The sequence below is a fragment of the Protomyctophum parallelum genome, assembly GCF_964188405.1.
Source record: "Protomyctophum parallelum genome assembly, chromosome: 21".
NCBI lineage: Eukaryota > Metazoa > Chordata > Actinopteri > Myctophiformes > Myctophidae > Protomyctophum > Protomyctophum parallelum.
The window spans coordinates 25,021,370-25,165,548 of record NC_139713.1 but is presented as its reverse complement, the minus strand read 5'-3'; the positions used below and the strand labels follow the sequence as shown (position 1 = coordinate 25,165,548).

The 144,179-nt window shown below is 41.8% G+C and overlaps 12 protein-coding genes across 14 annotated transcripts; 4 read left to right on the top strand and 8 right to left on the bottom strand.

The window, feature by feature from the left end:
• Positions 1-1,251: 1,251 nt before the first annotated feature.
• On the bottom strand, positions 1,252-2,478 carry LOC310878904 (ubiquitin-conjugating enzyme E2 Q2-like; the record flags this gene model as incomplete). Its single annotated transcript, XM_083793321.1, has 2 exons — positions 1,252-1,968; positions 2,026-2,478. 2 exons carry the CDS (start codon positions 2,476-2,478, stop codon positions 1,252-1,254), a joined length of 1,170 nt encoding a protein of 389 aa, XP_083649447.1.
• A 33,310-nt stretch (positions 2,479-35,788) lies between these two features.
• LOC310878645 (uncharacterized protein) lies at positions 35,789-42,836 on the top strand (the record flags this gene model as incomplete). The annotated part of the gene is given in 5 exon segments (XM_083793007.1): positions 35,789-36,853; positions 38,287-38,411; positions 39,054-40,637; positions 40,639-40,656; positions 42,403-42,836. Coding segments are annotated over 5 exon segments (3,027 nt in total). The 3' UTR covers positions 42,638-42,836.
• Positions 42,837-47,646: 4,810 nt separating this feature from the next.
• Positions 47,647-51,069, bottom strand: LOC310878756 (neurofilament light polypeptide-like; the record flags this gene model as incomplete). The annotated part of the gene is made up of 4 exons (XM_083793138.1): positions 47,647-48,188; positions 48,676-49,133; positions 49,751-49,875; positions 50,032-51,069. 4 exons carry the CDS (start codon positions 51,067-51,069, stop codon positions 47,764-47,766), a joined length of 2,046 nt encoding a protein of 681 aa, XP_083649264.1. The 3' UTR covers positions 47,647-47,763.
• Positions 51,070-51,269: 200 nt separating this feature from the next.
• On the bottom strand, positions 51,270-82,600 carry LOC310878569 (syntaxin-2-like). 2 transcript variants are annotated; one of them, XM_083792913.1, is made up of 10 exons: positions 82,470-82,600; positions 82,056-82,127; positions 81,799-81,898; positions 80,819-80,893; positions 78,716-78,789; positions 77,576-77,684; positions 76,804-76,877; positions 75,904-76,041; positions 74,789-74,899; positions 51,270-51,334 (listed from the first exon to the last, which is right to left on the bottom strand). In XM_083792913.1, exons 1-10 carry the CDS (start codon positions 82,539-82,541, stop codon positions 51,296-51,298), a joined length of 864 nt encoding a protein of 287 aa, XP_083649039.1. In that variant the 5' UTR covers positions 82,542-82,600; the 3' UTR covers positions 51,270-51,295. The 2 variants fall into 2 exon arrangements, with proteins under 2 accessions (XP_083649039.1, XP_083649038.1); XM_083792912.1 differs by lacking the exon at positions 51,270-51,334 and adding an exon at positions 71,668-74,286.
• Positions 59,718-66,059, top strand: pgam2 (phosphoglycerate mutase 2 (muscle)). Its single transcript, XM_083794104.1, has 3 exons — positions 59,718-60,194; positions 61,823-62,003; positions 65,308-66,059. Exons 1-3 carry the CDS (start codon positions 59,778-59,780, stop codon positions 65,475-65,477), a joined length of 768 nt encoding a protein of 255 aa, XP_083650230.1. The 5' UTR covers positions 59,718-59,777; the 3' UTR covers positions 65,478-66,059.
• A 1,139-nt stretch (positions 82,601-83,739) lies between the features above and the next one.
• Positions 83,740-100,011, bottom strand: lin54 (lin-54 DREAM MuvB core complex component). The gene is made up of 14 exons (XM_083793045.1): positions 99,862-100,011; positions 95,224-96,012; positions 94,588-94,699; positions 94,167-94,297; positions 93,132-93,290; positions 91,999-92,191; positions 91,298-91,371; positions 90,807-91,004; positions 90,152-90,243; positions 89,915-89,986; positions 89,147-89,249; positions 88,603-88,740; positions 87,745-87,947; positions 83,740-86,570 (listed from the first exon to the last, which is right to left on the bottom strand). The coding sequence occupies exons 2-14, from the start codon at positions 95,980-95,982 to the stop codon at positions 86,369-86,371; spliced, it is 2,436 nt and encodes an 811-aa protein (XP_083649171.1). The 5' UTR covers positions 95,983-96,012; positions 99,862-100,011; the 3' UTR covers positions 83,740-86,368.
• A 2,000-nt stretch (positions 100,012-102,011) lies between these two features.
• cops4 (COP9 constitutive photomorphogenic homolog subunit 4 (Arabidopsis)) lies at positions 102,012-110,364 on the top strand. Of its 2 annotated transcripts, XR_014570942.1 has the most exons (11): positions 102,012-102,139; positions 102,855-102,934; positions 103,964-104,115; positions 105,300-105,403; positions 105,642-105,795; positions 107,305-107,455; positions 107,873-108,043; positions 108,432-108,547; positions 109,289-109,373; positions 109,505-109,734; positions 109,815-110,364. XR_014570942.1 is itself a non-coding variant. In XM_083793548.1 (10 exons), the coding sequence occupies exons 1-10, from the start codon at positions 102,066-102,068 to the stop codon at positions 109,639-109,641; spliced, it is 1,224 nt and encodes a 407-aa protein (XP_083649674.1). In that variant the 5' UTR covers positions 102,012-102,065; the 3' UTR covers positions 109,642-110,364. The 2 variants fall into 2 exon arrangements, 1 of the variants encoding a protein (XP_083649674.1); XM_083793548.1 differs by having other exon boundaries at positions 109,505-110,364.
• A 697-nt stretch (positions 110,365-111,061) lies between these two features.
• On the bottom strand, positions 111,062-118,442 carry LOC310878903 (acidic mammalian chitinase-like; the record flags this gene model as incomplete). The annotated part of the gene is made up of 10 exons (XM_083793320.1): positions 111,062-111,525; positions 112,167-112,299; positions 112,594-112,710; positions 112,942-113,124; positions 114,103-114,205; positions 114,691-114,815; positions 116,391-116,556; positions 116,703-116,759; positions 117,711-117,918; positions 118,418-118,442. The coding sequence occupies 10 exons, from the start codon at positions 118,440-118,442 to the stop codon at positions 111,062-111,064; spliced, it is 1,581 nt and encodes a 526-aa protein (XP_083649446.1).
• A 4,638-nt stretch (positions 118,443-123,080) lies between these two features.
• On the bottom strand, positions 123,081-124,386 carry LOC310878902 (placenta-specific gene 8 protein-like; the record flags this gene model as incomplete). Its single annotated transcript, XM_083793319.1, has 3 exons — positions 123,081-123,185; positions 123,650-123,774; positions 124,302-124,386. The coding sequence occupies 3 exons, from the start codon at positions 124,384-124,386 to the stop codon at positions 123,081-123,083; spliced, it is 315 nt and encodes a 104-aa protein (XP_083649445.1).
• A 5,477-nt stretch (positions 124,387-129,863) lies between these two features.
• LOC310878901 (placenta-specific gene 8 protein-like) lies at positions 129,864-131,180 on the bottom strand (the record flags this gene model as incomplete). The annotated part of the gene is made up of 3 exons (XM_083793318.1): positions 129,864-129,968; positions 130,421-130,545; positions 131,096-131,180. The coding sequence occupies 3 exons, from the start codon at positions 131,178-131,180 to the stop codon at positions 129,864-129,866; spliced, it is 315 nt and encodes a 104-aa protein (XP_083649444.1).
• A 4,033-nt stretch (positions 131,181-135,213) lies between these two features.
• Positions 135,214-138,269, top strand: LOC310879172 (NF-kappa-B-activating protein-like). Its single transcript, XM_083793623.1, has 2 exons — positions 135,214-135,823; positions 136,508-138,269. The coding sequence occupies exons 1-2, from the start codon at positions 135,561-135,563 to the stop codon at positions 137,472-137,474; spliced, it is 1,230 nt and encodes a 409-aa protein (XP_083649749.1). The 5' UTR covers positions 135,214-135,560; the 3' UTR covers positions 137,475-138,269.
• A 2,969-nt stretch (positions 138,270-141,238) lies between these two features.
• LOC310878900 (dual specificity tyrosine-phosphorylation-regulated kinase 2-like) lies at positions 141,239-143,041 on the bottom strand (the record flags this gene model as incomplete). The annotated part of the gene is made up of 1 exon (XM_083793317.1): positions 141,239-143,041. One exon carries the CDS (start codon positions 143,039-143,041, stop codon positions 141,239-141,241), a length of 1,803 nt encoding a protein of 600 aa, XP_083649443.1.
• Positions 143,042-144,179: the final 1,138 nt, after the last annotated feature.

The following is a 144,179-nucleotide window of genomic DNA, read 5'->3' as shown; positions in this document are numbered from 1 at the left end:
TTCCAAATGGCCAAAATGTGTATAGGGGCTGAAGTGGTTAATGTATGTAGGAAACACAAATACAAAGTCACCAGTAACTAAAGTTTTCAAATAATTGTAGTGGAGTAAAAGTACAATATTTGCCTCTGAGATGTACTGTAGTGGAGTAGAAGTAAAAGTACTGGAAATACTGAACAATGTCTTCATCGTTATGTATAGCGTGCTGTCTTCATCAGTGTAGTATGTCAACCCCGCAGATGTTACAGTTCATTTCCAAAGTAATCAAATTATCTTGTGCAATTAAATGGTCAGCTCTATAATGATACAAAGTTGAGTATATGTGAATACCAATGTATGATAGTAGGCCTACCAATTCAGGATATTGTTTACTAATTAATTACATTGTTTCGGTACTTTGGTGTTTAGACTTTAGCATTCCTATACTTCATCTAGTGTGAACTCTAAACAACTATCTCCTCTCTCTCAATTCAATGCAATTTAAATGAAGGTGAACTGATGAAGTAAAAACTAAAATGCACTAAACCGCAGCGAGTTCTCCGGATACCATAGGAGCTATGGTACAACATAACTGAAGTTAAGCCAAGCAGATCCTCTTATAGAGGGGCTAGCCTCTGGAGGTGGAGACATAGCGTAAAAATGTACAAAACAAATAAAATCGGTGAGAAGTTGACAAGACAGGATCCAATCCTTTTCTGGATTTCTGGCTTCATGTGGCCAGTCGATGACATCATAGTCACTTATGACATGAGTATAGGCCTGCTGACGGCACGCACCGTACACTTTGGCGGTGATTGGTCCAGTGACATTAGAAAGACTGCACCAACTCACATCATTAAGACCTGAGGCATGCATATTCTAAAAAATAATCTTCTATAAATCCTAACCGTTCTGAAACACCTATGTTTCTCTATCAGTAGTTCTCAAACTATTTCATGTCAAGGACCCCAAAAATGTATGTAATTGGCCACCAACCCCCAAAATAGTTTGTTCCAGGGACCCCCCAGAAGCAATGATATGAGTTAAAAACTTCGCTGTGAAATAATATATTTAAAAATTAGCAAAAGTTCTCAAGATTGTTCAGAAATAGCAGATATACAAGCTCATGGCGCAGCACAGAGTGAGCTTGTAGATCTGCTATTTCTGAACAATCTTGAGAACTTTTGCTAATTTTTTTCAACAGCTTAAGTTTAAAATAATGGTTAAAGTGGTTAAAAGCTACGGTGACAGATACGTTCCAGGTCTTGCGTTCCTTCAGGAGAACCTAGTGGTAAAAAGGTAATGATATGGCATGTCAAAGTGCAGGAATGGATATCTACTACCGGCAAAGTTGAACTGCAACGGACCGCCTCCAAACTGCACTCTGGCCTTTCCCTCGACCAATGTGAAAGTGACCTGCATGATAACGGACTCTATGGAATAGGCACTGCTCCAGCCCTCCTTTGTGAGAAGCTCCATGCACAGGGCGTCTCTTTTAATGACGTAGTTTCCATAAAGCACAGGCGAAACTACCCGCAACACTGGCGGATCAAAGGGGAAGTTATCTTTAAACGAGACGTTTAGCAGGATGTAATCCTTTCCCTCCTGCTCCTTGAGGACTTGCAGGTCCCGGTGTAAAGGGCTGTCTGGGTCCACCGTCCTCAGCTTGACGTTCCACTCGTAGAGGCTGTCATCGACGAGCTCCACGGAATAGACGCCTGCCTTGTGACTCGGGGACCTGTAGATGTCTCTGAGCTCCTTTATGAGCCGGTCAGAGGCCTGCACCGAACCGGACACGGTGCCGCTCAGGTGATCTCGCCTTCGGTTCATGCGGAGCCGCTCCAGGATCGCGAGGTTCTCCTTTTCGATGCCGTCGTCTTCCGAATTCTTCTCGCCATCCATTGGCTCCTCCCCATCCTCCTCTTTTGAATTATAGTCGTCCGGGTCAAAGTCCAGGTTCAGATCCAGATCATCCAGGTCCAGGTCTTCTATGTCTGTAGATCGGTTCTCCTGCCCCTCCTCCTCCTCCTCCTCCTCCTCCTCCTCCTCCCCCTCCTCGTCGTCCTCCTCCTCCTCCTCCTCCTCGGATGTGACCTCATAGGCGGTTGAAGGCCCTCGTTCCTGTCCTCCGGGGCCCGCTGCAGGTAGGGGCTCGTCCAACAACTTCACATCGCGGTGCTGGGGAAGGTCGTACAGCTGACAGAGGTCACAGATGAGGTTCTTCAGCTGATGCACGAGCAGGGTGTTGACACTTTTCACATCTTCCAAACGCTCCAAGACTTGCGCCAGGTTTGGGTCATCGGAGTCCACGAACCACACCGGAGGCATGGAGGGGTAGGATTCCGTTATGTTGCAGTGGATGATCAACGGTTTCTCTCTGGTCAGGTTGAACTGGCATCTCAGCTCGTCGGGCTTCCAGTCGATGATCCTGAAGCATTCGTGGTTCGGATTAAAAATAGACTCCAGGAACTTCAGTTCCGCCTTCAGCCCCGACACAGACATCTTCAGCGCGAGCCGTACGAAGGGGGGAGATTGTCAAAGAACGGGATGTGGACTTTGGCGTCAGGGACTGCTGGTCCTCACAAAACACTATCTAGTAACAAAATGTTTATTGAGCAGAATAGCTAGCCAAATGGCTAGCAAAAGTACACAGACTAGTTAGGAAATTAAAGTACCTTTTTTATAAGCACTTACTGTACTTGGTCTAGTTTGGTTGGCTTGTGTTCTCTTTTTCTTCGACTGTACGGCCGACATGTGACTTTTATAAAAGAACCAAATTACGTAACACTGTGTTGTCACTGCTATATCACCGAGGGCAACCTAGAGAAACCTACTCTATGGCTACATTATATGTTTTGAGAAATAAATGAATATTCCATTCAAACTGATGAGCTTTTGAAGCTACATATTGTTGCTGTCGGGAGAAACCACCCAACTCCATTTTGGAGCAGATATATGTAAGTAACTTTCATCCTGAACAATTTCCAACAAGGGCCATTTAAAATATTCCCCAAATGAACATTGGCTAAACCAACCTAAAGGGACGTTAGTAGGCCTGCACACAGGCTGGTCACCGTGGGCGCCCTGTATTTTATTTTACCGACGGCACGGGTGGGCGGCCATGGGCCCCAAATGCCTCTGGGCCCAAACGCAATTGCTAGTTACACCCCTACAACCTACATATTACATTAAAAAAATATTGTAGTGCAAAAATAGAAACAAACGTTTCAGTCTGATATGATCTCAAAGTTTAAGCTTAAGCTGAAAAAGAGAAAAATGTTAAAACTGAATATAAAACAATTTGGAATTGGAACACAGATTGTTACACATATTTTTTTTAATCTAAAAATACACATTAACGTTACATGAATCCAACTGTACATATTATTGGCAAAGATTTTTGTAAACAACATATCATTCATAAACTGATGATACTGTATGCTGTCAAATTAATCTATGAAGCCATCAAAGCTGCAGCATGTTACTTCCCTTGCATAAATCTTGTACTAGTGCTGCACAATTAATCGAAAAAAGATCGCAATCTAGATTCAGACACCTATATGAGATCTAATTTCTAGCAAGAATCCTGCAGCACTAGTCTGTCCAATTCATTTGAGTTACTCTTATGTTTACAATAGAGACTTTAAGACAGGTTTAAGTCAAGCACTTTGATATTGTCTCTTTAACACTAGGAAGTCTGAGCAGCCGTTCTGACCGAATTTGAGATTTCAACGTTTATTTTCTTAGCCCATGGAGTCCAGAGAAAGTTCCCCTTGCATGACTTTGTCTAAATATTCGATTGAAATCATCTCTGTTTTTTTTTCCATTTGAAACGTTTTGTAAATATGATTTTAGGCATATATCTCTTACTCAGTCTGACTATAATCGGCCCAATCGACCGCTCTCCCCCTTTATCCCCCGCTCGTCTTTTGTTTGCGCTGCTTGATAATGGTGTTAATGGTGATTCCCCGACATTTCCTTTTCACTTGATATCGTTTCGTAGAGAGCGCCTACACAACCGATGTATATACCAAATGAAAGCCCCAATTCCATAGTTTACATGGTATTTTGAATCTTTTTAAATGAGCAAAAAATGAGCGAGTTATGATTGAAAGAAAGTGGAGAAAAAAAAAGAACACAAACAGAAGGCATTCTTGTTGTTGTTGTTCAATCCTGCATTCCATGTCCAACGAATTAAATCATATACGTTTGGCTGATTAATTAACTTGGAATTTGTTTATTATTTTGATAAGATAATAGGAATATGAATACAATGATTATTATCATTGTTATTATTATTATTATTGAATGCTCGGTTACGACCCGACATTTACTTTCCATGAAGCGAGAACGCTTGCCGATGCGCGATACAAAATAAAGTGTTTGAAATAATTCCAACCAGATAGACCTCCCGAACCGCTAAATGTTTTGTCAGTCAAAAGAACAGTTCTTTCTGCAAGCGACGTGGAACATATGTAGGCCTGCTGCTGTGGATTAATTTGTTCTGGCATATAGGCTCAATATCGCCAGCTCTTTGTCAGTCAAAACTTTCCTTTTTCTCTCTCTCTCCCTCTCAGGAAAGCATGTAAATGTCTATTTAGTCTGCAAGGCTTACATCCGGTCGTGTACCTGTCTGTATGCGCCGATTTCCATACACAATACATACACGATCCGTATCCTCTCCTCACCGGATGTTGAATTCACAGTGCTAACGGCCGACAAATGCGATGTTTTTTATTAATTAAACTGATATAACAACATAACGTGGCTAATAATTGTTTATTTGGAATGTACTTTGGCTGGTAATTTAGGTAGATATAACGCGACTCACTTGTATAAGTAATTTACCGCGGACAGGCCGCATTTAATGCAATACATTGGCTTTAGTAATGTTGTTAGCTTATAATATTAGCAACTGTAAGCTAACGGCTGGAGGACTACGGACAATCCGGTCAATACCATCATTACACTTAAACATTAATACAATTATGTCATGTTTACATGCCTAGTCAAGCAGTCTGTACATCGCGTGGGGTCACATGTATTAATTACATCGATAACACACAAGAAAAGACAAGTGATCTTTGCTCTTTTGGAAGAAAAAAAAAAGGACAACAAAAGGCAGCAACGCGACACTCTTCCATGGCTATGTTGCAATATAGTAACGGGCAACGGCAAAATATATATTTTTCACATGTATTATTAGTTTTATACATTTTAGGAGTGAAAACATGTGTTAAGAAACATATTATGATTTAATTCGTTGGAAATGGGATGCAGGCTTGAACATGAACAATGTCTTCTCCAGCTGGAGAGGGACGATCAGTGGGGGAGAGAGTGGCCAATCAAATCGCACCAAAAACACGGTCGTCCTGACCGTGAGCCGACTGAGTAGTAGTGACATTTTTTCAGACTTCGTAGTGTTAAAGGCTTCACCACATTTTGAATGTAGTAATGTTCAGCAACTACAGACTAAAGTAAAGACAATAAATATTTTCACTGTCTATCTGCCTGTCTGTAGCCGCCTCTGTCCCATTCCTTGGGATTCGTTAAACATTGTCTTTTTCTCCCGTTTCCCTCCCTGAAACACAAACACAGCTCTCCTCCCTTTATAGCTAAATATCTGCACTGTTATCAATTACTCCCCACAGTCTCCTCTCCTCCTGCACCAAATTACCATGCACACACAGCACATTTCCCTGGCCGGGGGGGGGGGGGGGAGAGAGAGAGAGAGAGAGAGGTGAAAGAGGGAAGAGCGACATAGGAACGCCACAGGTATGAAGAGATAGAGGGAGAGTTACACAGAGAGAGGAAAGAGAGAATATGAAGAAAGAGAGAGTGGAATGCAATGAGGAGGGGAGAGAGAGAGAGAGAGAGAGAGAGATAGAGATCACTGTCTTACATCATTAAATGCTCTCTTCTCTGAGTCATGGTGGAACAGGTTATGATATTAGCTAATATGACACATTATTGCCTCGTTTATGCTCTGGCGCGCAACAGTGTCGCACGGCGAAAATACTGTAGCAGACCTAGAAGCCGTGATTCAGGCTTTATGCCTTCAGACTTGATAGCGCTGTAAAACACCATGGTAGACGGGGACTACATTCCCTGGCCTAGTGTGTGTGTGTGTGTCCTCATCTGACCTTGTCGTTCACTTACATACAGGAAAGAGAACACACAGATATGCACATCATCGACAAATGATTTGTCTACTCTGTGTCGAAACCTTTGGGGATGTGTGTGTGAGTGCGTGTGTAACACCCTGGAATCGAACCTGGGTCATGGAAAGCCAACATTTAACCACTGAGCCAAAGGTAATTGCATATAGGGATGCTGTGGGCCGCTGTGGGCCACTTTGCTACACGTGTGTGAGTGCAAAGTCACTCCTTTTTTCAGCGACTTGTCTTCAAATTTTTTTAGAGTCAAATTATTATTTAATTCCCTTCCCTGCATGGCTTTTTAATTCTAAAAGTTCTCATCTGTCCTTCCAAGCAAGGTTTCCTGGAACGCATGCATTACTGTCTATTTAACTGATTTGTCTCCTTGCTCTGTTTCCGCCATACACTGTGAAGTCCTCATACTGTCTATAAATAACTATTGCACAATTTCTTCTTCCCAGCTGATTGTCAGAATCACTGTAATCCCTGCAGTAGAAAAATGAACAGGAGTGTATGAGAGTGTCACTGGTTCAGAGATGTACTGACATCATATATTCAATATTACACACAGTCAAATGTTGAACAACTCTGCATACTATATACTGTACAGTGCAAACGAAGGACAAGTTTCTAGTATACACTATATGCACTATACTGTATGCATATCACTACTTACTTACTGCATAATATGTATTCAAGACTTTAGTTGTTAAACAGCGTACCATAGATTATGCGTACAACTCTAGAGAGAAGCATGGTGACTGGTGAGTCACCAATACACTGTACATCATAAGTCATAAGTTCTGAATATGTATAAGTTATAATTAAAATAATTATAGGCGTACAATCAGTGATGTGTGCATGATTTGTTGTAGAACAAGGAGACTGTACAGTACCTAAAGTCCCTTATGGGGGAACTGCAAATAGCTGTGTAACATATAACAGTTTTACACAGATGTCTGATGTTTGTGCGACAAAATACCTTCACACATAACTATTTAAAATGAGTTACGTAGCTGCACTGTGCTTACACTAATTTAGTGTAAGCACTAAGGTCTCAGAGGCACTTGCCCATCGGGCAAGTACAGGTCATGTTTTACTTGCCCAAAGGTCATGCCCACTTACCCCGAAAGGTTAATCATCCATTATGAAATGATAGAAAAAATGTACGGTTGTAGAACTACGGTAATTATTGTTAAACCAATCGATAACTGCTTAGTGGCGACAGTCACTTTGAAGAACAAAATGAGTTCAACTGCTAGTTGTGAAAATGTAGCATTGCACGCAAACACGCACACAGAAAAGACATGGGAGAGAGAGAGAGATGCGCATTGCATTGTAACTCACATTCATTAGGGAGAGATTACATCCAGCCAATAATGAATGGAACCTCCCACTGCTGATATGACATTTATTTCATGCTGCAGCAACAGATACTGTATACTCTACTCTATAGGCCTACTGTACACTTATGTAACAACACCTCCTCTACCTCCCCCTCCCATCTTCTACAACTATCCTCTAACTTGTCCTTTTCGTATATAACGTTTCCTATAGTCACCAGTTGTGGACTGTCCCCTTGAGAATTTCACAAGCGCCACATCATGGCGTGTTGAGCTTGTAGAATACATGTATGACATTAACTTTTTGCTGCTTTCAGTATTATTTTGATGTCAATACTTTTGTACTTTCCCTACCATTAAAGTGCGTTTTGAGTGTAGGCCTTTTCAAAGTAATTGTGTCTATTCATACTGTGTGGTATTGCTACATTACTTAAAAGTATCTTCTACCATTGTCTCTCTCCTCCTGTCTCTGTATATCTCTACTATATCTTCACTTTCTATGGTCTGTATCCCTCCCTCTCCATCTCTCTGTCTCCATCAATGCATTTATTACTCTCTCCCGCCTTCTCCCTTTATTCTCTCTCTCTCCCTCCATCCATCTCTTCCGTTCTCCCTCTTTCTCACCGCCCCATTAATCTCTTCCTCACTCTCCCCTTTCTCCAGTGGTGGAAAGTAACTAAGCACATTTACTTTGTCAATTTTGATCATTACTACAAAACATATATTAACAACTTCAACCATAAATACATTTTTGGCTTGTAGATCGGCTATTTTCAAAAGACTTGCATTGCAATGCATTTGAAAACTTGAAACGAGACATTCTGCAGAATGTGCACTTTTACTTTAAGTACATTTTTATGACAAAGTACATTTTGAATTCAGGACTTCTGAATTTCAGCATTGATTTAATACTTTTACTTAAGTAAAACAATTGAGTATTTTTTCCACCACTGCCCCCTCTCTCCCTTATTCCAGCTGTACCATGACTCGGCAGCTCAGCCTCTTTGCAGCAGAGCTGGACGGACAGCCTCCTGGTCTCTCCCACACAGTAAGTCCAGAGGGTGGTGTTAGCTAAACTCGGGTCAATTTTTACGCTTTGCAGTGTTCTCAATCTGTCTCTCTAACATCTCCTGTTATCTCTTGTGCTCTGTCCATTCACTGTCATGTGCTAGCTATGACAATGGTTTATGGTAGCTGTAGTAAAGAAATACATATAGTATATAATAATAAAGGACAGAACCTGCTGTCTTACATTGAGCAACTGGAGAAGCCTAACAAAATTAAGAGTTAGTAAGCAATGCGTCACAAAAGGCCGTTTCAGATGGGGAGTGATTGACGTAGGCGTTCTCGCCTGGATCAGCGATGCGTCTGCTCGAGAGGGCTGCGGGACGCATAGCATGAAAGAAAAGCTCACCACAATCCAGGTCTAGTCGCCTGCAGGTGCGTGCACAAACGAGCACGGGAGTGACAATTTCACAGGACCACGCTCGCTTGTGTCAACGCCCCTCAACTTCTCCGCCTGTCCAACATAATCATTGGCTCCCGGTCGCTGCCCGCACAGAATACAAAACTCTGATGCTGGCATTCAAAGCAACCAAAGGTATGGCTCCCCCATATCTTGCAAGTATGATCGAACCCTACAAACCCTCCCGCGCACTCAGATCAGCCAACGCAGGGAAGCTGGAAGTACCCTCACTAAAAACGCCGGGACAACGCTCCACACGTCCCAAACTCTTCTCCCTTCTGGCTCCAAAACTGTGGAATGCACTTCCCATTGCAGTCAGAACTGCAGCCTCACTCCCAATCTTCCGCCGTAGTCTGAAAACCCACCTTTTCAGACTCCATCATGGCCCATACCACTTACCCCACCCCCTTAGATAGCATTTCTGTAGACTTAAATAATAATAATAATAATAATAAATTTTATTTATAACGCACTTTACATTTGAAACAAATCTCAAAGTGCTACAGGCAGAAAGAATTAAGATATGAATAAAAATAAGAATAAAACAGTTAAAAACAGCACACAGGGCAGCTTAAAAGTCTGACTGGGCAAATGCCTTACTAAAGAGGAAGGTCTTTAGTCCCTTTTTAAAAGCGTCCACGGACTGTGGTGCTCTCAGGTGGTCGGGGAGGGCGTTCCACAGCCGAGGGGCAGCTGAGCAGAAGGCCCGGTCCCCCATGGTGCGGAGTTTGCTTATAGCATCTTATAGCATGTTATGTAGACAGCACTATAATTGTATGTAGTCATAGCACGTCATAGTACATATGTATAGCATAGATGTATAGTTTATATGTATAGCTTCATTATATAGATATTCCACTGTTACATTCTTAGCTTACGCATGTTTCTTGATAAATGTTTTTATGTGATGTATTCCCATGCTTTTTTGTTCTTGCTTAATGTAAGTCGCTCTGGATTAAGAGCGTCTGCTAAATGCCTAAATTGTAATCACCTCTCATTGAAAATGAATTACCAAGGTGCGTCAGTCGCACATGGTGGCATAGCAGTATAGCACTGTCGCCTCACAGCAACAATGTTGTGGGTTTGAAGTTGAACCCTGGCATGCATGAGGCATTTGCATGTTGTTCCTGTGTGTAGTTTCCTCTTACGGTGTGCTTTCCCGTTTCCTCCCCCACCAACAGACATGCTATAGGTACATACTCCTGCCATTGACCTTGACCACGGTACTGGCACTGGCATTACAACTGGAGTTGGTACCTGGGCTCAGCACTCAAGAGCCTATAGATAAGATTCAAATGCAGAGGACGAACTTGAAATTTCCCCAAGGGGTAATAAAGTAGAACTTCATTCACACATGAGAAAAGACTTGTTTAGCAGTCTTACCTCATCCTGGGGGAGGAAACAATGTGTCTGTCTGCTTGTGCTGGCTTTGATACTCTGATACCCAAGGGCAACAGTATATGAACAGACTGTTATGGGGGGGTGAGGGTGGGGTCCTTGATGATCCATTCCTCAGGCAGCGCTGGGTGTACCTTTAAAGTGAAAGACAAGAAAATGGACCAACTTTATGAGATTTTACTCAATCTTCTATATCAGGGGTTCTCAACCTTTTTGGCTGGGGAGCCCTGGAAATTCCTTTGACGGCTACAATAACCTTAGTAATAGAGAAAATACATAACTACTGAAACCAGATATAATCGTTAAGGAAAGTTTACGCATGTACAGTACATATAGGCCTATGTAAACTCTTAATTTCCAGGTTGAGAATATATAGATTAGATTAGATTAGATTCAATTTATTGTCACTGCACATAGTATACAAATACTTTGACAATGAAATGAATAGTGGCGTCCAACCAGAGTGCAATACAGTAATGCAATAATGGGAATAAATACACTTGTTGTTGAATGTACAGAATGTACAGTATGTACAGTAATATATAATAAAGGAAATAAATAGAAAAATAGACAATGAAGTATAAATAGAAATATAAATGAGGAGTATGCATATATATACACACCCACCCACACAAGCCATAACATGCTAGTGTATGTATGGTGTGAGCATGAGAGTTCAGATGGGAAGGAGGAAGGGGGGACGGAAGGGGGTATCATTGTTCAGTGTCATTGAAGAGGGGCAGAGTTCAGCAGTGAGACAGCAACAGGAAAGAAGCTGTTCCTGAGCCTACTAGTGCGGGAACCAATAGACCTATAGCGCCTCCCGGATGGAAGAAGGGTAAAGAGTCTGTGGTTTGGATGAGAGGGGTCTTTCAGGATGCCTCTCGCCCTACGCAGACATCTTTGGCGCTGTAGATCCTCAATGGACGGGAGTTGGGTGCCAATGATGTACTGGGCCGTTTTTACTACCCGTTGCAGGGTAATCTATATCCTTGTGAGGATATAGATACACACACACACACACACACACACACACACACACACACACACACACACACACACACACACACACACACACACACACACACACACACACACACACACACACACACACACACACACACACACACACACACACACACACACACACACACACACACACACACACACACACACACACACACACACACACACACACACACACACACACACACACACCCCCTTGCCTTTCTTAATAATATTACAAGAAGTACGTAGAGTAAGCACATACCCACACATACTGCATGGCTGCATACTGCAACTGCACACATCTCTCTAGTCTATTAGTATACAGTATGCAGTGTGCAGTTCCTTCCCCTGGAGAACCAAGCTGAAACAGGCTGTTGCAGAAATAGATCTCATTTCCCTCCGGAGGAGATCATCAGCTCTTTTTAAAACAAACTCTCAGAAAGGTCTAATGGCAGCAGTCTAAACAAATCCATGTCACAGCTGTAGAGGTGCTTTATTGCAGTCTCAGTAGAAAACAAAGACACATTGGAGGTGTTCCGTTAAAGGACCATATGCCACCGGTCTGTCATGTCTAACTTATGTCTAACGTTATAGTCTACTTCAAATCACTGCACATCATTTTCCAAAGCAGAATTCATTGCCGTTTGGCAGAAACCAGCTAACTCAACTTATTTATATTTTATTTTGTCATAGCCAGAGATTTGAAGGTTTGTAGCGGTTGACAGTACTTGCGCGCTCTGCTTGCGCACTAGTAGGTCATTTATGGCCTATACTTGTGTGCAAAGCGCAAGTAGGCACTCGACAGAGTGCAGTTCTAGTTTATATATATTGTGAGATACTTGCATGACTCTGAGAGGGGTGGTGGAGTTGGCTCCACTCCAATACATGCCTTTGATGAGGCAGTATGTCTTTGTTTTAAAAATATATGATTTAAAATAAAATTACATTTTGGAGTTTCTGCCCGACATCAGAGATATACTGTATGCTGATGGTGTATGCAAAATCAGTGACAGTGTTTACACCGACTCAGTCAGCTTGTTAGCCCTGGATGATCTACGAGCTCAAGCTTCATGCAAGACATATGCTTTGAGAAATAGGGCTGCAATCGAACATGTACAGTAAATGTCTAAAAATTGTGTGGATCTCAGGATTAGGGTGGGAAAAGTGTGTCTCAGATGTGGATCTTCAAATTTGGGCAAGGTTAGACTCCAGCACAGCCATCGCGTAAAAGTCAATAATTCACACACACACACACACACACACACACACACACACACACACACACACACACACACACACACACACACACACACACACACACACACACACACACACACACACACACACACACACACACACACACACACACACACACACACACACACACACACACACACACACACACACACCCCTTCCATTTTCACTGAATGTTTGCCTAACATGACAGGCCTAGAATGAGGTTTTAGTGGTTAAGTTCTAACTAGGATTTAACACATGCAACATATAGGCTACTAATGTGTGATTTCTTTCCCCCCTGCTGTGGGAGTGTTTCTGTGTGAGGTGTCACCATATATAGCGCTAAACACACGGTCAAAGTGAGTGTTTGTGTGAGGTGTCACCCTATACAACGCTAAACACAAGGTCAAAGTGAGTGTTTCTGTGTGAGGTGTCACCATATACAGCGCTAAACACACGGTCAAAGTGTTTCTGTGTGAGGTGTCACCCTATACAACGCTAAACACAAGGTCAAAGTGAGTGTTTGTGTGAGGTGTCACCCTATACAACGCTAAACACAAGGTCAAAGTGAGTGTTTGTGTGAGGTGTCACCCTATACAACGCTAAACACAAGGTCAAAGTGAGTGTTTCTGTGTGAGGTGTCACCCTATACAACGCTAAACACAAGGTCAAAGTGAGTGTTTGTGTGAGGTGTCACCCTATACAACGCTAAACACAAGGTCAAAGTGAGTGTTTCTGTGTGAGGTGTCACCCTATACAACGCTAAACACAAGGTCAAAGTGAGTGTTTCTGTGTGAGGTGTCACCCTATACAACGCTAAACACAAGGTCAAAGTGAGTGTTTCTGTGTGAGGTGTCACCCTATACAACGCTAAACACAAGGTCAAAGTGAGTGTTTCTGTGTGAGGTGTCACCCTATACAACGCTAAACACAAGGTCAAAGTGAGTGTTTCTGTGTGAGGTGTCACCATATACAGCGCTAAACACACGGTCAAAGTGTTTCTGTGTGAGGTGTCACCATATACAGCGCTAAACACAAGGTCAAAGTGTTTCTGTGTGAGGTGTCACCATATACAGCGCTAAACACACGGTCAAAGTGAGTGTTTGTGTGAGGTGTCACCATATACAGCGCTAAACACACGGTCAAAGTGAGTGTTTGTGTGAGGTGTCACCATATACAGCGCTAAACACACGGTCAAAGTGAGTGTTTGTGTGAGGTGTCACCCTATACAACGCTAAACACAAGGTCAAAGTGAGTGTTTCTGTGTGAGGTGTCACCATATACAGTGCTAAACACAAGGTCAAAGTGTTTCTGTGTGAGGTGTCACCATATACAGCGCTAAACACAAGGTAAAATCTGGCAATCTGGCAACCCATTTGGTAAAAAAGAGATACAGTAATAGGCCTACTCAAAGTAGCCTGAAGATCTGTTTGACTGAAATCTGTTCTTTTCAGCATTTTGTCAAGTATAACGCGAGAGAGAGAGAGAGAGAGAGAGAGAGAGAGAGAGAAATGACATTCAGGCATGTCATAGTAGGCAAAATACAGAAGATTTCACAATTGTAACATTTCTTTTTTTATTGCTGAAATAGGTGATTTATTTCCAAGAAGGTGTATATGACAAGTATATACGGAGCCGGGGGGAGAGAGAAAGTAACAACTTTATTAGGAAACAAAGAAATTGATAAAAGAGAGTTGATACAGGGTCAACTCAGAAAGGCAGTTGTGAACAGATGGGTTTTCAGGGCTGTTTTGAAGGTAGTCCCCAAGGGCTCTATATTAAGCCCTATCCTGCTGTCGCTATACACTAAACATCTTCACTGAAAATAGCTGATTTACAAGCTCACAAGTCACAACGCATTGCGCAATGTTGCAATGTTTTGTAAGCTTATAGATCTGCTATTGTCGCCAAATGTGCGATCGAAATAATAGGGACAATACTGGTTTCTACTGTCCTTAGTTGGGATGTCCTTCAATGCCCATTTACTATATACACTGTAAAGGACTGACTGGACTTGGTAAATTGCTGTGTATGAGTGCTATGCATTTCAAGATTTACAGTGACATTGCAGAGCTTGTAACATTGTTACAAGCTCCTCAGAGACTTTCTTTGTTTTGTTTTTAATCAAGAGATATAGAAAAATGGTTCAAGGTAATCTGTTTTAGGACATAACTGATGATTCACCGAGCACCTTTTTTTGAAGCCAATAAAAGTGATGAGAGAAGGGAGATAAATAAAATGGGAGATAAAAAGAAGCAAAAAAAATGCTAGTGTCAAGGTGGAGAAGAGTGTGGGCGGGTTGGATGATTGTAGAGGAGAGGAGAGGAGAGGAGAGGAGAGGAGAGGATGAGTGACTCTGCAGATTAGAACTATGATGACACAACACTGGCAATGTTCCAGCATACTGGCAACAATAAGAGAGCAGAGAGACAGATACGAGAGAGAGAGAGAGAGAGAGAGAGAGAGAGAAGTATTATATTGTGTTATTATTTATTTTCCATTTTTCTTATCTGACTATAAATGCAACAAGTCTGTGTGTGTGTGTGTGTGTGTGTGTGTGTGTGTGTGTGTGTGTGTGTGTGTGTACACGTTTGTAATACATGTAACTCGAGAACCATTCGCCCCACCGACCAAATTCGACACACGCTTTCCACCCCACCACAGGGGGTGCAGTGCTCTGTGTCGAGTCAGTCGGACCCACTGTTGTCCAGAACCGCCTCAAAAAGGCCTCTGCCCGAGCTCTGGACAGGGTCCCTCCTTGCCCAGTGTCCATATATATGGAGCTGGCCTGTTCCGACATCATTCTGACGTCTATTCAAATTGTCTTAAGGGAGGACCACATCTTCTATGACTCAGCTACAACCAGTGCAGCTACGCCCCAAATATAGAGGGTGCCGTCTATCCTGAATGTGTTGTCATGGCATCAGGCGCAAACAGTTCTATATATGGGCACAAAAGGGGGCATGCCCATATATGGGCATTTACTGATAGACATCAGCGATCTCCAGATATTGGCATAAAACGTAAAAGGTCTGATAGATACAGAGATCGCTATATTATGAACATATTGGTTGTATTGGCCGTGTGAAACAGCCGCGTATAGCCGTTCAAATTATAGTAAGTAAAATAATTATTCTTCCTCCACTAAGACAAAAATTCAATTAACAATGGGATCATGAAAATCGTCAGTGTTAACGCTGAGAATTTATGTGTGCATGCGTGTGTGAGTGCGTGCACGCACATGTGTGTGGGCTTGCATGCGTGTGTGGTTGTACAGTACAGTATGTGTGCATGTGCCGTGTGTGCAACGTGCATGCATTTACATTATGCATGTCCAGACTGACCTTGGAACATAAACACTAACAGAGATTTCTTGCAGCGCTAGTGGAAAACAGACAGTGGAAGAGAAATGAGAAACTATTTACACAGAATACAATAAATGTACAAAAACTGGCCTTGCCGACATCGGCTAGGGACATTATTAACAGCTTACATTGTGCATAATACATGCTGATGGTCATGATATAGGCAGGGACAAAAGAACTCCACATACAATGCAGTGTGGATTATATATCACCTAACACAGTATATAAATCCATGATATGCATGATGTACAGTATTCTCACTGCTTTAGACTAAGGGAGTATTGCAGTTACCAAGGTGTATTGATTGTGTGTATCATGAGGAAGCTATATGTGACATATTGTTGTGAGCTTGAATATCTTCGCTAGTGCGCTATTTAGTACTCAACAGAAATCAACAGAAATCAAACGATGGCTCTGCCAACCAAGACAAGTGGCTCAGATGTTGTTTCAAATCGCTGATGCATGCTCACAGTTTCAAAGATTCGAAAACGGTTGTAAATATTCTTGTTGGTAGCCTATGTGACGAACCAATCGTTATAGACTGATGTATACTTACTATAGTTGTGTGTTGTGTGCTGAAAATAGCAAAACTACAAGGTCACAACGTGTCGTGATGTCTCGCAGTGTGACCAATGACCATGTTTAGATTAGCTACTTACGGTGCATAACACTGCCACGCAAATAACGTATAATGGTGGGGCTTTTACCCTCCTGTGTTTAGTTGCCCTAAAGCAAGGCACTTTGACCCCAACTGCACCAGTGGAGCCGCTTAGTGGCCAATTGTAGGAAACAGTTTTACTGTGCAACTCCCCTGTGTGAGTGTGTGTGACTGGAGAAATGTGAAGCTAGACAGTGCTACAGAAATAGAATAGTGCTTGCATCCTCAGCAAAATCCTCTGCATAAGCAAAAGTAGGCTTGGAAACAGGCAAACAGGGCCAGATCTCAGACGCATGGGTCCATTGACCCATGGACCCGTCTCAGCCGCAAACCGGAAGCCTAATACCTACGTATGTACATCAGATCAGGTATTATAGTTACCTGCCATGTGCCTGTGCCATCAACAACCAGTTGTTCTCATGTAGGGGGCCATGGTCAACCAGAAAGGACAATAAAACTGAAAGTTTTGCCTTTAGGCAATTCTTGTGACTGTTGAGACACTGAGCAGAAAATTCCATGGGGAACTGATTTCAAAGGTGTACTCACTGTCAGCCAGGGCTCGACAGTGCGAGCAGGTACTCCCATTTGCTAATAAAAATAGTATAGTGCGAAATGTGAAATGCAATTTGTAGACTACATAATTTGACCGTTCAATTAGAGTTCAAATCCACTAGATGCCTGCGGCACCCGGCGCCATGGTTCAATTGTTTTACTTAGGGATGCACCGATCCGGCTTTTTGGCATTCGATACCGATTTCGATACATGGGGGTCCAGTATCTGCCGATACAGAGTACCGATCCGATACCCCCCACAAAGAAACGTAATAACCTATTAAGCTGTATGCCTCACTGTGTGGAGTCTGGAATCATTATTTTGTGTAAGGCAACATCAAGGCTTGACTTAAACATTACTTTCCCAACTTTGTAAAACAAAATGTAACAAACACAGATATAAATGCACTGAATTATTTATTAAATAACTGTGCAACAATTAGACCAGGTTAATGTGTGCGCAGGCTAGCCTGGCTGCATTCCACATGTTATACTGTCAATACTACACTGCTGTGTCACAGAGGAGGTCGAGTTGTTTTCATACTGTAATTACACATAATTATCGGATCGGATCGGATAATGGATCGGCCACCGATCCGATACCAGATCTAGAATTTTAGCCTGGATCGGCGCCGATCTCCGATACGAGTATCGGATCGGTGCATCCCTAGTTTTACTGAGTGATTGTGAGAGTACGCATTTATAGTCGCCCAAAAAAGGAGTTATGTAACTCACGTTGACTGTTAATGTTCCATTTTCTTATATTATAGCAAAAGGCCGATGCACACCTCAAAAGGCTGGTGACAGGTGCGTAGGGCAATAGAGAATATAATAAAAAGGGTATCTTTGAAAGACAAAGAAGAGGTCACAGACACTTGCCAAAAAAAATTGTCAATAACAATTGTCTGTCCTGATGAAGGTCTAAGCGACCGAAACGTCAACCTAATAAAGAGCAACCTTTTTTGGCAAGTGTCTGACCTAGCTCTTCTTTGTCTTTCAATGTTCCATTTCCACCATGCCATTGCTAATGGAATCCATGGGTGAGTAAACATCTCTGAATCTGAAGTAGAAGCTCCCATTTCCTCTGAAGTGACGCGGTTATATCCAATATTGTCTCCATTTGAAAATTATGCAACTCTTTCATCATTAACATCATTTAACAGTCCCGAACAAGTTTATGACAACTGTCAACTTGGCTGTAATCTAGTAGGCTACTGTAAGATGCCTTTCAAACCCAGATACATAGCATGCGTAATGTGTGTCACAGATGGTGTCCAAAATAACAGACATACAAGCCCATCAATGCACCGCTCATGGCGTGTCGACAGCTTACAGATTGCCACTGAGGTGCAAGGTGCTTAACCCCAATGTTTTACCATTGAGCAACCCGGCCAACCTTTTATGTCACAACCAATTAATCAGAACAACTTGGTCAGCACAGTCCATCATGATATATAGGCTGCTAAGAATTTGCAGGGAAATGTGCTTTTTGCAGGATATTATGCACCACTGGTTCTCTTATTTGTCTGAGCTCCCCGCCCGGTGCTGCTAGCAATTTAATCTAATTCAAACGTAATTATTTTCTTTCTTTTGTTGTTTCATTGTCCAAGGAAATGTTCTGTGTGGACTCCAGGAAGATTAGTTGTTATGCACCAGCTAATGGGGATCGGGATCCAAATAAACTCTAAACTATATAGCACAATATGCTCAAAATATATATTTTTAACAATCCTCAAGGACCACCCCAGCCCACCTTCCTTCAACAATATGAGGCGTGTAAGAAACATAACAGGACCGTGACTCAAAAGTAACAGGACTGACTCAATGCTAACCCTAACCCTTCCATTACGACCCGGAAACCAGCAGCGGAAGACCACAATTTGAGTCAGATCCAAGAATGTCCAAATCGAACATCAAGGTGATGCTGATCGCTGGTTGACATCCTCAGGGTCAGTCAACCAGCAAGTCCTCAATCGCCTGACCGGGTTCGGTGCGGAAGACAGGCTCTGTTAAGACAAATGTCGTGGCTGCTAAACCACGACAACGTGCCCAGAGCACACACACCGCACTCACTGCAAGCTCTATTTTCGTCCATGCTAAACCCCTTATCCCTAAACTACTTTGCCTTTTTTTACTATTTTGAAAAACATTTTTGAATAGTTAAAATAGCCAATCTACATCGACACGTTGTGAGCTTGTAGATTGGCAATTAAATATTAAAAAATGTTTTTCAAAATAGTAAAACAAAAAAAAAGGCAAAGAAGTTTAGGGATAAGAGGCCTCTGTCTCTTGGCCTCTATATTCGTCCATGCTAAACTACACCTAGTAGTAGTAGTAAACACCAAATGTTTTCTTACTGTAAATGTAATGGACATTCTGTGATTTAAAAGAATATATACAATAAAAGAGGAATATTCCCTGACCACCTGTAATTATGCCTGTAATGGCAACAACACAATAAAACGACTCTGTGCCAGTGGCAATGGGTGTAGAAGACGGTAGCAGTACTATAAACGTTTAGGGTAACCCTAGCCTATAGCGGACGCAGTGGCTCAGGAGTAGAGTGGCCGGCGGAACGGCCGGATGAGAAACTCGTGAGGTTCCAGTTCAATACCAGGCTCCCCCAGAGTTGGTGTCGAAGTGTCCTGGAGCAAAGATGCTGAACCCCTAATTGCTCACAATGAGCAGTTTGGTGCCTTGCATGGTTTCCTCCACCATCGATGGGTGAATGTAATGCACAATCTACGTAAAGCGCCTTGGCACTGTATAAAATACATGCACCATTTAGAAAGGTATGGGGAAATTGTAATTATGCACATTTAATTGTGTGTAGAAACTAGAAAGCACAACACAGCAGATGTTACACACCGACACCAGTCGATGGTTATAGCTGCACCACGATAGAGTAATACGAGTGCACGCATTGGTGCATTTGTTGTTGGCCACAGTTGAAATCGGAGCCCCAGACCTGTGGTGTTACAGTTGTTCTGTGATCATGGCATCCAACTGTACAAAACCAAACACAGCCCCGAGAAGATATGAACTTCCAAGTACCGGTAGCTGTCCCATTTTCTTTATTTGTTTTTCTCCCACCGGTTCTCAGAGCAACAGTCATCCATTTCCCTTTCTTTTAGTTGTTATTGCCTCTGGGGGGGTGCATTAGGTAGCAAATGTGGAACAGTATTATTTGTGCGGATCCTATATAGAGCTCAATTCTCTCTACAAAGCACATTGCATCTAATGTTAGCTACAGAGAGAGAGAGAGAGAGAGAGAGAGAGGGGTACTGATGCATTGCAGATAAAACTGCAGATCCTGGTGTAACCCCTCCCTTATTCACCCATGGCCTCGATCCTTCGATCCTCCTTTCCTCAACCCTAAAAGTCTGTGACATCATCCCCGTCTCCCTACCACCACTACCATCATCATTATCCTATCCTCATTCCTCATCATCATCAACATCACCCCATGATGCAGCTACTGTAAAGCCTTCCTTCATGCTCCTCACTCCCCTCACACCCAACCCATTCACCAGAGAAGAAATGTTGCTGTTGTACATTTCCAGTGGAAGAAAGTAAATAAGTACTGTACTTAAGTACAATTTTGAGGTATTTGTACTTTACTTGAGGATTTATTTTACTCCACGACATTTATTTGAAAACTTGAGAATAAGTACAACTACATTATGGGATTATGCGTGACTGCTGCTTTTGCTTTATCCAATTGTTTGTATTGCAAATGTTGAAAGGATTGTCTACTCTGCTGGCTTGTTCCGTCTTGTTTCATTTTTTTCTTCTTTTCTTTTTTGTGTGTATGCGTCTTTGTAATGTGTTAGTATGTAACCAATACAAATATTGAAAAAAAGAAAACTTGTTACTATAGTTACATTTTAATATTACAAAACATTATATTACATTGACCACTTCAGAAATCTACATTTCGGCATTTTGAGCTTGTATCTGCTATTTTCAAAATAATGTTATACATTTGAAATCTTGAAATGAGTCATTCTGCATAATACTTTTACTTTTTGTACTTTTAAGTACATTTTGATGCCAATATTATGTTTGTACTTTTACTCAAGTACATTTTGATGTCAATATGTTTGTAGTTTTACTCAAGTACATTTTTAATTCCTGACTTTTACTTGTAACAAAGTATTTCTATATTGCCGTATCGATACCTTTACTTGTAAAACATGTGAGTACTGATTGTACATTTCTGCAAAACCACCGATCTCAACGTTTCGACAGGCTTGATTGAGCCACGAGAGAGAGATAGGGCACCGGCGGAAAACGTGAAGTAGTAGGAATACCACAATATAGAAAAAGTACTCTGTGACAACTTAAGTAAAAGTCCTGTATTCAAAAGCTGACCTACAAGCTTATTCACAATTTCCGAAAGATTTCATTCCATTTCCTGAAAAGTAACGGTTTTGGAGATACAAGATTTGCGCCCGACGGCAACGTACTTGTGATGCAACAATCTGTAATGTGCATCCATCTTCTATGCATATGTTGTTGTGGTTTGCAGTATGCCAACGTATCACATCGCACCCATTATAAACCTTTGTAAAAGTGTGTGTCTGTGTGACTGTGGAGCAGGGCATAGAACGCCCTGATATGACGTCACTCGCTCATCCCCTGGTTCATGGAGGTTTTTCTCTATGGAGAATAACATGGTGTCCTCTTAAAATCGTCTCATATAAGAATCGTGTTCCAAAAATAAACAAACTGTCTCTGCAATATTGTCGGGGAGGTGTCTCTGTATCGTTTACGACTGTCAGACAGTCAGTCATATTTGGTACAGTCTGTTTCTAGCGAAAATGTAACTAATTCAGCAGCAGTAACATTAGCGTTTTCTCTGTCAGTTGATTCTTCATATCCATATGAATGAGACGGCCTGAATTATTTGTTTATTTTTTAAACACGGTTCTAAAATTCCCCTATGGGGATTACAATGCAAAAAAAAACTACATGAACCTGTGGACTTGGCGCCCTCTACCGATAATGACTTCAGACTTCGGTGCTCTATTGGTGAGAAAAAGAGCATTCATGCTCAGCGAACCTCCCCTGGATGAATAAAGGGTACAAAAAGAAAGATCTTAAAGTGTCAATAGCCAAACATTAGGTTGAATCTGTTTGACTCTGCCTTCAGTACTAAACCTATTTTTCTCCACATTTCTGACCCAGTTCAACCCACCTGCAGTGGAGAGCAAGAAAAACATACAAATATAGAGAGTAGTAGTACCACCAAACCAAAGCCCTATATGACCATCATCACACGATGACATTTCAAACACAACATGTTGCTTTGCAAAGTGCTGTTAGCTTATAGGGTATTTTTGTTATTTCGGCTTTAGAACATCCATTCAAATTTGTTCGATTTGAGAAATTTTAGAAAATGTGCCTAAAATAGGAATGTACTTTATGTAATTAAATGCATTGTATAAAATGTGGCATCAGGGTATATGTATTATTGTATGAATATTGCATCAAACCACATGGTATCACTGTATACCATTGATGGCATACTGCAATACCCCCATTGGTGGAGAAAGTACTTGCATGTTTTACTTAAGTAAATCAATACTGCAATATAGAAATACTCTGTTACAAGTAAAAGTCAGGAATTCAACATTTACTTGAGTAAAAGTGCAAAGATATTGGCCTCAAAATGTACTTAAACGTCTTTAAGTACCAAAAGTAGAGTTTTCAAATGAATAAAAAAAATCTTTTGAAAATAGCCAATTTCAAATGGCCAAAATGCATATAGGGCTGAAATGTTTTGTAAAAAATAAAAGTTACAATATTTGAGTAAATGTTACTTTACACCACTGCATAGTATCATTGATGAGATACTGCAATACACCCAAGTGTGATATTCCTGAAAGGATTTCATTTTGGAATTGGTGCAGAGAACTCCACATCATGCAAAAGTAATGCAATGTGAATTCAGATTTTTGCAGTTGCTATACAGTAGGCTATATAATATCTGGAAACAATACATCTCACACTCTCACAAATATAGGGTTAGAGTATAGTATATAATAAATTGTCCCATCCCAGCAGTCATACTGTAACAACTCACAATAATCGTTTTTGCCCATTACCGTTCTTTGACTAATCACTTTTCACTTTTAAGTCTTGATTAGTAAGTATTCTTTTTGTTTTTCCTTTTAGTTTTTTTTGTAGTTGCTGGGTTGATTATTGTATTGACAAATAATTTCCTGTAACAGCAGATCAATCATAATGCATTGAGTTTTTAGTAGAAGTGAGATTTCATTTATTTAAATGTGGGAATGATTGAGTGTGAAAGTTTCTTATAGCATAATCTGTCCTCGCAATCCTTACAGGATACATACCATTATAATTAGTTCAGCTCAAACCCTAGAATGTATTAATTTGATCATGATCCAAGATTTGAGCCGAGTTAGTCTCGCGTTGCCAGACAACTATTCCACAATCTCCAAATGCTGTGCTGTATATAGTATAGTATAAGAATAAGGAAGCTGGCACTTCCGTTCACAAAAATATATTTTAAAATATCTTATACTTATATTTATTTTTATTTCCTTTTCTGCTAAGCAACAAGCTATATAGCTTAGGTGATTTAGACAGACGGAGACAGACAGACAGATACAGCTATCTCCATATACAGTATAGGCACAAAAGGGACAGACAGATAGTTAAAATGGGTTATATGACAAGTTGACAACGGGTATTATTATTTCCCAAGTTGCATTGTTCTCAAGTAGGCCGGTGGCCAACGGGCACGTACAGGTCTAGTAACTATAATTGCACCAAGTCTCTGTACGTACATACGTCTGTAATCAACGTAACTTGAGAACCGTTCGCTCCAACCGACTTCAAATTCGACAAACGTGTTCCTGATTGACTGATTTTTATTTCACAGTATACAGAATGGTACAAAAACTGTGACAAACTATGATTAAGCATTACACTTGTTTGCAGTGTCCACCCTTTTCAATTCATCAGAACATTTAAAGACAAATATACACTTCTATATCAAACAAACAAAAAATAGGAAATATATAAAGCCTAAGTGCTTAATGTATGTTTAGTAATACTAATCTAAAAAGTAACTAGCAACTAAAATTGTATTGGAGTAAAGTACAATATTTTCCTCAGAGATGTAAGTACACCACTAATGTAAAGAATACCTCAAAATTGTACTTAGTACTTCAGTAAATGTACAAATCTACAACACTGCTCTCAAATAGTGTTTTACAATATTGTCTATACGTTTTTCTGCACTGAAGTTAAGTACTGTAAGCCTTGCTTGTACAAATAATTTACCTTGCTGTACAAATAGACCTCATTATTCCACTATCTAGTATCGGTGTTTCAGAAAGCCCTTAGGGACAACTGACAATTAGTGTATAGGGAGAATAGAACAGAGCTGATGATGCAATTATCTACTGTACTGTACATCCACGTGTACATACTGTACTGTATGAGTAGGCATGCACAAAATGTAAAATATATTGCGGGACATTTCTCTCTCAAAAGAACCTTCCTGCGAGTGTTACTATCTGGAGTCGGTCTGACAGACAGACCCTGACAGCCACTTTAGTGCTACCACCGTGCCAACATTTCTCAACACAGACAGACACCTCCACCCACAACTAATTATAATGGTATGTACTGTATCCTGTAAGGATTGCGAGGATTGCAATCCTTACAGGATTGCGAGGACAGATGCAAGAATCTTTCAATCATTTCCACACTCAAAAGTATATCTCCTATGCTACTGGTTCATTGTGGGGTCCAGGGACCCCCAGTGGTCTTTGTGGGGTTCAAGGGGTTCCCCAACAAAACGCACTCACTGGTCTGCATCTTTGAGAGTGCACAAATGGAAGATCCTTGTGTATTTTTATTCTCTGTGAAAACACTGAGGATTCTACCGTGTAGACTGGGGATCGAAGAGATACATGCTGTTGTATCAAATGGGGGTCCATGGCCTAATGCGTATCAAACTGACCAGGGTCCATGAAATGAAAAGGGCTCATAATGACCTGCTGACCTGCTGATCGTGGTGTCGCCCATGAAGGACATCTCAGCATCACTGGAGAGGACCTGACAGCTTACATGGCCAGAATAACAGATGGGTGTGGGATGCTGTGTCAGAGAGGCCAGACTCGCTATAATAATGCTATCATCATCGCCAGCCGGCGCACGCACAAGAGAACACAGTGGATACGCCGGGCACTGTCGGAGGGCTGGAGCCAAGAGAGCCTGACAGAGAGAGATATACAGTAGAGGGTGGGGGAGAGGGGACAGGGGAGACACAAAGAACAGGACAGAGGACACCTAATTGTGTGAAATGAGGGGGATGGCAGAAGATGAAAAGGACAGAGAGAGAGCATGAGTGAGAGAGTGAAAGAGGACATAGTTTTTTATTGTGACAAAAGGGAGACTGAAGTCTGATTCATACATCATTGTACAATGGTGGCGCAAACAGAAAATAGCTGATCTACAAGCTCACAGAAGCTAGTATATCTAGCTATTGTTGGCGTGCCACATGCAATACGATGACATAAATTGGGCTTTGAGAGATGCAGTCAATTATGAGGCTGGAGAACGAGATGGAGACAATGATGGAGGGCGGGAGGGGGACAACACTCCAGCTGGCGTTCTTATTGACCTATTATTTATTGTCGCCTGTGTCGTCTGACTGAGACCGTCTGGCCAGGCTGGCCAGCTGCATCGTCAGCCCACTGCTGTCCTCCACCATGCATGCGTTGTTCTATGTTCCTTCCAGCACCTTTGAGAGTGAACGTGCACTCAGAAGCCATCTGGAAGTGTATGTTATTACTTTAACTGAAGTAATTGTCTTTGGCTTTAATTTAGGCAAAAGTTAAAAGTTGTATTGGATCTGCTTTTTAGGTACTCAGATCAAGCGCATCAGTCCCGGCCATAGGGACTCCGAGTCCCCCATACCTAAACAGTAGATCCAAAACGCACTGAGCAGCAGGTTTGTATACAGCAGCACGCAGATACAGCAGCAGCAAGCAAGCAAGCAGGAGGAGGAATGCAAACCTCCGGTTAAAGTAGCCAGTATGAAGATGGAGTGAGTGTGTGATTGGCTGAGTGAATCATGTGAGAGAGCGTGATGCTGAGGCGGCCCAATTAACGGCTGGCAGCAACTGTCAGGTTCCCTGACTGAACTTGCTCTGTGCATGTCTACGACAGGCACAAATGCTCATTTGGTGCCTTGCAGATCTACAATCTATGTAGAGCGCTTTGGATGTGTAGTCAATAGTAATAGTCATTTCTGATGAAGGGTTGGAAGGCTGCAGGGAGTCCCTCTTTTGTGTGGGGAGGCTAATGTATATTGCTGTCAGAGACCCCAATGTGATGTTAGTGCAACATACTTTTATTTCATCGGATATATTGCATGTATTGGTTGTATTGTATTGTATTTTGTCTGTAGCCTATAGTTTGTTATTGCATTTACTTTTTGTTCTGTAAGTTTTATTTGTTGTCTATTTTTGTCTGATACTTTTATTTACATTTTTCATGAAAAAAGGAGAGGCTATTTTTCTGTGTACAATTTGAAAAAAGGAATAAACATTGAGTCATAAAAATAGTCATACTGCTATCATCACCTTGAACATTGCTCATGTCCTTAATAATAAGAAAGTCATATCACTTTCACAGTAATATCTTCACACTGGCTCAATTCAACCTTTTGTCACATACAGCTCTTAAAACCATTTTATGTAGAAATGGGGCATTGTGGTCGTCTGTTGTATGCTTCCACCAACCAGACAGACAGTTAAGTGAAGAATCAAGACATGTCCCGTCAAATCAAAAGTCAACCCATTTCTCCCCCAGCCTTTAACAACTTAAGACCCATTGAAATTAGTTACAAATAAACAAAAACTAAATCAATCTATATTGACTGATCTACAAGCTTGCAGATAGCAGTTTAAACACATGCACACACGGTATAACGCGCCATAACTAAAGCGTGATACTTGATTTCCTCAGACGAAAGACAGGAACAGATTCATTATGATTCTCCCCCCCCCCCCCTCTCTCTCTCTCTCTCTCTCTCTCTCTCTCTCTGAATATTGACAGGAAGAAACGTGCATGCACTGCAGCCAAAGCCTTTCTTAACTCAAATTATTTGTCTTAACATTTCTGACAAAGAGGAATGCTGACCATGACCAGCAGCAGTGCTATTTGACAACTAAAAACAAGGCTGCTGCATACTTTAAATGCTTAGTATGCGGTATAGTACCAGTACAGCAGCCTTGTGTTCATTCAACAGAATGATTGGGTATTGGGTAAGACAGGACCTTTCACTGCTTCGTCTCAACCATTACTATTACTAAATATTATATTATTGTATCACATGAGCCAAAAATAAAAGTCATCATATATTCTCTTTGTTGGCTTATCCCATGCTCTCATTCCGTTCACTCAGAATGCAGATGAATAGTGTTAAAAGATCCATGAATCTACAGCATGCTGACCAAATCAAATGTGATTTTGACACAGTAGTTTAAACATTTACCATGATATAGCTACAGTAAATGACAATAAAACACATGGTTTAATTCTTGATTTAGTTGTGTTTCTCTTGTTTTGGTTGCAATTCTTCTTTAAAAGCCAATAAGTCACGTGCAGTCTCAAGGTGCAACATAGGCCTATACTTACTTACTTAGACACAAACACTATACTGTACTGTACTGTCACAGTGTATTGCTAGTTACCAGTAAACACAACAGGTAGCCTACAAGCTATAGGTACAGCACCACATTGTTCAACTAAAACAATGTATCACCATAACAAAAGAAATGCACAATAAGCAGCCTGTGCCAAAACAAACCCACAATTAATTGCAGCGCTGTGTCACACAGGGAAATACCTTATAATTTGCATGAAAGCAGTTTCAATAGAACAGTTGTTCTCAAAGTGGCATCCAAGGACCCTCAGTCCAGTGTTCTTTGACCCTTTGGTCCAAAAAGAGTAGGGTGCTGCACTGCTGCCGATATTTGTAATTAGTAGCCTACCCTGTCATTGGCAACACCTGTGTTATTTTATGTCAAGATTGGTGGTGCCCATACTAGCCCGTTTATGAAAGCATGCCCTGTAATGTAATACAAAGGGTAGGGTAGGTATAGGTAGCTAGGCTATTGTAGCCAGGCCTAGCACTGATCCATAGCTGTCTGTGGCTATGCCTTCATAAAGGGCATTAGGGCTATGGACCAGATCGAGCTATAAAGTTCGATCTGAAGTTGGCTGACATGAAAAAGGTCTATTATCCAATAATTTAAACAAAACCAGCTAAGAAAAATAGTCAAAGTTCCATTTCGTACCTTTAGTTGTCTTCTTTCATGACATCTCCAGTCATACGTCATCATCATCAGTCACCTGTTTCAGTTTCACGACTTCTGAAGCCTAATAAATTAATAACTCGTTTTTTACTCCAAAACACATTTAAAATGAAATCCCCCAAATTCTTCTTTCATAATATTTTCTGGTCACCGTTTCATTTTGAAAGAATGCACCACTCATACAGAGATATCTCCGCACCAAACAACAACATGACCGCCATAATCAGCCAGCTGTATCTGATTGGACAAATGGACAAACCGCATGTGACGTCTCAGATTCATTTTTATGCAATGAAAATACAATTATAAATAAATGTAAAAATATATAATAATATAATTTTAAAAAGCCATAGGCCTATTATACCTGAGAATCATAGAGTCCATATGAAATGGCTGGGCAAAAACATGCTATGAAATTGTATTCCCTTATTGTCTCTGCCAGGCCCTTTATTGTATTTGTACCTTTTTTTATTCTCCCAATTTTTCAGCCAAATATTGCAGTTCTGGATTAACCATGCGGCCAAAGGGAGGTGCTATAGCCATCATTTGAAAATGAAAACTTTTAACATAACTCATGCCTTGTTGTTTTGCCAAAAGCCATGCATAGATCTTGTTTACACATGTGTCTTGACTCATGTGGAAAACTTTGTCACTTTGTACGTGAAGAATGTTGTAAAAGCATTATATATATATATATATATATATATATATATATATATATAAGGTACGCTTCAAGGTAGGTAAGATCAATAAGGGGTCTAAAGGATTTAGAACAGCAGTTGTAATAGACATTAGTTAGTAGCTCTGCTTGCGCACATAAGTAGGCCATGCATGTATGGCCTGCTTGTGTGCAAGGCGCACCTCGACAGAGTGCATTACTGGTTATTGTATGCATCTAAAAGCCTGGAGTATGGTAGCACATGAACTGCCTCAGTTACCATGGTAGGTGACGCATTCCCAAGGTTACCTGAGGATAAGATCGCATGCTGTAGAAGCAATAAATACTTCCACTACAGCCCATTGATCGTGTGTGTGTGTGTGTGTGTGTGTGTGTGTGTATGTGTGTGTGTGTGTGTGTGTGTGTGTGTGTGTGTGTGTGTGTGTGTGTGTGTGTGTGTGTATGTGTGTGACTGTGTGTGTGTGTGTGTGTGTGTGTGTGTGTGTGTGTGTGTGTGTGTGTGTGTGTGTGTGTGTGTGTGTGTGTGTGTGTGTGTGTGTCTGTGCGTGCGTGCCTGCGTGTGGTCTAGGTGTGGCCACTCTGTCTTTGGACTCTGTCCAAAAAAATGGATAGTAAATTGTCTGGACAGACACACACATGCACACGCACTCACAGTCACACATGCAGTTTGTAAGCTCCCTCATTGTTAGTGTAAATCTCTGTAAGTAGTGTGACTTAACATATTTTCTTCCTGCTCATGAATTTTAATAAGCCATAGGATAAAGGGAGTCTCTCTATAGCTTGTTGATGTGGATTCTTATACTATACTGTATATTCTTAATTATATACTGACTCAGCAGTTCTTTTGTTATTTACTAGTGATTTCATTTATCCTTTTGGTGTATTTATTTTGGTGACCATAGCAGGCAACAGGTCCTCCAAGTATTATCGTATAAAGCGTTAAACACATCAGCTCTATTAGTGCCCCTCTTTCCAAAAATATTATAATGTTGAGAATAGGAGGCATTACACTGTGCTACAGTCAAAGTAAGAATAATATTTCCTCTATAATGATAGAAAAGGATCATATCACTATAGCATCTTCAGACAGGCCCACACCCTGTGAGGGGCTGACTCTGCAGCCATACACATTAGTCAAAGCTGGAGGACATCATGGGAGGAGCTGTGAGGGCTGCGGCACAGAATTAGAAATGATAGAAAGGGGTGCACAGACAGGTTGGTTGGTTGGTTGATTGATTGATTGACACCATTACATCGTTACTTATTTACATTATTACTATAATTAGATTAATAGATCAAGAATCATTCATTCAAATGGAAATACCTGCCATCACTGTAGTGTACTGTATGCATGGTCATGGGCACTGGCCTGGGGCTGATATACTGGGACTGATACTGGGGCTGATATACTGGGACTGATACTGGGGCTGATACTGGGGCTGATATACTGGGACTGGGACTGATACTGGGGCTGATACTGGGGCTGATATACTGGGACTGATATACTGGGGCTGATACTGGGGCTGATATACTGGGACTGATATACTGGGGCTGATACTGGGGCTGATATACTGGGACTGGGACTGATATACTGGGGCTGATACTGGGGCTGATATACTGGGGCTGATACTGGGGCTGATATACTGGGACTGATATAATGGGGCTGATATACTGGGACTGATATACTGGGACTGATATACTGGGGCTGATATACTGGGACTGATATAATGGGGCTGATATACTGGGACTGATATAATGGGGCTGATACTGGGGCTGATATACTGGGACTGATATACTGGGGCTGATACTGGGGCTGATATACTGGGACTGATATACTGGGGCTGATATACTGGGACTGATATACTGGGGCTGATATACTGGGACTGATACTGGGGCTGATACTGGGGCTGATATACTGGGGCTGATACTGGGGCTGATATACTGGGACTGATATACTGGGACTGATATACTGGGGCTGATATACTGGGACTGATATAATGGGGCTGATATACTGGGACTGATATAATGGGGCTGATACTGGGGCTGATATACTGGGACTGATATACTGGGGCTGATACTGGGGCTGATATACTGGGACTGATATACTGGGGCTGATATACTGGGACTGATATACTGGGGCTGATACTGGGGCTGATATACTGGGACTGATACTGGGGCTGATACTGGGGCTGATATACTGGGACTGATACTGGGGCTGATACTGGGGCTGATACTGGGGCTGATATACTGGGACTGATATACTGGGGCTGATACTGGGGCTGATATACTGGGACTGATACTGGGGCTGATACTGGGGCTGATATACTGGGGCTGATACTGGGGCTGATACTGGGGCTGATATACTGGGGCTGATATACTGGGACTGATACTGGGGCTGATACTGGGGCTGATATACTGGGGCTGATACTGGGGCTGATACTGGGGCTGATACTGGGGCTGGGCTGGGCTGGGCTAGGCTTCGCTGCTCGACTCCTCATTGCTAGAGAGCGTGTTTCTGCTGCAGTGGCACTTGAAAGGACTCCAACCAACCCTTCTGCAGTGTGTTGGACGCCAGAACTGAATTTAAACAACACTGTTCACTTATCCCCCCCCATCCCCCCTCCTCCTTCATAACACACACACACTCAACCGAGGGCAGACAAAAGCACCTTGAGGTTCCTGAACAAACAGCTTGCTGTACCCGGGCCGTCGGGTGATTTACACATCTACAAGCCTGCAGGAGGCAGGCGGGCATCTACGGAGAGATGCCACTGGAACGCTGGTCGAGGACATTGGAAAATCAGCTAGCAAGGATATTGGAGCTGCAGCTGTTAGACATAAAGCACACACACTCACACGCATGCACGTCTGTCTCTGTTTCACTTATCTGTCTGTCTTTCCCTATGTATCTGCATCGATCCTTCTCTCTCAGGAGTAATCTAAAATTGGCCATGCAGGCCCATGCTTGATGCATTAGCAGTTTCTAACCGCTGTTGTGGGAAAACAATGAGGGAGATAACCAAATAGAGATCGGTGACTAATGACATAATGTCTAAGTCTGTCTCAGAAAGCGGAAAAACTTACTCTTGTGCTTGAGGCATTAAATATAGGCTTTCAATGGTGACTGGTGCCTCAGAATAAAATATTGCAATTGATATTGATTCATATTTTGCAGTAGCCTACCAAAGAATGTACAAAGTGAAAGTACTAGAGAGCATTTGGCAGCTAACAGTTGACAATTAACACAATTAACACAATAAATGACAGGGAATACGATTATACGATCCACAACAAAGACAATACAACATATTTATCTTTACTTAACTCTGGAACTCTTTGCCCACAAGAGATGATTGGGAAAGTTTTTAACAGAGGACTCACATTTAGATTCAAATCAAAACAATAGCACTCACATGAATAGATTTAGGCTGTTTTATAATTGTTCTTACCATGTTGTCTCTGTAGCTTATGTGATATATCCTTTGGACAAGTGTATTACATTAGCATTTGTGTTAATTCTCAGCAATCCATCTGGTCTGTCCAATGCGACTGTGATGTCAAATAAACATAAATCAATAAAACAAATCAAAGGCACATTTAGTATTCATTCAGTCGCTGTATATAGAGCAAAATCTGGAACGATGGACGATGTATAGGAGTCCTGTGAGGGTCGATTTCTGTTCAGTTTTACTGTGTATAGGCACAGGATTAAATAATGGTTATGTTATGTTAAACATACTGTATGTATACATATACCAGAAAACCACTACTCAGCCCTTCTGTCGCATTACCTTCAACAAGTGTGGGCAATAGGTTTGCACTGACCTGTGTGACCTGGGATTATAGCGAAGCAGCAGTACTGATGGAAGATCAATAGGACCGTCTGTGTGAGGCCTTTAGCCAAGCACACAGCAAAATGCTCAGTTCATTCAACCCCATAGCGTACAAATGGAACCAAATGGGCCCGAACGGGTCAATTTTGGTTCCATTTGTCCACTCCCTGGTTACATTACGGCTGAGCACTGTGTTATGTGGACTGGCAGCCCACACTGCACCTTCAATCATCAAGGGAAACAAGTAAAGGGATGGATGACACATCAACCCTGGAATCCCATGTGGCATGTCGCACAAGACACAACGTCACACCAGATGGCTCCTCGATGCTGATGTTTCTTGTTACATTCTCGCCTTGCTTCTTGCATTATGACGGCATTACTCGTAACTGTATGAAGCCACTCCTATTACGTTAGCACTGATATTAAAACATATATCTTCATGAAAGATTCTCATGCATTTTTCTTGATTGTGTGTCATTGATGGGGCAAATCGTCTTCACCCTGAAGACGATTTAGGGCCTATACATTTTCTTTGGACCACGTTGGCTATTTAAAGTAGTGTAAGCGAAGGGAAAACAATTACTTCTGCTTCTCATTTGCATTTATCAGAGACACAGCTGTATGCATTACACAGGGATTCTACTAGGCACACTTGGCTGTGTTTTTAGGAGATCTTTATTCATTGAAATGGAAGAAAGAAGAAAGATTTTCCAAACGCAGCCTGTCTGTCTGAAACTTGAAAAATCAATGAATTTATGCAGATTTATTTTGCAAAACTAAACTAACTAACTAACTAACTAACTAACTTCTAACTAACTAACTAACTAACAAACAAACAAACAAACAAACAAACAAATAAATAAATAGTGTAATTACAAGCACCATGCAGGCTTTCAAAGTAGTAAAACAGCAGTGAAGGAATCTCAATACAATATAAGATTCTGCATTATGATGGATGAATTCACTATATAGCCAGCTTTCTTATGATGCAAACATCTCCCTATATATAATTGTATTCTATAGGCCTATATCATGCACAGTGGGAGAGCTCATGTTTATCCATTTCCAATTCCCCAGCCCATTGTAGGTGTGTGTGTGTGTGTGTGTGTGTGTGTGTGTGTGTGTGTGTGTGTGTGTGTGTGTGTGTGTGTGTGTGTGTGTGTGTGTGTGTGTGTGTGTGTGTGTGTGTGTGTGTGTGTGTGTGTGTGTGACGTGTGTGTGTGTGTGTGTGTGTGTGTGTGTGTGTGTGTGTGTGTGTGTGTGTGTGTGTGTGTGTGTGTGTGCGTGCACTGCTCTCTGACTATAGGCTGTCTGTTGTGAGAGTTCACAGAAATCCAAAATGTTAGTCCTTTATAACGTTGCATCATTGAGCCTCTTTCTGACTGTGAGGCTCTACTCTGCGATGACAGGATTACATGCCCGTATACCAGAGAGAGAGAGAGAGAGAGAGAGAGAGAGAGAGAGAGAGAGAGAGAGAGAGAGAGAGAGAGAGAGAGAGAGACACTGGTGGGTCACTCGGGGTAAATGTCATCGATTGCATTCATTACAAGACGCGGTGTCAGCAGATTGCCTGTAAATAGCAAACAAGAAGACCCTTCACCCATGCTGTGTAGGCCTACATTATTAAGACGTGATCGGAAACCTGTAAATAAATAAATACAGCACAACTATATTTGATTTATTTGATGTATATAAACAATACCCAATTTACTAATTTAGCCTATAAAGCTATCCCAATCTGCAGCATAATGGAGTTCCATGGTCGCTGTCCGTGGTGCTAGTTGACTAACAGCGGCGGTGTGACAGGAGCTATCCGCGGTGCTGAAATGGTTCAATGAAGTGTGCATGCATTATGGATTTTTGCGTTCTGCGTCTTGTTGGGGAGGGGCATGGAATGGAATGGTGCTTTGGAATATATAGGCCAACAACAAGCAAGGGTTAATAAATTCAGGGAAAATGAAATCAATTGAAATGGCCAATTCTGAGTTCTTTCACATTTAAAGCTTACATCTTCCAGATGACAACTGTAGCTGTATATATAAATTGTCATAGTTGTTGACGTGGCTGTAACGAACACACACACACACACACACACACACACACACACACACACACACACACACACACACACACACACACACACACACACACACACACACACACACACACACACGTGACACGTGTATATGTAACATACTTGGAAATTAAAGTTATCTAAACTCAGATTAGACATATAGCCTAGCTATTTCTTAAAGCTACACTTTCACTGCAGCCAAAACTGCAGTCAAACTTAGTAGCCTTCTGTAAGCCGTGGAAACATGCTGTAATGAAAATTAGGCTACAATTTTAATTTAATTATTTATTCCTGGCTGTCCTCCTCTCAGACATAAGGCACCCACGTGGCCGCTCCATCCCACGTGGTGTGGGTCGAGCGAGACCCCGTGGACCAGTGACGGACCAGCCCGGGGGGATGCTCCCTCCCCTCCGCTCCGATCAATGGGCCAGCAGCAGCAAAACCGCCTCAGCTCTGCCTTGTTAGCGACAGAGCGTCGGATATATAAAGACCGGCGGTGGTGCTTCAGTCGACGTGAGAGCCATACACCTGCACACTCATACACACAGACTCACACACACACTCACACACAGTCCCACACACACGCTCTCACCAGCCACACGCCTCCCACAACAGTCATCCCCCACTTTTAGTTTGCACCCGCACCTCCCTTACACAGTAGGCCTACTGACCGGATGAGTTACCCGGTCGACACGACGACAGGGAGTCCATTTAGAAGAACCATGGATAGTAGAACAAGTTACGGCTACGGCCGCTCCAGTGGCGGCACCCCGTCCAGCGGCTTTCGGTCCCAGTCATGGTCCAGACCAAGCCCCGGCGGCTCCACGATGACCACCTCTTACAAGAGGAGCGTCAACGCCATGCCCGTGTCCCGAGCCTATGGCTCCCAGGTGCACGGCTCCGCCGACAGCGTTGACTACAGCCACCTGAACGGAGATTACAACAAGCGCGGCTCCAACGAGAAGGAGCAACTCCAGGGGCTCAACGACCGCTTCGCCGGCTACATCGACAAGGTGCACTACCTGGAGCAGCAGAACCGGCAGATCGAGGAAGAGATCCAGGCGCTGCGGCAGAAACAGGTGTCCCGCTCCCAGCTGGGCGACCTGTACGACGGCGAGCTGCAGGAGCTGCGCGCCGTGCTGGAGCAGATCCACCACGACAAGGCACAGATCCAGCTCGACACGGAGCACATCGAGGAGGACATCCAGCGGCTCCGCGACCGCTTCGACGAGGAAGCCCGCATCCGCGAGGAGGCGGAGGCCATCGTCCGCTGCCTGAGGAAGGACATCGGCGACTCGGAGCTGGTCAAGTCCGAGATGGAGAAGAAGGTGCAGTCGCTGCAGGACGAGATCGCCTTCATCCGCGGCAACCACGAGGAGGAGGTGAGCGAGCTGCTGGCGCAGATCGAGGAGTCGCAGGTGACCGTGGAGAGGAAGGACTTCCAGAAGACCGACATCACCGAGGCGCTGCGGGAGATCCGCTCCGAGCTGGAGGGCCACTCCGTGCAGAACCTGCAGCAGGTGGAGAACTGGTTCATGTGCCGCTACGCCAAGGTGACCGAGGCGGCCGAGCAGAACAAGGACGCCATCAAGTCCGCCCGCGACGAGATCTCCGACTACCGCCGCCAGCTGCAGTCCAAGACCGTGGAGCTGGAGTCTGTGCGCGGCACACGCGAGTCTCTGGAGAGGCAGCTCAACGACATCGAGGACAGACACAACGGCGACCTGTCCAGCTTGCAGGTAATTAGTAAAATATAAATCATGTATTTTATTTCATTATTATTTTTAGTTATTATTATTTTGTCTGTCGCACACACGAGAGAATAAACGTTCGTTTGAATATACTATCTGGTGGATATTATTAAAGTTTTTTTTAAATTATTATTATTATTATTATTATTATTATTTGTATTATTATTATTATTATTTATTTTTGTAAAACACAACATGAGCAAAATCACAATACAACTTAAACCTGTTACCTATATATGATAACACATCAAAGCGTAATGTAATTTCCAATGTGGTCCTGCATTCCAAGTTTGCACTGCAGCCTTAATTATTATGTTATAATTATATATTATATATTATATATATATATTATATATTGTTAATTGTTACCAGTCAATACTATATACTATAGCCTATTGTTTCAGATTTAAATGATGATCATCCTCATTTATTCGACAGAAAAGAAAACAACAACTGAGCTTATTATGTGGATATTTTAACGTCATCATATTCACAGCAGGCCAGTCTGTCTGCGTTGTTTAAAACTATTTCTGCTGCGTAATGCTGTACCCGCAGTACTGCGACCGCAACCGTGGCCAAATGGTGACACCTTCTGGCCTGGTGTGGTATAGGAAGTACAGGAGTGGGACAGTGGGTTAAATGAGGACGCACTGCAGCAATCTCTCTCTCTCTCTCTCTCTCTCTCTCTCTCTCTCTCTCTCTCTCTCTCTCTCTCTCTCTCTCCCCCCTCTCTCGCCGAGTCAGAGATGCAGGTCGATGCATCCATTAGCGGTGTCCTTGCATCACACCAACTGATGCCTTTTGAAGAAGTGCAGAGACTGCCCTTGAAACGACAGCATCCATCCTCTAGTCTAGAATACTGAGTGGCATCAGAATTTCATCACAGAAAGGCAAAAATGCTGCAGTGGAGCTCACAACGTTGAACTTGGGAACAAATATTATAGCGTTGGTTAGGTTGACTTTTTTTCATTTTCAGTGTGTTTAAATGAAAACAAAATTGTTTCAGTTTATTATTATTATTAGAATAAATGCAACTAAGACGTTGAAAACGTCTTTATTGTGTTACAATTCACTGATACATAATACATACATTTACTAAAGTACTGTACTTAAGTAGGCCTACAATTTTGAGGTACATTTGCTTTACTTGAGTATTTCCATTTTTCATATTTCTATCTACTCCATTGCATCTCGGAGCCAAATATTCTATTTGTTTATGACACTACAATTATTTGATTTAGATTATCAATCCAAAACATGCAATAACAACTTTATGCACTATATTTTATACTTCGGATATTCAAAAATAGCTGATCTTCAAGCTGATCTATACGAGCTTTTGGATTAGCTATTGTCGTTTGATATAGAAGTGATTTTAAAGGTCTTGAATGTACTCAAGAGTAGGGTGTGTGTGTCTTCAGGAGACCATCCATCAGCTGGACAATGAGCTGAAGAGCACCAAGTGGGAGATGGCACGTCACCTGCGTGAGTACCAGGACCTGCTCAATGTCAAGATGGCCCTGGACATCGAGATCGCTGCATACAGGTGCATACTTTTACTTCTACTCTACTACATCTCAGAGGCAAATATTGTAGGCCTACTTTTACTCCAACTTTAGTTACTAGTTACTTTGTAGATTTTGTTTATTATTAGAAAACATACATTAACTACTTAAGCCCTATACATTTCGGCCATTTGAAAATAGCCGATCTACAAGCTAGATATCATATCTTGTAGATCTGCCATTTTCAAAAGATTACTGTATTATACATGTGAAAACTTTAAATGGGACATTCTGTATAATTAGTACTTTTACTTTTGGTACTTACATACATTTTGAAGCCAATACTTTTGTACTTTTACTCAAGTAAATGTTGCATTCCAGACTTTCACTTGTAACAGAGTGTTTCTATTGCCGTATAGATACTTTTACTTATTTTCAACCACTGTGCAGCACCAACTTTTACAACATATTCCTTAGATCTGATAAATTACCTAGTAGACATTCATGTTAGAAATGCTAATAGCACTTCAGAGCAAAACAAGTTTGGTAAAAGGTTGGTTAAGCAACCTTTTACAAAACTTGTACTAAATATATGTTAAGGAAACAAAAAGAAAGACAAATTAAAAATGTATCAAAAAAACAACTAACATGATTATGTTTTCACATTGATTGGCCGCCCACAGGAAACTTCTGGAGGGAGAAGAGACACACTTCAACACTTTCCCTTATCGCCAGGCCGTCACATCCAAGTCTAAGTCTTCTAAATCTGACGCTCCCAAGTTGAAGGTGCAGCACAAGTTTGTGGAGGAGATCATTGAGGAGACCAGCGTTCACGAGGATGAAATGGACGAAGCCCTGGCAGAGATCGCACAAGAGCTGTCCGCCAAGCTAGGAGCTGCACCAGATGGCGAGGATGAGGGAGAACAAGAGGAAGAAGATGAAGGCGGAGAGGGAGATGACGCAGAGGCCGAGGCCGAGGAGGGAGACGACGGCGAAGGTGAGGAGGTAGAGGAGGAAGCCGTGACTGCCGCCGAAGCCAAAGTTAGCGCTAGCGCACCCACCGAGGAGGAAGAGGGAGATGACGGAAAGGGTGATGAGGAAGAAGAGGGAGAAGGTGGAGAGGAGGGAGAGAAAGGTGAAGAGGGCGACGCCGAGGGAGAGGATGAGGGAGAAAAGGGGGACGATGCAGAGGGAGAGGAAGAGGGGGAGGAGGAAGAGGAGGAGGAAGTTGAGGAGACCGTCTTGTGCTCCAAAGCCCCAGAGTCAAAGGCCTCTCCTGACAAAGAGAAGGCTGGAGACAAGGAGGGCAGCGGAGGAGAAGAAGAGACAGTGGAAGGTGAGGGGGCTGAAGAGGAGGCTGGTGACGCTAAGGACAAAGACGTAAGTAGTGACAAAGGATCCAAAAGCGGAGATGAGAAGGAGGATGAGGGAAAAGAGGAAACGGAACAGGACAAGATGGTAGAAGGTGAAAAAGATGAGAAGGAGGAAAAGGATGAGAAAGCAGAGGACAAGGACAAGGCAGCTGTGACCAAGACAGATGCTCCCAAAACAGATGCACCCAAGGGTGAAGCTGCTAAACCTGAGGCCAAGAAGGAAGAGGAGGCCAAGGCGGCGGAAAAACCCGATTCTCTAAAGCCTGAATCTCCCAAGCCTTCATCCCCTAAGTCTGAGTCACCAAAGGCTGGCTCTCCTAAGTCTGAAAAGCCCACTTCCCTAAAAACCGAATCTCCAAAAGCTGGCTCTCCTAAGCCTTCATCCCCTAAGTCAGAGTCTCCCAAGCCTTCATCCCCTAAGTCTGAATCTCGCAAGCCTTCATCCCCTAAGTCTGAGTCACCAAAGGCTGGCTCTCCTAAGTCTGAAAAGCCCACTTCCCTAAAAGCTGAATCTCCAAAAGCAGGCTCTCCTAAGTCTGAAAAGCCCACTTCCCTAAAAGCCGAATCTCCAAAAGTTGGCTCTCCTAAGCCTGCATCCCCTAAGTCTGCATCTCCCAAGCCTTCATCCCCTAAGTCTGAGTCACCAAAGGCTGGCTCTCCTAAGTCTGAAAAGCCCACTTCCCTAAAAGTTGAATCTCCAAAAGCAGAATCCACAAAAGCTGAGTCCCCAAAGAGCGAGACCGCCAAGCCCGAAGCCCCCAAGACAGAGGATCCTAAGGCTGCTGAGGAGAAAGCAGAAAAGAAGAGTGATTCAGAGGAGAAAAAGGTGGAGAAAAAAGATGTTGCCATGAATGGAGAGGTAGAGAAGACCGACGACATGGGCAAGAAAGAAGAGGAAACCAAAGAGGATGATGTAGTCATTAACACTAGGAAGTCTGAGCAGCCGTTCTGACCGAATTTGAGATTTCAACGTTTATTTTCTTAGCCCATGGAGTCCAGAGAAAGTTCCCCTTGCATGACTTTGTCTAAATATTCGATTGAAATCATCTCTGTTTTTTTTTCCATTTGAAACGTTTTGTAAATATGATTTTAGGCATATATCTCTTACTCAGTCTGACTATAATCGGCCCAATCGACCGCTCTCCCCCTTTATCCCCCGCTCGTCTTTTGTTTGCGCTGCTTGATAATGGTGTTAATGGTGATTCCCCGACATTTCCTTTTCACTTGATATCGTTTCGTAGAGAGCGCCTACACAACCGATGTATATACCAAATGAAAGCCCCAATTCCATAGTTTACATGGTATTTTGAATCTTTTTAAATGAGCAAAAAATGAGCGAGTTATGATTGAAAGAAAGTGGAGAAAAAAAAAGAACACAAACAGAAGGCATTCTTGTTGTTGTTGTTCAATCCTGCATTCCATGTCCAACGAATTAAATCATATACGTTTGGCTGATTAATTAACTTGGAATTTGTTTATTATTTTGATAAGATAATAGGAATATGAATACAATGATTATTATCATTGTTATTATTATTATTATTGAATGCTCGGTTACGACCCGACATTTACTTTCCATGAAGCGAGAACGCTTGCCGATGCGCGATACAAAATAAAGTGTTTGAAATAATTCCAACCAGATAGACCTCCCGAACCGCTAAATGTTTTGTCAGTCAAAAGAACAGTTCTTTCTGCAAGCGACGTGGAACATATGTAGGCCTGCTGCTGTGGATTAATTTGTTCTGGCATATAGGCTCAATATCGCCAGCTCTTTGTCAGTCAAAACTTTCCTTTTTCTCTCTCTCTCCCTCTCAGGAAAGCATGTAAATGTCTATTTAGTCTGCAAGGCTTACATCCGGTCGTGTACCTGTCTGTATGCGCCGATTTCCATACACAATACATACACGATCCGTATCCTCTCCTCACCGGATGTTGAATTCACAGTGCTAACGGCCGACAAATGCGATGTTTTTTATTAATTAAACTGATATAACAACATAACGTGGCTAATAATTGTTTATTTGGAATGTACTTTGGCTGGTAATTTAGGTAGATATAACGCGACTCACTTGTATAAGTAATTTACCGCGGACAGGCCGCATTTAATGCAATACATTGGCTTTAGTAATGTTGTTAGCTTATAATATTAGCAACTGTAAGCTAACGGCTGGAGGACTACGGACAATCCGGTCAATACCATCATTACACTTAAACATTAATACAATTATGTCATGTTTACATGCCTAGTCAAGCAGTCTGTACATCGCGTGGGGTCACATGTATTAATTACATCGATAACACACAAGAAAAGACAAGTGATCTTTGCTCTTTTGGAAGAAAAAAAAAAGGACAACAAAAGGCAGCAACGCGACACTCTTCCATGGCTATGTTGCAATATAGTAACGGGCAACGGCAAAATATATATTTTTCACATGTATTATTAGTTTTATACATTTTAGGAGTGAAAACATGTGTTAAGAAACATATTATGATTTAATTCGTTGGAAATGGGATGCAGGCTTGAACATGAACAATGTCTTCTCCAGCTGGAGAGGGACGATCAGTGGGGGAGAGAGTGGCCAATCAAATCGCACCAAAAACACGGTCGTCCTGACCGTGAGCCGACTGAGTAGTAGTGACATTTTTTCAGACTTCGTAGTGTTAATGGGGTCGACGAGAGCCCCTGCAAGGAAGACAGCCACAAGGTTGTAATCACCAAGACAGTGGAGACCATCACCACTGGAGAAGACGGCTCCCAGCAAGTCACCAAATCTGTCACCGTTACCGAGACAACGCAGGAGGCAGAGGAGACAGTGATGGAGAAGACGGTCGCCACCAAGAAAACTGAGAAGCTCTCCACCCAATCCATCACGCAGGTGACGCAGGCTGAGTGAGCATGCTCCCATCAGCTGTGAGCCTATAGAGGAGAATGGACGGGGCTGCCAGAGTAGAGGACACACCAACAAGCAATCAACCCACAACTAACATAACGATACAGCTAGAGCGATGATAACCACTCTCAACCATACAAAACAACGCATAGAAAGAAAACCAAAACGATGCAAATGAAAAATCCTGAAAAATATCCAAAAATGCATGTCGAGTGAAAGCTTTTCAACAAGCTTTGCAGCAGAGATGGTGGAGAGTGAGCGAGTGTGACATTTTCTTTCTTTCTGCAGTTCACAGGGAGATTATGGATGAGTGTATGGGGTGGGGGGATGTGTGGTGGCAACTGCATGCTAGCTCAGGGGAGGAGAGACCCTTCCTCTCTAATCTGTATGTGTGTGTATGGAAGGGATACACTGTGTGCACAGAGTAAATGTATAATAGAAATATATAAGACATGGGTGGATGGGAGAGCGAGAGATTGCTGGAGATGTATGAGGTATTTTGAGTTAGAGAATATGGACTCATGGCCACTTGGTCTACTGAAGAAGCCTTAAGCAAGATTTATACTTGGTTGCGTGCCAGTATCGTGCAGCAAAAAGTAGCCGATCTATAAGACCACAAGACACCGCACTGTGATGTATCGTGGGCTTGTAAATCTGCCATTTTCGGTGTGCGACGCCGCCGTGCAATCAAGTATGAATCGAGCGTTACCTGATATGTGAGATAACTGAGCCAAAAGTGAATCTTATAACAAATACACAACGTACAGTGAAGAAAGAGAAAGGCAACGGTATGATGAACTCATGATACATAATACATTCAGTACCTGAAGCAATTAAAAGCTTAATGAACCCGAAGAAACTCCTAGCCTTAAACATGCTTTTTATCAGTGTCTGTTATGTTTACCCGATGAGTGCAATAGAAAATAAATCTGTAAATGCGCACATACATTCTTGTATGCCTAGGATGGACTTGAATTTAAATACTGAACTTGAAATGAGGTGCTACTGTTTGCAATCCCATGCCTTTATCATCATGAGCGATTTCCCAGCAGCATTTGCTCAATAAATGTCATAATGAAGTTAAAGGTTATGGTCTTGTGTCGTTTCTATTATTATTATTATACAAATTAATTAAGATTTTGTTGGACATGTAATTGTGAGAGACAAATATATCTGCTTTCTCAAATATAAAAGAATTTGACTATCCAGTTGGTTCATGTTTCAGACAGTATCATATCACAAACATTTGCCTGTCTAGCTGTTGAAAAGGCTAAAATGAGTTACACATTTAATCTTATCTCATGATATTCCTATAACTGTTTTGACACAGATCTGTGAAAATAAGTAGATTCTTTATTCATGCTATTTGATTAAAACGTATAAAACGTATTTATTTGACATTCAGCCCTTAGTAATAGTTTGGAAACAAACGGTACAGACTTAAAAGAAGGGGTATTAGTGTGTGGCAGGCATATAATCATAATTGAAATGCCAATTGGAACCATCTCATGAGTCATGATAAGTCATGTCAATTCACATTTATCACTGCCAAGCCGCGTTCTTACTTTTCTCTCTCTATGGTTAGATTTATTAGTTAATCAGAGATGCCTTAAAGTATTTTTTAAGCAACTTCAAAGATTACCATATACCCAATAATATACTTTGTACAGTATGTCAACGATCAAAAATAACTGATCTACTCACTTCTGTTATTGCCGAATGTAATGTAATGCAATGTTTTTCCACACATTCACATATGACAGTGGTTCTCAACATGTGGGTCAGGCCCCCCATGGCAGTCGCCACATGATTTTGAGGTGGTCCCCAGATGACAGTAAAGTGACAATTAATGGAAAGACCATTACTGCATCAAAAGTAATCAACAAACTATAAGAACGTTGGCCAAATTGTCAAATAATATAAGAAAGAGGCAAAAATTGTCATTTCGAAAACCACAGGACATGATATTAAATATCCAAAGGGCCTATAGGGACTCTGCCAGACAGGGGCGTCCTACTCCCTGAGCCAGGCTTACACAGTTACACTTGACTGCATACCTACGAATCTACGATCTAATAGTTGATCTCTAAGCTCTGATCTACAGAGCTTATCGATCAACTATTTTCACAATGCCTGTGCTTGTCAGGTGCTTGTCAGGGTGGGTGGTCCTCAGTTCAAATATATGATCATTTTGGGGGGTTGCTGACTAAAAATGTTGAGAAGCACTGACATTATTGTAATGTGACAATAACGATTGATTCTGGTTTTATGACGTGTCCAGATTCAGGAACCAGGACGTATGGGTTCACGTGGTTAAAAATTATTTGATATCTTGGAACAGTTTTGTCAGCTCTTGTCAAATGGTGTACCACTAAGATGTTCTAATCAAAGCAGCAGATTATTAAAAATAGATCCTGCTCAGCTATCCCAAAAAATTAACTAAACTTAATAACTTGTATCTGTCTGTGAACTGCTGATGTAAGAACTTTTATAATTTCATCAGTTAATGACTTAATATGGTATAATATGTTTTGTGCCATAAATCATTTTTGACACATCCAATAAATGGATAATTAAAAGAGAAATGCGATTCCAATCCCCAGCCATGTAGGCCTATCATTCCTTTTTATATTGTGCTGTGACAAGCACAAAATGTGTGTGTGTGTGTGTGTGTGTGTGTGTGTGTGTGTGTGTGTGTGTGTGTGTGTGTGTGTGTGTGCGCGTGCGTGCGTGTGTGCGCGCGCATGCTTATAGAACTGGAATAACTGGTTTGTAAAGTTGTAGTAATGCTCCCTAGCTGTGAAAAGCTTCCAATGTCATGTTCCATACCATCATTACCCAAAGCAGCTGGGGGGGAGGGTGGTGGGGGGGAGAGACTAACTCACACTTCCAAATTTTGCACCGCAGTTTGAATTGATTGATTGATTGATTGATTGAATACTTAATTAGTCAGAAATGTAAACAGCGCATGGTACAGTTAAGGCATTAGAGTAAAAGGATAACACTTAAAAGTCCTGGTGACTTTGTTTCCATTGTGATCCTAATATGTATGCAATTCATCAATAGCATAACAAACTAGATAAAGTGCCCCTCGTGGCACAGGTCTCCACCAGGGCAGGTGAGGTTGTGGCCTGGTGGCGCTATAATAGACAATGTGAAAAGTGTGCCATTTCTTCTCATGCCTTGGATGGCAATTGGATGATTTGAGGCATTTTGTTCCAAAAATGTGTTTTGCAAAAATCCACCTGTTGGTGGCGCTATAACAGGCCAATGTGAAAAGGGTGGGATATATTCCTCTGCCTAGTAGAAAAGTCTGTGAAAGATTTCACGTGAATTGCATGCTGCAATCTGGAGGAGTAATATAAAAAATGTGTTTTAGAAAAGTCGGGCCTCCTGGTGGCGCTATAACAGGCCGTTCTGGAAAAGTGTGTGTGCAAAATTTGGCATCGACCGGGTTAACGGTGCCGGAGATTAGCTGGTAACAGACGGACAGACGCACACACAATCCTGCAAACTTTGAAAGCCAATGTTAGCCAAATAGGATGGAATATGAAATATCGGACAGATCCGTCTTGAACACATGACTACAGACGCATGACGTTACTGTGTAACGATTTGCGGGATTTTTGAACAGAATCTGGAGGAGTAATATAAAAAAATGTGTTTTACAAAAGTCGGCCTCCTGGTGGCATCGTTGGCATCCAGGGAGTGTGTGTGCACAATTTGGCATTGACCGGGTTAACGTGCCGGAGATTAGCTGTTAACAGACGGACGGACACACTCACACACTCACACACGGACGGAGTGCAAAACATACTCTCTCCCCATGCCATCGGCTTGGTGGAGACAAATAACAAAAATACATGTCATCAACAAATACAATCACTATTATGTACAAAAGAGATGGGAACATTATATTTGAATCCTCCTCTTGTGGTCTCCTGATTTTTCAGGCCAATTTAGAAAGAAACCAGTGTTACACATACACATCCTTGGATGGATGGTGTCAGGGCATTCCACATTTTGGGCAGAGAGTGGTAGAATGAGAATTGAATGAGATTGTTCTGGGTGGTACTGTACCAGATCATGCAGGTTACTCCCTCTAGTGTTGCTGAGAATTACTTAGTGAGGTATGAGGTCATTGAGGGAATTGTCCCTTTGACTAATTTAAATAATACCAGTCCCAATACCAGTTGATATTTGCTTAATCCTGTCTTCAGCCTTGAGCCATCCCAATCTAGCTAAATTAGATGGAATTAGGTGGATCATCATGGGCTTGTGTGTGTGTGTGTGTGTGTGTGTGTGTGCGCGAGTGTGTGTGTGTGTTAAATTATGTATGATCTATTTTTTTAGTACTGAAAAATTAAATACCGTATATCAATTATTGTAATGAATAACAGGTGTCATGTCAGGAGCTCAAACGATATCGAATGATTTATCCCTTTGTGGAAACATTATTGTTACAGTATACAGTATGTTGGCGTGGTTCTTACAGTAGATCTGAAAGTGTGTATTCATTAAACTTCACTCCATTTGAAAAGGTGGCATAAATAATATATTCTGAGCAAAATATTCTGACATGGTTGGATAGAAAGTTTAATAAATTATTTAAATTTTAGAAGAAAAAACCAAGTCACAGTTCAGCAATATCTTTTATTTGACCACACGCACAATTTTCAATATCAGACACAAGATCACATACACACACAGTATCTCAGGAATTGTGCTACCAGACCCTTTTCTTGACTGCTGAGTATTCTCCAGCAATTGATTGTGCACCATGGTAACATTTAGCAAATTTATGCTTAATTCATGCTCCATCATACACCGGTGTCACGCACCAAAAAAAACAATTTATGATCTATTGTGGACTTGCAAATTGCCTATTTTTGGCGAGTGACAGCATTGTACGATAAAGTAGCAATCATGCTTTAGGAGTTTTATGTTATTGCTTCTAGTCTGTATCAAGCTGAGTTGTGTAATTTGACAGTCTTTGGATTAATGGCTGATGTGATTTACGGCTGTTTTATACTCATAAGACAAGATGACAAAAATGACATACTTTCAGTATAAAACATGTCATTTCTGGTGTTAAATTAACACTGGGGATTTTACTGCAAAATGTACCTTCACTTCTTAGCCTTTGTTTTGTCTGACTCATCTTTCTTTGCCTCTGCAGGCTTGTCGCTCTTGGCCTCAGGTTTAGCTGCCTTTGCCTCACCCGCCGCTTCTTTGGGATCGGCTTTGTCATCCTTCTTCTCTTCCTTGTCATCCTTCTTTTTGTCAGCATTCGTCACGTCGGCCTTGTCACTCTTTTGGTCGTCGTCTTTGTCATCTTTTGTTTCTGCCTCCTCTTCTTGTTTCTCTTCACTCTTTCCTCCCTCTTCCTTGTCATCGGACTCTTCCTTCTTTGCGTCTCCTGCAGCTTTGTCATCTTTGTCATCAGACCCCTCTTTCTCCTCTGCCTGGTCCTTGGTGTCCGTCTCTCCTCCTTCACCATCGTCACCTTTCTCCCCTTCGGTTTCAGCTGTTTCGGTAGTCTCGTCGTCACCACCTTAAATATGAATTAAAGAGAAACATGTGGATTGTATTATTTGAAATGCCCTGGCATTTCAAACATTTGTTTTTATTAGCTTGTGTTCCGGGATTGTTTTTGTCGGCTTATTTATTTGTTTCGTCACTTCTAATTTCACTTGTGTGTCTTGTCTTGATTGGATGAAATTGGTATAGGCCTACCGACCTGAAAATGTATTTTCTGTTTACTAAAGAGATGTGCAGACCCCTGTTACTGAACAAACTATAGCAATGATTACTACCAGACAATAGAGCTATTTAACAACTATTTCACAAAGCAACAGTACCGTTAACTTTATTTATGTGTTTGTTTATTCATTAATTTACTTTAATTATACATTATACATTAATACATTATTTGTCAAGGGAGAATAATCAGGGATTATTATCTCACAATTCTTCCCTGACAAATAGGCCTATAAAGCCCATTGTCAGAGAAAAGGCAAAATGTGAAGCCGTGCTCTAACCTTCCTCTCCTTTAGCATCCTCTTCCTTCTCCTCTCCCTCTGCTTTCTCCTCTCCTACTTCCTCTCCCTTCTCTTCTGTTTCCTCTCCGGCTTCCTCCTCCTTCTCCTCCTCCTCCTCTTCTTCCTTCTCTTCCTCTTCCTCCTTTGCCTCCTCCTTTTCCTCCTTCTCTTCCTCTTCCTCCTTTGCCTCCTCCTCTTCCTCCTTTGCCTCCTCTTCCTCCTCCTCTTCTTCAGGTGCGGAGGCCTCTGCCTGCTGGGCCTGCCTTGCAGAGACGTAGTCGTCGGTAAAGGTGGAGCTGAGGAGACGTGTCGACGTCATCATGTAGGGGGCGCTAGAGCTGAAGCTGGAGAAGACGGGGCGGTAAGAGGGTGTGGCCGACAGGGTGTGGCCGTACATAGTGGCCATTCCTCCGGCTCCGCCCACACTGAAGCGACACTCCTCCCCTTCCAGGAGCTTCCTGTAGAGAACACATGGAAAAGACAATTTTAACTATTTTGTTCTTCAGTGGTCAGATTGTACAGTAAAATAATCATATCAAATCACTGTCAGAATGAACTAAATTGATACTCAATATAAATAATACAGGTTTTCCTTTAGCATTTAAAAACATAGCCAGAATTTATTTTAAACAAGAATGACTCAGTCATAACTGCCAGGTGCAGAAAGCTCTCATTTATGAACATTTAATCAGTGTGTGTGCCGAAGCCTCTGCCTCAGCTCACGGCTTCACTTTGCAGAGTATGGGTTTTATGCCGTTCAGACTATGGGTTTCATGCATGGGTATACGTCTCCCATTGGCTTAGAGGCAGCCTAGAGACGAGGCAGCATGAAAAGGTCGCTACTAGAGGTGGTAGCAAATGTAGTCCAGGCAAAAATAACTCTTGTGTGAAGTGATGGGTGCCTGCTGTTTGTTTAGTGCTGTAAACAAACTTTAATTGTCCATAGTCTTGGCTGCCATATGATGTCATTCCAAAAGCGGCCTAGCGCCCCTCAAAAAAGATTGATAAAGATAACATTAGCACCTTAACTTCAGCCAACACCGAATATGATTATTATTATGTTTTTAACTCTTACCTGTATGCAGCAATCTCAATGTCCAAGGCCATCTTTACATTGAGAAGGTCCTGGTATTCCTTCATATACCGGGTCATCTCCTGCTTGGTGCCCCTAAGCTCATTCTCCAGCTCTCCAATGGTGTCCTATACGTAAGCAAGGACATTCACATTCATAAATAAAGTGTAGGTACTTTGCTAGAACATTGCATTGTAACATACCGGTAGGTTTTCCTAATCAAAATAATGTTCTTTCCCTTTCCCTTCCAACATCATACAGTTTATAATAATCCTACAACTGACCTGCATGCTGTTAATCTCATCATTCTGCTTGTCATCCATTTCATGCAGCTGTTTTTCCAGGGACTCGTTGAGGCCTCTGCCGGCATCGATGTCCAGCAGGCGGGACTGCAGCTGGCGCCTCAGTTCTCCCGCTTCGTCCTTGGAGCTCCTGACGGCGTCTGTGTGCTGCGCCACGCTCTCCGTTAAGGTGCCCACCTTCCCCCGGAACCAATCCTCGGCGGACTGCATGTTCCTGGAGGCCACCCTCTCGTACTGGGAGCGGATCTCCCTCAGGGCCCCGGAGAGGTCCGGCGTGGCGGTCTCAGTCTCCACCGCCACCTGCACGCCCAGCTGGGCCTGCGCCTGGAGCTCGGCCACCTCGCCCTCCTGGACCCTCTTGAGGAAGGCCAGCTCCTCCAGCAGGCTCTCCACCCTCTTCTCCAGCTCGGCCCGGCCCAGGATGGCCTGGTCGGAGGCGCTGCGCGTGTCCATCAGCCTCCCCTCTGCGTCCTCCCGGGCCAGCACCTCCTCCTCGTAGCGGGCCTGCAGGGCGCTCAGTGTCTGCTCCAGGCGCTCCCGCTGGCCCAGGGCCGCCTGCTGCTCCGCACGGGCCTCGTCCACGGCCGCCCGCAGCGCGCGGGCTTCCTGCTCGTAGAGTGCCCGCAGGCGGGACGGCTCGCTGTGCCTCTGCCTCAGCAGCAGCAGCTCCGCCTCCAGTGCCCGGTTCTGCTGCTCCAGCTCGTGCACACGCTCAATGAAGCCCGCAAAGCGGTCATTGAGGTCCTGCAGCTGCACGCGCTCCTGCGTGCGCACAGTGCGGAAGTCGGAGCTGATCTGGGCCGCCTGGCTGAGCTCCAGCTCCAGCGTGGAGGAGGAGGGGGGAGCCAGCCGGCTGGGGGAGGAGTACTGCAGCCGGGACGAGGAGTACGGGGTGGCGTGGGAGGTGTAGACGGAGTGAGACCTCCCCCTGGTCACCGGCCGGGGAGCAGGGTCGGCGTACCAGCGACGGTACGAAGAGCCACCGGAGGAGTAGAAGGGGTCATAGCCGAGGCTACTCATGGCTGTGTGTGCTTGGAGGGCAAGGCTTGCTCTCCTTCTGCTCTCTGTGTGTGTGTGTGTGTGTGTGCGCGCGTGTGGATATGTGTGTGGGTGTGTGTGTGTGTGTGTGTGGAGGGGGTGTGTAGGTCTGTGGAGGAGGTGTGTGAAGTGGTTTAAGCCTCGACTGCTTTGCTGCTGCAGAGCCTCTGGGCTTTATAGTGGGATGGGGAACTCTGACGCACGCGCTTTAACCAAACTCTGACAACGCAGGATCGATAGGCTTACACTGCAAGAGAGAGAGAGAGAGAGAGAGAGAGAGAGAGAGAGAGAGAGAGAGAGAGAAAAGGATGGCGATGGGAGGGGTAATGCACAGGAGGAACAGCTAAGGGAAGACGGAGATGCTGGTAAAAATAGAAGTTAGGTTGCTTTACGTTTGTCGTGCTAGTCATTTGGCATCGGTATTATTATTATTAACCTTCAATTCAAGGTAAGTCTGTCATATTTTATGAAGTGCTTCTGAAAGTTGATCGTCAGAAGTGCTTTGTATGACGGCAGAGCAATTGTGTATGTGCGTATGTCATATAGGTGCATGCAATAGTCGATATAATATTCTGCATTCTAAATGGGTTTTTATTCAGGCACGCTCTGTCATCTTCCCTGCAGAGAAGACGCAGTACATAAACACAGACCTAAACTGTATGCATACATAATAGTGAACTCAGTGAACTTAACCGTGACACAGCATCTCCCCCTGTGGCAGAGTGGAACACTACACCCATGACCTCAGAAGCCCTGCAATGATAAATGTGCACTGTACACAAACAAAAAGAAAGCTGGTCGCATGTCGGAAGGTCTAATGTCTAATTATGTTTCATACATGGACAGACAAACCGAAATGTAGATGTAGATCAGATTGACAGACAGTAGTGACTATACAGTTAGGCTATAAGTGCCGGTAAGTACAGGTGATTATTTTTCCAAGTGTGGAATCACGCGTCGAGGGCATTGAACAGCCTTGCATACCATCTGATTCGAATTTGCACATAATGCAGGAGGCAGCAGCATGACCCGTTAATAAAAACGAGTGCTTCCAAACTCCAACACAAAAATATCACGGCACGGAATTTCTTAGCAGAAAGTAGTTCATAGCATGTCTAGTGGATTTTTGACAAAAAATATAGACACAAATTATACCAAATAAAAATAAATAAATACAAAATATCTTATTACTTTACCTAACCTGCTGGACTTTGTGGAAGACAAAATGGAAATGGAAATGTGTTTCTCATAACTGATTCTATTTCATTTGCCACACAATGGTAATTATTTTTATGAAACAAACGCTTTACAGATTGAAAGAGAATAATTCAAGCTTACCCTACAGCTGCAATGTTGGTGAGTTTAACGTTGTTTAATACAAGCAGATCAGAAATTTCTATTTGGATCATGGCTGCCAATGGAGGGTATTGCAACTCTAGATTCATCCCATTATAAAACATTCTAGTGTTGCAAATTGCGGCTATACTTCTTCAGATCTCAAAGTTTTCCAGACCCACTACTCTGCAGTTTCTGATTCTGGTTTAGTATTGGCCTTAAAAACGTTCACAAACCACCACCAAACTGATACCTCAAATGGAACCCCCCGGTGCCTCACTTCCTGTACTTTTATAGACGTTCCTGGTACCTCACTTCCTGGAACTATTGGTGACATGCTTTTTCCCCACAGCTCCCCCTTTTACCAAACCTTGTCAACATAAAATGAATGACGTATTATTTTTCAAACTACACTACATTTCAGGATTACATTTTCATCCATGTTTTAACCAATGTATTCCCTTGTTATCACCCAGTATGTTATGTTTCATTTTCTTTCAATACTCATACCAGGACAGGAAATACATTTCTTCACACATTTATGTGACACAACTGTGCAGAGCTTGTAGACCGGCTATTTTCACCCCCCCCCCCCGGCCCGTTTGGGGGGTGTGGGCAGTGCATGCAATCATACAGAGATGTTCACTTAAATAATGAATTCTTACATTGCTTCAGTCATCAAATATGTTTTTCAATGCTACTAAAGCAAGCCTGATAAAATTATCAAACTTCCAAAATTCACCAGAACACAGGAAATTGCATCTATTAGTGTGTGTGGACTGGAGACTGTGGACTGGATTGGACACACACACACGCACGCAGGCAGGCAGGCAGGCAGGCAGTATTTATTTTGAGTGAGTGCTGACTGTCATGTCTATGCCTCTGCAATAAAACCACCAAGACAGTGACTTAACACTTAACACTGTCTTATAACTGCCCAATCCAAAAAGTATGTTCTTGTATTGTTATCTTAATGTTTATAAATGTATTGATGTTTATTTACTGATGTGTAAATGTGTGACCAAATTTAACTACTCATTTTGGAAAGAGTACTTAATGGACGTGCACTTTTTAATTACCATTGTGTGCAAATTAAATAGAATTATGAGAAACACATTTCCACAGTCTTCCACAAAGTCCAGCAGGTTAGGTAAAGTAATAGATATTTTAGTAGATATTATATTATATATATATATATATAGTAGATATTTTAATTTGTATATATATTTTTTAATATAATTTGTGTCTATGAAAAAAAGGAATAAAATAAAATCCCACATTTTTGTGCCCTGTCATGGTGTTCTGTTAATTCATGAACGAGAAGCAGTCGTCTCCTCTTTCCTCTGCAGTACAGACACCATGGCAGCTCAATTACATTTGGATGCTGACGTGCACTTCTGTTTGACTGTGTGTGTGTGTGTGTGTGTGTGTGTGTGTGTGTGTGTGTGCGCGTGCGTGCATGCATGCGTGCATGCTTGCATTAAGTGACTATATTTCGCCAATGCTGCAAAGCCCCCCATGTTTGGGGACAGCCCCAGTACTTAGTCTAACCCAAAGGAACCAGGCAGTATTGTGCTGCAGGCTGAGTCATCCTTACTGTTGTGCTCACACAAATCCCCTGGGTGGGTCCTCATCTCTCAACCCTAATGGTGGACTGGTAATCCGGAGCACCACGGCAGCTCCCAGTGGACCAGAGAGCCACAGAGAGCAGCATGCGTGCATATCTTATCAAAGCTGAATCCAAGAAGAATCCTTTGAGGAGAACTTGGCCACTGACAATAAACCTGCATGCACACCACTCTGGGGCATACTGTTCTTTCACAAGTGCAGGGCTATCAAAGGCAAGCTAAAACCCCATGTCTTCTTTTATGATAGTAGAATAAAGCGTTGTGTCTTGTGGCTCATGCACAAGGGTACAAAACAAACCATATCACCTATAGATAGTCTGTGCAGTGTGCAGTCGCTACAGCTACTGTAGTCAATATACCCCTGTAGTTGCATCTACTTTACTGTAGGTGAAAAGAATCCCCATCATTTTCATCCATGCACACAAAACATATTCTATTCTTTTCACTTTGCTTTTTACATAGGATAGTGGATACACAGATTTTTTTCCAGCTTAGATTTATCCATTTGTAACGAATAGGACGAATACTGTACATCCATTTGGTCTATACAACTTTATGTTTAGGGTGACACCCTCACAATAGGCATAGCTGTAATGATTGACAAATTGATTTAATTGATAAAAGTCCCACACAATGCTGTTGTTTGTTTTTTCATTAGAATTATTAGATTAACATAATTTCCCATAGGCAATTTCAAGCTGTAATGCAATTGCCTCATAGATCCTCCGCTGGCTGCCACAGGAACATTGACCTCCAACAGGTCCAGACAGTGAGCAGCTTTGGGGTCGATGAGGGGTGTGAGTCTGTGATGATGCATATTCTATAGGCTACAGTACATGGAGAGAATTAAGATAGGTTGAACTGTTCGTGAAATAGAACAGTAACATAATTATATGGAACATAGAACTTGTGCATATGTGAGATATCATTAGCAGCATTATAGGGTTGTGTTGTCTGGACATATTTGCCTACAGTATACTGTACCTATAACCACATTTATCCTGGTGCCGTATATGCTTCTGTCACAAAGGGTTGTGTGATGTGTCAATCAACGGAAATACGGTTCTTTCAACTGGAAAAAGTGTTGACGGCGCATCACATTATTTTCGTTTAGCCACAACTAGGACACATTTCTTTCACCAAAGCTTAAATAAGTTGCACATATTTATGGCATTTAGCCCACAATGCCAATTATCTTAAAGGGGGTGTCAGAGTGTTGTGTATCCTGTGAGTTCTCTCACTGAAAAAGTAATTTTCTGTTTACTAAAGAGTAGGACAGACAGGCTGAACCCTGTTACCCAAAACACTCAATCAATATTATTATGACAATAAGAGAAGGACAGACAGGCTGACCCCTGTTATCCAAAACACTCAATCATTATTATTATGACAATAAGAGAAGGACAGACAGGCTGACCCCTGTTACCCAAAACACTCAATCAATATTATTATGACAATAAGAGAAGGACAGACAGGCTGACCCCTGTTATCCAAAACACTCAATCATTATTATTATGACAATGTAGAGCTTTGAGGTTTTAACACAGGGACGTGCACACATAGACATCAAAGGGGGCTTCAGCCTTCAGCCTTAGGTCTGTCTTACAGACCTAATGATTGTAATATAGAGCTTGTAGATCTCTCGCTATTTTTGTCCAAAAGTGCCCTCTTAACAGGATTTTGGCCCCTGCCCCTCTGACATTCTCTGCACATCCCTGCTTTAGGCTACACCCTAAAGATAAATCTATTATTGTTGGCCCAGTTGCACAATCTCATCAGACAGAAGTCTTTGCTCCTCGGCATTTGGTTTATTTTAAAATATCATCAATATATGAGATGAGATAAGATATACTTTATTGTCCCACGAGGGGAAATTTGTCTTGGGCAAAAGTGCATTAGTACATACATCAACGCTTTTTAAAACAGACAGACAATACACAAAAGACAATACACAGTAGCAGCAAAGTACAAGTTACAAGGGTATCACAAGAGAAGTGCAAATTGCAATAAGAGAAGGTATATAATATAAAAAAGAGTCTTCACAGTTTATAGTATCACAATAACAGTAAAGTGCAATAAATAACTGATGAAGGTCAAGAAGTCTCTTCCCCACTAAGAACTATGAACTATGTGGCAGTTGTTTAGTAGAACAATTGGGAAGTGGGAAGAAAATAAAGTTTGAAGCGGTTGCTCTTGCAACGACACGCTCTGTAGCGTCTACCATAGGGTAACAGCTCATACTCTGAAGATAATATATGTGAAGGATCAGACAACTCTCTATTTGACAGACTGAGCACCGTTTTCTCAAAGATTGTCTGAAGAGATGGAGAATCTTTCCTACCAATTCATGGCTGTTTTTTCCATTTTAGCTATTCTAGATTTGAGCTGGACAGAGAGTGTCCCAAACCAAGCTGACATGCCATATCTAATAATGCTAGCACTGCATCATAGAAGGTTGACATAACTCCCTTGCTCACACCAAAGAGCCTGAGCCTGCAGAGAAAGTGCAAGCGTTGTGCCAATTTGGCACACAGATAGTCTACATGGACGTTCCATTTGAGCTGGTTGTCCATTTGGATCCCCAGGTACTTGTATGATACAACCTGCTCAATTTGCGTGCCCCCCATGACCACTGGGTCATGGATGTGGACACCTTTTGGATCGAAGATCATCTCTTTGGTTTTTGTGGTGTTTAACATAAGGTGGCTATTATCACACCAGTCTTTAAAGTCTTTATCATATCATCGTTACTAGTCAGGGTACACAATGTTTCTGCCATTATTGGCCTTCATATTTTTCATATTGTCATTTTGTGTCCAGAACCAGCAATGAATGTGCGCAACCCACTTGTTTGAACTATATAATCAGACTGGCTACCGTTTTCACTTTTGTGATCTTATATAAATACTGACCACAAAGCATGCAGATTTTGGCCAATTTATCTGCGTGTTTTATTTGAATACATATTTGTTTGTTTGTTTGTTTTTACTTTTATTTTACTTTTGTTCTCACTTTGCTGTTATTTGATGCACTTTGTGATAGTGTATTTAATTTAAAAGTATATAAATAAAATAACAGTATATAAATAATCCTTTACTTATTTATTAAATACAGTAGGGGTAATACACTATACTTATAGTTAATATTGCATTGTTAAAGTTAAAGTTTCATTATATAGATATTCCACTGTTACTTTCTTAGCTTACGCATGTTTCATGATAAATGCTTTTATGTGATGTATTCCCATGCTTTTTTGTTCTTGCTTAATGTAAATCGCTCTGGATTAAGAGCGTCTGCCTAAATGCCTAAATTGTAAATTGTAAAGCCACTTTGTATAGTAACTTCTTCATTGGAATCTGCCCATTTTTTATACTAGCCTGGTCATCCATGGGGCTCACTTTATGTAAACAATAATATGAGGAAAATGTATTACACATTTGATGTTATGCGTCCAATATCTGAAAATAATCTATATTATATACATTCATCAAAAATACCTTCATGTCTAGCGTTCATAACTATTCAATGTTAACAGCACCATCTTGTGGACAGATAGATAAAACCAGTTATGCATTTTATTCTATCAATGACCCATTATATTTGAACAAATTCTTATTTTCTACTATCATAGATTAATATATATTTTTAAACATATTCAAATGCCTTAATGATTTACATAAAGCACTTGTGTACACATCATTTGAATTGCCTTGTTGTTGAAATGTGCGATATAAATCAACTTGCGTGACAAGCTACATGATTTGACCATAATGTAGACCTAGGGCTGTATTTTGCGTGTCTTAAGTACCAGGTCTTATTCCCTAACTTGAGTAAACTAAAGACCTGGAGCGTGATCAATGCTCTTTGGCCACTCAGAATAACCAAATGGCATTGATCACGCCTCCAGGTCTTTAGTTTACTCAAGTTAGGGAATAAGACCTGGTACTTAAGACACGCAAAATACAGCCCCTAGTGTCCTTGAGCTGCCGGATTATTAAATTATTAAAGGCTCTAATTTAATATTTATGTATTTGGAGATGAATGAATGAATGAATTAATTAATTAATGCAGACCAAGATTTCTTATCGCAACATTTTCCAGTCCCTGCTTCTCTGCAGTGCAATAGCATAATGCCATGAACATATATGTTGCGGGTTGGCGTTATGCCTGGAGTGCCATTGATATTGCATTTAAGGACTATTGAATTTCTCTTTTGTCAATACAGGTATCATAATGTAATGTCTTTGACATTTATACCTTAAACTCTGTTTTGGGACAATGGGACGTATGTCTGTTAGTTTGTCAGCTTTCAACCTTTTGTATAACAAACTCACTGATGCACCCATTCTATGGGTTTAGGTGTACGCAGTAGGAAGAATGTCATTGTCCACTTGGTACCTTCATTTGCTTTGCGTTTATTTCAAGTAAAATGCATGGTACAAACATCTTCCATGTTGCTGGTAAAAACCATGTATCCACAAGGTGCATGAATTCCCCCCACAGGCTGTCCATAACTAACCCCTAGGCCTGGAGGCGTGCCCGTCTGTGCCCAACCCACTAACCCAATTAACCAATTATCTTCAGAATATTCTAGGCTAAATAATAACAGAAATAATAATCAAAAAACACAGTGAATTGGCTTCTACACACTTTTCACGAGTCAAGTTCAATACATGAGGCATGCAGGGGCCTCAACTCAAATCTGACAGTATATCCACACGGATTGTTTATTGAGTTGGCTTTAATGTTATGCTACTATGATTTCGAACATTTCAACCAATCTGTATTGGTAATGTAAGTTAATACAATGTAACTGCTAACACATCTGCTATGGCTGGAAGTGCATGGTCTCCCTATCCCTACTCTTTCCACCCTGGTGTGTCAGGTAGGACACCTGCTGGTTGACAATGTTAATAAAGTAATTAGAAACAGATGTCACACTGGACTGGACAATAGAGACACAGCCATCTTTACTGTAGTCCGGTCATTTGCTGCAGTAGATGTGTGAATGTGTCTATGAATAATATAATGCACACATAAAGCGCCTTGGATAAAGGACCTATATGAAAACACGTGTTATCATTTCAGATTTCTAGATTGGTCTAAATCTGATTATTGGGTCAGCAATTTCTAGCTATCAAGTAAAGTTCTACTATTATATGATGTGTATTAATATTTCTTATATTTCTCTTTATTACTACTATATTACTATGGCATTACTACTATCTCACTTTTGTTATTATAGTAGCAGGAAGCAGTGGTAGTCTCAATAATGTGGAAATGCACTCTTTGGAAGTAGCTCATTGCTGAAGTGCAAAAAAAGTCTGAATAATTCTATAAGAAATCCATCTACAAATGTCCTTCCTGTTCTGACCCTCTGCAGCCAACTCTGATCTTTACACTTTTATTCCACAAGTGCTCGGTTTAAAAGTCATGTTGCTATTTTTGGCTCGATCCACGACCTCTGCCCTTCCCAGCCAGGACACCAGCCGACTGGACACCACCAGAGGTGGGAACTCATTGGCCGAACCTGGTTGTCCGTCACACGATAAGGGATCCTCACTGGAGGAAGCTCCCAGAGACGCGTCCGGCGGGCGGGCACAGTCACATTCCAGCCAGGCCACTATAAAAAGAACATGGTATGTGGGGCTCAGTGCTCACTGTTGGTCAGGGAGTGTGTGCGTGTGCCTCTTTGTGTTCGGTTCAGGGTAAAAAACGCTGTGAAACATGGCTGCCGCCCACCGTCTGGTTATTGTGCGCCACGGCGAGAGCTGCTGGAACCAGGAGAACCGCTTCTGCGGCTGGTTCGACGCCGACCTCAGCGAGAAGGGCCTGGAAGAGGCCAAGCGCGGCGCCCTGGCCGTCAAGGAGGCCGGCATGAAGTTCGACGTGTGCTACACGTCCGTGCTGAAGCGTGCCGTCAAGACCCTGTGGACCATCATGGAGGGTACGGACCAGATGTGGCTGCCCGTGCACCGCACCTGGCGCCTCAACGAGCGCCACTACGGCGGCCTGACCGGCCTCAACAAGGCCGAGACAGCCGAGAAGCACGGCGAGGAGCAGGTGAAGATCTGGCGCCGCTCCTTCGACACCCCCCCTCCCCCCATGGACGAGGGACACAACTACCACAAGATCATCAGCCAGGTGAGTCAGTGAACCCATTGAGACCTGAGAGACCAGATTCTAACAAAATGTCTTCTAAATACTGACAGTTTTCTGAAAAACCTGTGTTTATATGTCAGTGGTGCGCAAACCTTTTCGTGTCAAGGACCCCCAAAATGATGTACTTTGGCCGCGGACCCCCATCTTAAAATATGTTGTTCCAGGGACCCCCCAGAAGCAAAGTTTTCAAAAATAGCAGATCTACAAGCTTATAGCACGGCACGCTATGAGCTTGTAGATCTATTTTTCAACAGCTAAAGTTTTATATAAAAAGGCAGATGCACACCTCAACAGATTGGTGACCGGTATATTAAAAAGGGTATCTTTGGCCTGGGCCATGGCTCAGTGGTCCAGGCACCTTGGCTGGCAATCCAGTCTGGCATTGTGCCACGGGTTCGACTCCCGATCCCGACGGCCTTTACTGCATGTCACCCCCCATCTCTCTCCCCAGCCTACTGTCTGTCCCTCTATAAAATAAAGGCGAAAGCCACAACAACAAAAAACATTTAAAAAGGGCCCACACACTGTCGGAAACTTGCCATAAATGTTGATATTTTATTTCGGTCGTTATTTTTGACAAGTTTCCGACAGTGTGCAGGTAATTTTCTTTGTTTGTAAAGAACAGCTTTGAACAGCTAAATAATGTTTAAAAGCTAAGCTGACATAGATGCATGGTCTTACTGGGTTAATCACTTGAAAATCTGAGGAAAATACACAGATGTACAAGCGTGCACACCTGCCATGTATTTGTGCACACAGGTGTGCACAAATCGTAGGCAATAATTGGCAGGCCAATTATTGATGACATCCCCCCCAAAAAAGACGCCACAGATAAAGTGTTTAACTGGAAACAAGGGAAAAGACATTCCAAACTTCATTAGAATGTGTGATTCATAGATTTGGATCAATTGCACACCTGACCTAAATGTCTGAACGTTCACAGGATTAGTATGCAAAAACTAATTTGGAACTTTGTTGAAAGATCCAGTCCAGTTAGCTATCTCATTCATCACAATAAAGTGCCACACAACCCACCATTTGCTCACTATAGTGTTGATTTCGTAGACGAAAACTATGACGAAAAATGTTTGTCGACTACCTTTTTTCACTGAGGAAAACTGAATAAAAAGTAACTAAATAAGAACTAAGCTATGACGAATAAAACTATGACAAAATATATTGACAATTTCGTCAACAAATACAAATAAAAACTAAAATGTTAAGGAGGGCCTGGAGGAGAACTAAAAGACGAGTCATTTTATGCTTGGTTGCATGCTGATAGCAGATCTACAAGCTCTACAAGTTTCAGCATGCAACCAAGTCTAAAATCATCAAGGTCTGCCAAAATACATTTCAGTCCACTAAATCAACTGCAGATTCAGTAATTCAGTAACTAAAATCGTATATTTCGTCAACTAAAACCAGACTAACACGAACACATTTCAGTTGACTAAAATGAAACTAAATGAAAATGTATTCAAAAGACTGACTAAAACCAAATCAAAATCAACACTACACACAACCGGTGGGTTACGTAACGTTTGCAGCTGTCACTGTATTGCAGTGACCATTCAATGTGCTTCTGTTCTCTCTCTGCTGCCATGCACCAGTCGAGGCGTTACAAGGACCTGAAGGCCGGTGAACTGCCCACATGTGAGTCATTGAAGGACACCATCGCCCGCGCTCTGCCGTTCTGGAACGACGTCATCGCACCACAGATCAAGGCCGGCAAGAACGTCATCATCGCTGCCCATGGCAACAGTCTCCGTGGCATCGTCAAGCACTTGGAGGGTGAGCACTACTGTCAATATGCACTTTTACCTCTGCTTCACTAAGATCTAAGATTCAAATATTGTACTTTTACTCCACTACAATTATTTGAAAACTTTGGTTACTAGTTACTTTGTAGATGAAACATACATTAGCCACTTCATTCCGGCCATTTGAAAGTAGCATATGTACAAGCTCACAGCTTGTAGATCTGCTATTTTCAAAAGATTTTTTATACATTTGAAAACTTGAAATGGGACATTCCGAGTACTTTTGTACTTTTACTCAAGTAGTTTTTTTATTCCGAACAGACTATTTCTATATTGCAGTCTTGATACTTTTACTTTTACTAGTAAAATAGAGATGACATACAGAGGAGTGGAAAGTAGAACGGGAATAAGGACATTCTAGGCAGGGAATAGATTTATTGATAGACCTTTGCATTGATCTTGAGGGAAATTCAGCTGCAATAGCAGCACCGCAGTGAGGACGAAACAGGTACCCGTGCCTGGGCTGGTCAGATGTACAATGTATAAGTAGATACCTGTGCATTTGCCCATACAAAAATAAAAAACAGCATATAGATAGACTTAAGTGCACCTAATGACACAAATTGGGAATATATCATGTGCGATTTATCACCAGTAAAATGGGCCTGTAGTTGGTATGTATGTAGGGTTATGTATGAATGCATTAAATGGTAAATAAAATCCAAAGTGCTTTACAGTGACTGTGCATTACATTCACCCATTCACACACCGATGGCAGAGGAAACCATGCAAGGCATCGAGCTCATCGGTAGCAATTAGGGGTTCAGCGTCTTAAATGCTCAAGGACACTTTGACACTAACTCTGGGGGAGCCCGGAATTGAACTGGGAACCTCACGGTTCACATCCGGCTGCTCTACCGACTACCGGCCACTCTACCCCTGAGCCACTGCTGCCCCATTACAAGGGAATCCAAGTTAAAAGGTCAAAGATGTCATGTTTCAAGAGGCATAGGCTAACCTGTCCCGTGCTCCAGGAATGTTCACATACAGTACGACAGACATAAGACACACGCATGCGGTGCCGTGCATGCACGCGCACGCGCACACACACACACACACACACACACACACACACACACACACACACACACACACACACACACACACACACACACACACACACACACACACACACACACACACACACACACACAGTTCCCCAGTTTACATCACAGAATCTAAAAATAGCATGGTGACTCGTCCCAAGCTCACAGACAGTGGAGAAGGCCATGACCTTGGCTCCTGTTTCAGTCACGACCTTTCTGCAGAAAGGTTATAGGCAAATGTCTGCACTGTATGCTTGACTGTATGCTCAGTCTCAGAGTTACAAAAGGATAGCCTGGCATGGCCAAACATCAATGCGTAGACTAGACATTAGTCTGGAACTTCAGACTAATATTATTGCGTAGATATTAGTCTGGAACTTCGGTGTGCAAGATTTATTTCCAAGGGGCGGTCGCCGGTTACAAACAGATTGCACGTCACAACATAAAAGTCTCACTTTGAATAGTGGGCTCTGATTGGTCACCCACAGTAGAGGCTAAGGAGAGCTCTAAAAACAACTCAACACCTCGAAAGTGTTAGTAACAGACAGTGATTCAAAATGATGTGTGACAGGCTCAGTTGTAGGACAGACATAGAACTTAAAGTTCTCTTTATTTCCACGTGACCACACACACTGCTTGCCATGCCTTTGAAGTACCGGTAATGTAGTTAGTAGATAGACGCAAGCCAAGGAAGCAAGTAACAGGAAATGTCTGATACAGGCCCTGTAATGACAGAGACAGTCTCTGCCTGTGACTACATGTGTGGTGATGACTGATTTATTCTGTGTGCATTAACCCAATGCACAACAGGTAGTCCCACCTGACTCCAATTAGGTATCCTGCAGCATGTACATCCATTTGTGATGCTAGCTGTCCCTGACACGTGACTAGGGGTGTAACGATACATTCCAGTCTAATTCCAGTGGTGGAAATTAACTAATTAGTAATTCGTTAATTAAAATAAAAACAATGTAAAATACAGTACTAAGGTAAATGTGATTAGTAATTACATTTACTTTAGTACTGTATTTTAGATTTTTTTTTACATTACTTGAGTATTTCCAATACTTTTACTCCACTACATCTTTGATCAAAATATTGTACTTTTACTCCAGTACATGTATTTGAAAACTTTAGCTACTAGTTACTTTGTAGATTTAGATTATTATTACAAAACATACGTTATACACTTTAGCCCTATATTCATTTCGGCCATATGAAAATAGTCGACCTACAAGCTCACAATGAGCTTGTAGATCTGCCATTTTCAAAATATTTTTCATACATTTGAAAATGTGTGAAATGGGACATTCTGCAAAATGCACACTTTCTACTTTTGGTACTTTAAGTACATTTTGATACCAATACATTTGTACTTTAGCTCAAGTAAATGCTGAATTCAGGACTTTTTGTATTTCTATATTGCATTTTACTTAGCCAAATTTTAAAATATATACCGGTATATATTTTTTTAAATAATCGACCATACCAATATATAATATATATTTCCCCTAAAATATCGTAGTTTTACCAACATTGTTCATGTGAAAGAGAATCGCTATGTAGTGCCTGGTCTGGGTGGAGTTAAATCCAGCAGCAGCAGGAGGCAGCAGCCCTCGCTCACACCGCTGGCCTACTGGCTTACCTCCCGCGGGGTGCATGTGTTTCACAGCAGCAGACCTCCGGGGAGAACTCGGGGGAGGGGAGGGATCCGACAGAACCTTGGATCCCCCACCAAATCTCCTGGGTGGTTACCGACCGTACATTAATATTGTTCATGTGAAGTGTTTTTTTTTGGTGCTTATTTTATTTGTTGAAATGGTGGAAGTAGCTATGGTGAGACCACCGTCGGATGACCTGCCTATGCCTGCCTGGCGGGTTGCTATCATTAGCAATTTTGATCATTACAATGAATAAGCGTGGACAAAGTAGTTCATATGAACAATGCTATAGTGGCTGGGGCATTTGAGGGGTATGCTTGAGGGGTTGGGGGGGGGGGGGGGGGGGTGGAGCCAGATTTGAATCTGTTTTGCAACACCTCTCATGTCTGTGTACAAACACTGAATGTTGTTGATATCTCCTAAGTAAAAAAACTAAAACGTGAATACTTTTTTCTACCACTGTCCATGACCCATAGCCAGCTGTATGTACAGTACATGTAGTGTGTGTCCAATTCTAAGCAGAGCTTTCTCTCTTCCTGCTTGTCTCTTGTCTGTCCGGTCTCTCCAGGTATGTCCGACGCAGCCATCATGGAGCTGAACCTGCCCACAGGAATCCCCATCGTGTACGAGCTGGACGCAGACCTGAAGCCCATCAAGCCCATGGCGTTCCTGGGCGACGAGGAGACGGTGAAGAAGGCCATGGAGGCCGTGGCCGCCCAGGGCAAAGCAAAGAAGTAAAGAAAAACAAAGAAAAAACAAAAAACTAGAGACTGTGTAGCTCCCACTTTCCTGAACACGTCCATCTTGTCTATCCCCAATCCTGTCCATCTGCTCCCTACACACGGCAAAGTCAGGAGGGTTGTTTTTAACTCTTGCGAGAGTACAAAATGCATCCGAAATGGGTTCATTTTTGGACCCGAGCTCCTCCCACGCTGGAAACAAAAAGGACCCCCAAACAAAGGGTTCGGGTTCACACTCCCTGAGTTAAACTTAACACTGGTTTGTGCTGTGTGCACTCTAGTACACAACCCTCACCAGCGGTCCATTCCATCCTAGGTCATTGTGGATGACAAAAAAAGGCCAACTGCAGCTACTTTAGGCTAGCTAGCCTCCTGTTTTGATGAAATGACAGAGTAACGCTGTTCCATGTGTGGGATAGAATGAATGACCTGTCGGTTCAAACAGACGCCCTATAGCACTACCTCTCTCGCTCTTACACCTAAACAAACACTCACTTACAGCCCGTGCAAACAGGCTGTGCCCTGATTTGAGGATGCCATCACTCTGATACAACCAATAAAGAAACCAATTTTTTGCCTATTTCTGATTGTCTATTTCTCTCCCTATGCGCTTACTGTAATTGTACATACCGCTTTTTGTCTGTCCAGTGACAATTATTTGCTAGCTAAGAGCAGAGGGATGCTGTGTAATCACGTCAAGATAGGCAGACAGAGAGAGACACTAAGGTGTGAGAGAGGGGGGGGGGGGGAGAAAGAGAGAGAGGGGTCATTGGGTTCGACATGGCACTCTTCCTGTGGTGCAGTCAATGTGGAAAGCCATGGTAATGCTAGAAGGTGCAGAGGCCCAACTGACTGTGCAAAGCCCTCCAGTACAGACAGAGGGCGCTGTGTATTATATGGCACAGGGCCATGTCTATGCTTAGCCAATCTGAGAACCCATCGTCCAAAAAGAAAGGAAAACAGCACTCTCTTTTCCAGTCTGTCTCGAGAGACTAACGCTCTACTAATGCTTAGCTAATGCCAGTGTGTTTGCTTACTGCTTACAGGGAAACCCCGCCCATGCCGCTCAGCAGCCCTGATGACGCAGGAAAACCCAAACCCGATCACAGTAGCAAAAAACGTCTGTACATTGATCCATTTAAGAACATTAATCCATTTGACTTCTAAAAAAAAGACACCAGTCTTTTAGGCCAATTAATAAATGATATGCCACATTTTTTTAAATTATGGAGAATACATTATTGGTGGTCTTCATTGTTTCTCTTCTGGCTTGATTGCATCCTCCTGTTAATTATCAAACATTTGTTTGTATTATTTACACTGGAAAAAGGAGTGTAAACGTGGATATTTTGTCTGACACACACACACACACACACACACACACACACACACACACACACACACACACACACACACACACACACACACACACACACACACACACACACACACACACACACACACACACACACACACACACACACACACACACACACACACACACACACACACACACACACACACACACCAAATGTTCAATCATATTCGAATCATGTATAGTAATTACTTAAATACCATTATCTTTTAACATTTTGGACCAAATGGCCAATTTTACATAAACTCTTCCTCAGAGCCCATCCTCTCAGAAGACACCACTGTGGAGTGAGAAAACAATGACCTTCAGCTCAGAAAGGTTTTGCTGTGTAATTCCATTCGACAGACGTGCCACGTGCAATAGAATCACATTAGCCATTCTGTTACTATTCTGAGCACTTTTGTCAGCACATGATTGCATCAAAAGGACATAAAAATGATTGGTTGCATTGGACACTAAAAGCCAGTGTTGGGGAGTTAGTAATATATTACTGTAATATTTTACTTTACCCAATAACGAGTAGTGTAAATAGTGATACTATACCATATTCATTTCTAAAAAAAAATAGCACATATTACATATTACTCAGGATTTGTTGGCTACCGTTTTGAAACATTTCATTTAAAAGGTCAAGTTGCTGCTTTATTTTATAGCCTTTTTGGATGATTGGTGACTCTTCTTATTATTCAAAACAATTGGATTCAGTTCTAAAAGAAGCTGACAAAACAGATTGCGTTGTAGGATCCGTTGTTTTTGCAAAAGAAATATATAATAACTAGAACTGCACTCTGTCGAGTGCATACTTGCTTGTTGCACACTAGTAGGCCATAAATGGCCAACTAGTGCGCAAGCAGAGCGCGCAAGTCCTTTCGACCGCTGTAAACTGTCAAATCTCAGTATCTCTGTGAAGGAACGTTTGAAATGATTAATGTTTAGATGTAACTATTTGCTACCTACTTTATACATATAAACATCTAGTATTATTAAGTATGATTCAAGTTTCTATCTATATAAGAAATACTGTTTTATCGTTGTAGATATATTCTGGATCCCTTTTTAGTTTTTCTAGTCATACACATACACACCACGTACTCTGGTCCCAGCAGATCAGGCACAATTAGCTATTTTATTTTTTAATGATTATGTATATAGTATACGTATGACTAGCTCTAAATGATGACGTAAGAAATATATATATAGTATAGTATATAGGCATATACTATATACGTATACATATATACTCTATACTCTATACTGTATAAAGTGTGTAGTTGTAAGTTGATTAGCGGTATACTGTGGTTACTTTGCGCCAAAAACCGTGACAGCTGTTCCGCCATTTGAGGCTTACGCAGAAAAACATCAAATCTGTGCCTGTGTTGCTGGACCAAATGACCACAAATGACCATATTTCTTACGTCATCATTTAGAGCTAGTCATACACATACACACCACGTACTCTGGTCCCAGCAGATCAGGCACAATTTGCTATTTTATTTTTTACTGATTATGTATATAGTATACGTATGACTAGCTCTAAATGATGACGTAAGAAATATATATAGTATATATATAGTATATAGGCATATACTATATATGTATACATATATACTCTATACTCTATACTGTATAAAGTGTGTAGTTGTAAGTTGATTAGCGGTATACTGTGGTTACTTTGCGTCAAAAACCGTGACAGCTGTTCCGCCATTTGAGGCTTACGCAGAAAAACATCAAATCTGTGCCTGTGTTGCTGGACCAATGATGACGAAATGACCATATTTCTTACGTCATCATTTAGAGCTAGTCATACACATACACACCACGTACTCTGGTCCCAGCAGATGAGGCACAATTTGCTATTTTATTTTTTACTGATTATGTATATAGTATACATATGACTAGCTCTAAATGATGACGTAAGAAATATGGTCATTTCGTCATCATTGGTCCAGCAACACAGGCACAGATTTGATGTTTTTCTGCGTAAGCCTCGAATGGCGGAACAGCTGTCACGACGAAGGAGACCGGGCGAAAATATTACTTGCGCACTCTGCTTGCGCAAGTAATTATATATTAATTACATATTACTCTTTGTTACAAGCATAATATAATATTACATTTTTAAGGAGTAATATGTAATAAGTAACATATTACGCTCTTGAGATGCCATACACGGCATTGGACACTATAACAGCATAAACAGACATTTGGATGCTTTGGGAAAGTCCAGAGAAAGATCTTGATATCAATTTTAAACTATTGAAGGTTAATCCCTCTTGCAGGTTTTCATTTAAGCAGGAGCCAGATATAGTCTATCTCTCTCGCACGCCCTCTCTCTCTCTAGTTGAGTCTAGTATTGACACACAAATCCATGTAGCCTATACACTTTGTTGACTACTAAAGTCCCCTCCTTTCTTTCCTCTATAACATCTCCCGATCTACAAGCTCATAACACATCACTGTTGCGATTTTGTTGTGAGCTTGTAGATCGGCTATTTGGCCTACATGCCCAGAATAGGGATGGTGTGGTAAAAAAAAAACCCTTTATTCCGTTATTAAGCTACAGAGGAGCCAGTCTACCTAATTTGTTACAATGACAAATTAATTTGTTACGATGACAAATGAAAATACCTCACCCTCACATTATTTTCTTTATTTTCAACATTGGAAATGGCATCACAGTGTACAAGTAAGGCCTGAAGCCCGATAACGGTGGCAGCACCAAAAGTAGCAGTACAGATCAAACTCACAAGGGAGCTTGTAAATGGTCTATATTTGGATGTGCGACACCATCACATGACGGAGTATACTGTAGAACTAAACTTAACATAGCTGGATTCACAATAGACAAGTGACGTCATCTCTTGTGGAGCTGCACTGTAGAAAACCTGTATGAGTTTCTTTTTTTTTTGGTGCAAAATCCGCAATGCAGAATTTGACTGAAGAAAAGACAATATTTCTCTAAGCCGATTGTTTGAAATATTATTAGACCAATATGCTATTGGGAACGGTGTATGTAGCATATCAACTGGTCAGTATTGGATACTTTATGACACCTCCTTGACTTGATGGGTTCATTAAGTTTGTACGTTTTTTGCATGGAACACCTGCCTGGGTTACCCTTTTGCATGTGTTTGGTCTGACGTACTAACAGTTCGACAGGCATTAGTCCGACACCCTAAACCCTAAACCTAACCTCACAGGAAGCCATTTGTTAGTTCTAACCTGCCACGGGTTAGTTGTAGTTAGGTTAGGTCATATTCACACCTACTGTATACTACTGTGGATTTTTTTTTTTTTTTGATAGATACAAATGGCATTACAAAAGGGGAACTATGATGTACTGTACTATATAATTATAGTAAACCATATCGTATATTATTAGTAGACCATTATTAGTAAACCATAACACATATTATGTACTATATAAGTATAGTAAATCATATCATATATATTATTATTATTATTAACTACAATTGTTATTATTGTCATTGGTAAACCGTGGTGCATATTGTGTACTATATAAGAATAGTAAACCATACCATATATATACAATAGTAAAACTATACCATATTATAGTAAAACATAATATTATACCATAGATATTATACCATATACATTATAAGTAACTCATTATATATATATTCAATAAGGATATCATAACAGATATGAATCATACTCATAATATCCCCTAAATAATATAGTAATCCGCCAACTGCACAGCAGGAATTATTGTATTGATGCTATGTATATTGTTGTGTATGCAAGTAGCTGTGTATATGTATGTTTATATGCTTATTTATAGGTAGGTATGTTTATATATATATATATATGAATATGTGTAGATGAATGTATATATCTAAGGACAACATGAATGTATGCACTGTGTAGGCAGATATATGTCCCATCAGTCTGCTACACGTGCACCTAAATATACAAATGGACTCCAGGGGTAGGGCCTGTATGTCTGTATGTGTATGAACTGTATGTCCACCATTCCGAAAATAAAACTGAACTGAACTTCGGTAGAGTCGATGCGAACGGGCGAAGAAGTTGCATCATTCTTGCACATATTATTTGCTCTGTTTGCCTTCACACACACTGCACTGTCATCCGGAGCAATTGGAAACGCAGCAGGGACCTTTATCAATGTGTTCAATTCATAAACTACACAGTGACATCTATGGTGTTAAAAATGATACTCCGTAATAGTTAAGATGTCACGTAAAATTAGGGTAACGTGCATGCAGGGTGTCATCGGGCCCTCATTGTGATGATAGACAGTAGTCATTGTTGCTATAGTTTGTTCAATATCAGCCTCTGGGATTTCCTTATCTCTCCACTCCAGTTCAAAATAACTGCTGGTGTGCTGCTACACTATTAAAAGTGCTGCTGTCACATCTAGTAGCCTACTACTGCTACTAGAAGTACTACTAGTACTGTTGCTACTTGCTCATGATTATATTTTTCTTTTCTAGTATTCCAGGTGTTGGCAGTCTGTCCAGATCGGCAATTGTGACTGCAGACAGAAATGGCATCTCGTTTCGCTTGTCTGGAAGAGCAGCTCACCTGTCCTGTGTGCCATGACACCTTTAAACATCCTGTCGTGCTGGCGTACAGCCACAGCTTCTGCATAGACTGTCTGCAGGAGTGGTGGACGCAAAGACCGATGCAGGAGTGTCCCATCTGTAAGAAGAGGACAAAGACCTCCACCAGTGAACCACTGGCCACTAACCTGGTGTTGAAGAACCTGTGTGAGAAGTATCTGGAGGAGAAACGCGAGAAAGTGCCTCACCGGTGAGCTCGGAGAACCTCTGTGCACAGGGAAAAGCTCAGGCTCTTCTGCCGGGACGACGAACAGCTGGCGTGTTTCATGTGTGTGATTCGTAAAAACACGCCGGACACAAGTTCCCGTACGTAGACAAAGCGTCGGGGCGATTCAAGGAGCAAGTGCAGGACTCCTTGAAGTCTCTAAGGGAGAAACTGGAGGAGGTCTTTAATAAAGTGAAAACAGAATGTGACCAAACGGGAGGTCACATCAAGCTTCAGGCCCAGAATACGGAGACACGGATAAAGGCACAGTTTGAGGCATTACGTCAGTTCCTGAAAAATGAAGAGTCGGCCAGGATCTTTGCTCTGAGGCAAGAGGAGGCACAGAAGAGTCGGAAGATAACGGAGAGGATTGAGGAGCTGAACAAGACGTCCCTCTAAGATGCAGAGACATCCGAGGACCTTCTGAGAGCCGGCGACCACGTCTCGTTCCTGCGGAAGTACAAGACGACGATGGAACGAGTACGTTTCACCCTGCCGGACCCCCAGCCTCTCTCAGGAGGAGCGCTGATAGACGAGGCCTAACACCTGGGAAACCTGGCCTTCAGTGTCTTGGACAAGATGAAGAAGATCGTGTCCTACACCCCTGTCATCTTGGTCCTCAACACGGCCCATGCAGAATTCATCCTGTCTGATGGTCTCACCAGTGTGAGACTTGATGTCTTGAATCATCAGCTTCCCGACAACAAAGAGAGGTTCGACTGCATACTGGATCCTGGGTTCAGAGGGCTTCAGCTCAGGGGTTCACAGCTGAGACGTCAAGGTCGGAGACAGCAGAGACTGGGGTCACTGGGGAGTTTTAGCAGAGTCAACCAGAGGAAAGGCGACGCGGGCGGTGAATACTGGCGGCTGCGTAGGGACTTTACTAGATTCTATGCAGTCCACTCCTCGGGTTCTACTCATGACATGTGATGCGAACCAACCTGAAGGCCATGTGTATCTCCTCCCATGGGGTAACTATATGGAATGATTTAGACAAGGACCTCAAGTACAGTAGAAATATAAAACAATATTTGAAAGGTACAGATTAGAGGAGGCTGTACAGAATGTATGAATATGGTAAAACACACGTTACGTGTACTGTATGTATGTACTGTATGTATGTATGTATATATAGTAATGATGTGAACGGTAATGACAGTGATGTAGTATATTATAGTATGTACTATATTGTGACAATATATATATATTATTATAACGATGTAAAACGGTAATAACAGTGATGTAGGCCTACTATATTGTATAGTATATAAAAATATGGTGACATGGTATATATAATATGGGGGATTGTGTACTGTGATTTATGTTAAATTTTTTCAAGTTAATTGCTATGTTAGCAGCATTCTGCTTCTCCCTGACCCCTGACTGTCCATTGACTCTGAAAATAAAACCGAACTGAACTGTCGTTCTCACACTGAAGCATAATCCCCGGAGGATCAGAGTCAGGCTGGATTGGGGCGGAGGAACTCTGTCTCTCCTTTATTTGCTGCGGATTGAATTCACACCTGCACCAAATCGAAATCATGTGCGATTGGAAGCGAAGCGAAACCCCCGTTTATTGACGAAGTAGAATGCGGTTCTTTGATGCGCATTAGGATTTGAATGAGGCTTCACAAATGTGCAGCAGGATTCATTTTAATCGCAGTAAAGCTTTCTGGTGTGAATATGACCTTAGTTAGTATGTCTAACCAACGTATGCACTGCAATCTGCAGTGGGAACCCAACCCATGGGTCGCCTATAAAAATATGTCATTCCTATAGCACCCCATTACAGTTTTCACAGCACAGCATTTCCACAAGTCAGTCAGTGTTATTCTTGCTTTGTTCATCATCATAGCTGCTCAATTTTACAAGGAGTGTTTCTAAAAAGAAACATTATATTAAACTCGGACAAAATGACGAAATATACAGTAATGAACACATTTGGCATTGTATTCTATAAGTAGCCAACACAAATGAAAGGTGGGAAGAAATGTACTGTAAAAGATACACTATTAAGAGACAAGATTAAAAGACAAGATACACAAATACAACTCACTGTAACAAGTCAAAGCAACATAAAAGCTAATAAGGCACTATGTGGATAACGGATATTCAAGTTTGTTTGTTTTACATTCGGTGTGCAAGTTTAGCTTGGCATCGCCAGGCCAGAGCAAATGGAATTTCATCTGGCAGATTCCTGCACTAGCAGGCTCACACTCTGTTTTGAGAAGAAAGAATATCAGGAACTACATTATCAGGGTTTCAGCACCATCTTCTGGTAGATAATTGATATTGTCACCATTTAAAATCCCTTGTGTCTTCTTTTAGTTAGTCAAGATGAGACTACAACCAGGTGTGGAGCTGCCCAAGATGACAGCTGTGATATTATATCAGATAATTGCTCAAGTTATATAATTCAATACCTTTACAAAGGCATGCAGTACTTTTTTGTTCCATATTTGTGCTGGATAATTTTGGCACAACAGGCCCAAAAGTGTTAGATTGTAGTTACCTCTGTTTGAGGTTGGTGGGTTTAGGCCTTGGGAAGGCCCACAGACAACCCGACCGCTAGAGCGATTACAGCGAGCAGGACCACAACCACTAGGGCAATTATGACATGCTTCTGCCGAGAGACAAACAACACAAACGGTTAGAATTTGGCATGTTGTGTATGAACACAACATGCTGATAATGTTATTGTATGTAACCACAGAACACATATTAGTACACACATTCACATCACATTCTGCTTTGACAGCAAAATGTTTAACATTTCAAAGCAAAAAGATGAAAGAAGAGGCAGTTAAGTCCAGTCCTTTTGTTTTCACAGTAATAAAACTTTTTTTTCGACCGCTCATTAGTCCGACACATTACTAACCCTAACCCCAAACTCTAACCCTAACCCTAACCGCACGCCACGGGGTGAGTCTTTCTTAACCTGCCATGTAGTCGGACTAACGGGATGTTGGGCGAATGTGCACTAGTCCCTCTCTCGCTCACCGAGAAGACTGCACATGCGCTCTCATTATATTTGATACTTAATTTGCTACGTCAGAGGGCTGCTTATCAGGGGCTGTAGTAGCGGGGCTGTGGAACAACTTGAAGAAGCCGAGGTTGAAGCTTACCCTGCGCGCCCGTTTCTGGTAGACTACCGCTTTCTTGGTCTCTCCTTTGGCCTGGTCCACATAGTCCACAGCAGTGCTCACGTTCTTCTCAATGTTATTTATGACGTCTCCCTGAAAGAGTGCACAGATTAGAATAGATTTGAATTTAGATTTCATTAACAGACTTTGTGGAACAATTTGTTTAGCATTGCCCTAACTGAGGTTTAATATGACTCATTCCTTATACAACCCCAGAGCTGATACCATGTCCTCCTCTTCTTGGTCCTATAATCACTGACCTTCAACCAGGGCAAATAAAGGCTGGGTATATATTATATAATAAAGATATAGATACACACAGCCTCTGGAACTAAATTACTCATTTCGGCCTGTGGCCAATAAAACAATAAATACAAAGATTGTGACCATAACATTGGTGTGCTCACCTTACCGAGCCCACAATAATGCCCGATTTATACTTGGTGGCAGACCGGTGTAGCAGCATGGCAGGTTGAGCCTGTGGGGTGTCAAACTGGCGATCCGCAGGCCGTCCAATGCGGCCCGCGACACGATTAAAATAATGTAAATTAACACCTCTAACGACACCAATTTGTATATGAATGACATACAGAAGGGATTCTCTCAAAGTAGGTAATGTGGCACCTTGATGAAGTCCAGGGGTGCCTCAGAATGCTTTGATAATATTTGGAATTCATCAACATTACCACTTAACCCTCTATGGTTAGTACAACGGACCCGAGTTGAACTGTACTTGGTGTGTTCTTTTTCAGCCCAGCAAGTCTCTTCACCACAAAATAGAAGATATACAAGCTCACAACGTGACACATTGTGAGCTTGTAGATCAGCTATTTTTGGCGAATGTTCCCCCCAGAATCGGAATGCTGGGCTTTAAGAGGTTAAACGCCAAGCATAAGTGATTTCTTCAAGTCTGCCCCAATGGAAACAAATATTCTGTTTTCCTCGTGACATACTGTCTTTGGAGAAATTATTTACATATTCACATACTGTTAATATGACAAAAGGTGCTTATGAAGTAACATTGTAAAATCAGGTGGTGCAAGTGGATGAAAAGCCATTTACAGCCACCGACATGCATGCAGGGAGTCACGTCTTACTTGAGTCTCTACCAACACGGCGATGTCCACAAACATCTCCTGCAGCTCTCTGATGTTGGTCTCCAGAAGGATGATGTCCTGGTGACGAGACTCGATCTCACTCAAGGCCTGCCGTGTGGTTTGTGAGTCCGACACCATCTGCACAGAGACATGCATCGTGGGCTGTGGTGTGTTCTTCTTGGAACCTTTTTATGTTAGTATTGAATAAGCTATTACTGATCTCGTATCTGTCAACAGTAGTACAGAAATGTATAATATCCAGGGGTCATCATTGCCATGCTGGCTTGTGGTGGACATTTATGTCAAAGATTCTATTTTTGCCATGGATATACAAAATGAGTATACATAACGTATGAAGAGCTAACCCTAAATTACAGATCTGTAGCTCTGAGAGCGTACAAATGGAACCAAATGTAGGTAAATTAATTGGTGGTCCTTGAAAATAAAACTTTTTACCGTCCTAGAATGTGCCATATAGTGTCATAGTATATCAGTGTCATACATATTGAGTCAACATAAGAATATTATAATGGTGTTTAACCCATTTTGATCTGAGATCAGATTCAGAAAATGTCTTCTACATCCTGACAGTTTTCTGAAAAAGCTATGTTTCTGTCAGTCGTTCTTCGATTTTTCAAAAATAGCAGACCTACAAGCTCGTAGCGCGCCACTCGGAGGCACGCTACGAGCTTGTAGATCTGCTATTTTTCAATAGCTAAAGCACAACATAATGCTAACACCAAAAGTGGTTACCGCCCAAAATGGGTTAAAAACAAACAAAAGTTTTCCTTGCCACGGGTGTACGGACATACAGTATTGATGACCCCTGATAATATAACATCCGAGGATTAAACATTTATCAACAGGTTGATGGTCTGTGTTGTAGAAAATCCAACTGACATCAGCTGTGAAGACAGCAGGATTTCCACTGTGCAATAACTCCTCCAACTCTTCATCCGTGGTGATTTTACCAGCTGAATTTACATGGGGGAAAGAAATGTGTAAATGAGCAGGTGTTTTTCTTTTTCCTCTATATTCATATACAGATTTAACAGAAACTTAACAACGGTAGGTTTAAAATTAGTAGGATTCATGAATTTTACCAGCCGAAATCCTGCTTAATGCTTGTCTTTTTAAAAGCATACAGTAGATTAGCCAGTGTAGCAAATAAACATTAGCATTTAATATACATGTTTCAACAATCTAAGCATAAAGCAGTATGTACAAAAGCGTTTCAATATAAACATAAATAGAGGGACATGCATGCCGGAATTAAGCTTAGATCTGTCAAATTCTTACATGTAAGGACATTTCAGAAGGACTGTATTCAATGTAACTTTTATACTGAATATTCATCACTGACCAATTGTCACATTAACCACTATTGCTGCACCTTTCTCAACTACCCTAGCAACAGTTGCCAAAGAAACGCTAACACACACACCCACCCACAGGTGTATCCTTTTGCAAGCAAGCTCATATTTCTCAAAGAGGGGCAGCGCTCCACCTCCCCTCCAGAGCAAACACTATGAAAGGATGCAGATGTACACAACAAAAGAAACAGATGGTAGATTTAACTGACGCTTAACTGCAAGGGAACAATGGATGCGCGTGTGTGCGTGCGCTCGCGTGCATGTGTGTGCGTGTATTGAGGTTGTATTTTCGGACTTACTGATTTCCAGTTGCCTCCGAATTCGTGCTTTACACTTTTCTCTGAAGGTGATCTGTGCATTGTTGTAAATTGTCATGACCTCCAAAAATGACCGGGTCAGATCTGAGTGCTTGAAGGGGCAGAGAATGTATAGTTAGCCAATACATTTAATTGGTTTTATTGTATTGTATTGTAGCATTAAACTAGACAACACTGCAGTTGTCTACCTCCACCAACCAGTGAAGACCTTGAAGGAATTTAATAGGTGATTTTTGTGAGCACGTGGCCTTGACCTTTAACTTTGACCACCTACTTGAGGTCCTAGTGGAAAAGTGTGATAAGGCGTTCAAGGCGTTCCTGAGATATCACATTGATTGATTGATTGAAAATTGTGACAGACAGATCCTGACTGTCCAGCCGAACAAAAGAGTTTTTCTTCTAATTATTCGTTCGGCCTAAAAGAATTGCGTTTATAGATCCATCTACCAGGGCCCAGGAAATTATTCCCCGTTCATTTTCCTCATAGACATTTTAAAAAGTATTAATTTAAAGACCTTTTTAAGCCTCATACAAAGCCAAATCGAGTTGTGAGAAATCATGACAACAAACAGTTTTTCGGGCAGAACAAATAATTAGAAAGAAGAAAACGGCAGGTTACACTTTTTCTCTTGTTTTTCTTCTTTGTAATTATTTGTTTGGTCCAAAATATTATGTTTATTGTCATGATTTGTCTCAACTCGAGTTGGCTTTGTACGACACTTAAAAGGTCTTTAAATAAATACTTTTTGAAATGTCTATGGGAAAAATGCATTGGGAATTATTTCCTGGGCCTGGCGTCGTCATGAAAGGGGGCGGGACTGCGACGCTCTATAGTCATGATTTGTCAGGAGTGGCCGGGCCGGGTTGGATTTGTCCGAGGTTTAAAGGTCTTTAAATAAATATTTCTAAAACATGTAGGGAAAATTAATGGGAAATTCTCTTCCGGTGCCCTCGTCGTTCTGAAAGTGGGCGGTACTGTGGCGCTCTATTTTTGACGAATGTTCACCCTATAACAGGGGTTCATGTGGTTAAGTGAAAGAATGATCAAACCAGCAGGTTGTTGACACCTGGCTGGTACAGTACATGACAGCAGAGTGAACACAGTAAAATGGAATGTCAGACCTGGTTCTTCTGAATACGCTGGTCTGCCGAAGAATTGTTTCCATTCTCATACATAGGCAAGCTCTCATGCATAGCTGAAGAAGAAAAAAACAATGTAAAAATATGCATTTGAACACTACAATAAAAATGCTTATGCACTCAACACAGGCACCTTAATGCAATAAAGGTCATCATTGTGCGAAGGTCTCCAGTGGTGTAATGGTACCACAGCGTTTTAATGGCGTCATGCACACGGGCTCCTACACGCACAGAATAGCAGACAGCTGACAGTGAGTCAACTCATGACAAGACCAGCATTAGAAAAAATCTTCTTAATGAACTTAAAATTGATTAATATTATAGTTTACTGTTGTATAAATAGTAGGAAACTTTAGGAACTTTTATAATTCTTCTCAAGGAATGACTTGAATTAAAAGGTGTGTAGGCCATAATAAAAAGAAAAACGACGTCAACACACTGCACATGTATAATTGGATAAGGATAAACAAAAACAATGTTTTTCTAGCTCTAGTCTTGATTGCATTTACGTCTGCTGCTGGAGGTGTAGGAGGCGCGGCTGCAGTAGCATAACTAAAAAGTTTGCTTTGAAGGAATCTTTTCTTACTCGGTGGAGGACGAGTAATGGAGTAAACATACTCAACTGTGTTGCCTTTATGCAGTGTATGAGGACATTTATAGTAAACAAATGCTAATGATTTGGGTACTCGTACCCGGTGTGAATCTGGGGGGAGGTGTTGGCCGGGGGGACACTCACTGCCAGCTAGAAACCTGTTATGCAGGTAAGCTAGCAATTGACCAAAGGGTTTTTGGGTAAAGTGCGTCTATGTGGGGGGAGGCGTTCTAGCGTCACACGTGCACCGTTCTGTTTCGTCAATGCACATCCAAAATTATCGGTACCGGCCTGGGCCATGGCTCAATGGTCCAGGCACCGTGGCTGGTAATCCAGTCTGGCAGTGTGCTGCGGGTTCAACTCCCGATCCCGACGGCCTTTACTGCATGTCTTCCCCCCCATCTCTCTCCCCATTTCCTGTGAGCCTACGGTCTGTCCCTCCATAAAAAATATAAAATAAAGGCGAAAGCCACAAAAAAAACATTACATTTTTTTTATTGGTACCACGGCATGGATGTCTCCCTTGCTGATAGTGAAAGATATACAGTACAGGAAATTTAATTTTACCCAGGAAATGACTGTCTAGTTTTGTCTACGTCAAAATAACATAACAGCAGCTTCGCCTCTTCAGCACATGATTTGCAAGTGAAAGTGCGGTGTGCCATGAACCCCACACACACTGCAGGAAGTATACAAAGACAGGTACAGCGAGGACACTTCCTCCTTTTTACAGGCTTTTGAAAGTGCAGTATGAACAACTTCCCGTTTCCAGTGTTCTGTGTTAAATGTATTAAGCCATGCACCTCAAACTGTGGTTTGTGCTGCTGTTTTCATATATTCGTTTCACGTTTCTTTTGTAAAGGAATGCCTTACTTCGTCGGGTGACAGTCTCGCTGAAAAATAAATAAATCTACAAGCCGATCTACAAGCTTACAACACGTGTAGATCTTCTATTTAAGAAGATTGTTTTATGTTCACATTCTGAAAGTGGTCTTTTAGTAAAGTGGTTTTCAACTAGTGGTCTGGGGACCACCAGTGGTCCTTGAGGGAGCGTCAAACTCTTGGGAGCGTCAAATGAAACCTATTGTTAAACATCTGCATAACTTAATTTACAAGAAGTCTACACAATTGCATGTAGAATAATTGTTATTTTGATCAATGTTTGCCTGTTATCTCTCCTATGGTACAAACATCAATACAGCATGGAATTGTGGACATATTGTCCAACGACAACAAAATATTCAGTGTTGGGTCTGAGAGGCTAAATCGCAACAAATGGTACGTAGTCGGTGGCTCAAATGCCAATGACGACCTTTGCTGCATACATCTCTCCCTGTCTCTTTCCTGTCCGTCTTCACTGTAACTACAGGCACAAAAGCCAAAAAAACGAATCTGAAAAAATATATATATCACTACTGACCTACAGACAAAATTAATGTTGAGAAAACACTATTGAAATGAGTTCTTGGTTGAAAGACAATATCTGCACATACATTTCAGCTTGGCCTGGACTGTGCTGGCGTTCTTCTTGATGTCATTATTCAGCTGCTCCAGTTCAGCTTTAGTTCCTGAACGAAAGATTAGTAGAAAGGGTGTAAGTTTGTTTTATTATTATTTAAGTGTTACATAGGCTATTCAAAATAAATAAAGAGACAAATCCATCTGATTTTCTGATCACCAAAAGCATGTCGTTACTTTAGATGACAACCTGTTGTACTGTGTCTGTCATCTGCAATTAGGTCTTGTCTTGCCAACTTTTCACACCACCCCAGTCAAAATCCTCAGTGCTCATCTATCCATTTGTAACTACTAGACCTGTACGCGCCCGTCGCAGTCGGCCACCGGCCTTCTTGGGAACGATGCAACTTGGGAACCTAATGATATACGTTGTCATAGCACCCGTTTTAACTGTCAGCCGGTGTCCCACATGGAGATCTGTGTATAGAGCCCGTGTGTGTGAGAAGACTGCAAACTGAAAAGTGTACTTGGCAATCAGTTCGGCCCACTGGCAGAGCCTGATTGGTTGAGCCTTAATTTTGCTGAGGCAGAGGCTGGACAGGTGAAAGGAGTTGGCCTCATTAGTCCCACTGGCAGAGCCTGACCCAGGTGAAAGGAGTTGGCCTCATTAGGCCCACTGGCAGAGCCTGACCAGAGCCTTTTGTGGTGGTTCTGGAGAACTGTGGGTCCGACCGACTCGATACCAGGCACTGCACTCCCTGTGGGGGTGTGGAATGCGTGTGTCTAATGTGAATGTCTCGAGTTACGTGCATTACAAGTTACAACCGTACACATGCACACAGAGACGTGCTGCATTTAGAGTAGGATGAATGTACACAATATAACAACATCAACCCTAATGGTCCATTTGTACATTCAGAGTTCAATTATCATTAAGGATTTTACTGTGTAGCGACAAGTGGCATTTGGAACATTTCAACTCAGCCAGTCCAGAGCTAACAGTGGCTCTACTCACTCTGTCCTGGGTTTGGAGCAGAGAGGATGACACTGTGTGATCTCTCCACCTCATCCACCTGAGAGGAAATCTTCTCAATGATGCTTCTCACCTCTCTCACCTTCATATGGTGGAATACATAGAATAACCATCAATCATGTTCATTTCATAATTAAATCCTGATTTGAACATCATTAAAAGTGTGACACACACACACACACACACACACACACACACACACACACACACACACACACACACACACACACACACTGTACCTTAATGAAAAACTCTTTCATGTAGACATTGGGTGCCATCGTAAAGGTGACGTCATCCACTATGTTGCTTATCTAAATTAAAACATAATTAAACAGTATACAGACATTAGGCTACCTAAATGATGTTTTCCCTCTCCAAAAAGTAATCAATGAACTGAAGGCCTAATCTACAGTGAATAAATAAGACATCGAACGGGTGTCTGCTACGGGATTGTATCTATAACGGACGGTTTAACATATTTGAAGTGGCAGAGTGGCGTCTATTTTCGTTTAATACACGACTGCATAAGAACAGCGATGATAAGAATAGGCTATATAATTAAACATACAACGATTGGGGAAGTATAGGCTCCGCTCTAGTCAGATGAAAAGGCATCGGGGCTTCATTTGTCTCCTCGAAAGAACTCTACTCACGGCTAGAAGTTCTGCCAATCGATCCTTCATAACAAATCCATGATCCGACTGAGGGCCTGTGTCCATCAACATGGAAAGGTATAATCAGTCAGCGAGTTCAAAACTATAACTAAAAGTCGCTTTCATTTGTGGCGCTCGGCTCAACACAAAGCGTGCTACAATACACATGACATGAGTCTCATGCTCTGCAGTCTCCCCACATCAGCGATAGGGCGACCTCACCTGTAGATGGCGAGGAGCGCACGTCGAACGTGAAGGCACGCCCCGTCGCCCCCCAAACCATCCAGACAGGTTGGCAGTGGCACTGACTTCACTATATCATTTATTCTTTGGCACGTTTGACTGTCAAGCTTTCCGCCTCCAGGAAGAAACCCTAAATTTTAAATCAAAGGGAAGACATCATTGCACATACACCACCAAGCCAATAATGAAGTACTACTAGTACTAGTAATAATCTGGGTAACGTGAAAGTATCTGTGCCAAAACATGTTTGTATTTGTAAATGTAAACAATGTATGGTGCAAAAAGACTACTGTATTTTTCTAATTTCCCCATCTACTGTACAGTTGCAAGTGGCCACCAGCAGGAGGAGCTCTTGCCCACCCTTTCTGGTTGTTGTCATGGCAAACATCATGAAGCAACCTTCTACAGTCTACACCTTAGTAACAGCCAGATCTGAGAATCAAAAGAGCTTTTACAATGTGAGGTTTTACAATAACCTTACCTATTTTAAATTCTGTTTGTGGAGTGTAAGTGTCAATGTGTTCTCTGGGGAAGTATTGTTTGCCAACTGTAATTATGACCAACATACTTGATTCTCCACTTGTATTTTTACTGTGCACTGTGCAGATAGCACTAGGCCTATGTAACCCGCAAAAAGCTACACTCTTGACTGTACAATGAAATCAAATGGACCCTTATGGATCCATTTGGTTTCATTGTACACACAAGTTAAATTATTGTTAAACATCTGCATTACTTTATTTACAAGAAGTCGACACAATTAGAGAATGGAGAATAGTTGTTATTTTGATCAATGCCTGTTGTCTCTCCTATGGTAGTAGCATCAATACAGCATGGAATTGTGAACAAAAGCTTATCAAATGAAAAATAAAATATTGTTTCCATGTCAGAGGCTAAATCTCATCAAATGGTGGTCCGTGACTCAAATACATAATGGTTGAAAACCCCTGAAAACCCCCCATCCTCCATAATTTACTTAAGGTCTTTATTCATCAATTGGTTTACACATTTATTTTTTATTTTATTGTTTACATTTAGTTTGCTCAATTCACTCGTCTTTGTCATTTTGATTCATCAGTGTTTTAGTTGGAGATGTTTCCATAGGTGACCGACCGTTGCCTCGTGTAGATTTCAACTTTCCCACCACTTCGTTTTGAAATTAAAATATACATATATATTCTTTTGCAATGATGATCAAGGTTTTTCTAAATGTCACCATATAAACAACAACAATGCTGCAATGGTCACTAAAATAACACTAGTCCAAAATGTATATCAATACCTCAAAGCATTCTAAAAAACCTACCAAGAAACTTAACCACAAATTTCACGACCTAGTGCAATTAGTATTAGTCAACCTTTTCCTCGCCATAGTTGAATACAAAATGAAATGATAGGCAACCAAATAGAAACACCACTTAAGTCTGCGACACCAACCTGTAGACAATTCATTCCAGGGCTGGGCAATTAACTGAAAATATATAGAAAACTATAGAATCGATAACAGACTTAATCTTGTTCATGCTCAAATAATGGAGTTTGAGTTTTTTTTTCAGGGGATGTTTTGTAATTGATATATAAATCCACAAATTGACATTCTAATCTTTTTTTATAATTGACTTAATTAGTATGATTAATCGCTTAACCATGTATTATACTTTAGGCCTACTGTACAATGGTGGCGCACAAAAATAGCAGTCATTTCACCTAGCCCTAATCTCAGGGGTTCATTCACAAATGTGGTTGTAGTAGAGCAATACAGTATCGAGTTCTGTGTAATTAATTTATTGAATTTGACAACCTGTGTGGCGTTCTCTGACCTCTCCCATACCCCTGATTTGTACTTGGTCGTGTGCTGAAAACAGATCGATCTACAGGCGCACAAAACAACGCCTTGACACATTGCGAGCTTGTAGATCTGCAATTTTAAGTGCACGGCACTGGCACAACGGTCAGGCCTTTTACTTGACTGACTCTACATCGGTGGTTCTCAGAGTGGGGTCCAGGGACCCCCAGGGGACCAGACCTAGAGTGGTTTCCAGGGGGTCCCCGGCAAAATGATTGATATTTTGGAACCAAATCATCGGGACACTTCCGAGTTTTATAACTATGACGGTGTACAAAGGGAAGGTCCGTGGCCAAGTGGCCTATTGCATACCAAACACCAGGTGAGAACCACCACTTTACACAGTCACGCATAACTAACTACCAACTTGCCTTCAGCAGCGGTACCAGCCCAAACATCACCATTCTGCAATGGTCAACTTCACACACACAAATAAATAAAGAATTTAACTGCAAAATTCAGATTATGGAAAACACACTAAATGTATGAAAAATGCAGTTACACAAGTCTGTTTGACCTTTTTCCTCATGTCACCATGGATACTGGTACTCTTTTTTTTTAAAAGGGGATAATAGAAACCACAAACAAGGCTGACGCGGGATATGTCTCGCAGTGCAGCGCGACCAAGAGGCGAAACGGAAAACGTCAACACCTCCCAGACATCATACACATACAAACGGAAAATCTAATCCCTTAGTCTCGCTGAATCAAGGGCGAGACGAGGATACGTCCTTGGAACAAATTGTCATGTCCGTAAGCAGTTATTTAAAATTTACATAATCTGGAAGATGCTTTTTCTGGTAAAAATAAGATTTGTTTAAAAATAAACATATTTTAACGAGGATTTATATTTTTTGTTATGTAAGCCTATGATAGAGAACACGACTGTAGAGAAGCTTGAGAACCGTTTCTGTAAAGAAAGAAAAAACGAGTACAGTGCCGTTTCTCACATCACGTACTGCAATTACTTTTTCTATTCTGATACACTCAACTGCGGAGCATGTGAGCAAGCATAACGTAGTGTGATGATTTTTTTTGCAAGTTACATGCCAACTACATGGGATATAATAACTACACCCTGGTTTACTGTTAATAAGGTATTTTACCTTTCTTTGCATTAAAATTCTCCCATGTTGATTCTACACAAAGATCTTTATGAATGACTAACAACGCAGTTGTAAAACAACCCCCCCCCCCCAAAAAAAACAAACGAAAATGATAATTTCATCCTGCATAATACAAATCAGTTATGTTAAGGCATTTCTGCTTTCTCTGACTGAGCAGAAACAAAGCTGTAGGGGGTAAGCGTCAATTCCGTCAAACGATATTCGACAAACATTCACGAGTTCAATTTCAGTCCATGAGTATGGTGGTCTTCCCAACGGAGCCACCGGGACACATCCTAATCTCAGTTCTCGTTTGCCTCGGCACGTCGCCTTGAGTGTCCGCCCCGGGGTACAGCACGTCCCTGTCGTGATCCTCAATGCAACAAAGTAAATAATACCACGTCCAGTGTCGCCCAATGAGCTCCAGACTTCAAACCAGGTAACAATCACAAAGTCGGTTGGTTGAAGTTTTGGGAGGGTTCTTGGGCTAAAAACAAAAACTGATTGGGAAGAGAAGCTCTTCTTAAAATCAAGGCCCAAAGAGGCCTTCTTTTTAATAAAGATCAAACGCATCCTTACATCCATGAATAACTTTTTCCCCTCTCGGAGGACAACAAGCCTGAGATTATCATTCCACTTTTCCAAATTTATAATACCGCTGGTTCCCTACTGCTGGGTGGCAGTAGAGAGCCAGAGAGCCAGGCCTAGCAGTTGATGGAAGCACAGTCTGTTTTAGCCTTCCCCGCCGAGCTGATGATCCTCATGAGGCAGTGTCCAAACTCCTCCAGGATCAGCCGCTCCGCCTCGGCCTCTGGCTGCTGGTTGGTTTCTGCCTTCTTGGCCTGCTCCAGCAGACACTCGCATGTCGCCTCAAGCACCTCCTTCGTCACAAATGTGTAGGGAAGCCTGTGGGAGGAAAGGAAACGGCAAGATTGATTACAAGATATTCAATGTGTTTTTTGTGTGTAAATTAACAACCCTACTTGATCATATTACAGTGTCACACAAAAGTATAAAAAACTAGCAGATCCGCAAGCTCATTTATTTGTGGCATTACTATGAAAAAAATAACTTTCATGCATGCATCTCTTCCATCTTCATAATTCTTTCTAAAATAGCTTTTGCTTGTAAATGCTTTTTCGGATGGTTTGTTCTCCACCCTCCCAGTGTGTAAGGACATCCATGCTTTAATTGAATGGATTAAATTGCCTTCATCAATAGTGCTCGTTATTGATGAAATGTCTGCCAACTTTCTTGAGGCATATGAAAAATACAAAACATTTACTTCTGATTTTGATTTTACCCATTCAATCCAGGAAAGCAGCAGTGTCATTTTAAAATTTGCCATGTATAAGCAATATATCATTGCTGTCGGGCAGAAACCTCACATCTCCATATTGTAACAATATTTTGTATTTTATTAAAATAAATTGCGTAAATTAACGCCCTTGATCACACTATAACGTCACACAAAAGTATCAAGCTCGAAACGTGTCGCGAGCATGTCGATCTGCTACTTTTGCCATTTTAGAATTCGAATCAGCCGTTTTGTACATATGAGGTTTCCAACTGAGAGATGGAAACCGGTTTCAGAAAACAGGATTTAGAAGTTTCTGCCTCGGGTCGAAACGGGTTAATGAACAGTTTATTTGGACAACAATGCACCAGTGGTTCAGAGAGCAGTCGTGGTATAGAGATAAGATCTACAAGCTCAGCACATGTAAATGGAATAGAATCCAACTTTAAACGCATGTTAGCAGAAATAAATATTACCTTCCGCTAGGGCTGTCACAAAGTTGACGAGTTTGACATTTTCATACAAATAATTGCAATTAATGATTTAATTGTGTTTTTTGGCATTGCACATTGGTACATAATGAATAAAAACATTTTCTGTTTGCCTTTTAGGCTTCGTAATGACAAAATGCACAGGGCAGATGTGTGGAATTCAGAATTGGGGGGGGGGGGGGGAGCGCAATCCAGGTAAGATGTGTAAACAATTTAACATTATTGATTGACATAACTATTGACAATTATCACAAATAATTGCGATTAGGCGATTCACGGTGACGGGGCCTACCGTCCGCCTCCACTTGCGATGACAGGCGCGGTCCTGAGCAGCAGGTCTGAGATCTGCGAGGACAGCTTGGTCTTGGCGGCCGTCTGCTGCAGCACGCGGACCTCGGCCGCGTCCGCCAGGTGCATCAGCGTCTTCCTCTCCGGACTCTCCTCAAAGTTCTTACAGCCGACGCACTTGCAGATCGACGAACACATGATCTTTGCCTTGTGGGTGGGTGGATGGGTGGCGGGAAAGAGAGGAAAGGGTCAGGTTTTATCAGTCTGTAGACCATGGGTTACCAAACCTTTCAGGCCATGACCCCCCCCCCCCAAAATAAATCATATCTGTAGGAGTTGAGGTATTGCATTTAGTTTGACTTGGTTCCACAGATAAAAATGGTGGAAATTATATTATTAATATTTTTCACTGTCATTTGGGGACCCCCCAAATTATGTGGGGACCCCCGACCCACAGGTTGAGAACCACTGGTCTCGAACAGCGCCGCTCAACGTGGGATCCTTGAGGCGTTATGGACCAAGGACGTGCCGAGAAGGCAGGGGCTGAAGTTCCGAAATTGCGGATCTACAAGATGCGGCGTACGACATGGATTTCAAAACAAATTCTTTCAACGCAAAATGTTGTGTTCAACTTCGGGAGAGTTGGGAAAAAGGCAATTCTCCTGAAAGCTGCCATCGGGTAGGCCTATGGCATGGAAAATGGGCATTTGCATTTCTTTCACCATAGTAAATGCAGCATTCATGGCCTGGAGAGGGTAGTTTTCTACAGACAGGTAAAAGGGTAGGGGCTTTGTTGTCTATGTGCACTGTCTGAAATGGACCAACTTTATGAGGGTTGGGTTGGGGTGGACTCAGGGCTCACCTCGTAGCACTCGCAGTAGTTCTTCAGACAGCCTGATCGTTTGCAGTTGCAGCCTTTGCTGTGTCTGCGGTCTGATTCTCCCTGTTTGCCTTTACCGATTTTAGGCTTGAAGGCCTCTGGATTTCGGTCTAGACAGGTCTATAAAAAAATAAAAATAAAAATCACATTGACATCATCATGAAGCAATTTGGTCTGTTACAACAAAATTAAGTGGGCCCTCACAAGTGGTGGAAAGTAGATTTACTCAAGTACTGTGCTTAAGTTTGATTCTGAGGTACTTTTACTTTACTTGAGTATTTCCATTTCTCAATACTTTACTTCTAACTTCTACACATCTCAGAGGCAAAGATTTCAATTTTTTTTACTCCACTACAAATACTTTAAAACTTGACTTGTATATAAAGTAGATATAAATTGTTATTACAAAACATACATTAAGCCCCTATTTTATATTTTATCGATAGATACAGTAGTCTGAAAGAAAATGGGGAGAGAGAGATGGAGAATGCAACGCAGCAAAGGTCGTCAGGATCGGGAGTCGAACCTTGATGGCTTTAAGTCGTTCCGTTTCGTGTTCCAAGTTGTTGAAGCAGTTATTGCAGTTACAGTTGCTGCAGAACTCTCCATTCGCAAAGCAGTCACAGTACCTGCAAAGAAAACAGTGGGTGTCATACTGTATATTATACAATTCCATTGTCATTTATTACAATACTAAGCATAGATCGGTATTTCTCATTGTGGAGGTCCAGAGATCTTCAGGGTTAATTGAGGGGGTTCCAAATGGTTTGGTAAGCACTCAAAGTTAAGTGGGTCCTTGAAATGAAATGTTAGAGAGCATGGGTCTTCAACGTTTTTCAGCCCAAGGACCAAGACTTAGCTGAGAGAGATGAAGCAGGGACCCCTACTATAATATACTGTATAACATTTGTGTGATTCAACTTTTACATAGATTTCATAGCTTGTTTGACAGCACTATCATGTTGGATTTGTGTGTATTTTCAAACATTTAACCACTTAAACTGTCAATACTTTCACTCGACCTTTCACACCAAAACGCTTTGCCGGAAATAGCCATTCTACAAGCTCACAGCGCCTTGTGAACTTGTAGATCGGCTATTTTTGGCTAAATGGATGCAGTGTTGCTAGGATTCAAGTGGTAAAATTATCCTATCACAAAAAATTGAGGTGTGGACCCCTCCACTAGGAGTCCCGGGGTCCCTGTTGAAGCCCCCTGCGTTACAGAACCACACCCATAGATATTTCCACTTCAGTGTATATAGGCTGTATTTATAAACATGTCGTTTGTACTTACAGTTTGAGACACTGCGACTTGGTGCAGTTGCATGGTTTTCTTGGTCTCGACGTCGTATCTGCCGCTGTCAACCTGAACGAAATGACATGCTTTGAGATGACGCTTGCATAAAAAAGCGTGATGCAACAGGACTAGTTGAATTTGGTCAAACACATGTTGCTTACGCATGTCAAGATAGTAAAAAAACAAAAGAAGGCAGACATTCAAACCCGGGTGTGCCTAGCATGCAAAACATACCCATTGAGTGGCAGCCTGGCCTGAGTCTGGATGCTGGTCGGGGTGGAGAAAGCAGAACTGCTGGCCATGGAAACAAACGGTGACTGCTGGATCTGTGTGAGACAAAAACATGGGTATATCATTACATCACACTTAAATATGTTACAGTACAGTACAGTACAAGTGAAAAAAAAGAGTGCTCATTTTCTTCGAGTTCACCTCCCCCCAGTCACAGAAAGAAAAGACGTCGCGGAGGTACCGAGACTACGGGGGACGATGATTTACGATTCTGTCCCTATCAGAACATAACTCGGAGGTCGACTGAAGGTAACTTTGCTCAAGTCACCATCCGTCTGCAAAACACAGTGCACCTTTTTCAATATGACTGGTTTTCCGATCGTACTGTGACATTATATGTCACAGTTTCCCCCCTAATTAACACCCTACTTAATCACACTACACGTCACACAAAAACATCAAAAGTAGCAGATCAGCTCAGAAAGCAATGAGTTTCCAGCTTGTAGATCTGCCACTTTAGCTTTTTTTTTTTTTTAAGTAACAGTTTTGCATATAGGGTTTCCACCCAACAGAGACTACCGGTATGTATGTATATATATATATTAAACAAACATAGAATACATGTTGTATGGCGGTATTGTGAGGCACAAACACTAACTTGCGTGACATATTGCGCTGGCACAACCGCATAGCCCATGTTGCCTCCACCGGGAGCCGGCGCCAGGACGGTGCCCGGAGGGAGGTTGGTGAAGTTGGGCTGGATCTGGGGCAGCGGCGTGGCGGGCATGATCAGGCGCTGGGGCGTCTGGGTGGTGGTCAGTAACTGGGCTGCTGACGTTAAGGGCTTGGTGACCACCTGAGGACGAGGAGGAAAAACACTGACCATGAATGACACTGATTGAAAGCTTAGTAGAAAGAGAATGTCTATATCGGTGATTCTCAACATCGGCTATTTTCAGCATGCGACCAAGTGTAAAATCTGCCATTACGACGCCATCGAGGTCAGCCGAAATAATCTTTTGTTGACCAAATCAACTGTATATTTAGTCGACTAAAACTAGACTCAAACTAAAACATTTCAGATGACTAAAACTAAATGTTACTGTTACTGTTTTATTCAAAAGACTCAAAATCAACACTGCTGCTAACCTGTTTCATGGTCTGTGCCGAGACGATTGGGACAGACATCCGTACTGCGCCGGCATTGACCACCATGGGTTTAGCTGTGGGACAGAAGCATAGCATCACCATAACATTGACCACCATGTGTTTAGTTGTGGGACAGAAGCATAGCATCACAACAAACTGCAACTTCAACACTGACTGAACATTATTTAGCACAACGGTCAGTAACATTAGCCGACTAAAACCTGAGGCAGATTCCACAAATGCTGTATAGATCAGTAGTTCTCACACTCTCATGATTTCTCAAAACATAAAAAATAGCATATGTACAATCTCGCAGTGTGCATAGGTTAGCCCACTAGTGATTCCATCTAGGGCTACAACTGTCCATTATTGTCTTAGTAATTGTTCTATCGAGTACTTTTACTGAATTCACTCAATAACCAGGTAGCGTGTTTTAGTTTTATTCATAAATAGCGGCCAATATATACACAGTATGACTCATGATGCACTCACTTGTACATCTGCTATTTTTTGTTTTATTGCATTTGTGAAAGTATTTAAAACAAATTGAATAATTCTGTTACCCGAATGTTCGTTCCTTTTTGGTGTGTGCCAATAAAGAAATGGAAATGTGGGTACTTTGTCCGCCATTTATTTAAAAGTTTGGATATGCTACCTTTTTGGAATTTTAATTCCTACTTTTTGATTTTAAATTGTGTTACCTGTTTGCATAGAGCTGGTGCTGGGACTGCACGTTTGTCCAGTAATGCTGGTCGTGGCTGTGACCAGGCGGACGTAGTGGAAGCGACTGCCCGGCACCTGAATCTGCTGCACGTTGGACTGGGTGTTCAGAGGGATGATGGTCTTGTAATGTCCGCCTGGAGTGGATGTCACCGTGTGCATCGTTTTTATAGTCTGGTAAAAGTTCAGAGAAAAGAGAAGACATGGATTCAAGCAAAATACAACTTCACGGGTGAAGAATGGTGTTGGGCCAAGTCCTAATCTCTGATTTGTTTGAAACAATGTGAAAGCCACACTAGCAATGTTGCCTAATAAACCAGGGGTCTTTAGCTGGGTTTTTTTCCAGGCCAACGACCCCTTGGCTGAGAGAGAGATGAAGTAGAGACACACTCTACAAACTTATTGTATAGAATAGTTTGCAGATTAAACTTTTTCATAGATTTCATAGATCGAAACGGCGTTAGGTGATGCATTACTTCAAACTAATTTTAGTCTTTGTCTTAAATGACCATGCCAACAGACCTAACCCGGAAAACAAGAGGTGACCGTGCTTTTGCGGTTGCGGCCCCAGAGTTATGGAACAATCTTCCCCCACACATTAGAACTGCCCAATCCGGCCCAGGCCGTAGCGTAACGGTCTGGGCACCGGACTGGTAATCCAGTCGCAGTGTGCCGCGGGTTCGACTCCCGGACCCGACACGGCCTTTACTGCATGTCATCCCCCCATCTCTCTCCCGTTTCCTGTCAGCCTACTGTCTGTCCCTTCAAAAATCAATAAAAGGCGTAAGCCGCAAAAAAAATATCTTAAAAAAAAAAAAAAAAAAGAACTGCCCAATCCATAGAGACTTTTAAATCCCTTCTCAAAACCCACCTTTTCTCTCTCGCCTTTAATGTTGTCTGACCTAGATAGTTACTTATTTGTTCTTGATTCTAATGATTATGTATTTTTCTGCTATTCTAGTACTTTCTCGATGTAATTATTTTACCATGCTCTTATACTATGTTTTATACTTTGTCTACTGTGAAGCACTTTGGTCAATTTCGGTTGTGTAAATGTGCTATATAAATAAAGGTTGATAGATTGATTAGACTGAACTTGAAGTGCTTAACATACTTGTGTTGCAGACTGACTGGAGACCACCTTGGCTGGGGAAGTGGAGGTAGACTGCTGCACTGTCAGGATCTGCTGGCCCAGGGCCATGTTGACAGGCAATGTCATAGACTTCTGAGAGGCGTTGGGGGTCTGGGAGGAGGCCACGGACACAACAGTCAACTGGAACAAACAAACAAGGCTGTGCTCAAAACTCTATACGGCACTATGTTATATCATACTCTGTGTCAATACACATGTCGATGCAGACAGAGAGGCTACTGCTTCGCTACGGCAAGAAAACGCTGTGTTGATGCAAAATAAACATTACTAGTATGGTAATGTCAGACATGAGTTGCAACAAAAGACTAAAAATACATGAATTATAAATAAGAACTCTGGGACTACAAACATGTTATTTTAATTCTAAAATCTCAGCCAGGTTGCTGCTCAGTAGGAGACCCAATTGAGCAGACTCCACCGGTCATCAAATTATTGGATTTTGTAAGTTTGGGTCCCGGGGAGACAGCAACACCAAAATCTTTGCGGTCACGAGATGAAAGATTTGGGATCCATTTACTGTACTCATTTAGGGTGACAGCCAGCGCAGGAATAATATAGCATTTACCCACTTACTGTAACCATTGAGCCATTTGACCAAAAAAGTATAAATAATTTTCACAGTTTGTGTGCCGCAGCCTTTGCCTCAGTTAGCTCGCGGCTTCACGTTGCAGTGTTCAGAGTATAGGTTTTATGCCGTTCAGACTATGATTTTATGGGTAAGTCTCCCATTGGCTTGGCGTAGAGGCAGCCAATCATGAAAAAGTGTAGTGCAGGCGCACCTGGCAAAAACAGCAAATCTTTCTTACAAGCCCACAATGCATCACAGCACAATGCGTTGTAGATCTGCTGTTTTTGAAACTTCCAGTGCATACAGAACCCAAGTATCTCCTGTGCATCAGGCTCTGCGGCTGGCCAGTGGCCACATCAGTGCAGTGTAAAGACAGCCGTGTTGACAAGCAAGTTCCAGGATCCCAGGCGGGTAAACATTGAACTTACTTTGCTGGGACTCTTGAGGGGTGAGATGGCAATCTTTTTGTTGGCCAGACTTTGTAGACTGGTGTTGAGGGGCTCTGAGATGGTAATAGTCCTTGGAGTCATCATTGGGGTGCTCTGGGTTAGGACCCGGCCTAAAACAAGAAATCAAAGATGGGGATACATGGGGTTGACACACTAACCGTTACCCAATTGCCCGTGGCACTGGCAGGTAAATAAACTGCCACTAGGCAGTTCTTTATTTCAACAAGCACAAATTTTACCTATATTATTTTCAATAACAAGTACCGTAAACATAAAACTATAGATCTGTCTTAATTCACTTTAAAGCGCAGAAAATGGGACATCAGTGTGACTGTAAATTAATTAACAAACATTCGGAAAGAATCACATACTGTATCAGAATGAAATCCAACATAATTACCTGCAATGACAGGAGATACCGATGTGGTAGCAGTCAGCCCTTTGCTGTTCACCGTTTTAGTGATGATGAACTTGATTGGTGCTGTAGACGTAACCTGTTTTTTCTGGGCAATCTGTAGAGGGATTATACAAGACAACTTGAAAGGATGTTTCTATAGCTGATGTTTGAGAGTGTGATGGAAGAGATCCACATCGGCATTGCTTGTTTGGCTATTTCCTATGAATTGAATATTAAGGACCCCAATGGAAACAAGCCATAGGCTTTCTTGGGTTATAAATCCTCTTAGAAGACCTTGTATTGAACTGTACTTTTTTCCTGCAAAGTGTTAAAAGTATTCAATCAATCAATCAAAACCAGACTCAAGTGGTTAGTCTGTAAATTAAGTGAATTAACCCGTTAAGACATGAAGCCGTGGCCCAGGCCGTAGCGTAACGGTCTGGGCACCGGACTGGTAATCCAGTCGCAGTGTGCCGCGGGTTCGACTCCCGGACCCAACACGGCCTTTACTGCATGTCATCCCCCCATCTCTCTCCCGTTTCCTGTCAGCCTACTGTCTGTCCCTTCAAAAATCAATAAAAGGCGTAAGCCGCAAAAAAAAAGAAAGTAAAAAAAAAAAAAAAGACATGAAGCCGTTACCTGCACAGTCTTCAGCTGCTGGGCCTGTAGCGTGGTCATCGGGTTCGTTGTGTTCCCCATAACAGGCTTCAGCTCAGACCTTCCTCCAATTGTCACCACCTTAAACTGGGGGCCCTGGGGCTTGCCGTCTCCCAAGACCTGGCCCAAGCCAGGCTTGCTGCTCGCGTGGGGCAACTGGAGCACAATAGGTTGCCCAGACTTTCCTATGGCTGTGACCAACAGTTTTTGCCCGTCCTGCTTGATAAATTGGGTCGCCGTGCCCAGAGACTTTGTCGCCTCTGTGGCTTGAGACGACGCCACCTTGTTGAGGATGATCTGGTGGTTCGCCGCGGAGATGGTGAAAGGGACCGAGAGCTTCTGCAGGCCACTAGTGGTGCTGACACTGGTCCCGGTAAAGCCGTCTGTCGTTTTGGTGGTTGCCAAGGCAGAGGTGGCCATGGCCGGTCTGAGGGTGAGCGGCAACGAACAACCACTAGAGGGGGTGAGAAGGAGCTGGCTCCCAGTGCCGGCGGTGCCGAGCGTGGACGTGGAGTCCGTTGTGGTGGAGGTGGTCTGGGCCAGCGTGGATTGAGTCGTGGGGCTAGCTTCCAAGCGGAGGCTCAAGTTGTCCATGGAAGTGTCTGTGTCCATTGGGACCGGTGCGTCGTCAGGCTCTGAAGCACCGGCTTGTGGTGGAGGGACCTCGTCCATGGTGATGGCCTCTGTGTCCATGATCTCATCGGGAAGAAGACTGTTGAGCTCTGGCGACACCACGTCCATGATGCTTTCAAAAATTGGACCTCTCAGTTACTGTTGAAAGACAGATTTTTGTTCAGAAATATATTCTCTAAAACACAAATTATTCGATAGAAAATATGTAGTGTTTGTTCAGTAACAGGAGTCTCTATGTCTCTCATCCAGCTCTGTAAATGTATTTTCTGTTTATTAAAGAGCAGGGAAGACAGAGAGACCCCTGTGACCAGGGGTGAGCTGACGGTAGGGCGTTCCAGGGCGCCGCCCTGGTAGTTTGAAGATGCATGCAAGCCTGCACACGCACAGCCATTCAGTTTTCGCACCTCACTAACAAAACCTGCCGATTGACACCGAGTGTCACTAGGAAGTAGGAATGACCGACCAATGCGACCATAGATGCTGTCCATTGTGTCAACCTGCTAAGTACCTTACTAGTACTACTGTACTGTGTTCTGTCTCAAGCAGTCTAAAGAGTTGGATAACAGTGGCTGGATTCACGAAATAATTAAATTACAGAGGTGACATTTGCAAGGTAAATGCATAAAATGTATGCATTTACCTTGCAAATGTCACCTCTGTAATTTAATTATTTCGTGAATCTTTATTCACAAAATTTTTATTTTCGTCATTTAATGACGAGGTCTGCACACTGGACTAAGCTCCAAAGCACAAATATAACACTTTGGTGTAAGGAAACCTTCAATAAATATTTGAGCTTTGGAGCTTAGTCCATTGTGCACCGCACGGACCTTTATATTTTCTTTTCTATTATTTGCCTAGTGTAAATATCAGATCTACACTTTCACATCACTTTAACTAAATTAGCTATTTTTGGCGAGTGTAGAGTTAAAAACAAATCACTCTTGTGAGGGGCGCTCTTTTCACATTCCGGCCAATCACTTTTGCTGTCCTCACTTTTTATCCTCACATTCCGTGCTCAGCCAATCAAATAATCGCAATGGGGTACACAGAAACACACAAAGCTGGGCATAGGAGCGCCCCTCAAAAATAGGAGGGGGCCTGCCTAGAATAGAGCACTTGTGAATCCGGTCAACTGAGTATAGGATTTAAGTGGTTAAACACAATTGTTTAAAGCTGTTTTTAAATTCCTGGATTTCCCTTATGCAATTGTATATGGTTGGCTATTTCTATAATTATATAATTAATTGTCAACTTAAATTTGTAATCATGACAGCACTAATAATTACTAGTCTAGTACTATAAATACATTTCCTGCACTACATAGCCTAATATGCATCATACACTGGTTTCATGACACAGACACTTTACAATTTAGGCATTTAGCAGACGCTTAATCCAGAGCGATTTACATTAAGCAAGAACAATAAAACATAGCAAGACATACATGAATATACAGCAAGACACACACACACACACACACACACACACACACACACACACACACACACACACACACACACACACACACACAATCAATCAATCCCCTGGATAATTAATTGACATATGCCTAATTGCCTACTTTCTTGTATGCCTTTCAGGCTTCCTCTGCCTGAAAAGAGTTAAAAGTAGTCTGTTAAGAGTTAATAACTATGTTATCTGAACTACCATGTAGAGTGATTATATGAGCACAGCAGACAAGTAGCTTTGCCTTTAACAACAACATTACAAACTCTTAAAATGTTCAGCTAGCTCACTCACTGTGCTATTTATGGAATCCCATGCACCAACTTGCAAGAATAGAATATCTATGATTTCATCAAAACAGACATGATTCTATCTACGTGGTTTCCTTAGTCCTGACTCCTGACTGCAGACCTACGTCTCTCTCAGTCAACGTCGACACCTTCTTCAATTGAATATAAATTACGTTATTTTGTTTTTAGCAACACTTTAGCAACACACGGAACAAAAATAGATCTACAAGCTGACACGTTGCTAGCTTGTAGATCCATTCTTTGAGGGAATAGGCAAGCACCGTCGCACTAGGCAATGTAAATCGAGGCTTTAAAAATGAAGCCCTTTGGCCTCTCAAAGCCAGGATAACCCGGAGAGGAACAAACCTAGCTTTAAATCGGGGTTTCCTCCACTTTTGTTACTGACGCACATTATTTATTTATAAAGCCGCACACAATCCAACAGTTTAGGCAGTTTGACTATTAAAGCAACAACAAAATAACAACGAGACAAAACACAGGGTGTGTTGTAAACATGGGCAACACTGTTACTATTTTCAGGGCCGGGGTTTGGATTTCGAAAGATCCGCCATTTTTCCATCGTCATCACGGCTAGTCCAGCTAATAGTTCAGTAGTACTACCGCACCATGATGAATAATAACAATAAGAATACACATTTAAATAAATGCACCAGTGTGTTGTTAAACGGCAGCTTTCGGTGTTTTGGGGTGCAGTAGCTTAGGAGCTTATACGGAGCTAAAGCTACCGGCTGAACTACATTTCCCAAGTAGCTTTACGTTTACTAGCTTGACACTTTCAGAATGATGTAGCTTCCATCCCAAAGTAGTTCGGCTATTTGTTTTCACCGACCAAAGGCTACATTCTTCACATGCACCATATTTTAGTGGCACGTTTGACGCAACATAACACAACAGATGAGTTCTGAGTGCAGTTTGAGCATCACATCAAACTCAAAGAGAGAATCCTCCATCCTCAACCTCCAGCAATTATTAATTTGTATGTCAGACTCGTAAATCCACCTTAATAAAATCCTCAGCAACAATACCAACAAGACAAAGTATTCGATGTAGTAGAATCAGATAATATATATACTTTGTAGTGTAAGTTGTAGTGTAGCTACTTATTTTGAGAGAGATTCTAGTACATTTTTATGAATAGTTTTTAGAGTCCAACCAAAGCAGTTTATTATACAGGGCTATTATAAAGACATTTTAAAGGATACACTCCTATCACTGCATGACCACACCATATTTTACGCCATTGATACGTTTAGTTTACAGATATGTCATAACATGATATGCTGGGTCTATAGTCGTTTAGGTTGACACCAGACATGATGATGGGGGCTGGGGCAGTTCATTAGTATGGTAGCATGTAGACCTAGAATGCCTGTGATAATACATATCTGGAAGAATACTGTATGAAACAACAAGAGCCATTCTATAGGGCAAGGTAGCATGATGATGACCTTCTTATCACCGTCAAATCATCAATATTCTTCCAGATGCAGTCAAATTAAAATATGTATCTCAATGCAATGAAGGAGCCGTTGTTTATCATTTTGAGATCTATACAAAGGGTACTTTAAGTACCATGTCCCATTTGGCAATAGCTTATCTTACCAATGAGTATACGGGGTTATTATTAATTATAACAATATGCCCGGTTAATACATAGTCGCATGGCTCACAGAATGTAGCCGATTTACAAACCCAGAGCTTAGATCAGCAATTTTCTTCCACTGTTCTTGTAATTCGCTATTTTCACCTATTCTTCCTCGCAGTTCTGTTATTTTCAGTTGGATTTCTTGCGTTCCGGTTATTTTCGATTTAACAGTTCAATTCCCAGTAGTTCTGTTGTATTTCGTCTCTTTTCTTCGACGACCCATGCACCACCACACTGACTGTACCCTCCTCCAACTGTATATACTTTACCCATTTTCAAACGTTTTTATGATATATTTTGACACTTGCGTGTATGTTTTCTCATGCTCATTTGAATTGAATTGAATCGACTAGAACGTCCAGCAGCAGCGATGACAACAAACCTAACCAGCAGCAGTTTGTGTACAACTGACTCTCTCTCTCTGACTCTGAGCCGCGGCAGCCACAGCCTGAGCCGAGCAGTGAACTTGATGAAAGCTCCGCTAACATTAGCACCGCTAGCCTAACGTTGGGTACAACAACAACAACACGTTTCAAAAAACCTCCCGTCCCCGGCGTGTCTTACTTTGCCCCGCTCGCCGTCTTTTCGGCTCTCCAAGGTCTCAGCACACGCGCCGGCGACGAGGATCGGATGCGATGCGGCGTCCTTGGTGCACAAAAAATGTCCCAAAAAGAAGAAGACACGATTGTTTCAAAATACCGCGCCGAGCGCCATTTCTGCCTGACATCTCACACGGCTGGCACGCCCTCCTCGCCGCACGTCACCGTACTTTCTTCTTCTTCTCCTTAACTCCTTCTTTTGGACGAGCCACTGCCAGCGGTGCGTTGCTGCCCCCCACTAGCCTAAGATTAGACTAGGCTAGGGGCGCGTTCGGAAATACCGCACCGGAGCGCAGTGCGCTATTTCCGAACGCGCCCAAAATGTATGTCCTTTACACATGGAAATGGCCGGTTAAAACATTTTTAAGCAGCCTCCTGTATTCTAATCGGAGTCTCCAGAAGTTTTATTTTTCGCCACTGTATTTTCTCTCTCTCTCAGACATACACACACACAGACACAATGTATTACCCACCATTTCAATCCATTTCCTTGGCTTTTTACATTCTAATCCAGTGGTTCTCAACCTTTTTACACCAAGTACCACCTCAGAGTTTTTCTATCACTCCAAGTACCACCACCGCCAAACGTGCACGCGCGTGCTATTAGTGGTTATTGATGCTTTTTTGGCGGGTTTATGATGGATTTCGGGTACCTACCTACTGTTATCAAAATGATAATATGACCACCATTATAACTTATGTGAAAATATATACATATATGCACAGTTCACACAGGAGAAAAAATTATTCCTAATAAGAAATTAAGAATATTTATTTATTTTTCACAGACGTCAGCCAAAATCATGCTGTACAAAACAGGCACTTTAACTACTTTACAATGAGGAGCCATACAGGCATCCCCAGGTTTTTTGAGTTAATACATTTATCAATAGCATAGGTAGGCTATACACATTAATTCTGAATACAGGTTTTGAAACTCATTTGCCCCAATACAGCAGCTGTGTGTTTTTATGGATCTATCAATTCACATAATTTTAATATTAAGGACCCAGCCATTTGTATCTCTGGGACCCCAAATTATTATTTTCTATTTGTTTATATTGTAAAATCAATGTCAATTTAACTCTTAGTGTACAAATGGAACCTATCATTTGGCTGGGAGTGGGGACCCCTGATCCCACTTTAAAAACCGTGTAGCCTACTGTCCTACACAGCACTGTGTCTGTCCGTGACAATGTAATAGTGATGTCCGTTCTATTTAAGCATTGGTTGGCAGTTAGCACTTAAGCAGTTATTAGCATCATAGCATGGTCTGTCACATAAGTATTGACAAACAGCGGTCATATTTGTCAAACAAAACTGTTGGGGACTGTGGGGAGATATAATTTTAAGAACATGAGCATGTCGTCATGCTCAGCTGTCAGCTTGTTGCGCTGTTCCGTCTCTCTCGTCTACTAAGATGTTGATGCTAATCAATGCTAAAGATTAGCTTGCATGGAGCTAAGGCTGAAACTTTGCTGCTGTAGTTGCCACGGTGGCAAATCCATCCCTTTATTTTTTTGCACTCGGCTGTCTTTTTCGTTTTATAATATATAATACTCCCATGCGAGCAGCAGCAGTGCTGGCTAGTGGTTAGCCTAGCGCAGCCTGCGCAGTCTGCTACTGTCCATATGACTGTGTCTGTAGCAGTCTATGAACACTGCTGGAGGAATAATGGCCTGGAGTGGAGTACTGGAATGGACTGGAGTGGAGTGCTTGCAGTGCTTGGGATCGGTCATTTTCGCTGTAGTCCGATCCGATCCAGATCACGTTTTTTGGCTGATATCGACCTGATATCCGATCTGTGGATCAGATCACGGCATCCCTGATCTTTTGGGAAGATTTTCCGCGTACCACCTGGGGGGGGCTCAAGTACCACTGGTGGTACGCGTACCACAGGTTGAGAACCACTGTTCTAATCCATTACACAACCAATATATGTATTACCCAATATGTATTCATATTTATCATTTGAGATATTTTAAATATCTATTCACATATACTTCCATGATCCATGTATCTATATATATATATATATATATATATATATATTAATCAAATGGCATAATCGTTGACATAACAGTTTTGGCCACAAGGGAGAACCGGTTAAATCTGCCGGAAATACACAAAGGAACAAGAAGAAGAAGTTGTTGATACTCAACGGTCAAAATGGCGACTGATGTGCGACAGGAGCTGGCTGGGTTGATGAACTCCACTGGATCTCACAAAGATCTAGCCGCAAAGTACGTATTCACGTAACAAAAAACATTAAAATGTTTACGGTTTGTGATATTATACACACTTGGGGCTATTTACTGAGAGAATATCTAAACGAGATAACGCGTTAGCTAGCTATTAGCATTGCAATTAGCTCTCCCCTGGCTGCCAATAGTAATGTATAAATCTTAGTACAAATCTTTGATTTGGGTTCCTCAACAGTTGTAGCTGCAATAACACGGTAACAAAGCAATAATCTAAATGTTATGATGAATTGAACATGGTTGACCCTATTGTAAACAAGTGTAATGCTTATGGTGTTGTCCACAGTTAACAGTTTTGTATTGAGTTGTGCTTGAAATGTACTGTATTTCTCCAATCTGTTAATAATTACTTCAATCAATAGTAAAGTTTTTGTATTGACTTGTGTTCTCGTTTGAAATGTACCCATTCTGTATACTGTGAATACAAATATCAATCAATCAAAGATGGCGTGCACAACAATAATAAATATAAAGGTATAATAAATAAATATAAAGCCATAGAAGCCAAGGGCAATATGTGGTGTGGGAAGCAGCTTGGTTACTTGGTGTCTGTATTTATTATATAATTAGCCAGTTTTATTGCATACATGTAATGTACATGGCCATATAGATCACTCGCATGTCAACATCTTATGACAGAACATAGCCTGCCCTAAATCCGTCTTAAATATTGGATATCTATTAAATTCTGTTTCAGGTACCGACAAATCTTGGAGAAGGCCATTCAATTCACAGATGCAGATCAACTGGAATCATTAAAAGCATTTGTTGAAGCAAGTATGTGATGTCAGCTTCACGTCACTTTGCATTTAATACTTTAATTTGAATTAACCACTTATTGTTTAGCCTGTCACAATTATCACATAATTGTCTAATCGCAATTATTTGAGATAATCGCAATTATTTTGTCATAATCGTTTCCATGTTGAAAATGTTTCATACATACATACATCTACAAACCTACGTGACACTGTGTCGCGTTGTAAGCTTGTAGATCAGCTATTTCCGCTATTTTTTTAAAGTTTAAAATGTCAGTCATTTTTATATTTCAGTTATTTGTCATATCTGCCCTTTTTTTAATTACCAGGCAACAGGAATGTAGTTCACATGTTCCAATGTTCAATGCCACAAAACATACTTGCCCTCTATAACTAAAATTAAAAACACTTTAAATATTTTATTTCTTTCATAAATGGAGAATCTTTCACTCAATAGGAACTGCTCCTGTCGCAAGTTGATGATGTCATATGTCTGTGTGGTCCAGCCCTATGAAATGCACATGCTAATAAAAAGTATTGGACACATGGACATATGACATCATCAACTTGCGACAGGAGCAGCTCCTATTGAGTGAAAGATTATCTATTTATGAAAAAATACAATATCAAGTGTTTTTTATTTTTAATACTGTTTTTATTAGGCATTTTGTATATGACATAACTTCAGAATATCATTGACAGATAATGAGTAATTAAGTTGTATAAAATAAAATAATAGTGACAGGTAGTGTAAATGTTCCAAATACAATACATAATAAAAAAGGTATATACATGTGATAAACAAGAAAAACAGTTAAACAGTGACAAATGTTAACAGACAAACAAAGACAACAGGACAGACACTCTTGCTCTCAAACTTTTTAATTTTTTAATTTTAGTTGTAGAGGGCAAGTATAATGTTTTAAGGCATATTTGTCTTGCCAGGGATCCTTTTAATTGCAATTGTGTGACAATGAATCGTCAACCTAAATTTGTAATCGTGCGTGACAGCCCTAATCTGTGATATTTAATCTGTTCTCTCTTACAGTGGTCAATGAAAATGTCAGTCTTGTCATTTCTAGACAACTGCTCACTGATTTCTGCACTCACCTCCCCACCTTGCCGGATGTTACAGCCAAGGCTGTGTACCACTTCACCTTGGAAAAGATTCAGCCCAGGGTGATCTCTTTTGAGGAGCAAGTAAGTAGAGCTGCAGCTCTCTCAGTGATCTTCTCCTTGGCATTTATTCTGTGGAGTACTTTGTCACAGTACTTTGTCACTTGCTACTCAGTCTGGCCTGCAGGCAGCAGACTCGCATTTCATAACGTCACCTCAGTCACCTGTTACGTAGCCACGTTGCTGATAAGTCATCAGCGAGCGCCACTCTATCCATGCTTTTCTCACTCGAGACTCTAGAGTAAAACCTATGGTAAAAAGTAAACATGAATTTGATTCAGTAGTCCACTATGTCATGTTTTTTCCGCAACCACAGACCAATCAGAAGCCACGGGTCGATTTCACCTGTTTACATGTCCCTCCTACCAGGGAGATGGAACCCTGTCCAGACTGAGTAGCGAGTGACAAAACAAATTCACGGAACGCAGCGAAGCAGGCTGGAAGTTTTGGAACCCAGGCTAATCAAATATCATTTTTGGGTCTCAAACTAAAACGTTTGCTTAGGGAACAACTGGACTAGAATTCAGAAGAAAATCAGGAATTAGCATTGCCCCCGTCACCTTAACAAAAAAAATCACACCCGTGTGAACTGAGTGGTGCAACTCTCCTCTCCCCCTTCTCTCTTTCTCTCTCTCTCTCTCTCTCATTAGCAGGCAACAGTGCAGCACTATCTCTCTCTCTGTTTCTGGCACAACAGCGCCCCTACTGGTACTAATGGTCATACTGGTGCTCATAAATGTCACATAGGCGGACACATAGGTGAACACGGACATTGCTGTTCCTTGGAGTGGTTGCAGTTGCACCACAGATATTAGTGTGGTGTAACCAGTTAATTTGTTTACATTTTGCTCTTAATTATAAAGTATTCAATCTATTCATGAAATGGTAACTTTAACAACCTTACTGTAGAACTGCAGACTCACTCCCAATCTTCCGCTGTAGTCTTCAGACTCCACCTTGCCGTAGCACTTGCCCTAGCCTCGACTTTCCAGGCGTATGCAAAGGATAAAATTACAGATGCCAGGTCATTATTGGCATCCTATAGTGTTGTACAGATTATTGATTTTCTTTGTCACAGGGCAACTGTTAAACTGATGTGTTCTTGGTTTACTTATGATTACCTTGTGTTGTCCTTGCTTACTGTAAATCGCTCTGGATTAAGAGCATCTGCTAAATGCCTTAATTGTAAATGGCAATGTGTTTTTCAGGTTGCCTCCATCCGGCAGCACTTGGCAACCATTTATGAAAAGGAGGGGGACTGGAGAAATGCTGCTCAGGTTCTGGTCGGCATTCCCCTGGAAACGGGACAAAAGTAAGTTACCAGTTCACTTACTGGATCTCATATCTATAAAGGTGTTTCTACACTGGTGCGTTTTCTTCCCCCGGACGAATATCGGAGTGAATTTCGGAGGGCGTAAAAAAGAAACATTGTCATCATACATAAGCTACTGTGTTCATATTTTTAAGGAAACCGATCACAGTTTGGGACAAAGCGGTTCAGTCATGAGATATTATTTTTGCTTTATTCCATGCACCTGTCTTTTTCTCAGGCAGTACAATGTAGACTATAAGTTGGACACGTACCTGAAAATTGCTCGTCTCTACTTGGAGGATGACGATCCCGTTCAGGCGGAAGCTTACATCAACAGAGCCTCCTTGCTTCAGAATGAGTCATCTAATGAACAGCTGCAGATACACTATAAGGTAATATTCAACCTGCTGTCTTTATAGCAGTGCTGCTCAGACCCTTTAATGTCACGGAAGTCCAGTTTGATATGCATTATTAGGTCACGGACCCCCATTTGTTACCATATTCTGCCTCTGGGGACCCCAATCTACACCGTAAAATCCCAACTCTGAGAGTGTGCAAATGGAACCAAATGTCCTCTTGTGCCACACTGTTAAGGTTCTACATCTGCTACTTTTTAACATTTTTAGAAAAATCTTGAAAGTGTGAGAACTACTGATTTCAGAAGGCCTTTGTTGCTGCCTTTGTAGAATCGGCCTCCGGTCTTAATGGGCGAAATAGGCTCAGTGCATAACTATAGTCTCAGGTTTCCTGAAGGTGGCATACCTGTTTCCTCTGACGGTATATTTTCCCTCAGCTTGGTTTTATTAGCTCTGCAGCAGATTTTTTCTTTTAAATATTTTTTATCCCACGATTTGGCAACCCATTTTTTCACCCAGTGTCAAATATCTAATGTAATCCTGGGCGCTACACTTCCTTTGCCAACCTGGAGGGGCAGCGGGCACCTCATGCCAGGGATGAATTATGGCTTGTGCAAAGTGTGCATGTGCACAGGGGCCCTGAGCTAATGGGGAAGTTACGCTTCCAACAAGCTTTGAACTGAACAGATTGGACTTTCCATTCCAGAGATAATGGCCAAAACATACTTGAAAATGGACGATTTTTGAGTTTTGGCCATTATCACCCGTTTTTCTTGAATAACACAGACTAGGAAGGTCGGACAGTGACAAACTAGATACCTGAGTAAAGTTCAAGTTGAGCTTCGTCCAACAAATCCACATCTATTCAGTCAGCCTTACCGTTAAGCTGCTAGGGACAGTAAAAAACCCATACTGAACACATTAATCCGTCCCTGCTCATGCTCCCTTCTATGCATAAGTAGTCCAAGCTGCTTCTTTTCACCTGACAGGGGGAGTTTCCCCGGCCGGACGTAGCACGTGGAAGGAACACGTTATTCCGACCAGTTCCTTTCCCCTCCATTAGGCGCCCCGGCTGACCAGGGGGAGGTAGTTTAGAGACCAGGATTACTGCATGTTTTTTGTGAGGGTACCTACCCTAGGGGACACCAGGAGAACATGCAAACTCCACACAGAAAGGCCCTTTCGCCAACACTTTCGCCCGTGTCATGGGCACTGATGATGCGGAGGAGAGAACACACCCTGGTTCAAATCTGCAGCAGATTTGAACCAGAAACGCATGTGACTACCTTCTCATCTGTTTCCAGTTCAAATGTGCTCCCGAGCAACCGAACCAAAACGGGTATGCCGGCATCTTCTGGAAACCTGAGACTTAACAGTTATGCGCAGAGCCTGTTGTATTCATAATGGCCTTACAAAGGGCCATAACAATTTAACTTGTTGAAACCTGCAGAAACCCTGATTATGTATTCAAATAATATGGAGATTTGATTTACAAAACTGCAACGACACGTGAAGTGTAGACTTACATGCTGTGTTTATGCCCAGGTTTGCTATGCCAGAGTCCTAGACTTCAGGAGGAAGTTTATTGAAGCTGCACAAAGGTACAACGAGCTGTCCTACAAATCCATTGTCCACGAGACTGAGCGTCTAGAAGCCCTGAAGCATGCACTGAACTGCACCATACTGGCCTCTGCAGGTAAACCACTGAACTGCACCATACTGGCCTCTGTGTGTAAACCCCACTGAATCTATGAACATAACTGTTTTGACTGACTGATGAGTACAGTACAGTCAAACACTTGGTCTAAAAGGATAACACCAAAAAAAGTCCTTGCGGTCTTGTTTCAATTCGGGTCCTATGTATTCAACTCATACAATGTCAAAGAGTGATTGATTTGGTATGAGTTCCAGCAGTTGCTCCCCAGCTAAATGATTCCGAGGGTTGGTAACCAAATCAAATGGACCCTTGTTAGATCTATACCTCTTGAGAGTGTACATTTGGTTTCACTTTACGCTCTCAAGAGTTAAATAATTGTTAAACATCTGTATAAGATGTCTACACAAATGTTATAATTGTTATTTTGATCAATGCCTTCCTCTCTCTGCCCTGCAGGCCAGCAGCGCTCCCGTATGCTGGCCACTCTGTTCAAGGACGAGCGCTGTCAGCAGCTGGCCGCCTATGGCATCTTGGAGAAGATGTACCTGGATCGCATCATCAGGGGCAACCAGCTGCAGGAGTTTGCTGCCATGCTCATGCCGCATCAGAAGGCCACCATGGCAGATGGTAAGGTTGAGACTCGAGAGTACTGGCACACAGCAGGGCTTCACAAACCTTAATGCTGCATTAGAAGGCCACCATGGCAGATGATGAGGTCGAGAGCACTGGCACACAGCAGGGCTTCACAATTCTTATCAGCTCAAGACCTAAAAGACATTTGGTGTCTCTCTAAAGTTCTGACCCGAACTTTAATATTACAAAATATTTGTTTTGGGGAAATATTTTGAAATCATGTTTTTAAAATGTAAGCGAAAAAGGGGATATTTAAAATGGGTGCGTGACCTCTTTTAAACAAGGTTTAAGGATGCGTAGATACAAGGCCAGTATGGAATATAGGGATTTAATTTAATTTCTCTTCTCCTAAATCTTTCTATCTGTGCTCTCTCTCTTCCAGGTTCCAGCATCCTGGACAGAGCGGTCATAGAACACAACCTGCTGTCTGCCAGTAAACTGTACAACAACATCACTTTTGAAGAGCTTGGGGCCTTGTTGGAAATTCCTCCGGCAAAAGTGAGACAATATGCTCTATGCACACAAGCTTTTGCCCAGGTGGGCGTGGTTTTGAGGTTATTATTCTGTGGGGTTGGGTTTTTGGTTTAAGGGCTTTAGTTTCTGTGAGATTATGGTTAAAATTAAGGTTAGGTTTAGGCATATAACCACGCCCACCTGGGCGAAAGCGCTCTCTGCGGAAAAGGTAGTTCCCTATGCACACAGAATAAATCTAACTACTTCCGGGCCCCTTCCCTACTTCCTTCACAGGTGTTGGTAATGATACTACCAGTAATTAAGGCTCTGTTCCATTTAGTGTACAATGGTTCTCAAACGTTTTAATTTCATGGACCCCAAGTCTGAGAGTGTACAAATGTACACTCACAGTTACACACCCATACGGGGCAGTTTGGGACCCACTTGTGTAGTGTTTCCAGTAAGCCAACATGCAGAGTCGGGTATCGGCAAGCAAGATATTTGGGTATCGACAAGCAAAATATAAAGGCTGCAACTGATACAGAACGCTGCTTGCAAGGCTTTTTACACATACCAAGAGAAGTGAGCATATCACACTTGTGACTAGTCCTTCACTAAGATTATAATGCCTGAGAGTTTTAGAATTACCGGTAATTGTATCATTAATTAGAAATTTCTGGGGGTGGCATTAAAGCAAAGACCATGAGGTTGTTATGATTTACTGTACGGGCATTGTAATTAATACTATTTCTTCTAACATTATTTGATTTCGTGCTTTATTCTCAGGCTGAAAAAATCGCCTCCCAGATGATAACGGAGGGTCGCATGAATGGCTTCATTGACCAGATAGATAGTATTGTCCACTTTGAGAGTAAGTGACAGTGACTTTTACTTATTTTAACTTTTGCTAGAACATAGAAAACCCTAGTGGGTTAGTTTGTTGGTTCAATGTACATTGAATCGCCGACCCACTTCGTTTTTTTTTGTGTCTTTTTTTTTCAGCCCGTGAGCCACTTCCCACCTGGGACAAACAGATCCAATCGCTTTGTTTCCAAGTCAACAACCTCCTAGAAAAGATCCGAGCAGCTGCTCCGGAATGGGCCAATACACAGGCCATGGAAACGCAAATGACCCACTGAACGTCAACTAAAAGCTCCCCTAAACCAAATGACCCAGTTAACGGTAACCAAACGCCCCCCAAAACCAGTGGTTCTCAAACCTTTCAGTTTCAGGTTGCCGCATAACTGAGAGTCTTCAAATGAAACCAAATGGACCCATGAGGGTCCATTTGGTTTGATTTGTAGACTCTCAGAGTTACAGACCTGTAAGGGTCCATTTGGAATCCCACCACCTGAGAAAACAATGTTGTACATGAAGCTGATCCTCTGGGGACCCTCCCAAATAATTTGAGCACCCCCGGTTTGGGAACCACTGGTCTAATAATCGACAGGCAACAATTGAAGATATCTCACCTATTTAGAGTTATATCATCATCAAACAACACAGTGGTGTGTTGAAATCTACAAGCTCGGCTGTAGATCAGCTATTTTCAGCATGTGACACTGAAATATACTCGCCACTTGAGGACATCAGGCATATAATGGAAGCATAGGGGAATATTCACTAAAACATCTTACAGGGAACTGTTTTTGTATTCTTTTTGCCAAAACTGTAAAACGAAACACTTATTTGAGTGGTATGGTTTTGAGTGGTCGAACTAAGCTCGACGGTGCTAGAAGTACAAATCTTCTCCACATAATACAATAGCCGTTAATGTTACATTCTGTCCTAAAGTGGCTCGATAGACCCGATATCATCTTCCACTGTACAAAGAGATTAATTAAATGTGAATTTGAATTCAACTTGTTTGTCCTGATTTTGATATTTCTGAATGAGAAAAAATATTGTTCAGTGGTTTATTTAAATTTTCACATTAAAAGTAAGGTGGGTGAAATTCTTAGTTCAGTCAGCTTATGGCTTATAGTTATAAGTATTTATAAACCATGATTAATTATCAGTGACTAACTTTTCTTTTATCAATTTTATTTTATTCATCACAGAAACAATACAATTATATGCAGTCAAAATATATTGAGTTTTGTCTAAATCAACTTAGATTTATTAGTCGAGTAAACTAGACTAAAACCTAAATGTTTAAGATGACTAAACCACTAGGCCACATGCATGCATTTTATTTAAAAGAGTAAATCAAATGAATTTGAATGAATAAATAAATAAATGAAATGAATGGGCAGAACCCCATGTTGCATGTTTACATTTATTTCATTATGTTAATTATTCATTTATGGAAGAATAAAAAACAGCAATAATATATTGTAACTTGTAAGTCAGTGGTTCTCAACCTTTTCTAAAACGGCATTTGCAGCCCACACCCATCTGTAAGTGGCCACATGCATTAATGATTGTGTTCTGGCTTAGATCAATATCCTTTAAGTTCCTACTTCACTTATCATTAAAAGTTATTTCATCCAGATTTGAAACAAGATACACAATTACTTGTTTTCTCGGTTATTACTTTTCTTTTCCTATTGTTTAATATCAATGCATGACACAGCAATTACAGCTCTCCTTGAAAACTTGGTAATTGTGGCATCTCTGCAGGTAGGTGACTCCATTGTAGCAGTTGTAGTAGGAGTTCTGGTCGTTGACGTTGCTATAGAGGCCATTGGGCCTCCCTCCGCAGAAGCCCGTGCGAGGCCAGTCGCAGCATTTACAGCTGTCGCTGTACACGAGTCCAACGGGGCATGCCTGGATGTAGGTGAACCCGTTGTGGCAGTTATGGAAGGAGTTGGCGTCTATGGCGTTCGCGTAGAGGCCATTAGCCTTCCCTCTGCAGAAGCCAAGGTCAGTTGACACAGTGATGGCAGCCGGGTTAGGGAGCTGAGTCCAGATTACTGGGTTAACGATGGCAATGGCAGTATCAGTGGTGATGATGGCATTCGGGTTAGGGATCTGATTCCAGATTAATGGGGGAGCGATGGTTGTCGGAGTGGGAGTGGAATCTGAGAAATGGGGATGGGGATGATATGAAAGTTACACAAAATAAGTGTGATTAACGATAGTATTGCCATAATAAAATGTGCTTAAGGCATAAAATGACAAGCCCCAGCATCCCTTTTCTGTGGGAAACATTCACAGAAAGTAGCTGATCTACAAGCTCAGTGTAGATGTGCTATTGTCTTGGATCAATAACAGACTGCTGTCTAATCAAAGGCTCAGAGCACCTGCTGCACTGTTTGATTTTTGCCGTACCCAACATGGCAGCCACAAACGCACGTTTTTGAACATTTGAAGCGAGAAATACACAATGCAATAACCGAAAATGTCTACTATTTTGATCAACCTTTCCTGTTTTTCCGAGGCGACATGTTGCACTGGACACACCGTGACCTGGCATAATATATATGGAATACTAACGTATACGCAATCACGCAATGACACCTTCATTGTTACTTTGGGTCTATGTATTCATTTCTTTATTACTGTTTTTACCTGCTTATTCTTGTGTAATAAGAAGAATATTAGGATCCCCTATTTGGATATTAGGATCCCCTTCGGGGTCTCTTGCATGTTTCAACATAAAATATGGAGATTACAAGATTTTCCACCCGAGAGTGACGATATGAACGCAGGTTTTGTTTACCTGAATCTAGTAGAGCTCTCAGGTGGCTGATGAGGGGGAATCTGCCCTGGCCACACATTTCTCCAGTAAAGTCATCCAGGTCGATGGCCCATACCAAGGCTCCTCCAAAACCACTTGCCTTCAAGTACTTCACCTGTGGAGATTGTCATTTATTTATCGTGAAATTCTCCTCTGTCATACATTAATTATTTGTTGAGCTGCTATACAAATTCAGTACCGCTTGAACCCTCTACTACTAAAAACAGACCTGTAAAGAGCACATTGCATGTATTTCACTGATTCAGTGAAATACATGCCAAAATAGCAGATCTACAAGCTCACAACACACTGTGAGCTTGTAGATCTGCCATTTTTGACGAAACACATCCATGTTATTGACTGATATCTTTAGTTTTTTAGATTGGATCGTAAAGCTGCTGTATATTACCTTGTGTGCAAAACTATCGATGTTATCAAATCCCAGCCATTCTTTGCCTTTGGTGGCATAAGGCACCATTTGCTCATCAATCCAGTGGACAGAGGCCCCGCGGAGGAAGCTACAAACCTGTTGGAAGGACAACAATGTATGTATCTTAAAATCAAAAAGACTTGATATTATTATCCATATACTGGTATGATGCCATATTGTGGGTTTTATATAGAGCTTGTGACTAAATAACTACAATGATCCATTGGAACATCTTTTTTTCCCCCTATTTCATAAAAAGTAACACATTTGGACATACAAGGTTTTCCACCCAACCGCAACATAGTATAAGCTTCAATGGTCACTCACCTCAAAGTAAGCCAGGATTCCTGCCTCTCCTGTATAGAGTCCAGCAGGCCCAGCACTGCTGGTCGGAGAGCCGACGGCACCATCTGCTGACCACGTGCGGAACGTGCGTCCGTATGTAGCGAAACCAAGCAGGAGTTTTTCTGCAGGTGCTCCTTGATCTCTCCAGTAATTCATGGCAAAGTCCTGGTTGCAAAAATACACACTCAATCAGTTGCCACGTGCATCAGTGATTCTCAACCTCCTTAATGTCAAGGTACCCCCAGTTTGATATGCCCTAGACCAGGGGCCCTTAACGTTTTTCAGACCCACAAAGGAGTAAGGAGTCAAGGACCCCTTAGCTATTTTTGCCGGATGCTAGGATTCAAGTTAAAATAAAAACACGTTCCAATAGCACACCAAGATTTGCCGCCCTCCTCTAGTAACTCTGAGGACCCCCTACAGGTGCTAGACCCCTTGTTGAAGACCATGCATTGATTAGAGTACCATGGAGTACTCCCATTTGATACTTTACTTTTATACACTCTTAAAATGTGATGGTTTCCTCTGATGTGTGATGGACATTTATATTATTTAGCCATTTTATCAGGAGAGAAAAGCATTTGTACACTTGTACATGCTTATGGGGGTCCTTGAAATAGGCTCTATGCCTCTTCCTTACTTCGTTCACAGGTTTTACCAGTGATACTAATTGAGGCTCTGTTCCATTCTAGTCAAACAGAGTCAGAGTGCATGTTGGCTCACTGGAAACACTCTGCTGCCTACACCAGTGGGTCTCGAGGTGTGGTCCAGGGACCCTCATGGTTCCTCGACGGGGTTCCAAATGGACCATTGTGTGCATATGGAATCAAATTAATTTGGTTCCATTTGTACACTCAGAGTTACACACCTGTAAGGGTCCATTTGTTTCCATTTGTACCCACTTATGTGTGAGTTATGGGGGTACTTGAAATTTAAACAGTTTGAGGACCTTTTATAGCTACACACAAAAACAGTCTTAATTAGTATCGTGGCAAAACCTGTTAAGGAAGTAAATAATAGGCCCACTTTCCTTACAATATGGCTGCTGTGTATAAAATGTGTTTTGTTCCACTGCTGTGTATAAAAAGTGTTTTATTCCACAACTGGTAAAGTGTGTATGTGAGTTGTGAGATTTCTACTCACCACATTGTTTATATCTTGTGAAGTGAGAGGGCTGTTGTGGCCGGTGGTTTTCTCCCATGCTCCGTGGAAGTCATACGTCATGACATTAATAAAGTCCAGGGACCTGTTGTTATGCACATACACACAGTTCTGGATGTCAAGTACAATGTTGCATCGTCGGAATGAGAGGCCTGTTAGAAAATGCGGCAGAACTTTAAGTATGATTATAATCTGCTCACAAGTAGGTCGGATAGGTTTATTGTTGGTATCACCCCTGGGAGATGGATTGCTGAGGTGGAGCAACACCAACCATCAGCTCCCAGTACTTACTGGAGTTACCGCAAAACTTGCAACACGCAAGGCGTGCTAATACGCTGAGTTGGCAGTGCCTGGGATCGAACCCATGACCTTGTGGTCAAGAGGTGGGTACTGAGATACCCGGACACTGTAAAGATATGCTTATAACCACTCTTAAATACTAATTATGTTGTATTTAACATGAATAATAACACATAACACCTTTTCTTATAAGCAGCCAGTAAGTAAGTTTACAATGCATTATGTCTTGGGGATACACAGTAAGTCTTAGTGAAAAGGCCTTGAACTCACCTAGCGATCTGAGCGACCTCATAACCATTGTCAATGTTTTCCTTCCCAGCAGCTACTGCAGCTGTGAGCAGCAGTCTGGGTCTTCTGTTCAGATGTCCTTCCTGCTCGAAGGCAGAGCGTAACTCCTACATCCAAACACATGAATGATATGGGTCATATAATGATAGCAGTGAGTGAATAGTGCAGTGGTTCTCAAAACTCTTTGATTTCAGGGAGCCAGTGTTAACTTTATGATGACTAGAACTATGACAAATGACAGAAAGTATAATGGCAATTCCGTCAACAAAATTAAAACTATGGTCGACTTAAAGGGAGGGACTAGTGGAGAAGTAGGTTAGTGGAGAAGTTGTCCAGTAGACCAATTGGTTGTCGCGGCTCGAAAGTAGTAGATCTACAGGCGGGTTGTGAGATTATGATTTAAAAAAGAATGTGTATTTTCCCCTAAAAGATTAAAATAATAAAAAATATATACAAGGGGAAAAAGATTTGAATTATATCAGCAATATATACAACTCTGATGAGTGGCAGTCATTCAACGGAATACATTAAAAATAAATGGGAAGCAGAACTAAACATAGAAATTACAGAAAAAGACTGGACACATATGTGGAGAATGCACCAATCAACTACCAATTCACGGATATGGAGGGAATTCTCTTGGAAACACCAAAAATCAAGAGTAAGCAGTTGAAGCAACAGATACAATGTTGGAGAAGTTGTGGGGATGCGAATGTGGATCACTCACATGTTTTGGAAATGTCCCAAAATGGATGAGTTTTGGAAAATGATACATGAGCAGATACAAAAGATATTGGGATATGAGGTGCCTATGAACTGTGATGTTTTGTATTTATGAAACTTGATGGGGGGGTAAGATTCGAGGAGAGGATAGATATTTGGTGAACATTTTACTGGCGGCAGCAAAGAAAGCTATCACAAGAAAATGGGAACAGATGGAACCTCCAACACAGGGACAATGGGAGGACTTGATTCAGGAGATACATTTCATGGAGAAACTGACACACCGTCTGAGGCTACAGGAAGAAAAAATGGAGGACAAATGGTATAAATGGACAATATTTAAGGGTAGGCCTATGGGGGAATGAGAGACAATAGTAAATGCCTAGAAAAATGTATGTAACATATTTGAAACGCAATGTCAATGCCTGTTTCATTTTTTTCTTTTATTTTTTTTATTTTTTGTACGTCTGTGGTGTTATGTGTATTGTAAGTTTGAATCAAATTAAAATCAATAATTAAATCTATACAAAAAAAGATGAAAAAACTAAACCACACATGAATAAGTAGTGGAAATAGTAGATCTACAAGCTCACAGTGTCACATTATGTCATATGAGCTTGTAGATCTGCTATTTTGGGTCCAGAGTAAACGTCTAATTACTCGTTTTGGGTCTTGAACCAGGGACACACAAGTCACACATTGCTGTCTATAGTAGCCCCAGTATGTTCCCTCAGCACTACGCTCATTCTGTAGCTCCTCAACTCGGAGATACAGAATGAGTGTAGGGACTTACAGTCTATGGTAGGGACTAGGGAGAGGGCACATATGGGGCTATGTCTATAGGTGCTCGGACGGACGGACGGACAGACCCAGCCAGGGTCACACACTGTTGTCTATACTAGTGGCTGTCTAGCACCACTCAAACAGTTTGGGAATCACAATCAGACAGTTTTATTTACCTGACAGAGCAGTGTGAACCTGTGTTTGTCCTCTGGGGGGCTCCCTCGCGCTCCTGGATACTCCCAGTCCAGATCCAGTCCGTCAAAGCCATGCTGTCTCAACAGGTTAATGGCTGACGTGATGAAGGTCTGGCGGCTGACGGCCGATGACACCATTCTGCTGAATCTAAACGACACGGACACCTCAACTGTTTATGGTTTTATTGATTGACTGCCAGCTAGACAAATGGTGTTAATTACAGTTTATCCAACAATAGACTCATGATAAGTCATGAACTGACTAGTAAACAGAAACACTGCTATTGAACTCACTGTGTAGATCCGAAGTTCCAACCGCCAACAGCCAGCAGAGTTTTCAGTCCAGGGTTGCTGCAAAGTAGACATGGAAAGATTATGAATGACAGAATTATGTCTGTGAGTCTGAGACTGTGACTGTGTGCTGTTGCTGACTTACATTACTTAGCCTATAGCTGTAGGCTACAGCTAGTAGTAGCCTAAGTAAATACAATATGACAATACCCATCTCTGGCACAGACAGCCTGTAGCTGTGCCATATTTTATTTTATTGCTTATATTTATCTGAAAATGTGAAAACTGTTCATGTATTTTTATATTTTTGGGTAACAAACTGTATTTTGTATTTTTGTGGTCTGTTAGAGCAGCAGATATATCATGAGACCCTACTCACAGAGATTACATTCACCTGTGTGGTTTGGGCATCTTGTCAGAGGTACAGAGAAGAAAGGAGCTCTTCATCATGTCAGAGACATACTGTAAGGCGCACACGGTATGTCATCTCACCTGTATACCTACCTGCATTATAGCAACAATAATCCTCAAATTTTTTCATTGCAAGGTTGCAAAGTTTGATGTGCACTAGGCCACGGACGCCCACTCAATTAGCACTTTTATTAATGAGACCGCAATTTACAGTGTAAAGGCCTCTACAAAACTTATCTGTTTACTTTTCAGGATTCAAATTCAAAGCTTAACTGTAGCCTACCGTGCTTTGTGGTCTGTTGTGGAGCAGAGCAAAAAACAGTTAAGCTTTGCCTCAAAACTTAACTGTTTACTTTTCAAGATTCTAATTCAAAAATAGCAAAAAATAGACTCTATAAGCTCCACAAAATCCACATTTGAGCTTGTAGATGTGCTACTTTTGATGCTTTTGTGTGACACTGTATGATTAAGTAGGCCTATGGTATGTATTTAATAAATGTACATAAAAATTATATGGAGTCTTGGAGATAAGATAAGAAGCTTCTGCTGCCTGACAGCCACGATATAAACCTCATGGGAAATGAAAAGGACACAACTCACCTATGCTTGAGTCCATTGAAGTCCTTGTAGAGAGCCTGGTCGTTCCATTCATAGGTGTCCAGCTGGTTGTGTTGGTTGACGACAGAGAAGGCGTAGATCAGATGGGTGCACAGGTTGGGGTCAATGTTAGCAGGCAGGAATTTGCCAGAACCCGGTCTGTACTGGGCCCAGTTGCTGAAGTAGCACAGCAGTGGTTTGGAGGAAGACACTGTAGGAAGGAAGGAAGGAAGGAAGGAAGGAAGGAAGGAAGGAATTGATGAATGCATGAATTATTGAATCAATTAATCAATGGTTGGATGAATGACTGAATGAATGCGTGAATGAATCAATGAATGAATAAATGAATGCATGAATTATGATAAACGAGTGAAATTGGAAGTGATGAAACATGGAAGTGAGCAGAACCAAATTGGAACTGGATTGGAACACTCAAATAAATGTGTATTCTCTCTCTCTCTCTCTCTCTCTCTCTCTCTCTCTCTCTCTCTCTCTCTCTCTCTCTCTCTCTCAGAACAACAACTTTAACCTTTTAAGCCCCCCCCCCCTTACACCATTTTAGTGATTTAAACAGAATGCATAAATAGTTACATACCCTCTTGAAGACTTAGTAAAAGGGTTAGACCTGGAAACAGAAAATAAATGTTAATATCTGCACTATTACCACATTATACTGTTAAAGGAACATTAATAATCTGATTTCAACCTACCAGCCAAGATGGTTAGTGCGGCCATGGTTATATTACTGCAGGACTATCCTATCCTTTGTAGTGGCCTGAAATGATGACAAGTGTTTATTATTCATAGAGGTTTCATTTAAAGCAGTGGTTCATATTTGATGACCAGCAGTGGTTCCCATTGGAGACACAAAGAGTCTCCATTGTTTCTCCATAGGGAACCACGACTGGGCATCAAATTATTGGTTTAGCAATGCGCAAAAACTAAATAATATCCATGAATTCAATTTGTAAATTAACGCCCTACTTGATACGTACAGCGTCACATGTACGTGGCACATTTTTGCATTTTTTAAATCCTGAAAAGTAACAGTTTTGGAGGTTTCCATCCGACAGACACGATTTATAACTAAAATCTAAAATGACACAATGCTTTTCCCGCTTTTTAATGGGTTAAATGAAAGGAGCCACGACTTACCTGTTTCTTAGTGAGGGACTGAGAGACTGGTGTGAGACAACTGGGATCATCTGTGGTGGTTTATATAAGGCTGGAATTCCAGCTACAGTAGGTCCATCAATCCAGGACCAGACAACACATCACAGCGTTTGTGTTAGGGTGTGTGTGTGTGTGTGTGTGTGTGTGTGTGTGTGTGTGTGTGTGTGTGTGTGTGTGTGTGTGTGTGTGTGTGTGTGTGCGTGTGTGTGTGTGCGTGTGTGTGCGTGTGTGTGTGTGTGTGTGTGTGTGTGTGTGTGTGTGTGTGTGTGTGTTTGGTATTAGGTAGCAAACAGTGAGGAGTGGCCCATCCAAAGAAACAGACCAGCTTTGTAATCTCATGTATCATCAGGTGTTTGTTTATGTAAACTATGCCTCTGTCTTGTACAGTGTCAGTGACCCCCAACATTTTGTTGTTGCAGTCTCCCCCCCCCCCCCCCCCCCCCCCGCCATATAATCGTATTCTATATACCTTCACGGACCACTGGTGGTCCGTGAAGGTATATAGAATACGAGAGGACTCTCTTGCATGTTGTCCCTGACCATGCATTTAGTATGTTTTTTATCGACCACTAGTTAGTTACTGGCTGTTACCAACTACTGGCTGTTAAGGGCTTGATTTAATTCACCTCAAATTAACAAATTAAACCAAGCCCTTAACTGTCAATATTTATTTTCCGGCTTTTTCCCCCACACCACGCCCATATCCCCCCACCAAACACAACAGTGGTCCCCAGGTTGATTCTTAGTCAGGGTGGTGGTCCCTGGTTCATAATCAGTTGAAACCCCTGATCTAGATGAACTAAATTTAGATGATCATTGCAAGAAAATGTAGATAGTGGTGAAAAAGATTAACGTTTTCTGCTGTATCATTCCAAATGACATCAATATAACGTTGGTAGGGGAGTATAGGCCTCAGCATTGAGCACAAAGGACATTTAATATAACGTTGGTAGGGGAGTATAGGCCTCAGCATTGAGCACAAAGGACATTTAATATAACGTTGGTAGGGGAGTATAGGCCTCAGCATTGAGCACAAAGGACATTTAATATAACGTTGGTAGGGGAGTATAGGCCTCAGCATTGAGCACAAACTAAAGGACATTTAATATAACGTTGGTAGGGGAGTATAGGCCTCAGCATTGAGCACAAAGGACATTTAATATAACGTTGGTAGGGGAGTATAAGCCTCAGCATTGAGCACAAACTAAAGGACATTTAATATAACATTGGTAGGGGAGTATAGGCCTCAGCATTGAGCACAAAGGACATTTCAAACAAACCCATGTAGAGCTTGTATAGTTAACTCTACAGTGACTTCACCCCCACTCTTTCTCCCGCTCTTCACCTCCCTGTGGCTACCGTCGGACTGCCATATATGGAAGAATTCAAAATGTACTTGAGTGAAAGTACAAAGGTTAAGTTACAAAGATGGTAATGAAGTGGTAAATTAATATATAACTAGAAAAAGTGCCCTTCTGGGCACAGGTCTCCACCAGGATAGGAAATCACATGACTATGGAGATCATGTGTACCGATTTGCGTGAAATTTGGATAAAATCTGAAGGAGTAATAATAGAAAATGTGTTTTACATATGTCGGCCTCCTGATGGCGCTATAAAGAGCAGATGTGAAAAATTCCAGGCAAAGGTTTTTCCTTGGCCTCTAGGGAGTTGGCATACAAAGTTATCCACAGATCCGTGCAGTTGGAGGTAAAAACACTTTTCGGCCAGTTATAGCGCCACCTTGAGGCTGAGTTGAAATTGTTCATGTGCCATTTTGTCCTCGGCCTAGTGGGAATGTGGGTGCACAATTTCACGGAAATCACGCGATGTGTTCATGATTTGCAGCATTTTGTTTGAAACTGAGCAATCTTAACCAATCAGGATGGAGTGTGAGAAATCTGAAAGACCGGTTTCGTTGAATGGCTCTAGAGAGACTGTGTACCAATTTGCGTGATGTTTGGACAAAATCTGTAGGTGTACTGTGCAAAAACTTGTTTTGCACAAAGCGGCCTCCTGGTGGTGCTATAACAGGCCGTTCTGGAAAGTTTGGGGCAGAGGTTCATCGTTGGCATCCAGGGAGTGTGTGTGCAAAATTTGGCATCGACCGGGTTAACGGTGGCCGAGATTAGCTGCTCACGGACACACACACACACACGGACGGACGGACGGACGGACGGAGTGCAAAACATACTCTCCCCCCATGCCTTCGGCCTGGTGGAGACAAATATTGTTATGGGTATCTGGCGTAGGGTTTGACATCTGCTATAACAGCGCTATCCCTAAGCAAACAATGCAGAAGTTGATTAATTAATTAATTAATTAATTTTGATTAATCACATTCTAAATAAATAAATGGACCATGCACCAATAGATTACCAACAACCACTTTTATTCACATTCAAACCTTAGTGCACTTTCATCCTTTGGGTATCCTACTCATAAATGAATAATGAATAATCTTCTTGCCTAATTTTAGATAGATTCTTTGTTTATGTGTCATGCACCAGAGGTGCCCAGCCCACATGGCCTATATAATCATTATCATTATTAAAGGGATTGTGACATAAAAAAAAGGTTTTGGAATTGTTCTTTTTTTTTGTTGTTTGTTTTCTAATCTCAATTGCACCCAAAAAACATGAACTTTTAACATTCAGTAGATTTTCTGTGATCTGGGGTTTTCTGGCTCAAACAGGTGCTCTGATTTTCCTGCTGTTTGTGATGTAAGATCCTGCAAATCCCATATATGTCAATGGGCTTTGCCAGCAGATGTAACTGTTTTCACTGTTTTGCCTGTTTTCATTGTAGCTCAAAAGGCTTCCAAACCCCAAAGAAAACTTCAGACCACAGAAAATCCACTGAATGTTCAAAGTTCAGGTTTTTTGGGTGTAATTGAGGTCATAAAACCTAAAATAAAAAATAAAAATAAATGAAAATGAATGTCATAAAACCTTTAATGATTGATAATGATTAGGCAAGGCAAGGTTAGTTTATGTAGCACATTTCAACAAACATACGATTCTACAAATGCCTTATGAATCAATACTTCACACTTCAAAGGTCTTTCGAAACATGTTAAAAAATAGCAGATGTACAAGCTAGCAGCGTGGCATGAAGTGACGTGCTGTGAGCTTGCAGAACTGCTATTTTTTGAATAGCCAACGCTAAAATCTAAAATGTCACAGATGCTTTCCCGGTTTTGACACAGCATAATGGGGGTGATAGAGATAAAACAAAGGTTTAACATAAAACATTCTTATAAAACATTTTGTGATGGATTTATATTTTTGTGATATATAATTTATTTCATAGTATCCATTACATGTAAATCATAAAAAGTTAACTTGACCGGAGTTGGCTCTGTATTTGGATCTACAATCTACATGCTACAAATATCTTTGCTGAAAATAGCTGATCTACAAGCTCACAATGTACTGTAGAATGTGCTAAAGCTCACAATGTGTTGTAGATCAGCTATTATTGGTGAATGTTCGCCCCCAGAATAGGGATGCCACGGTTTCTCATTAACAAGTGTCTCTTTGTGGGAATACTCCCAAAAGTCCTGTATCCACCTGGAAGAGATAAAACATATTAGATTAATAAATGTGTGTGTGTGTGTGTGTGTGTGTGTGTGTGTGTGTGTGTGTGTGTGTGTGTGTGTGTGTGTGTGTGTGTGTGTGTGTGTGTGTGTGTGTGTGTGTGTGTGTGTGTGTTAGATTGAATGTGTGCCCACTTTAAGCACACTTTTATCCACATTCTGTGGATAAAAGTTTGTGTTTTTTTCTTAAATTAACACCCTACTTGATCACACAGTGTCGCATGAAAGCGTAAAACATGGCAGAATCCATAAGCTTTGAGTTTGTAGATCCGCTACTTTTGCTATTTTTGATTTTGAATCCTGAAAAGTCACAGTTTTGGTCTTGGACATACGAGGTTCTGACCCGACAGAGACGACTGTGTTGACCAGGGTACACCAGGGGTCTACACTCGGTCCCTTCGATTGGTTTTCCCCCAACACCAAATATCTTGAAAACAAACATTCAACAAGCTTGTAGACCTGCTATTTTTGCTAGAATGTTTCCATATTTTCACCAAATGTTCAGCCATTGTGACATCATGGCCAGAATAGGGGATGCTTGCGAGGGGTTGATAAAGGTTCAGTTCAGTTAAAGTCCAGTTCAGATACTGACCTGCACCCAGATCAGAAAATGCCCTGTTCCTTCCTGAGGTCGATGTCCCTCCTCAGCTGACATGTGGCACATATTGGACAGAAGCAATACGTTATCGCATCACTACACATGGAGCCCTGAGAACAAGAAGAGACATGAATTATACCAAGTCACACATTATACTGTGTTAAACACACTGCAGTGCAAGTCAAGGACCCCCAAATTCATATGTATTTGGCAGCGGACTCCCATTTGAAAAGGTTTTTTGTCACGGCCCCCAGAAGAGAAGATTTTCGATATTTTTAAAAACATTTTCAAAAATAGCTGACAAGCTTGCAGCATGGCACAAAGTGATGCACTGTGCTTGTAGATCTGCTATTTTTGAATAGCTGACATATAAATGGATAAAGTTATTAAAATGATTGTAATGCTATATTAACTACTTTAGCTGGGGACCCCCTGGAACCCCCACCCCAAGGACCCCAGGGGGTCCCCGGACCCCACTTTGAGAACCACTGTATATCGTTGCTGTCAGGCAGTAAAAACACCTTTTATTTCAATATTTCAACTTCTTTCTCACGGTGATCTATTGAGAACGTACATTGATGTTGTATCTGGTCCGGTAGACGCTGCGTATTGGGAAGTGGAAGGCGAAGCAGCAGCACTCGCCCATGTCACTGCCGATGGAGCAGACCATGCAAGGTAGGCAGCACAGCGCCTTGAAGCCTGAAATACACAGTGGTGGGGAAGAAGTACTTACTTACTTAAGTAAAAGGGTCAATACTGCAATGTGCATTTCATCTTTTCTTTATTTCATTATGGTTTAATAGATGATTACATTAATGTACCTTTTATTCCCTTCTTTTTTACTTTTGACATATCCATTAAATGAAAATGAGCAGGAGGAAGATAAATCTTATACCCCTATCTATCATGACATATTATAGACAGCTTCATAGACTTGTTTGACAACACATCATCCGTGTTGTGTAAATTAATGTTGGATTCACAATGTGTATATTTTAAGACATTTAAACCCTCATTACTTATAATACACTTACTTGGTCTGCTCTTTTCCCCTCTACACCAAACCAAAAAGTATAGCAGCTGGACGTGTTGTGCGCTTGTAGATCGTAACTCTGAGGACCCCCCAAGGGTCCTGGACCTCCTTTTGAAGACCCATGCTGTACACTAAATATACTTTCTGATATTTTTCTGTTCATTTAGTTAAATAAAGAGAGAGGGAAGCTCACAGATTCCACAGTCACTGGTGATGTCACACAGGCCAGTCTGGAAGTCCGAGGGAGCGTAGGGGCCTGGTTGGCTTGTCACAGCCATGCTCTCTTCTTTCTACGAGAAAACATATTCTGTAACTTTCACTTTTGTCATTTTTCGTCTGCAGTACAATTTACAATTTAGGTATTTAATCCAGATTTACAGTAAGCAAGAACAACACATGGTAATACATCAAATACATAGAAATGTAGCCATCAAGGGTAAGCATAAGCAAGCTAAGAACCTAACATTTAACAATAGAATATCTGTACAATGAAGCTATGAGTATACGATGCAATGTCTACATCTAAATTACATAAGTTTAGGTTTTGCATAACTTTGAGAGTGTACACATGGAACCACATTTTTACACTGACCTGCATGTACAGACCTGTAAGCGTCCACACTTGAGTTTTGTGAAAAATACTGATGTCTCACAACCATGAAAGAAGTGTACAAACTAGAAAGGTCGCAATTTAAAAAAATTGCAAAGTGTGGTTGCCACAGTCTACATAGGCCCCTCCCACTAATATTGCCAGCCAATTACAATGTCACGTCACCCCTGTGATCATGCATAACTACTTCGGAGGAGATTTATCTCCCAAAAATCATGTTTTTGCGACAAACGGTAAAGGGCCCCAGCACTATATATGGCCTGTTTTGAAACCGAATATACAAAAGATATTTTGACACTACTTTTCTTTCACTTAAAGGAGGAAACTGATGACAAAAAGATACAAAAAGAGAGAACTATGACTCATTTCGACTTCATGTTGACATATCCGTGGTGCAGTAGATCATATCATGGAGATGCGGTCCGGTCCCATTTAGACCTGAAGACATTTCTGCAAATTTCAGTTTTCTGAAAAGCCTATGTTTCTATGTCAGTCATTCTTAAAGTTTTTCATGTTAAGGACCCCAAAAGAATATGTAATTGGCCGACGGCCGCCATCTGAAAATATGTTGTTCCATGAAGCAAAGATTGAGTTAAAAACGATCGCTCTGACAGAATATATATTCAAAGATTTGCACCACATTTTCACGATTTTTCAAAAATAGCAGACCTACAAGCTCGTAGCGTGGCACTCGGTGCCTCGTTATGAGCTTGTAGATCTGCTATTTTTCAATAGCTAAAGTATAACATACTTCTTAAAACACCAACAGTACTATGCTGCGTGAATAAACATACAATTTGATAGCATACAGTAGAATAGATCACCCAGGTTTTATGGTTTTTCCATCCCCACACGTGTGCGTGCGTGTATGTAACACGCACGTGTTACATACATGTGTTGCAACACTTAAAATGTAGAATATGAAATTTTAACGGTAATATCGTATATCGTATCGATATCGCAATATTTGGCATAAATACAGAGATATGAAATACGGAAGTTTACGGAATGTATTGTATAGTCGATAGGGCTCGCGTGAGTAGGCTACATAACCACGTGACCGGGCTGTTTTCTGCCCCCTCAATGTCGCAACTCTGTCTATACTCTATGGCTCTGTTGTAATCCAAACGTACACGTGTGTCTGTGTGGGTATAGGGATAGGGTGGCTGGGTGTATGACTTGACTACCGCGGCCTGAATGATTCAGCCCTGCTGTGAGATATGATCTAGACAACAGATATATGAATATGAAGTTGAGGATAACATTGACCACTTCTGTGTCTTAGTCATACTTCTCTCTCGTCTCTCCTTTCTTTTGTAATATTTTTTGTCATCAGTCGGACAGCTTGGTCATATACTTCTCTCTTTGTTGACGTTTTGTTAACTCATCCTCCTGCCGTTAACCCAGTGGTGGAAAGTAACTAAATTCATAGAGCTGCACTGTTGCCGGTTTGGCTTGCAAGTAGCATGCAGGCTATATTGCATCAGTGGCCTGATGAACTAGATTGTTTTTGTCTATGTACACAGTAAGCTGTTTCATTTGTTCATTTAGCTGTATGATGTGTGGATTAAGTAGAATTAAGGTTTGTGTTGTGACTGTGTGTTGTAAGCTCTTGAGACAATGACAGTGTGTGGTTTGGTGCATGCTGAGAGCCAAGGGCGGCACTCTCAATCTGAGAATCCCATCTGCAAATAAAGGAAAAACACTGCCTTCGTAACACGTACACAGACTAACAGATTGACTTGTTATAGTCAACATCGGTGGTTCCCAAATAGGTGTCGGGACCCCAGATGATTAGCTCAGTGATATTCCAATGTATGTTTGTGCAAGATGTTTCTGAAATCAAAGTCCATTTTCTTTGAAAAGCTGTGTTTTTATACCTCAGGGTATATACCTTCACGGACCACTGGTGGTCCGTGAAGGTACCATGCATTTAGTATGTTTTTTATCGACCACTAGTTAGTTACTGGCTGTTACCAACTACTGGATGTTAAGGGCTTGATTTAATTCACCTCAAATTAACAAATTAAACCAAGCCCTTAACTGTCAATATTTATTTTCCGGCTTTTTCCCCCACACCACGCCCATATCCCCCCACCAAACACAACAGTGGTCCCCAGGTTGATTCTTAGTCAGGGTGGTGGTCCCTGGTTCATAATCAGTTGAAAACCCCTGATCTAGATGAACTAAATTTAGATGATCATTGCAAGAAAATGTAGATAGTGGTGAAAAAGATTAAAGTTTTCTGCTGTATCATTCCAAATGACATCAATATAACGTTGGTAGGGGAGTATAGGCCTCAGCATTGAGCACAAAGGACATTTAATATAACGTTGGTAGGGGAGTATAGGCCTCAGCATTGAGCACAAAGGACATTTAATATAACGTTGGTAGGGGAGTATAGGCCTCAGCATTGAGCACAAAGGACATTTAATATAACGTTGGTAGGGGAGTATAGGCCTCAGCATTGAGCACAAACTAAAGGACATTTAATATAACGTTGGTAGGGGAGTATAGGCCTCAGCATTGAGCACAAACTAAAGGACATTTAATATAACGTTGGTAGGGGAGTATAGGCCTCAGCATTGAGCACAAAGGACATTTAATATAACGTTGGTAGGGGAGTATAGGCCTCAGCATTGAGCACAAACTAAAGGACATTTAATATAACATTGGTAGGGGAGTATAGGCCTCAGCATTGAGCACAAAGGACATTTAATATAACGTTGGTAGGGGAGTATAGGCCTCAGCATTGAGCACAAACTAAAGGACATTTAATATAACGTTGGTAGGGGAGTATAGGCCTCAGCATTGAGCACAAACTAAAGGACATTTAATATAACATTGGTAGGGGAGTATAGGCCTCAGCATTGAGCACAAAGGACATTTAATATAACGTTGGTAGGGGAGTATAGGCCTCAGCATTGAGCACAAAGGACATTTAATATAACGTTGGTAGGGGAGTATAGGCCTCAGCATTGAGCACAAACTAAAGGACATTTAATATAACGTTGGTAGGGGAGTATAGGCCTCAGCATTGAGCACAAAGGACATTTCAAACAAACCCATGTAGAGCTTGTATAGTTAACTCTACAGTGACTTCACCCCCACTCTTTCTCCCGCTCTTCACCTCCCCGTGGCTACCGTCGGACTGCCATATATGGAAGAATTCAAAATGTACTTGAGTGAAAGTACAAAGGTTAAGTTGCAAAGATGGTAAGATGGAGATGAAGTGGTAAATTAATATATAAATATTGTTATGGGTATCTGGTGTGTAGGGTTTGACATCTGCTATAACAGCGCTATCCCTAAGCAAACCATGCAGAAGTTGATTTAAAGTCCATTTTGATTAATCATATTCTAAATAAATAAATGGACCATGCACCAATAGATTACCAACAACCACTTTTATTCACATTCAAACCTTAGTGCACTTTCATCCTTTGGGTATCCTACTCATAAATGAATAATGAATCATCTTCTTGCCTAATTTTAGATAGATTCTTTGTTTGTGTCATGCACCAGAGGTGCCCAGCCCACATGGCCTATATAATCATTATCAATCATTATTAATGATTGATAATGATTAGGCAAGGCAAGGTTAGTTTATGTAGCACATTTCAACAAACATACGATTCTACAAATGCCTTATGAATCAATACTTCACACTTCAAAGGTCTTTGTTAAAAAATGTTAAAAAATAGCAGATGTACATTTAAAAAAAAAATATATATATATATATATATTTTTTTTTTTCTCATTTAAAAAAAGAATGTCTGTAATTCACTTAATTTACAACAGCATGTTGGGAAAGTTTGAGTGCAAGAGTGTCTGTCCTGTTGTCTGTTTTGTTTGTCTGTTCACACTTGTCATTGTTTAATTGTTTTTAGTTTTTTCATGTTTATCACATTTATATGTCTTTTTTATTATGTATTGTATGTGGAACATTTACATTGCCTGTTATTTTTTTCATTTTTTTTTAACAGAACTACTCATTATCATTGTCGATAATATTCTGATGTCATACAAAAAATGCCTAATAAAAACAGTATTAAAAAAATAAAACATAAAATAAAAATAAAATAGCAGATGTACAAGCTAGCAGCGTGCAGCTAGCAGCGTGGCATGAAGTGACGTGCTGTGAGCTTGCAGAACTGCTATTTTTTGAATAGCCAACGCTAAAATCTAAAATGTCACAGATGCTTTCCCGGTTTTGACACAGCATAATGGGGGTGATAGAGATAAAACAAAGGTTTAACATAAAACATTCTTATAAAACATTTTGTGATGGATTTATATTTTTGTGATATATAATTTATTTCATAGTATCCATTACATGTAAATCATAAAAAGTTAACTTGACCGGAGTTGGCTCTGTATTTGGATCTACATGCTACAAATATCTTTGCTGAAAATAGCTGATCTACAAGCTCACAATGTGCTGTAGAATGTGCTAAAGCTCACAATGTGTTGTAGATCAGCTATTATTGGTGAATGTTCGCCCCCAGAATAGGGACGCTACGGTTTCTCATTAACCAGTGTCTCTTTGTGGGAATACTCCCAAAAGTCCTGTATCCACCTGGAAGAGATAAAACATATTAGATTAATACATTGTGTGTGTGTGTGTGTGTGTGTGTGTGTGTGTGTGTGTGTGTGTGTGTGTGTGTGTGTGTGTGTGTGTGTGTGTGTGCCCACTTTAAGCACACTTTTATCCACATTCTAACTGTTTGTGTTTTTTCTTAAATTAACACCCTACTTGATCACACAGTGTCGCATGAAAGCGTAAAACATGGCAGAATCCATAAGCTTTGAGTTTGTAGATCCGCTATTTTTTAATTTGAATCCTGAAAAGTCACAGTTTTGGTCTTGGACATACGAGGTTCTGACCCGACAGAGACGACTGTGTTGACCAGGGTACACCAGGGGTCTACACTCGGTCCCTTCGATTGGTTTTCCCCCAACACCAAATATCTTGAAAACAAACATTCGACAAGCTTGTAGACCTGCTATTTTTGCTAGAATGTTTCCATGTTTTCACCAAATGTTCAGCCATTGTGACATCATGGCCAGAATAGGGGATGCTTGCGAGGGTGATAAAGGTTCAGTTCAGTTAAAGTCCAGTTCAGATACTGACCTGCACCCAGATCAGAAAATGCCCTGTTCCTTCCTGAGGTCGATGTCCCTCCTCAGCTGACATGTGGCACATATTGGACAGCAGCAATACGCTATCGCATCACTACACATGGAGCCCTGAGAACAAGAAGAGACATGTATCATACCAAGTCACACATTATACTGTGTTAAACACACTGTAGTGCAAGTCAAGGACCCCCAAATTCATATGTTTTTGGCGGCGGACTCCCATTTGAAAAGGTTTTTTGTCACGGCCCCCAGAAGAGAAGAGTTTCGATATTTTCAAAAATAGCTGACAAGCTTGCAATGTGGCACAAAGTGATGCACTGTGCTTGTAGATCTGCTATTTTTGAATAGCTGACGTATAAATGGATAAAGTTATTAAAATGATTGTAATGCTATATTAACTACTTTAGCTGGGGACCCCCTGGAACCCCCACCCCAAGGACCCCAGGGGGTCCCCGGACCCCACTTTGAGAACCACTGTATATCATTGCTGTCAGGCAGTAAAAACACCTTTTATTTCAATATTTCAACTTTTTTCTCACGATGATCTATTGAGAACGTACATTGATGTTGTATCTGGTCCGGTAGACGCTGCGTATTGGGAAGTGGAAGGCGAAGCAGCAGCACTCGCCCATGTCACTGCCGATGGAGCAGACCATGCAAGGTAGGCAGCACAGCGCCTTGAAGCCTGAAATACACAGTGGTGGGGAAGAAGTACTCTTACTTAAGTAAAAGGGTCAATACTGCAATGTGCATTTCATCTTTTCTTTATTTCATTATGGTTTAATAGATGATTACATTAATGTACCAATTTTATTCCCTTCTTTTTTACTTTTGACATATCCATTAAATGAAAATGAGCAGGAGGAAGATAAATCTTATACCCCTATCTATCATGACATATTATAGACAGCTTCATAGACTTGTTTGACAACACATCATCCGTGTTGTGTAAATTAATGTTGGATTCACAATGTGTATATTTTAAGACATTTAACCATTTAAACCCTCATTACTTATAATACACTTGACCTTTGGCTCTGTACTTGGTCTGCTCTTTTCCCCTCTACACCAAACCAAAAAGTATAGCAGCTGGACGCGTTGTGCGCTTGTAGATCGTAACTCTGAGGACCCCCCAAGGGTCCTGGACCTCCTTTTGAAGACCCATGCTGTACACTAAATATACTTTCTGATATATTTCTGTTCATTTAGTTAAATAAAGAGAGAGGGAAGCTCACAGGTTCCACAGTCACTGGTGATGTCACACAGGCCAGTCTGGAAGTCCGAGGGAGCGTAGGGGCCTGGTTGGCTTGTCACAGCCATGCTCTCTTCTTTCTACGAGAAAACATATTCTGTAACTTTCACTTTTGTCATTTTTCATCTGCAGTACAATTTACAATTTAGGTATTTAATCCAGAGTGATTTACAGTAAGCAAGAACAACACATGGTAATACATCAAATACATAGAAATATAGCCATCAAGGGTAAGCATAAGCAAGCTAAGAACCTAACATTTAACAATAGAATATCTGTACAATGAAGCTATGAGTATACGATGCAATGTCTACATGAAATGCTATCTAAATTACATAAGTTTAGGTTTTGCATACGTCTGTAAGGTCATCGAGGCTAGGGCAAGTCCTACGGGAAACACACTTAATGACACCTTAATGAGAAATTGCATTTACCTCCCTTTGTGGTCCCCTGATAGATTTTTCTCTTTCTTTTACAAATATGTTTATATAACTTTGAGAGTGTACACCTGGAACCACATTTTTACACTGACCTGTACAGACCTGTAAGCGTCCATTACCGAACCCCTTTAAGGAAGACTTGAGTTTTGTGAAAAATACTGATGTCTCACAACCATGAAAGAAGTGTACAAATTACATCTCTTGTGAACATCAAAAAGTGTGAAAAAGCTGAAAAATAAGTTGTTTCTTTGGGTTATCCAGTCATTAGGAAGTAAATCTTACCAGATGGTTGGAGAGTTGAAGGTACTTTAAAGCTGTCTGGAACAGTAGTAGGAAAATTAAAGCAGTGCCCGTTCCTTATAATGTAACCCTTATCATACAGTACACGACACGTTATCAGGAGGAATAATGTTTTATTGCGTACAATAAAACTGTGACAAAATTTGGATCCAGGACACTACCTACACTTTAGGCATTTGCGGTAACGACAGTGACAACGGCGAATGTTCATATTATGTTTAATTAGTTACCAGGTAGACACAACAGTCGTAGGCTAGTTAAATGATACAGTAAATATCAATGTCCAGCGTCCGGCCGTGACTCCCATCGTGGCGCCAGGCCAGATGATATATGGCCTGCAGCTTCCTTCTTTAATATACGTATAATTTATGGCCTTGCCAGTTCCAGTATACAGTAGCCTACTGTAGTCATGTACAATTCATATACCCTGGGAAGATAGTTATAGGCAATTTTTCAGTAGAATTTGCAAGGATCCTTATTAGCCTACTGCTCGTTCCTTGTGTTGTCTTTTTTTGTAGAGACCTTTCACACACGGTTACATTTTTGCATGTGGGAAAAAAAAGGCTGAATTGTTTGTGTTTTGTTCAAAGCACAGATGAAACGAAACCAAAGCCACTGTAGCTGTCTCTCCTGTCCCTGCTCTGACCCCGCCTGATGGCACTCCCACTGAATTTGTTGATCAATTCAATTCAATTCAATTCAAACTTTATTCAAAACACTCACAGGGGGGTCGATAGGGCAGAACACATAAAACATAAATACACAAAAGTAAACAAACTATACATTAACAAAGCATAAACAAACAAGAGGAAAATCTGTGAGATTTGTGAAAATGAGATTTTCACTGGGACCGAGCAGAAATGTAACTTAAGTATGAGCGTGTTGGCTTGAGTATACAGTTTACGTCACTGTCTAAAAATATCTCTGTCATCAGATACGTATTTCATTTGTTGTGAAATATTTGGTCTCCTTGCATTCTTTCAGTGACATTCCAGACAGGTCTGGACACAAGTCAGGAAAGGTTATGCTCTTCTTAGCGTTGTACTTGACATCAAAATCTATACCGTACTATATGAGCATACTCTTAGTAACTGCTGGAGACCAGCACTACATGGACATATACCACCAAGTCATCTGCAAACATGAGGTGGTTAATGATACAGTCACCAATGATACACCCTGTTTTACAGGCATTCAATTGTACAGATAAATCATCCATAAAAATGTTGAAAAGGAAAGGAGATAAAATGCTGTATGGCCGTACTGTACCGCATTGGTCACATGGAATGGAGTGAAAATTTAACCAGCATAGTCTGCTATTCATACCAATAAACCGGAATCCTTATTAAATATCTAGTGGCCCCGTGCAGACATAATTTGTTAAAAACGTTACAATGACTGACTTTTGAACTGAGCTTTGGAAGCATCAATAAAACATGTAAATACAGTGGTGTTTTGACCGGTATTTGTCCAATATCTCCTTGAGCGCATGATACACATGTCAGTGCCATGTTTCTGTTTGAAACCAAACTGATTATCAGCGGTCAATAAATACTGCTCCAGCCTACTGAGGAGAGGACTCTTTCCAGTACTTTAGATGAGATGCTGGCTAGAGCTATCAGCCTGTAGTTCTCAGAGCTGTTCAGCTTACCGACCTTATCCTTAATGACAGGTAGGCCTACTAAAATACAATCTTCTTTACTTCTCACAATCAGAGTTATTCTCTTCTTAGCGTTGTACTTGACATCAAAATCGATACCGTATTGTGAGCATACTCTTAGTAACTGCTGGAGACCAACACTACATGGACATATACCACCAAGTAATCTGCAAACATAAGGTGGTTAAAGATACAGTCACCAATGATACACCCTGTTTTATAGGCATTAAACCTTAATGACAGGCACTAAATAACAGATAACATGGATTTTGGTAGTGAACCATGAACTAAAAACCCAGAAAAACAAATGCCACGTAAAATATGCAGTTTCCTGCTGGCATATTTCAATTGTTCAGCCGTATCCAGACCAGTATCAGAATCTGGAAGTCGTAGCCTACAGTGCAAATCAGCGATCATTGTGCAAAGTGTGCCTTGAAGGACAGTTCACTGAGCCACCAGGGTGTTGTTGTTGTTTGGCTACTATGCAGGTCCCAAACTCTTCTCCCTTCTGACTCCAAAACTATAGTTTAGTTTAGTTTATTTGCAAATAATAACATGACTAGGGCGTGTTGCCCAAGCTTGTTAATAAAAATGGTCTTGTGCAAGGAAGTAAATATTTTTTTTCACATTGTGTCTTTTTAAAAGATGAAAGTGGTATTGGGCTTAGACTTTGCTCAAATATAGCTGACTGAGCTCATTCTTGTACAATTACAATTTACAATTTAGGCATTTAGCAGACGCTCTTAATCCAGAGCGATTTACATTAAGCAAGAACAAAAAAGCATGGGAATACATCACATAAAAACATTTATCATGAAACATGCGTAAGCTAAGAAAGTAACAGTGGAATATCTATATAATGAAACTATACATATAAACTATACATATATACTACTATGCTATACATATGTACTATGACGTGCTATGACTACATACAATGCAATTATAGTGCTGTCTACATAACATGCTATAAGTCTGTATCAAATGCTATCTAAGTTGTACTGAAATCATTGAGTGACCAGAAGAAGTCTGAGAGGTCGACATGAAACCCTGTCTGTGGCTAATCTGACAATCCACTGAGCTGATCAGTGTCAAATGTGTTGTATATGAATATGAAATAAATAATAACAATGAAATAACTCCACAAATGCATTACATTTTATATTATAAAATGTAATACATTTCCCACATTTGGAGTCATACTTCATGGAGTGCTATATATGTTTGATGCCTAGACTCACTCACTCAATTGTATATTTATCTGTTGATACATTTTACAAATGTCATAATGACAAGAAATGTAGGTTATCAAAAGACATCCTGAGGAGGTGGACATTTCTGGTGTGTGGCGCCCTCCGGTGGCTGATTCAGAATCATCTTTATTGTCACATCAGTTTTATAATTAGTTCCCTCGTCATTCTGCTACATATCGTCCCACAAATAGCATTGCGACGCGTTGTGAGCTTGTATATCTGCTATTTTCAAATAGCAGAAGTATATTAGGTTTATAAAGTGCTCATAGTAGTCGCTTTTTTCTTTTGGGCTTGTTTTTATAGACCTGGTTGCTTGTTTCTCTGGCAAAATCTGGCAACGCTGCTACGCTACGAGCGTGAGGCAGCGCCGTTTGGGGAATAGAGTTAAGCTCACAAGCGGTCGGTACTCTATGGGTCGTTCTTTATAATATTATGGTCCTGAGTCCTGACGCGCGATGAGCTTGTAGATCTGCGGCCGGCGTTGTCGGCGCACGACCACATTTAGCTTTTTAACTAGCCTCGGTCCCAGGCTTACTTATCTGCTTTTGAACTCAGCTGAACTGAAACTCGTCAGACTGACGTGTCTGAGCGTCATTCGCTCGGCTGTTCTTTCTTTCAACAGGCAAGTTTCAACATCACGCACCACACGGCAGCGTCACTTTTAGCCGTTAGCCTCCTCGGGTACCCATGCGGTGTTGTTTTTCTTTTGTTTTGTTTTGGTAGCCTACTTAGCCGTTGACTCTCACAAGTTAAACCACGTTTAATTATTTAGTAGATAAGTAGAAAGCGGTCGAAATGCCTTCGGCGGCGGGGTCGTCGAATCGAGCCGATTCTTCTACTTCTTCTGACGGCGAGCAGCAGCAGAGGAGGAGTCCTCCGCCCGGCCCCAGGCCCAGGAGACGGAGTCGCTCTAGGTCTCGGAGTCGCAGTAGGTCACCACGGGGGGACCGACTGCTGTGGCCGGATTACTTCGGCCCCAAGCCCCCGAAGCCCCGCGACAGAGCGCAGGAGAAAGAGGACGGGGAACGTCGCCTCCGAGAGGCCAGGAACATCAAGAGGTTAGTATCTCGAGACGAGACAGTCTGTTACTGTTTTGCCAAAGGGTTCCCAGATGGTCAAGCTGAAGTGGTTCATGTATGTTAGATTGCAATAATAATCAAAATCTTGAAAGTTTTCAAATAATTGTAGTGGGGTAAAAGTATAATATTTTCCTCTGAGATGTAGTGGAGTACTCCAGTAAAGTTAAAAAATAATAATAATAAACACAGAAATTGTACTGAGTAAATGTACTTATTACTTTCCACCATTGGTTTTTAATCCTCTTATTGAACTGTAAGTTCTTGCGCTTATTCGCCAACTGTCAGTCAACAGTCATTAAGACATGTGAATCCCTTGGCTCCTTCAAAACCGCTCTCAAAGGGCACACTGCTGCAATTCGAAACTGGCCCCCGTAAATCTGAATCCCCCCCCCCTTTTCCCCCCTCACAGTATATGTTTCTTTTCCCTCCTTTATGATGAATTCCTGTTCTGTTCTTTGACTATATATAAGTGTCTATTTGTACGTCTCTAAATGTTTTGATGAATTGAACATGGTGGACCCTCTTGTAAACAAGTGTAATGCTTAATTGGGTCATCTACTCACAGTTAACAGTCTTTGTATTGAGTTTGTGCTTGAAATGTACTGTAATTCTACAAACTGTTTTCAATCAATGTTAAATTTAATCAAATTCAATCAATTTCAGGTTCCGCATAGGAAGCCCCCGTCGGAGCCGCTCGCCGCCCAGACAGCAACAATACAGCTCATACAAACACAGCAGTGGCAGCAACTGGTCCAACAACGAGCCAAAGTATGGCTCCAGAAATGACTGGGGCGACCCAGAGAGGGAAGCCGCTCAGCGCCAGATCCAGACGGACTTCATGGCCAGCCGTCTGAAGGAGAGGGAGAGGATTGGCGAGACGGGCTGTCCGGAGGTTTGGGGATACTCGCCCAGGGTCAAGGAACCTGACTCTGACGAGTTCTCACCGGTGGAGGACACAAAAAACAGCTCGGATGAAAAGAAGAAGAAAAAGAAGAAGAAGAAGAAGAAATCCAAGAAGAAGAAACACAAGAAGCACTCTGAGGACAGCGAGTCGGATTCAGACGAGGAGGGGGAAGATGTCAAGAAGAAGAAAAAGAAGAGCAAAAAATCCAAGAAGTCCAAGAAAAAGAAGGCAAAAAAGAACCGCAAGGCTTCTTCCAGTGACTCGAGCAGTGAGCAGTCCGAGGAGGAGGAGGGTGCGAATGGGGTTCTGTGGGTGGAGAGGACCTGCATGGATGAGCACCTGGTGGGCCCGGAGCCCCCGCTCACCCACGTATCTCAACAAGGGGACAAACCTCTGGACTTTGGTCACGCTCTGCTCCCGGGCGAGGGTGCGGCGATGGCAGAGTACGTCAAAGCGGGCAAACGGATCCCGAGGAGAGGAGAGATCGGGCTGACCAGCGACGAGATCGTAAATTACGAGAAGTCCGGCTTCGTCATGAGTGGCAGCAGACACCGTCGGATGGAGGCTGTGCGTCTGAGGAAGGAGAACCAGATCTACAGTGCGGACGAAAGGCGAGCCCTAGCATCCTTCAACCAGGAGGAGAGGAGCAAGAGGGAGAGCAAGATCCTGTCCAGTTTCAGAGAAATGGTGTACAGGAAAACCAAAGGCAAGGAAGAGAAGAAGTGAAGCTTCACTCTGCCTTGACTGTCACCGAGCTCATCTTTATAGGATTGGAGAGTCCTGACCACCGGAGTTTCCAAAGAAGAAATGTAATGTCTACCTGGGACCCAAACTAGTGACAATAGCAGATCTACAAACTCTCAACGTGTCGACATGTTGTAACGTGTCGACGCGTTGAGCTTGTATATCTGCTATTTTCAGTCTTTTTTTTAGTCTTTTGTTAAATGTTTTTTCTATGCAATGTCTTGCAAGGGGGATGTTTTTTATTCGCGACCCACAAAAAAATGGTTTCTGCGTCCCACACATGGGATGCAGAGCCGACCCTGTGTTTGGGAAACGATGCTGTGTGTAGATGACACTTTCAGACTGGATGCTGAATGTATGAGTCCTGTGTGTGGACACGGGACATGTTATGGACATGTTGGACACTTGAAGAGAGGACTACCCTCATCATTTTGACATCATAGATTCTGTCGGGTGTTGTGTTTGCCACTTTGTCTGGAATCTGAATTTTGGTTCTTTGTCTTAACAATGTGAAATGAACACGCCACAAGTCAGGTTAACGTGTCTTGTACCTGCTCTGGTTGCAGCATTCACTAGCCAATTTCACTGGAAGGTTTTGCGACCTCTAAATTATGTTTTCTACCTCCATCTCTTTCTTGCACAGACCATTTGGTTCACTGTGTAAACTGCTTCAAAGGCACTGTAGCCTGGTTTTATTTTTGGGTTTGTATAGTAATTTTAAGCTACTATTTCTTGTATGTATGCAGTACTTTTTTGGTAATTAAAGTTAACTATGCAGCTCTTAGTCATGTTTATTCTTGGTGCACAAAGCATATTTGAAGTGTTTAAAGCCCACACAGGAAATTATAGATAGATAGAGTGTGTGTGTTTTTGTCCATTTTTGTTACTTCACTGTCATCTGGGGACACCCTAGCTCTGGTCCATAGCTGCTACTTTCGCTTTTAAATCTCACATGGAACTCAGACCAGCCTCTCTTTAGTGGAAATCTCAAGAACGTTTGACCTACTCACCAATACAAAGATGGGTTGTGTCATTAAAAGCCTACTTTCCTTAGTGGACGCACTGAGCCCCCCACCACACACATAAACAGTACTTTTTGGCCGAAAGGGATTTTTTTCACCGGAGGAAAGATATTCTCTATGAGGCAATTCTCTGGGCATTTTTTCCCCCGGTGGAAACAAAATCCCTTTTTGGACAAAAAGTACCGTTTATACGTGTGGTGGGGGACTCAGAGTGCTCCCACTAAGGAAAGTAGGCTTTCTAATGACACAACCCGTCTTTGTTTTGGTGAGTTGAGTAGCAAAAAAAATATTTTTATTTACGCTAAATAAGTCTGAGTTCCATGTGAGATTTAAAAGCGAAAGTATCAGAGCCTTTACTGCAGGGCAGAATCATAGAAGCAGTAAGGCTATGGACCAGAGCTAGGGACACCCCAAAATCATGTGGGGTCTTGACCCACAGATGAAATGGTTTTAAACCCTTTTTTCAGTTAAAATATAATTATTTGCGTAGTTTCTCTCAAAGGAAGAGTGAAGGTTGTGTTATGACCAAAGCCCCTCAGCCTAAATCACACTCCTGTCACATTTCAATCTACAGTTCTTGATCAAAAGGTGTTGGGTGTCGGTGAAGACTGAGAGTCGGGTAGATAACTATGCAGGGACAACTAGTCAATGGCAAGTTGAAAAGCCCCTCGATAGACGGTTAAATATAGTAGAGAGAAGTAGCAAATACTCTATCTGTCTAACCCATATCACAATGTAGTGATAATGTGTGACATGTGATTTTAGCAATAATAAATTATATAAGAAACAGTTTAATTTGACTGGACATCCACTCAGTTTGAGGGGGAAATATTAAGAGCAGCTTGGTCTACAGTGAAAGTAAATGTTTTAAACTATCTAATGAGCTGAAACACATTTCTAGTGCAGTTCTCAAACCTTTTCATGTCAAGGAACCCCAACTTAATTTAGCCGCAGACCTTATATATTACAGGTTCTCCGATCAATCGGCCACCGATCGGTGATCAGCATATTTTTATGCGAAATGACTATCCGGAGAAACCTATCAATCAGATAGTAATAGATCCATTTTGCATCTTCGTGACAGGCCTAATTCTCCCCTTCCCCCACACATAGGAAGTTGTGACCTGTTTTTTGAACTTTTTACATATAATTCTGTAAATATTCCAATTTCCCCCTTACGCACAAGATCGGTATGGGCCGATCGGTCCCCAAAAACCTGATCGGAGCACCTCTATTATTATGCTGCGGACCCCCTCATCTGAAAAGGTTTTGTGCCAGGGAAGAGAAGATTTACTATGTTAAGCCATTGTCTCTAGTAATAACTGGTAACAAACGAGCCAAATTCAAATCTATGTTTAAAAGTAAACAACCTTGGTGGAGTTAAAACTCAAAAATACAATATATTTGTTTAGTAATTCAAGCCATGGTTTCCTGATTTTAATCCGGTCTGGTTTGGAAATTATGTTCTCGTGTTGTATTGTTCTGGGTCATTGCTGAGCTCATGTTATTCACTTATATTTAGGTATTATGTTCAATGTCAAATTTGTATTTTGGTGTTACATAATATATAATAAGGGTCCTTATTTAGTTACATTTGTACAACAGGAAAAGGCCCAGGTGATGATGCTTGTTCTACAAATGACTGTTCCTGTACAATGGATACTACAGTTGTGGTGCCATTAGAATCTGCACTAGAGACTGCTACATGGAGAAGACACGCAACCGGTGTGGTTTACCGGTTCAGAAAAGGAGTGGTCAGTGAGTTCATGTCGGCCAACAGTAGAGGTTTGTTAGCAGTGTCGGACTACATGTGGGGGAAATTGGTGACTAAATTGGGAGAAAATGGAACAAAGATGAAAAAAGAAAAGAAAAGATGACCACATTTTGTTTTATTTCATCTGTTTTCATCCATTTTTCTTTTGAAAAAAGAGACTATCACAAGTTAATTTACAGCTACTCTACACTTTTTCTTCACATAGTCTATAGATCCTAAGCTGGAACAACCATCTTCCCCCTGCTTCACACACCACTTTACACACCAGGGGCGTGAAGACTAAACAATAGGAAAACTCACTAGTGATCATCGCATCAAAACTATTCACATAGTTGATGCCTCACATGTTGATGTCTTTAATCACGGTGAAAAAAACGACCTTGTACTGAATAAAAATGATGTGGCTTTATTGTCATGTAGCATTTGTGTGAATGTACTCGTGTCACAATCAAGGTTAGAAAAAATATATCTTCAAGCTAATTAATCATAACGAACGGTTCAACAAAATGTTATATACCGCCATGTTGCAACATGCCTATTATACATACTACTTACCTTTCTGTTTAGCTTCTGAGTATACATCTTAATTCTGATCCCAGAGACTCCATCATGTGTCTGTAGTGTGAGACCCAGGGCTCCAGTCAGCCCCAGGCAGGGGTTCGGCCACAGAGCTGCAGGTTGGATATGGCACTTGAATCACACAACACAGAAGTCATGTGTAAACGGTGTGTTTATATTGTGCCTTTACATGCACCCAGTCACACACCGATGGTGGAGGAAACCATGCAAGGCACCAACCTGCTCATTGTGAGCAATTAGGGGTTCAGTGTCTTGCTCAAGGACACTTCAACAATAGCTCTGGGGGAGCCCCGGGTTGAACTGGGAACCTTCCGGTTGCCATGCGGCCACTCTACCCCTGGGCCACTGCTGCCCTCTGTCTCCTGCAGTTGTCAGCGTTTGTAGCCAGCTTTGTCTGTAGCCTCCTGACCGTCCTCACTTTTAGTACGGCGACGTTTATTCGTCGACCAAGAATGGCGATTACAGGGGGCATACTGCATAATTTGTAACGTGCCGGCGCTTCCATTCCCCTGAACTGAGGTGACATGTGGTTTGAAGCAGGATGTGTAATGGTGCTCGGGGAACTTCTTCACCGCGTGGACCCCATGGCTATTTCCCTCTTGACGGGGGCTATTGGCCCCGTGCAAGAGCTTGCCTGTGAGCCAGGGGTGCTCGAGGGCTTCGCTTGGAGATAGACGCGTCGAGGGGTCCCAGTCCAGACACTTCTTTATGAAGTCAGTAAAGGTGGGGTCCTCGCAGCCCTTAAGTGCAGCCCTCCACTCCTTACTCCCCGGGGGACCTCTCATCTTACCTAGGCGGGAGAGTGACCCTGTGAGCATGGTGCCCCCCGTGGGCGCAGTCTTGACGACACAGTAGCGCGGATAGCCTTTGGAGTTGATGAAGTTCTTTGCCCGCTTGGCCTGAACCAGGACCTTCTGTGGAGGCTTGCCCAGCAGCTCCATGACACAAGCCAGCTGGTCGCCTTCGTCCTCACCGGGGAACAGCTGGTTACCCGTCAGCAGCTCGGCCAGTATGCAGCCAAAGCTCCACATGTCGATGGGCAGGCCATAGCGCATGCCGAGGATCACCTCTGGGGCACGGTAGAAACGAGACTGGATGTAAGCCGTTCGGAACACGGTCTCTTCGAAACAGCTGGAGCCAAAGTCAATCACCTTGATGGCGGCATCGAGGTGATTGACTTTGGCTCCAGGCGATTGACTATGGCTCCCCCGTCCATCCCTCTTGAGCTGGATGTTATCGGGCTTGAGGTCACAATGGATGATTTTGTGTCTGCTCAAAGCCTCCAGACACTGCAGGATTGAAAGGGCAAACTTCTTGACCACCGGCAGGCTGAAGCCCTGGAACTTTGAGCCCTGCGATTTGATGAACTCGTGCAGGTTCATACCCAGCAGTTCAAACGTCATGCAGATGTGCTTGCGGAACGAGAAGGTCTCTAGCATGTGCACCACGTTCATGGTATCTTTGAGGTCTTTTATGCGCAGGTACTCCAGGATGCGGATCTCCTCCTGTGCCTGCCGGTGGTAGCGCTTGTCGTTGCGAACCATCTTCAGGGCCACATGCTGCCGCAGCTTGTGGTCGTACACCTTGGCCACCTGACTAAAGCTGCCCTTCCCGATCACCTTGAGGAACTCATAGCGGTAGGCCAGCTGGTCATGCAGGACGAGGATGTAGTGAGCGTTATCGTCATCGTAGCCGTTGTAGTTGCTGCTGCCAGGGATGTCGTTGGTCCTTTTCTTGGCATTGGTTCCCAGAAAGTAGATTTCTGGGTATGAGTGAACCTCCGTCTGCTCCAGGGGGGTCAGCTGGGTGCCGTACAGCCTCAGTGCCTGCTCAGGAGTCAGGGGCAAGCGTGTGCTGTTGACCTCATTCCCACAGCCCTGGGGGCCATATGAGTCACTGGGGCCTTTACCGGAGCCTGTGGTGTCCACACTGTGCTCCCTGGGCAGGCCGTACACAGGGGTGGGATTGCCCGGCACCTGGACAGCTGCCCCGATGTTCTGGGTATTTGCCACTGTAACAGTGTTGATCTTACGGCTGTACGCATGGTCTTCATATAGATAATTGACCTTGAGTTGACCACCTTGCACCACCACCTGATCCCTCACTATGCCCTCGTTACTCACCACCGTGTGGTTAGGTATGGAGGGTGGCCCAGATGGACTGTTATTCACCATCCCGAGTTTAGGAGGTATGGAGGGTAGCCCGGAAGGACTGTTTGCATCTGCATCATGTCCTTGTAGGATGTGATCTGTTCTCATGTATGAGTCATCGTACAACATACTCTTTTGTGTAAAGAACTTTGAATTTCCTTTGTGCTGAAATGTGGTATTCAAATTATTAGCAATTGCACTGCCTTTCCTTGGCTTACTCCATGGCGCCATAGTAAGCTGATGTTGCAGTTGCGCCTACAGTTCTAAGGCGCCTTTTCAATGAATCGATGTGCTATTTCTATTCTATATAATTTAACGGCTGAACAGAATGACTGGAATCAAGAGTGTGCATTGTGCAATGGCATGCTACGATTCAAAATGAGCTATATATATGGTGTGGAATGATGACGTAACCATGAGCTTTTCCTCTGTGTTGATGTAGTCATACTGTAGCAACATAACGCGGATGGCAAATGAACCGTAGTTTTTTGTACTAATGTATTAGGCTTTCATGTGCAGGCCTATAGCTCGCCGAGCTACAGCAGGATGGGTCACTGTGGAGAGTCCTCCTGGCAGTGCGCATTAAACCTTTGACAGACACTGATCGATCTGGCGCTTTCCAAGATTAGACACACAGACATGGGGCAAACTAAACTAAATTGTAATGCACAATATTTATATTATAGCAATACCAAAAATATATAAATCCAACACTGATACAGTACATAATTGGATAAAGTTCAGTGCATTACTATGGTTGGACTTTACAACAAACTATGACTATATGCTTTCAAAAGTATTATTACTATCAGTTACTATTGCTTGGATGCACTCTCTCCTTCACCTTTTAAGGAAGCCTACAGTACTTGGCTATATCCCAAAACTACCAGTAGATTGCCTTGCCTCGAGATCCAGACACCCCAGCCTTTCTATGTCTAGTACACTGATGTAAGTGGCATAGATATTTCCAAAAATATTTATTTCACTTATTTTAAGCCTAGAATCAAGCCATCCAGGACCCCGGTGAGTGATTCTGTTGCAAACTTTTCACAGAATAAATTCACCAAGATCCTGGAATGGCTCAATTCTAGGCTTAAAATTGATATAAATATTTTTGGAAATCTCGAAGAGAAAAGTCACACCCATATGAAGTGAGGGGCGC

Bases quoted from the DNA above. Each gene is read 5' to 3' on its own strand.
- LOC310879172 (XM_083793623.1), top strand. From the start codon at position 135,561: ATGCCTTCGGCGGCGGGGTCGTCGAATCGAGCCGATTCTTCTACTTCT. The intron at 135,824-136,507 runs GTTAGTATCTCG...AATCAATTTCAG, and splicing joins GAGGCCAGGAACATCAAGAG to GTTCCGCATAGGAAGCCCCC.
- cops4 (XM_083793548.1), top strand. From the start codon at position 102,066: ATGGCGACTGATGTGCGACAGGAGCTGGCTGGGTTGATGAACTCCACT. The intron at 102,935-103,963 runs GTATGTGATGTC...TCTCTCTTACAG, and splicing joins AAAAGCATTTGTTGAAGCAA to TGGTCAATGAAAATGTCAGT. The intron at 108,044-108,431 runs GTAAGGTTGAGA...TCTCTCTTCCAG, and splicing joins GAAGGCCACCATGGCAGATG to GTTCCAGCATCCTGGACAGA.
- pgam2 (XM_083794104.1), top strand. From the start codon at position 59,778: ATGGCTGCCGCCCACCGTCTGGTTATTGTGCGCCACGGCGAGAGCTGC. The intron at 60,195-61,822 runs GTGAGTCAGTGA...GCCATGCACCAG, and splicing joins ACCACAAGATCATCAGCCAG to TCGAGGCGTTACAAGGACCT. The intron at 62,004-65,307 runs GTGAGCACTACT...CGGTCTCTCCAG, and splicing joins CATCGTCAAGCACTTGGAGG to GTATGTCCGACGCAGCCATC.
- LOC310878569 (XM_083792912.1), bottom strand. From the start codon at position 82,541: ATGTTGATGGACACAGGCCCTCAGTCGGATCATGGATTTGTTATGAAG. The intron at 76,878-77,575 runs GTAAGTCCGAAA...ATGTAAATTCAG, and splicing joins TCGGAGGCAACTGGAAATCA to CTGGTAAAATCACCACGGAT. The intron at 76,042-76,803 runs GTCAGTTGGATT...GTCTCTGTGCAG, and splicing joins CTGCTGTCTTCACAGCTGAT to ATGGTGTCGGACTCACAAAC.
- lin54 (XM_083793045.1), bottom strand. From the start codon at position 95,982: ATGGACGTGGTGTCGCCAGAGCTCAACAGTCTTCTTCCCGATGAGATC. The intron at 93,291-94,166 runs GTAAGTTCAATG...TGTTTGTTCCAG, and splicing joins CCCTCAAGAGTCCCAGCAAA to TTGACTGTTGTGTCCGTGGC. The intron at 89,987-90,151 runs GTATGTTTTGCA...CATTTCGTTCAG, and splicing joins GCCAGGCTGCCACTCAATGG to GTTGACAGCGGCAGATACGA.